Below are 141,931 nucleotides of genomic sequence, written 5' to 3' on the forward strand. Positions count from 1 at the left end.
GAACTAGCTCTTGTAGACCAGGCTGGCCTCGAACTCACAGAGATCCGCCTGCCTCTGCCTCCCGAGTGCTGGGATTAAAGACGTGCGCCACCACCACCTGGCTGACTGGGATAGTTTTGAAGCTCCTCAGGTGATGCTCGCTCGCAGGGAGGGGTGAGGAGCCCAGTCCTGAGATGTCTGTTCTTGCTGTTCTCTCACTGACAGGGTTACAGAACACCAGCCATTGACAGGCGAGGGACAGGCGCAAGACCAAAACCTTCTCTCAGAAAAATGAGGCCTAATCCGATGTAAATTCTAGCTCAGTCTAGCTATCTTCATCAACCCGGGAAAAGAGCTGACCATCTTCCTGTGAGACCAGAAGCAGAGAAAGCTGGTCTCCTGTAGAAAGCAGGTAAAGAGAGGACTTCTGACTGGGAACACTCCAGTCTCCCCCTTGAGAACAGACTGAAGAGAACTTGGTCTTTTTTATTTATTTATTTATTTATTATGTATACAATATTCTGTGTGTATGCCTACTGGCCAGAAGAGGGCACCAGACCTCATTACAGATGGTTGTGAGCCACCATGTGGTTGCTGGGAATTGAACTTAGGACCTTTGGAAGAGCAGGCAATGCTCTTAACCTCTGAGCCATCTCTCCAGCCCGAGAACTTGGTCTTTGTTTCTACAAGAAGGCCAGAAATTTACAGGCTGGGGCCCTCATGTGACTGTCACCTGCAACCTGGAATGTCTGCTTACCTCTAAAAAGTCAACCCAGGAGCTAGAGACGTAGCTCACTTGGCAGAGTATTTGCCTGGCATAGACAAGGCCCTGGGTTTGTTCCTCTGCCCGGCACAAACCAAGCATTGTGGCACACACTGTGATCCCAGGACTTGTGAGGTGGGGAAAGGAGGATCAGGAGTTCAAGGTCACCATGAGCTACATCATCTGAGCTACAGAAAAGACTTTAGAATCAAGCTGCTGGAGGAGAAAAAAAAACTCTAAAAGTCAGGTCCCACAAAGCATTCTGTGTCCCCAGCAACACACAGCCCCCACCCCCCATTCTCCTCTACAATTCATGGAGAGAGAAGTCTTTTTTTTTTTTTTTTTTTAGAATGTGGCTGACCCATTCTTTTTCCATTGAAATCAGCAGCCTCGAGTTTCTGCAACTCCTAGGTCTAGGCTGGGTGCTGACTTTGGGAGCCCAATTGCTTGTTTCTTGTCTATGAAACGGAACAAGGAGTACCAAGTCTCCAGACTGTCAGGAGAGTAATTAAAAGGCTATGAATCATGACACAGATGTGTAGAAATTCCTCTCGTGAATGAGTTACCCTCTACAGGAGGTGTCGCTGAAAAAGAAACCTCCGGAGAAGTGCTGAAATCCAGTCCGTCCGTCCACCACATTGCCGGTGACGCAATCCCAGGACTACCACTCCGAGCCTCAGATTCCTCACTGCAGACGTGGGTTGACCACACCTACTCTGCAGAACATCTCTGAGGGTTAGATAAACGTGTGTGTAAAGATCTGTTTCCTTTAGCTCTGAAGTTCAAGGTCATCCCCTCAAAAATGTCCATTCTTGAAGGAAGGAGGGGTGGACCAGGAGGAAACTAAATCTTTGCTGCACACAGAGAAAGCAGTAACCCAAAAGATCCCCTGTGCTGTGCCTCACACAGTGTACCCATGCTCCTGTGTTCCGGAGCAAACCATTTCTTTTTTTTTTTTTTTTTTTTTTGATTTTTCGAGACAGGGTTTCTCCGTAGCTTTTGGTTCCTGTCCTGGAACTAGCTCTTGTAGACCAGGCTGGCCTCAAACTCACAGAGATCTGCCTGCCTCTGCCTCCCGAGTGCTGGGATTAAAGGCGTGCGCCACCACCGCCCGGCAAACCATTTCTAGATAAATAAAACAGTTGAGAGTGAAGCTCCGTCTCAGTCATCTAGCGAACCGTTCAGAGCCTCCACCGCCCTCTGGTTCTGTAAAAGGCACTGTTTCTCTCCATCCTGGCCTCTCCTCAGGTCTTGCTGAACAATTCCCATCTGCCAATCACAGTGGGCACAGTCTCATTAGCTCTTCTCTCTGCCAGTCCCACCATTTGCCCCAGGAATGGGATACTAGTATACCACTTTGAAAAGCACTGCCATCAAGGGGTGCCCCTCATCTCTGTCTGCACCCTGACTGCCAGGATCTAACTGGTTCCTCTGGTTACACATACTCCAGGTAAAAGAAAGGGATGACCTCAAGCTGCCTGTCACCCAGTAATTAGCCTAATGCTATCATTTCAGCCCAGGCAGCCAGAGCAGGACCTTAGGAGTCAGACCCAGAGCCTCTCCCACCTCCCAAAACAGCCATCTGGATGGAGACCAGGAACTAAAGGAAAAGTTAGTTGCCTCTAAGCAAAAGGGTTTGTTTTGTTTTTTGTTTTTGTTTTGTTTTTTTGTTTTTTTTTTTTTTTTGGTGAGGGGCTGGGGAGATGGTTCAGTCAGTACAGTGTTTGTCAGGCAAATGTGAAGTCCTGAGTTCAGAGCCTCAGAACTCAGGTAAAAAGCCAGATGTGGCAGCATGCACCTGTCATCTCAAGATGGGAAGCAGATTCCTGAAGCTCACTGGCTAGCTGACCAGCTTAGCTTAACCAGCTTGGCAAAGTTCCAATAAGAAGACTATCTCAAACAGAAGGCATCTGAGACAAAGGACCCAAGGTAGTCCTTTACCCTTCCCGTGCATGTGCATAACAAGCACGCGCGCGCACACACACACACACACACACACACACACACGGGGGAGGGGGGAGTGATTCTTAGTTTTACAAACACACAGACGACAGAAATTCTGAAACAATCCCATAATGCAGTTTACCTCCTGTTGGGACCTCTTCAAGAACGCGCAAATGTACCTTCACACACCTCTGGTGTTTTGTTTGTTTCTTGCTGGTGGTGAGTCTGGAAAAGGCCCCTAACCGACTTTAAATCCCTGGGGTCCATCACCTCTTTGCAAACAGTTCATTGTCTATAAACAAACATCTAAATAATGTTTTGTGCCCAGGGCACAAAAGAACCCTCCAATTAATTCTTCCCAAAGCAGAAGTCCTTGGTAAGGAAAACCACTCTGGAAATTGCTTGTTTTGAGAATTCCTTTGGCTAGAGCATTCAGGTGAGGTTCGTGATGGGTATAATTGTTGCTTCTAATTCTCCTGTCCAACGTTTGGTGAGCTTCTGATTGCAGTGTAGACGCAGCTCGGCTCTTCCTTGGGTGTGGTCAGCCTTGGGAGGGCGGCACTATTCACCCAGCACCTCAGACAGGAATTCAAACGTGGGCGCATAATGAACACTAATGAGTGAAAGGTGTTGACATCAGGGCTGCCAGGTGAGCTCGGTTTCAAGTCCTCCCTTCTGGTAGAACTGGGAATTATCACCGTCACTAACCGACTTTCAAGACTGGTCCACAGACGTTCAGCAAGCCGCTAGCAAACAGCGCACAGTGTTTTAAGTAGCTACAGTCTTCCAACTTTATTCAATAGGGATTCCGGTTTTGTTCTGAGACTTCCGGTTTTGTTGTGCGAGACTTCCGGCTGCATGCTGAGGCATTGGGGTGTGTGGGGGGAGGGGGGGAGTCGGGGATGTTCTGTGGAACTCCCGGCTGCATTCTGGACGCTCTTACTTGGTTCCATAGTGCTTCCTTCACATTCAGTTCTGTGAACTTTCGGCTGTGTTCTCTTAGCATTCTGAGAAACTTCCGGTTGCGTTCTGGTGAACTTCCGACTGCGCACTATGTGCTTCTACCTTGGCAGTTGCCAAGTTAACGAGGCCTCTTTCTGGAAACCAGGGTCTTTCTCACTTGTACCTCATTGGGAAACACGTTTGACCCATGGGTCACCATCTGCTTGTTGCTTTCCTGCTTCCTTGTTAGATTGGTAGGCCCTTGCAAGACGTGTGCCAGCAAAACTGGCCTTCCTTCAATACACCTCCATTATTATCTGCTCTGCAACCTGGCATGAGGGTGTTCTAAGCCTCCAGGTGGGGAAAAGCAGCCGGTACCCTCCCTTCACTTGCTGGAAATGCATATATCATATATGTGCATATCTAGTTCAATTTTCTGCTAGCCTGTGTAAATAACGGCTGAACAAATGGAGCACGTGTGTAGAACAAGAGAAACTTAAGCATTTTACTCCCTAAAAACATTGTACTCTGCGACTATCCTGTGTGGTGCATGCAGAGTCTTTTTTTGTATAGCTAAGGATGGCTCCTCTGTCCTGCCTCTGCCGCCTCCTAAGAGATGGGATTGCAAAACTATGACACTATGCCCAGGGCTAGGAATTGAACCTAGAATTTCCACCTGCTAGGCAGGTGCTCTGCCATTGAATCTCATTCCAAATCCCCTCTCTTCTCCATATCAAACAGTAGAGTGTTCACCAATGGGATGTGGCCAAACCTTCCTCTTAGCTAAAGAGTTCAATTAGTGTTTATTGAAGAGGAGGAACAGGGAGGAAGGGCTCACGATTTCCACATGGAAGAAATTTCCCTTGAGCCGTGTGAGCAGAAATGCTTGTCTAGAGCTTTCTGCCTGGAGGGCTGTGTTCCTTTTGTAATTTCCTCCTCTTATCCTGTCATTCTTTGCTTAGCTGAATCTGAACAACTCTCGAAAACCACTGTAAATATTTGCTCCCTGAAGAATTTGTGCCCTAGCCCAGGCTGATCTTGCCACCCTCCTCCTGGGCAAAGTTGGTCCTGGCTCATTTGTAGCCTAGTGGGGTACCTACCACCCATCCCTGCTGAATCTCATTCTCTTGATGTTGTATTCCTTCAGGGAAGAGACTGGGTCTTCCTTCGCAAACTGAGTATTCTAATAGTAAACAGCACACAAGAGATAAATAAAATTTGAGCCTCTGAATGCAGATAAGAACTTTAGGGAAAACTGGGCATGGTTGTCACATCTTTAGTCTTTGCCATCCAGAGGCAGAAGCAGCCAGATCTCTATGAGTTCAAGATCAGTCTGGTTTTCATAATGAGTTCTGGACTAGCCAGGGCTACATAGTGAGACCCTGTTTTTTAAAAACAAAACAAAGCCCTGTGGTGGTGGCACATGCCTTTAATCCCAGCACTCAGGAAGCAGAGGTCAGTCTGGTCTACAGAGCGAGTTCCAGGAGAGCCACAGCTACACATTAATACCCATAATGAAAAACAAAAATGAAACAAACAAACAAAAACGCACAAATTTTGGGGAATCCATCTTCTTGAGATCAAGACTTTAAAGAGATTAATTTTTTTATTTGTTGGTTTGTTTGTTTTTGAGGTGCTGAGGACTGAACCCCAGGCCTTAAGCCATATCTACAAGCTCAGGAAAATCTTTAAACTATATTTTTATTTTAACCAACACATAGTCATGGTAAATATTTATGGATTGCAGTATAACATTTCAATATATATATGATGTTTGATGACCACATCAGTGTGACTACCTTTTATTACCGTGGACGTTTGTTACTTCTTTGTCGGGAAAACCAAAACATCTTCTCCCATAGATCCTTTAATATATTCAATTAATTGTTGTCAATCACAATTTCTGTGCTACAGAACCAGATGTTATTCCTCCTAGCCAGCTGTGCTACACAGCCATCTTCTCTCCACCCCTCTCCGACACCCTTCGCCAGCTTTAGTAACAACTGTGACTTTCTCGGCTTCCCTGAGATCCGCTGTTTAGCTTCCACACTGAGTGAGAAGATGAAGTATTTGTCTTTCTGTGTCTGATTTATTTCTCTTATTGCACTCCCAGTGCCACCTATGCTACTGCAAATGATAGAATTTCACTCCTTTCTGGCAAAGAATATCCCATTGTGTATCTATGACACACTTCCCATCTATCTGTTGATAGGCACTTAGGTTGTTTTTAGCTCTTAACTGCTGTGAATGGTGCTGCAATAAACGTACAAGGACAGGTGTTTCTCTGATAGACTAACTTCATTTCTTTTGCAGATATATGCATAGTGTGTGCATGCATGTGTGCATGTGCGCGCGCGTGTGTGATATGCATGTGGAGAACAAAAGTCAACCTTGGATGATGTTCCTTATATGTCACACACACACACACACACACACACACACCTTTTAAAAGTTTTATTTATTTTGGGGACTGGAGAGATGGGTCAGCACTTAAAGCTCTGGTTGCTGCTCTTCCGGAGGACCCAGGTTCAGTTCCCGGCACCTACACAGCAGCGCACAACTGTCTGTAAATCCAATTCCAGAGGATCCAACACCCTCATACAGATATACATGCAGGCAAAACACCAATGCACATAAGATTTAAAAAAGCATTTTAAAAAGACTCATTTATTTCATTTATGTATGTTTTCCAGAATGAGTTTACATGCATACCACATGCACGACAGTCTCTGAGGGCCAGAAGAGGGAGTTGGATCCCCTGGGACTAGATTTCCAGGTGGATGTGAGCCTTCATGTGAATGCTGAGAATCAAACCTGTGTCCTCTGCAAGAGCAAAAGAGCAGTGTGTTCTCTTACCGGCTGAGCCATCTCTCCAGCCCCAATCCATCCCACCTGCCATCACCATGCATAAAACAGTGTGAGACTCTCCCTATCCTGGAACTCACCAAGTAGGCGAGACTGGCTGGCCAGCAAGCTCTAGGGCCTGCCTCTACCTGTCACTCCTGGGACTACAAACACATGTGCCCGCACTTCCAGCTTTGCTCTGGTCTTTCCTCGTGATTAAATCCACTACACGCTTAGATGGGAATACCACAGGCGTGAGTGACAGTCTGCTCAGTCCATGACATCAAGAGGTACACGATGCCCACCGACTTCATGGGCGTTCCTCCTGCAAAGTTACGGAATTCCAGTGGAGCACGGCATTTCCTGGATAGTCTCTGAAACGACGTAAATGATCTTTTTCTTATTCTCCTTGCACTCACTGATCCTAAATCCATTGATGATTCTTTCCTAAAATAGCCATACTTAATTCAAAAGTAATAGAATAATTAAAAGAAATAAATGATAGGCAAACCTATGAAGATAATCTTATTTAAAAAAAAAAAAAAAGACGGGGCAGGAGAGATGGCTCAGTGGTTAAGAGCATTGCCTGCTCTTCCAAAGGTCCTGAGTTCAATTCCCAGCGACCACATGGTGGCTCACAACCATCTGAAATGAGATCTGATGCCCTCTTCTGTCCTGCAAGCAGACACACAGACAGAATATTGTACACATAATAAATAAATAAATATTGAAAAAAAAGATGGTGTCATGGCCTTTTCTTAAGTAGCAGGAGAAAGCCACAAAATGTCCACCAAATTATTTAAATTTCTGTTGATGTCTAGGCACTCTGCACCTACAAGAGGCTGCGACTTATTTGCTTATCAGATAATATGGCCTTGTGGCCAGTCCATCGCTCTATGTTCCATGTGAACAAACCCTGTGGGATCCCTTGGCACGTTGCTGCTCTTGACCAGTTCACCCTGGCCCTTGTGCCAATAACGATGTACCTATCTGGAGGCTGGTGTGAAAGCTCATCTTTGTTTCAAAAGTTTTTATTTATAATTTTAAATTTCTAAAATCTGTTTTAATTTTTAGTCATGTATGTGCGTGTAGGGGGTGTGAGTGTTGGACCCTTGGAGGCCAGAGGCATCAGATCCCTGGGATCTGAAGTTACTGGCCATTGTGAGTCATCTGATATGGATGCTGTGAGCCAAACTTGAGAGTTCTTTGTAAGAGCAGCAAGGATTTTTGACTACTGAGCTATCTCTCCAGCCGCAGATGAAGGTAGAATTGTTTCGTTTTGAGGCAGGTACTCACTTGTAGTACTGGCTGGCCTGGAATTCACTATGTCGCTATGTAGACCAGGGTAGCCTGGAAGGTTTGTCGATCTGCCTGCCTGTTTCCTGAGTGGGATTAAAGATGTAAACCACCACACTTGGCTGTTTTAATTTTGTTTGTTTGTTTGTTTGTTTGTTTTGGTTTTTCGAGACAGGGTTTCGCTGTGGCTTTGGAGCCTGTCCTGGAACTAGCTCTATAGACCAGGCTGGTCTCGAATTCACAGAGATCCGCCTGCCTCTGCCTCCTGAGTGCTGGGATTAAAGGCGTGCGCCACCATCGCCCAGTTTGCTGTTTTAATTTTGTATTCATATTTGGGGTAGGGCTGTCCCACAGCATCTGTTTAAAGGTCAGAGGAAAACCCACAGGGGCCAGTTCTCTACTTCTACTATATGGGTTCCAGGTTTGGGTCCATTTGGTGACAAATGCCTTAACCTAGCAAGCCACCTGGCTGGCTCCCATGATGTCCCTCCCATCTTTCTGATTTCTTCTTCAGTTTTCTATCCCTTCGGATCTCAACTCTAAGTTCTGTTTGACACAAGGTCCTCAGGGAAGAGTTTCTTATATTTGTAGAAAATGTAGTTGGCAGGAAATCTAATTGAAATTGATTGAAACTATTTATCACCTTCATTATCTCATTAGTAGATTAGGAGATGACCATAACTCTGAGGTGCCTTCCATACAAAGATGACCTTTGTTTTTTCCTGTTGGAAGCCGGGCTGGCCTTTGCCAGTAGAACATGTTGTCTGTGTTGATGTGGGATTCCCCTCTGTATGCTGTGAATATGTTTTATTACCATTGGCTAATAAAGATGCTGATTTGGCTTATGGCAGGGCAGAATATAGCTAGGCAGGAAATCCAAAGAGACGGGGAAAAAATGCAGAGTCTGGAAGTTGCAAGCAGTCACTAGAGAAGCAAGATGTGAGATAACAAGCCATGAGCCAGTGGTAAAATATAAACTAGTAGAAATGGGTTAAGTTGTAAGAGCTAGTTAATAATAAGCCAGAGCTAATAGGCCAAACAGCATGTAATTAATATTAAACCTCTGAGTGATTAAAGTGCCTTCAGGACGAGGGGGGACAAGAAACCTCCAGTTACACTGTGTGTTTGGTTTTGTTTTGAAGATGGTATGTATCCTGATGTTCTGGGCCTGAAGGTCCTGCTTGTGATTGTTCATCTTCGGGTTTTTTGGTTTTTTTTTTTTTTACTGGATTTAGAATCACCCAGGAGACACACCTCTGGGTGTATCTGCAGAAAGAGTCTGCAGGAAGGTTTAACCAAGTGGAGAAGACTCACTCTGAACGTAGGTGGCATAAAAATAAAAAGGAGAAAAATCAACTGAATACGACCACTTCTCTCTGCTTCCTGCCTGTGGATAGCATGTGGCCAGCTGCCTCATATTCCTGCCACCATACCTCCCCTGTCATGGCGACTGTATCCCTTCTCAAACTCTGTGCCAGTGAGCCCTCCCCTCATCACGTTCTTTTGAAGCAACAAGAAAAATAACTAACACACAGCTCTTGCCCCTCTTGGTAGCCAGAGCCCACCATGCTGTGAGAGAGTCCAGCTTCATGGAAATGCAGGCCAAGTGTGAATGCTGTAATGTGTATAGGAGGGGCACCTTCTGTACCACCTATGTCGGGCAGTTCCCAGCTGAGCATGCTTCCAAACCCACACAGAACTGAAGCTCCTCCATGCCTAGCCTTACTGCAACTCATGGCTGACTGTTTCCTGAGCAAATAAAATGGTGATTTTTAAGCTACTGATGTTTGGAATATCTGTGACACTGTAATAGATAGCCCAAACATGTATATATCTCCACTATAGAAAATTAGTACAATTGATTGGGACCTAGGTCAGGGTATTTGTGTCATAGGCTGTATGTGTGCATTCACTGGGCCTGGGAAGATGGTTGGTAGAGAAGAAAACTTCTGCATAAGCCCAAGGACCTGAGTTCAAATCCCCAGCACTCATATACAAAGCTGGATCCGGCCACAAACTCATCTCTAACTCTAGTGCTGCCAGAGGTGGCACAGGGGGTCGCTGTGGTTTGCTGGATGCCAGCCTAGCTCCAGGATCAGGGGAGACACTGTCTCAGGGAAATAATGCAGACAATGACAGCACAACACTGAACATCTCTTCTGGCTTCATACACATGCACACCCCCACACACCACGTAACATTCATATATGCCAGACACATTTACACACCCATGTATATGCACACACGCCAAGAAAATGGCATATATTTTTATTTTACTTTTTTTCTTTTTTTGATTTTTTTTCAAGACAGGGTTTCTCTGTGTAACAGTCCTAGCTGACCTGGAACTAGCTCTTATAGACCAGGCTGGCCTCAAACTCACAAGGATCCATCTGCCTGCTTCTGCCTCCTGAGTGCTGGGATTAAAGGCGTGCGCCTGCACCACCACCACCCAGCTTATTTTACTTTTTATAAGGTTTATTTTTGGGTTTTGTTTTGTTTTTCGAGACAGGCTTTCTCTGTGTAACCTTGACTGTCCTGGAACTCACACTTATAGACCAGGCTGGCCTTGATCTTAGAGATCCACCTACCTCTGTTTCCTGAGTGCTGGGATTAAAGGTGTGCACCACCACTGCCTGGTTTAAGATTTATTTTTATGGTGCTGGGTGGTGGTGGCAGAGCACACCTTTATTACCAACACTCAGGAGGCAGAGACGCGCAGATCTCTGAGTTCAAGGCCAGCATGGTCTACAAAAACAAGTTCCAGGACAGCCAAGGCTACACAGAGAAACCTTGTCTAAGGAAAAAAAAAAAACAATAACGATTTATTTATGTGTGACTGTGTCTATGTGAGTGCAACCACAGAGATGCAGGTGCCCAAGGAATCCAGATGAGGACATTGGATCCCCTGGAGCTGGAGTTACAGATAGTTATGGGCTGCTTGACATCAGTGCTGGGAACGCAGCTCTGGTTCTCTCTAAGAAAAGTACTTGGTCTTGGTGGCTGAACCATCTCTTCAGCCACTTATTTCACTTTCCTAAAGAAAAGCCAGGATTCTGAGCCATCTGGCCCAAGTGTCTCTGAAAGGGAGTCTCTTTGGTATTATAGAAATGAAATTGTCAAGACTTCCTGTATCGGCTATAGTGCACACATTGCCTTAGACTCCTCCAGATACTCACGTCTCTCAATCCCCAGCAGCAATAGCAGTTGTTGCGGCACGCCTTTAATCCCAGCACTCAGGAAGCAGAGGCAGGTGGATCTGAGTTCGAGGCCAGCCTGGTCTACCGAGTGAGTTCTAGGACAGCTCGGGCTACACAGAGAAACCTTGAGAGAGAGAGAGAGAGAGAGAGAGAGAGAGAGAGAGAGAGAGAGAGTGAGAGAGGGGTGGGAGGGGCTGGGAGGGGAGACTGGATCTCACTCTGTAGCCCAGCCTGGCCTGAACTGTTTCTGGAGGGGCTCAGATGCCCTCCAACTATTTGAGACAGGCTCTCTGTATCCAGGCTCTCACTGAGCTCACTATATAGCCCGGACTCTTGTTTGAGACAGGGCTTTAGACTAGCTTTGAACTCGCAGCTATCCTGCCTCAGGTCCTCCAGTGCTGGAATTATAAATATGAGCCCCCACCCTGGAATTGTCGGCCTCTCTTTGAGACTCTTTATCCCCAGAGTTCTTCCAGGGGAGCTCCAGGCTTACACTAACTCCTTCTATTATTAGCTGGCTGTTTGTGCTTTCTTTTCAGCACTCCCGATAGAGCACACCTGGCTACTTTTTAAAGCTATTATGCCTTCACTTTGTTTGTTTGTTTTTTCGAGATAGGGTTTCTTGGGCTGGAAAGAGGGCTCAGTGGTTAAGAGCACTGGCTGCTCTTCCAGAGGTCCTGAGTTCAATTCCCAGCAACCACATGGTGGCTCACACCATCTTTCGTTGAATCTGATGCCCTCTTCTGGCCTGCCAGCATACACGTAGAGCATTCATACATAAAATAGAAAGAAAGAAAGAAAGAAAGAAGACAGGATTTCTCTGTAGCTTTGGGGCCTATCCTGGAACTCACTTGGTAGACCAGGCTGGTCTTGAACTCATGGAGACCCGCTTGTCTCTGCCTCCCGAGTACTGGGATTAAAGGTGTGCACCACCACTGGGTGCCTTCGCTTTGAATACCAAACTGTATTTTGATCAGATTATTTCCTTCCCACTTGGTGGGTTCAGAAAAAAATGTCTGTTGTTACTCTTTTTGGCCAGTGGTCCATTATCCATCAAAGCTCTTACCTTGTTTTGTTTTGAAACACAGGTGGCACCACTGAGGCCCTGCAAAGTAGAGCCAAAACTTCTTGGTAATTACACAAGCACCCAGGCTTCAGTTCAGCTTTCACCTGACGGTCACAGCGCTGCCACACAGTGCGATGCCCACCTCCTCCTCCGTTACCCCAGGCAAGCACTGTTAGCTTGTCATAAACAGAGGTCCCTTTGTAACTTGTTTGAAACATTTTTTTTCCTCTCCAAGGCTAATGAAGACGGTCACAATGACACATACATCTTGACCAGGGATCCTGACCGTCTCCCCACCTTCCATCTTGCGCTCTATGCTCCAGCTAGTCCCGGACAGAGTTGTGAAGGGCGCCTGGAAGCGTTTGGTTCTCACAGCCCCGCAATTAAGTTGGTTCCTCAAATTGTTCCCGACAGGAGGGACAGGAAACAGCACCCGGCTTTGGTGGCGGCTGCAGGGAAGCGGGTGATAACTGTCCACTGTCCAGGCGGCCTCGCATCGATCCCGGGTCTAAGGTCCGGCTGGATCACAATTACAATCTCCCTCCCCCATCCGCCTGGTTGTCTGAGTCCCAGAGCCGCCACGTCCCTGGAGGCCCGGGTTTCCTTAAGAGGCCCTGCTGCTAGTCCGGCCAGGTGGGAGGAAGCAGGTCTGAGTCTGGTGGCCCTAGGTGGGCGGAGTCTGGTTGCGGCCGGAGCTAGGAGGTGCCGCTTCCCTGGCGCGTCCCTGCACCCCTGCGAGCTCTCAATCCCCGGGCGACAGGTGCAGTGGCCGCGCGGCGGCGCCCCCGAGGGGAGGTCCCCGAGTGCCCGCCCCCACCCGCCCCGTCTACGCCCCTCCTCTCTCTTCCCCTCCCCCGCCTCCCTCAGCCACCGGTTGCCAGCGATCCTGCTGCTGGGTCCCCGCGGAGCTCCGGAGCGCGCGCGCGCCGACAAGTGGGGACACTCGCGGGCCTGACCCCGTGAGGCCACCCCCGGCGCGCCCGCCACCCACCGGTCTCGATTCCCTATCCCTGGCCGGCGACCCTGGGCCCAGGGAGCTCGCTGGGTGGGGGTAGGGTCCTCGGTGACCCGGGCCAGCTCCGGGCGCGACGATGGAGGAATCGCAGCGCCCGCGCTCGCACACGGTCACCACCACTGCCAGCTCCTTCGCAGAGAACTTCTCCACCACCAGCAGCAGCTTCGCCTACGACCGAGAGTTCCTCCGCACCCTGCCGGGGCTCCTGATTGTGGCCGAGATCGTGAGTGTCGGGCCAGGCCGGGCGGTGGGAGGCAGGTGGACCCGGCTAGCTCACGCGTCTCCAGCTCCGCCCACCGAGCTGGCTCCGGTCTTCCCGCGGGCTCCGGGAACGCTCTTGAGCTCAGCCTCGACTTCTTTGTAAAGTGCAAAACTCACGTCCAGGTTCTTTCGCCTTGGGCTCTCTTGGGGACTGACGGTCGTGACCCTCAGGATGTCTGTTGCGGGAGGCTTCCTAGCTTGCTGTTTTCTTTCGAGGATGGTGGCCTATCCCGGGAGCCGGATACCCGGTGGGCGTTTATTGATCTTGAGTGTCCAGAACACCTAGGGCCTCCCTCACCTGATCTCCACGTGCATGGGTCCCTGAAAACAAAGCTTTTCTCAAACCGACTCCTCCACAGTGCTGGCCTGGAACGCAGAGCCTCACGTGCTAGGCAGATAGATGCACTACCACTGAGCCGCTCCCCCAGCTCTAAAAAAATTCCCTAATGTTAGTTATAAAGGGGAGAAAATTTTCATTTTCACAGTTATCTTCCTGTTTGAGATAAATCAAGAACATTTGCCTCAATAAATCCTGGGAATCTCAGCCTCTTTGAGAACCTAAGTGATTCTGTACCGTTCTGGAGTACATCCTGGTGGGGGCTGAGCACGTGCCTGGGAGGGGGCAGGGCTTGCGCCTTCTCTCCCTTGGAAGCCAGGCCTTCCGCCTGGAGTTCTGTTGACAACTAGTGGCGGCCACTGTCTATTGTCTTCCCCCTCTGCCAGGGTGTCAAGTCCTGAAGAAGTTTCTGAGCTCGTACATGTAGTCCCTGCAACGCTCCCCTGTGAAGGTGGTTGCAAGTAAGCTCTTTCTACACTTGAGGAAACTGGGGCCCAGAGAACGGGAGGGGTAAAGCTTACTCGTGGTGGTGGAGCTGAGATTCAAACCCATGCCTGCCTGCTTTTTTCTTGGTCTCTATTCTTACCTAAGGAGATTCGAGTTACTCTGTCTAATGGGGGTTCCCCTTCTGTTGCATCTCCGGACCCAAGGAAGCATTTGTAGAATTGAAATCTAGCCCATATGAAGGCAGGGATCGTGTTGTAGAGCGAGTCGGGATTTGGGTGGACTCTCTGAGAAACCTTTAGCAGCACCTGTATGGATCCTGAGAGCCTGCTGGCTTCACAGCCTCAGATCCCAAACCCACCGAGTCAGCTTCCAAGTGGTTCCCTTGCACAGAAAGCCGGGAAAGTGTTGGCTTAGCTCAGTTCCCAAGAGGTTGGCATAGCCAGCCCTGAGGGTATCTGCAGCCCCAATAAATGGCCGGAAAGTATTGGAGTTACCGCACAAGGCCTGGCGTTAAAGAGCTCCACAAATATTTGCTGTGTGAGTGAAGGAGTTGGCGAGCTCTCCTGCTTCAGCTAAGCAAACAGACGCGCAAGAGATGGAGCTGGGCTTCGGCGGGGCAGGCCTGGACCACCACCACTTCTTGTTTTCGGATTTATACCCACATGCTCTCTGTTGCATCCTTTTTAGAAAATATAAGAGCGAAAGAAGAACCGTAAGGACTGGTCATCCCAACGCTTGAAATAGCTACTGTTGACGGGTTGCCGTGGGTCTCTCTAGATTGCAGCAAACTTTTTGAGAGATGGGAAACCTTGCAGATAAAACCATCCTCAGTATGAGTGTACATGGGCGTGTGTGGGTATGTTCGCTCACCCAAGCACTTATGGAGGCCGCGGAGCGACTTGGAGATGTCTTCCTCTATTCCCCTCCTTCTTTATTTGGGAGGGGGAAGTGGCATGTGGAGGTCAAAAGACAGCTTAGGGCAGCCAATTCCCTCCACCATGTGGGTCCTTGGGACTGAAAGGAAGTTTTCAGGCTTGGTGGCAGACACCTTTGTCCACTGAGCCATCTTACCAGCCCTCCACCTTATTAATGTCACTGAACCTGGATATTTGGTGAGCCTTTGGGATCTACCTGTCTCAAACCCTGAACACTGGCATTATAGGTGGGTACCACCGCACCCAGATTTTTCATGGGTGCTGGGTATCCAAACTCAGGTCCTTATGTTTGTGCAGCAAGCTCTTTATACACTGAGCCATCTCCCCAGTCTGTACCCACCTTTGCTGGACAGAGCTAACTGTGCCTGTTTTAAAAAGTCAAATAACCCCTGAGTAGGGTGATGGTGGTGCACGCCTTTGATCCCAGCACTCAGTGGGCAGAAACAGGTGGATCTCCGAGTTTGAGGCCAGCCTGGTCTACAGAAGGAGGTCCAGGACAGCTGGGACTACACAGAGAAACCCTGTCTTGAAAAACCAAATAAATGTGAAATAATAGAGAACAAACCCCATTTCACAGTATCTGTCATTCAAGTTGCTGGCCTGGTCTTCTGTTGGGGTGGGGAGAGGAGTGGCTGCCACTCAACTCAATGCTGTGCCACAGCAACTCTTATGTTGAAACCAAATTATAGGGGCTCCTTTTCTTTTACAGTTTTATTACAAGCTAGTAACAGCCCCATACTTGACCTGTGAATTGTAGGATGCTGCAATCTTTGTAATGATTACAAGCACTTGAAACAGAATCAAAGGGATTGCAACAATCTCAGTTAATTGAACCCTTCCTGTTATTGGTGACTTTCAAATGAATTGTGGCATCCATGTAATAACGTTTGGTCCCCTTTTTATTTACTTAACTGTCACAAGCAAACATGCCTGAGGAAGCACAGATTGGGTGGGGGGGGGGGCGAGGTCTAAATCAGCACCTTGTCAGCTCCTTTTCAAGAGTGAGTGGTTTCCACTTCGCTGGAGTCTTTGCAGGAAACTCAGAAAAGGCCCGTGAGGAAAAAGAAACTTTAAAAGGATGAACTATTGCCCCCCCCCCCAACCAGGTGGTTCTTCCAAGACATGGTGCCCTGCCACATCGAGAAGTGGAGAGCGTCTTGAAGTTGTGATTGTCATAGTGCAGGAGATTGTACTGCTTGGTTAGTGCCCCACGCAGGCTAGGGATGGTTCCAGGACAAAGGTGTGCCGTGGGCCTACTCGTCGTGGGTGGGCCCTGTTGGTGTACCATTATCGTTCTTTACCCCTCGGGGTCCGTCGTTCTGGAATGTCTTAAGCGTTGTATGCTACCATGCATACTTTTTAGAAAACACAGCCCCATCAATGGCTTTGCTTGTTGTGGCTCTGGTGGTTCATGGCTTGTCCACTTGACAGGATGTCATGACCTGGGAGACAGGCCTCTGCTCGTCTGCGAGGGAGTTTCTAGATTGGGTGGATGGTGATGACCAAACTCGGCCTGAGTGTAGCAGCAGCATCCCAGGGCTGGGGTCATAAGCTGAGTAAGATGGAGCCCGAGAGCTGAGCACCCGTGTTTGTTCTCTCACCCCCTTCCTGGCTGTGGGTGCAGTGAGGCCGGCTACACCATGCTTCCCTCCCCATGATGCTCTGTACCCTGGAACTGTGAGCCGAGCCAAACTCTTCCTCCCTTGGTTGTTCTCTGTGTCGCAGCAATGAAAAAGGCAATCGATACAATGACCATCCAGACTCGTACTGTTACTGTCTCCCAGATTCACCCCCTTCTGCTCTGACCCAATAGGCTGACCACTGTGCACGATCTCATCTGCTGTTGTTTTATCCAGTGAGGCAGAGGGAGAAGAGACTGGGCCCTAGCCCCCAGGATTCCTGTCGGTCCAGCGGAATGGCTGGCGGCTCTGTCCATCTGCTCTTTCATCTGGCTTTCATACCTGTCCATTGTCCCTGATTCTCACCAATGGTCCCTTCCCCATCTCTGCAGGTTTCTCGCACCCAGCTCCTTTCAATTACTTAATCCAAACAGGCCCTTCCCTCCCAATATGGAGCGCTTCACAGGTTTGCCTGGAGCCATGCTATCCTCTCTGTATCATTCCGGTTTTAGTGTATGAGCTGCCCACGTGAGCACCTGTCGTTTCTTGCTCTCACTGGATACCTTTTCTCATTAGCCCCGTTCTCTTTTGTTTTCTGAGGATTATTTTATTTTCAACCATGTGTGTTCACCTGTGTTTGTGAATGGGTTGGTACACATGAGTGTAGGTGCTCTCAGAAGCCAGAGGCATCAGATCTTCCGGAGCTGAAGTTACTGGCAGTTATGAGGTAGCCAGTGTGGGTGCTGGGACCTGAGCTATGGTCTGCAAGAACAGCAAGTGCTCTTAACCACTGAGCCATCTTCCCAACCTGCTGTCATGTACTTTAATCTGTCAATGTACTTTAATCATATTTGCTCCCCTTTATCCCTTCTTTCTTTTTTTTCTTCATTCACTTATTCCCCTCTCCTTTTCTTTCCTTGTTTTGTGAGACAGGGTCTCACCATGTGGCCCAGGCTACACTGAAACTCACTTGTGCCTCTTGAGGTTGGAGATTGGGTTTAAAGGCGTTACTCTATTCCTTTTTTGTTTGTTTGTTTGTTTGTTTTAAGACGTAGTTTCTCTCTGTAACAGCCCTGACTGTCCTGGAACTCACTTTGTAGGTCAAGACCTGCTTCTTGACCCACCACTGCCAGGCTCTTTATTCCACTTTTTTTGTTTTGAAGCATCCTTTATTACATAATTTCTACCTCCCTGACCAACTTGTTTTTGTCTTTTTTTAAGAAGTATTTATTTATTTTTTTGTGCAAGGGTATCCTGCCTGCATGGGTATTTGTGCCTGGTGTCTGAGGAAGCCAAAAGAGGGAGTTAGATCCCCTGGAACTGGAGTTATAGATAGTTGTGAGTGGCCACGTGCATGCAAGAAGAGCAGCCATTTCTTAACCCCTTACACATCTCTCTAGCCCCGCCCCTTTACTCCATTCTTTATGATCACGTGTATCCCAGAAACATCCAGACTCCTGCTGTTGTTTCCTTCTTTGAACAATATTTTTATAAAGATTTATTTTTTGTGTATACAGTATTCTGTCTACATGCATGCCTGCAGGCCAGAAAAGGGCACAGATCTCATTATAGATGGTTGTGAGCCACCATGTGGTTGCTGGGAATTGAACTCAGGATCTTTAGAGGAGCAGGTGGTGCTCTTAACCACTGATCCATCTCTGCAGCCCTTGAACATTTTTGTTTGTTTTTCCGAGACAACGCTTCTCCGTGCCTCCCTGGCTGTCCTTGAACTCACAGAGATCCTCCTGCCTCTTCCTCCCCAAGTGCTGGGATCAAAGGTGTTTCCCACCACCTGGCTTCCGAGCAACATTTAGCAAACATCTTTGAAACATCCTTAAGGCTAAATGAGTTGGGCTTGCCTTTGACCCAGCACTTGAGGCTGCAGGAGGATCTTTGAGAGTTCAAGGGCAGCCTGATCTAGAGAGTGAGATTCAGGAAGGAATCGCTACTTAGAATCACTTCTAAAGAATGAGGGCACAGTGGTACACGCACTTTGCAAAGAATGCCTGTGTGAGCGTAGGTAAGGGGTTATTTACTTGAGTAAGGACAACTTACCAGGGACCACACCACTAAGGAATAGGACTCCCCTCCCCAATTAAATATTAGTTACCTATGGCTCTTTAGGGAGGGATGGGGTTTTGGGAAGGTCTCAAGCAAGTAGCCACAGCGGCTGTAAGTCTGGGAGTCCAGCAGTCATGTCCTCCAGGAGACAGACAGCATTTCATCCCTCTCCACCCATCCTCCAGCTCTTCCTTCCTGCCCCTACTCCTGCTGTCCCTTGAGCCTGAGCAGGGGAGATACAGATGTCCCATGTAGCGCAAAACATTCATTCAACTGGTCATTTAGTGACAACACCTCGACCAGTTACTAGTCTCTGCATTCACCGTCACAAGCTGCAATAGAAGGCTCCAGACCCAGGCTGAGGGCAGCACCAGTCTATGGGTATAAACAGAAGTATTTAGAAAGTTTGATACAGGATTGGGAATTTAGCTCAGTGGTAGAGCACTTGCCTAGCAAGCGCAAGACCCTGAGTTTAGTTCTCAGTTCCAAAAACAGTAAAAATAGAAAGCATGATACCATGTCCATCTATCAAAGAAACATTAGTGCCCCCCTGGGGTGGAGGCCGTGTCCTCCCTGGCCGTGATTTCATGACCAGGGTTGGTTTTACTGAGATCTGACTCATTTGTAAAGTTGACCTTTTATAAGGTGTACAGTTCCAGGGATCATAGATGATTATAAGTTTGGACAAATTGTCCCCATTAGCTAATTAGAACGTCACCTCATTAAAGAGCATGGTACCTGCTAGCAGGCACTCGCCCTTCTTCCCGTTTGTCTGCCTGGGGGAAATCATTAACCTCCTTTCTGTCTTTGTGCATTTGCCTGCTTTGCACATTACATGTAAATGGAGTTCTGCACCACACGGTCCTTACGCTTCGAAGGCTGTCATCGTGCTTCCAATAATTATCCGTGCAGTCCATTAAATGCTTGCTGCACGGGCATGAGGACCTGAGTTTGGATCCCTGGCACCCATGTAAAAAGCTGAGTGAGGTGTCAGGCACCTGTAACCCCAGTGCAAGGGAATAGAGACAAACGGATTGACAAGCTTATCGGCCCATGATGAGCCCCAGGTCTAATGAGAGACCCTGTCTCACAAAAAAAAAAAAAAAATAGTGTGTAGAGCAATGGAGGAAGACATCTGAAATCAACCTCTGGCTTCTCCATGTGTACTTATGGGCAAGTGTATGTGCACATACATGCATACTACACACACACAAGCATATATATACACACACACGAACAGACGTCAAAACACCCGTTCTGTAGAGTGTGTGAGTGTTTTATTATTTCTGTAGTCAAATGCTACCCCATCCCATTAATGAGTGCATGACTTGGTTTTTGCATTCACTAGGGGGAAAACATTTGAGCTGTTTCCATATTTGACTATTATGAGCACTACTACCATGCACCTTAATGGACAGACTTCTGCAAAAGACGTGGATTTTGTTCGTTTGTTTGTTTGTTTTGCTTATTCTTTGGGGCATTTAGCTAAAGAAATGGAATCACATAAGGTTGTTAGGAATAATCTTAAGATGAGCCTCTGTGCCGACGGAAATGATTCCAATCAGACCAAATTAGACTGAAGAAAAGATGCCCATGTTTAATGCAGCGCTCCTGGGTGGCTGGGAGAGCATGGGTTGGGGGGGGGACAGCAAGCAAAACCCAAAGACCGCGTGTTTCTTCTCTGGGTGTGTGGGAGTGGTCCTGACCCTCCCTGGGGAGGGGCCAATGCTTAGCAGGCTTTTTTGGAGGTGGAGTCTGCACCAAGGCAGCTCCCAGGGAGAGGGGGCTTCCAAAGATGGATGCCGGTTGACTCAGGTTGATGTCTTGAGGCTTCAGTAGACTGTTTCCAAAGCAACTGGATTGCTTGCTAGCCCATCAAGGATACGAGGCCTTCATTTCTCACCAGGATGGACTTGTCATACCGTCGGGTGTGAAGCGATTCACCATTCTGGGTTTGCTTTGGTTTTCCATGCTGACCAAAATCCCTGAGCAATCTTCCTGTGTCTTTTTGCTTTGTGTGTGAGTGTGTGTGTGTATGTGTGTATACATATCTATATATGTATATCTATTTTTTGAGAAATGTTTATTTAAATCCTTTGCCAATTTGAAGATTAATTTGCATGTGGACATGCATGTTGTTGGGGTGAACATGCCCTGAGTATGTGTGCAACTTCTAATGTCCACCTTATTTTGAGACAGGGTCTCTCTTTGGCCTGGAGTGTACAGCTAGCCTGGTGGCCAGTGATCCCCTGGAATCCTCCGATCTCTGCCTCCCCAGCTTTGGGATTTACAAACAAGCATTACCACAGTAGGCTTTTACCCCCCTAAATATAAATCCTTGTAGCCAGGAGTGGTGGCACAAGCCTTTAATCCCAGCAGTGGCAGTCAGATCTCTATGAGTTCGAGGCTAGCTTGGTCTACAAAGCGAGTTCTGGGACAGCCAGGGCTACAAAGAAAAACCGTGTCTGAGTGTCTGTAAAGCAAGCATTTTACTGATTGAGCTATTTCCCCAGACCTGGTTTGCTTTTTGTCCTGAGTTCTCTGTAGAACCAGCTATAAAGTCTTCAGCAGATCCACCCATGCCTTGAAAACTTTTCTCCCATGCTAGGAGTTGATTTTTTTTTCCACTTTTCTTGATAGTTTTCTTTGACTTGCATTATGATAAAGTCCAGTTTTTCATTTTTTCTTCTTACAGGTTTATTCTTGTTTTATGTGTGTGGGTGTTTTGCCTGCATGCATGTATGTGTACCATGTGTATGCATGGTGCCTGCAGAGGTCAGAAGAAGGTGCCCCTGGAACTGGAGTTACAGATGGTTTGAGCCACCATGTGGGTGCTGGGAACTGAACCTGGGTCCTCTGCAAGAATAGCCAGTGCTGATAACCACTGAGTCTTATCTCTAGCCCCCCAGTTTTTTCCTTTTGTATGTGCATCTTGTCATTTCCGGGAAATCTTTGTCTAATTAGGTCATAGACATTCGCTCCTGTGCTTACTCTCCTTCAGTTTTATATAGTACGTGGTAAAGATTCCACTTCGGTCTTCTGCACACGGTTTCCAGTTGTCCCAGCACTGTTGACAAGCCGCCTGCCTCGGCATAGATCAGCGGCTCTCATAGGAGCTGTGCTTAGTAGCGGGACAAATATTTGTTTGTTTCCTTGTTTACTGGTGACAGTGCCTCTTGTACTGCAGGCCTCAGCTCACTGTGTAGCCAACGGTGATCCGCGTCCTGATTGCTGGGATTACAGGCCTGTTCCACAACACCCGTTCACATGACGCTGTAGACTGAACCTCAGCATGCTGGGCAAGCTCTACCGACAGAGCAACACCTCTGAGATGAGGTCTCCTTGTGTAGCCCAGGCCTCAACCTCTGAGGGCCAGGATTCAACACCATGGGATTGGAACATTAAAGAATCTTTTTTTTCCTGAGATAGGGTTTCTCTAGTAACAACTCTAACTCTCCTAGAACTCATTCTGTAGACCAGGCTGGCCTCGAACTCACAGAGATCCGCCTGCCTCTGCCTCCCGAGTGCAGGGATTAAAGGCGTGCACCACCGCTCCCGCTAAGAATCTTAAAGGTTAAAAACCACTGTAGGAAACCGAGAGATCTGCTTATTTTACCGAGCTGAGTTTATCTAGACTTTGTAAAAGATTAATAGAACGATCTAGCTACGGTAGTGAATGGTTTGGCTTTGCAGCTGCAGTGGAAAGATTACATCAACTTCAGTCCTGTCAGGCTTGAGCCAAAGAAACCCTGAAAAACCTCGGGGGAATTGATTTTCCAGAGGTCCGAGTTTAATGACCTGAAACTCCAACCTTGTTTCTTATCTCACCTGCCCTTTCCTTCCCATATCCCAAATCTAATTATCAGAGGTTCCGTCTTGGGGGGAAAGAATTCAGAGGAAAGATAGCTGTATGTATTTAAAATCTGCCTTGTTTCTAGAGACAGCTGGAGGCAGCACAGAATTTTTGAAATGAAAGCTTTAGAGGCTGCGACATGAAATCTCTATCGGCATCTGAGATCATGAGGAGAATATTCACCTTGAGCAGGCTCACAGGGGCTTCTAGAAGCAGATGCTTCAGAGCTGCTCCTGGGCGGCCGTTACTGTGACTGTAGTCAAGATGGGGAGATGCTGTACAGCTCTCGACTCCAGGTTACCTTCGCAAGGGAGGGGGAGAGCCTGTGTGCTATGTTTTCAGTATCACAAGGCAAGGCGTTTCCTTAGAGTTGGAGATGTTTGAGGATGTCTACGATAGCTATATCTGCATTGATAGCTATATAGTCTATGTTGAATAGTCTGCTGGGGTATGGGGGCGTGGGTCACTAGCTCAGAGAGTTTGCCCTGCAAGCATGAGGATCAGAGTTCAAATCCCCAGAACTGTCACCTGTAATCCCAGGCTGTAGGGCTGTTGTGGGGCAGAGACAGGACACCTGTTCTCAGGCCTCAGTTCCCATCCCTGGATGCATATGCACATTTGCACCCCCCAAACTTACGTCAAAGGGCCTTTAGCTCTGATAGAACTTTCCAGGGGTTTCCTTTTCTTTCGTATTCCACGTCATGACTTAATGTTTATACGGCCTGGGAAGCTAATGCCGGGCTTTGTTTTGTGTTTTGGTTTTTTAAGAAAGGGTTTCTCTGTAGCTTTGGAGCCAGTCCTGGAACTCCCTCTGTAGACCAGCCTGGCTTCAAACTCAAGGAGATCCGTCTGTCTCTGCCTCCCGAGTGCAGGGATTAAAGACGTCTGTCGCCACCACCCTGTGGATTTTTGTTTTTTAACTTTCTATTATGTAATTACGTTGACCTAACAAAAGGTGGGAGGCCAGGGCTAGGTTAAATGGTCACGGTAAGACTGATTGACACAACTGGGAGTCTCGGTAACAGCTCAGGTGAGAGTTGCGTCTTCCACAGCACTTGGAAACCGGCTGCTGTGGTTAATTTGCTGACTCGGGCAAGTGAGAAGCAGAGTGGAGTCTTTTCCCCGGCTCTCAGAACAAGGTTCCTCCCACCTTTCTGCTTTTTGAGACAGATCTCAGGTAGCATACATCAGCTGGCCTTGAACACATGATCTTTCTTCCTTCACCTCCCAAGTTCCGGGATTACACCACATCTGGCTCCATGTTTCCTCTGTTGACTGAGGTTTCTGTCCCGTTCAGTCCCAAAGAAACACACACAGGTCTACATAATTATAACTGGTTGGCCTATTAGCTCAGGCTTCTTATTAACTCTTATATCTTAACCCATAATTTTTGTCTGTGTTAGCCACGTGGTTTGGTACCTTTTATCACCAAGGTATTCTCATCTTGCTTCCTCTGTGTCTGGACTGAAAACTGTGTCTTTCCTCTTTCCAGAATTCTCCTGTTTTGCCTTGTTGCCCCGCCTATACTTCCTGTCTGACTACTAGCCAATCAGCGTTTTATTAAAATAATACAAATGGCAGGATTAAAGACCATTGTCCTATGGCATTTCTCCTTTTATCTGTTTAATAACTGGAATATTGTTAAGCATCAAAACGTGCGCGCGTGCGCGTGGGTATGTGAACCCGTGGGATGGCTCATCAGGGAAAGGTACTTGCTGCCTGTCTTAAGGTTACTGTTGCTGTGATAGCAACTTGGGGAGGAAAGGGTTTATTTGGCTTACACTTCCACATCACAGTTCATCACTGAAGGAAGTCAAGATAGGAACTCACGCAGGGCAGGAACCTGGATGGGCCAATGCAGAGGCCATGGCGCAGAGGCCATGGCGGGGTGCTGCTTACTGGTTTGCTCCACATGACTTGCTCAGCCTGTTTTCTTGTAAAACCCAGGACAGCCAGCCCAGGGATGACAGCCACAATGGGCCGTTCCCTTCCTCATCAATCACTATTAAGAAAATGTCTTACAGGTGTGCCTATCTTATGGAGGCATTTTCTTAATTGAGGCTCTGTCCTCTCCAGTGACTGTAGCATGTGTCAAGTTGATATTAAACTAGCCAGCACATTGCCCAAGTCTGTTGACCTTGTTCAGCCTCGTGAAGCCACTAACAAGTGGAAGGAGGGTTCTGGAGAGATGGAGGTGGCTGTCAGTTAAAAGAGTTCAGTGTTCTTCTAGAGGACTCATTCCCAGCACCCACATCTGGTGGTTCACGACCATCTGTAACCTCAACTCCTGAGAACCAGATCTCATTTCTGGACTCCACAGGCATCCTCACACAGAGGATACATACTTATAAATAAACAAACAAATCTTAGAAAAATGTTTTTAAGTTGAAGAAAAGTGACCACAAAATTGCCCTCTGACGTCTGTAAGTGCTGAGGCTTATGTGTGCCCACACGTTGTACAAACCACATACATAAACAATAACCCTTTTAAAATTATTTAATTTAATTTTGGCCTTGTCCAAGATGGCCCTGAGCTAACTGTGTAGTCAAGGATGACTTTGAACTCCTGACTTTCCTGCCCCAGTCTCCAAGTGCGGGGCCCAGTTCAGCCAGCTTCACTTGGCATGTTGGTCATGCTGTCCTTCCTGTTTGTTTGCTCACTGCACACCAGGTCTTCCATGCCATCATCTGGCCTTGATCCTCCTCTCCTGAGAATTTCCCCCCCTGTCCTGCTCCTTTTTTTTCCTTTTTTTTTAAAGATTTATTTATTTATTATGTATACAGTGTTCTGTCTGTATATATGCTTGCTGGCCATATGAGGGCACTAGATCTCATTACAGATGGCTCTGAGCCACCATGTGGTTGCTGGGAATTGAACTCAGGACCTCTGGAAGAGCAGCAAGTGCTCTTAACCTCTGAGCCATCTCTCCAGAGCCTTTTGTTTGGGCAGGTGATGCTATCTAAGTGGCATGTATCTTGCTGCCCTTCAATGGCTAGAAATCTGTGTCCCAGGAGCATCCTGCACTCCTGTGAACTTGAAAGAGCCCATGCTTTCTTCACCAATCTCTGCCCTCTTGTGGCTATTGTCCAGTCCTAACATTTACAAGAAGCTAATGTATTTCATGATTTATGTTTTATGTATGTATGCCACATGTGTTTCATGCCCATGAAGGCCAAAAGATAGTGTCAGGTCTTTGGAGTTGAAGTGACAGGCAGTTGTGAGCCATCTGATTTGGGTGCCTTTCTCCTCAAAGAGCCCTCTCTCCGCCCCTGCGAGCTGGATTCCAGTGCCCGCCTCACCATTCCCACATAGTGAGCCCTAGAGGTTGGCTCTTCCTGTGTCTTCTCCTCTTCCCTCCCATCCCTCTTCAGAGGAGATACTGGTCAGGGTGAACTCATTTTGTGCGGCTCCCAGGAAAACTTCCTTAAGAAACCGAGGGTAACCTTTTCACCTGCTGGCATTATTTATTTATTTACTCATGAGCTGAATAAGTAGCTGGCGTTTCCATGGTGCCGTTTTCCAGTCCCGTGGTTAGAGAGAATTGTTCAGTCTTGAAAAGAAGGCAGCTCGGTTGGCAGAGCGCTTACCTGGCGAGCACATAGCGCTGGGCTCGTCAGCCTGGCATACACCCAGCAGAGTGGGACACAGCAGCAGTTCGGAGCTGGAGGCGGAGGGACTCAAAGTCCCTTGTCATCTGTTGTTACGTAAAGATATTCCTTTAGTAATAATAATTTCTTAAGAACTGGGCAAGGGGGTAGAAAGGAACAGAATTCACTCTGAGTCCATTCTCTGGGATATGGACTGGACTCTGGGGGCTGGTTGGCTTTTGGGAAGCTGCCTCGTGTCTACTAGAGTGGACAGAAGCTGTGTTCTTTGTCCCAAACACATGACTCTGACCCTATTGAATTCATTGCCACTCAGGAAAAGCCAGCTATAAGACTTAGATTTCCCGTAGGAAACTGAACAAATCTACCATGCCGAGCCTGTACCATGCTGAGCTTGTGGTAATTATTTTGGATCCAGGAAGGACCTGCCCCCTGCACTTTTAACAGAGAGTTAGGCAAGCCTCACGCCTGAGTGTCGAATGGAGGCTGGGCAAGTGGCCTAGACCAGTTTGAAACCTGTTTTTCTCTTTTGACAGTCAAATGGCTTGGGGCCTGGGGCAGGTGGATGGCTACTGTGTAGGGTGCTGGGGATCAAACTCAGGGCTTTGCACACGTGCACACTGCCAGCAACTGCTTGTCAGACTTGTCCTTTCTCCCCGTCGCAGGCACTGTGTCTGGCACAGCACTTTGTACCTGGTGCGCTAAGAATCAGTTTGCCGAGAGACACACTTCCTGAAACTGTTGCCAACATTCTTTTTAATTCTCCACAGTGGTAGTTGGAGATGATGGAAATTTAACCAAACTGGCTTAAATAAAATCAAAAAGGATGCTGACATATCGTACAAGTTGCATGGGGCTGGGTTCACCATGGTAGGGCCTGCTTCCCTGTGGATTTCTCAGGAAGCTCTCTTTGCTGTCCAGATACTGCACACTGTCTCAATTATCCCTATAGTTAGATCTTGGGTTGCGGGGTGGAGGGTTGTTTGTAGTAATAGGAGCGGTGGGGCTGCGTCCCCAACACCCCAGCCACCTGCTAGCTTATGCCCGAAATAATTACACAGACACTGTATTCTTTTAAACACTGCTTGGCCCTTTAGCTCTAGCCCTTACTGGCTAATTCTGATATCCCCATCAACCCATCTCTAATAATCTGTGAGCACCGGTCTTACCGGGAAGATTCTAGCCCACGTCCATCCTGGGTGGGAGCTTCATCGCGTGCGTCTGCCTGGGAGCAGGGCATGGCGTCTCTCTGTCTGAGGCGTCTTACCTCACTTCCTCTTCCTCCCAGCATTCTGTTCTGTTTACTCCACTCACCTATGTTCTAAGCTATGAGCCTAAGCAGTTTGTTTATTACTTTTCCAATGAAATCAACAGATTGATATATGACACTCCCACATCAGTTGTTTGTTTGAGATAGAATCTCATTGTATATTCCTGATTGGCCTGAGACTCACTATGTAGACTGGACTGGCTTTGAACTCACAGAGATCCACCTGCCTCTGCCTCGCAAGTGCTGGGATTAAAGTTGTGTGCCCCCATGCCTGGCAGATGAATTTATTTCTTCTTGGTGGTAACCAAGTAGTACAGAAGGAGGTCCCTGACTGACCTGGTTTGGTCACACGGCTGTTTCCTCTGCTGGAGTTGGAAGACTCCCCGTACCTAGGTCATCTCTTAATGGACGTGGGTAAACTCCCCATGGTCGCTGAAGGGGAGGTGAAACAGGCAAAGATACGTGGGCAATTCCTGTTGGAGATAGCCTAGTCCCATCTCCCAGAGACTCTGTGAGGCTTAAAGGGAGGGGCTTCTGGTGAGGAAGAGGCAGGAAAGGTTCAAACCAGGCCCGTATCGCCGCAGGTGGAGTCTTAATTCTTGATTCACTGCTCTCAGCTGTTTCTGGGGCGTGCGGGGAGGGGGGGGGGGCGGGGGGAATACATCATACACACACACACACACACACACAGAGACACGAGGACAAGAGGAAACCCCTTGCTTTTGTGCTTGGCCGTCAGAGCACAGAGATTTCCTGTAACCCTATCGTGGCAGGGTGTGGAGTTCAAGTTGAACCTTGGCTCTAAGCTCTGTTCCCCTGAATCTCCCCCGGTGACTGCCCTTGAAAAGAGCTCCCTTAGTGGCTGGAGGAGGGCTCAGCTGCTCTTGTAGAGGACCCAGGTTAAGTCCTAGAACCCATATGGTAGCTGACGACCAGCTGTAATTACAGTTCCAAAGGATCTAATGCCCTCTTCTGGCCTTCAAGGGTGCTCGGCACACACGTGATGCACAAATATATGTGCAGGCAAAACAGTCATACACATTAACTCGTGTGTGTGTGTGTGTGTGTGTGTGTTCCCTTTAAGCTGGGTGGGTAGGGTTGTAGAGTCCTGTAATCCCAACACTTGGCAGGTAGAGGGTCAAGACTTTGTTGTCATCCTTGGGTACATAGAGGCCATCCTGGGCTACATGAAACCCTGGTTTGAATTGTTTTTTTTTTTTGTTTTGTTTTGTTTTAAAGAAAAGAGAGTAAGAAAGGGGCATTGAATAGAGTTGTCATAACATGAGTGAGAGAGGGGAGAGGCAGACAGGTTGGCATAGAAACCTAGGATGGTCAAATGAAATCAAATGACGGAGGTTTCCCTATCTATCTATCTTTCTATCTATCTATCTATCTATCCATCCTCTCTCTCCTTCCTTTCCCTCTTTCTGTCTCTCTGTCTCTGCCCCTTCCCTGCTCCCCCCCCCCCCCCCGACACACACACATACCCACACACCAGTTTGAGCATCGCCGTATCAGGGAGATTGTACTGGAGTAAAAAAGACATAAAGGCAGGAAGCTGCTGGATTTTAACTGTTCCGTTTGGCTGTCTCTGCTCATTGGTTTTTTTGAGGCAGGGTCTCCCTGTGTAGCCCAAGCTGCCCTCAATCTTGCAGGCTTCCTGCCTCATCAGGAGTAAGCACGCACACCATACATGGCTCTGCTATTTTTTCCTGGCCAGAAAGTACTAGTTAGAGGAGGTGGTTCCTGTGTCTTCTCTGTGAAACTTCATTTGTTTCATGTGTGGACTGGGAGCACAGTCCCAGAGGACATAACTATTCGTGTTTATTTGTCTTCATTCTACAGGACCTGGAAGTAAAAATATTTGGCTGAATGAATTCTCCATGCCAGAAAGGAAAAGGCCTGTCAATTGTTTGAGGGGAAAGTTTTGTTTTTTCCTGTAACTATTCTGGGAGCTCTCCTGTGTCTGGGCAGTTAGAGCAGGGAGATTCAGTCTTGCCTTGTGCCTTGTTCTCAAGAAAGCAGGGATGGATGTGGCCTTAGATTTTTTGTTTGCTTGGTTTTCAGACACGGTCACACTGTGTAGCCCTGGCTGTCCTGAAACTCTATATAGACCAGGCTGACCTCATATTCACAGAGATCTGCCTGCCTCTACCTCCCAACCGTTGGGATCAAAGGCCTAGGCCACCATGCCTGAACCAGGTGCAGATTTAATGTGGCTTCTTCTTGTGAGACAACTGTTGAAACTGATCCAGGCTAGTGTGGGCTGACCCTTTGCCCTCTGACCCAATGGAAGGACAAACACAGGTCTGGTGAGGAGTGAGAACAGTCCTTGAATCTTGCTCCCAGTGAAACATTGGTTCACACCGGAGATGGCTTAGTTGGCCATATACTAAAGGCAACATGCAAGGACCTGACATACATGAAGATCTGGCACACACAGAAATAATAAGTATACAGATGAGGCCATACTCTCAGCACTAGGTAGGCTGAGGCAGAAGGACTGAGAGATTGAGGCCAGCCTGTGATATATTAATTAATAATAATAATAGGCAATAATAAGTATGTGCAAAAATGGTGAGATCTACTTAAGCTTAAGAATGTCCTGCCCAGGCCGGGCGGTGATGGCACACACCTTTTATCCCAGCATTCGGGAGGCAGAGGCTATAAGTCTCTAATTTTTAAACAGGGAGGTTTGGGACTGGAGAGATGGCTCAGTGGTTAGTAGCATCTACTGCTCTTGCAAAGGATCTGAGTTTAGCTCCCAACACCCATTCAAGGTGGTTCGGAACTGTCAGTGACTCCAGAAGATCTGACGCCTCTGTTCTCCTCAGACACCTGCCCTCATGTGTATCTAAACCCCGCCCGCCTCCCCCCCCCCCCCAACTAAAACTAAATTAAAAGGGCCAGGTATAAGGATGGGTTCCGAGCTAGAGTCGATCCCAGTCATTGTGCTGAATGGTGATTGTTTTTTTTCACCTCAATACTTAACCATGATTGCAGCTATGTGCAGATACACATCATCTCCGGTCAGGGATGCTGTGTTTTGAGAAATGCATCATTAAACAGGTTTTTTCGTGTCAAGATCACCATAGATGTTGCTACAGAAACCTAGAGAACTCAGGCCACTAGGATTGTCAAGTCCAGTGAAACCGGTCCAATCAAGAGATGTGATGGACGTAAGGTATTTGATGCTACCGCCAGCATAACACAGAATACTCTTTACTTTTGGGGGGTATTATATGTGTGTGTATTTGAGTGTGAACATGTGTGTGCTCCTGCACACATAAAACTCCAGTCCTGAATGACTTATTGCATAGCAATGGCTCTTAACTGATAAGCTGTCCCTCTAGCCCCAACATACTGTCTTACAGTAAACTTTATAAGTAGAAGTATTGTATAATATGATACTGATGAATAAGACAGCATAGAGAATACATAAACCACCTAGTTTATATACTAAGGACATACGCCGCGCCATCCTGTGTACAGTGACAGGCAGGGCGGTAGGTTGATTTACATAATCGTTACCATACATTTCACTTAGACATCACGCCGGCCATGATGTCCTAGGCAAGCAGAATCTCTCTGCTGCAGTGTGACCCGGACCCCGTCACACATGCCCTTTGTAGGCTGAGCTTGTCACATAGCACATGATTGGATTTCCACTTTGCCTCACTCCCTGTGAGCACATGGATTCCTTGAAAGCAGAAGCCGTGTCTGTTTTTATTCCTCATTAATTCCCCACCGCTGGCATGGTGTCTGACGCCCATGTTTTATAGTCACGTGTTTGAGCGCTGCAGTAATGGGGTCATAGGTGATGTAACCCCTCTGGGGCCGTCCTGTCTTGCTGCGGTGGGAACAATGACATTTTTTTGACACATGAGTATATTCATCTGAGTCAGTAACATTCAAGGCCTGCTAGAGAACAAGAGCCCCAGCTCAGAAGTTGACAGACTTCCTGAAAAGCGAGGGCCAGGCGACACCATTTCTGACTTTGCAAGCCATGTGGTCTCTACCAGCTCATGACCCACGTCTGCCGCTGTGGCTTAAAAACTTTGGTTACAATGTGGGCCACTTAATTATGAGAATTTTAAATACGTAAAATTAAAACCGAGCCAGGCATGGTGACACACATACCTTTAACCCCAGCGTGTGAAAGTTAGAGGCAGGGGGATCAGCAATTCAGGGTCCTCTACAGCAACACGTTGAGTTTGAAGCCAGCTAGTGCTCCATAGTGAGACCCCGTGCCAAAAACAAACAAATCAATAAAATTTCATTTAACAGCAACAATAAAGACAAATGATGAAATGGCAGCCAGAAGTGGCCTTAAGGGCCACCAGTGGTTCATTGCAACAGGCAGTACTGTTTGGGACATGGACTGCTGGCCATGGGTACACACAGCCACTTTGGAAGCCGGACACAGTGGTCCCCTCCCCCTTTGTCCTCAGTTTCCCTTCGTTTCTTTCAGCTACTTGAAGTCCACTATGGTCAGCACAGCGCAATGACATTTTGAGAGGCGCTTGAATACCTTTATTGGACTCCGACACTGTAGGTGTTCAGTTCTGTAACTGATTATTGTTACTGTTTCAATGTCGTGTTCCCTCACAGGCTCTGTAAGCACTTGGTCTTCAGTAGGGGGCAGTGTGTTGGAGGTTGTAGACCTTGAAGAGGTGAGTCGGAAGTAGGCCACTGTACCTGGAGTTTTTCTGTCCTGACTACCTGCTCCCAAATAACCAACACAAAGCCTTAATATTACTTATAAATGCACGGCCAATAGCTCAGGCTTGTTACTAGCTAACTCTTACATTTAAATTAGCCCATATTCCTTATCCATGCTTTGCCACGTGGCTCATGGCTTGTTGCCTCATTTTCTATCGTTCTTCCTTTGCGACTGGCTGGCATCTCCTTGGCATCTCCCTGACTCTGCCCTTCTTCATCCCAGTGCTCAGTTTAATTATCCTGGCTTGCTATAGGCCAATCCACTTCTTTATTAACCAATGAGAGTCATACATATTCACAGTATACAGATAAATTAGTCCACAACAGGCCACTGTGAGGCTTGAGACATAGAGCCCAGCCTACTTCCTTTCTACTTTCTGCTTCTCATCCATCTCAGTGATGCGCCAAGCTGCAGTCTCCCACACCCAGGTCAGAACCGCAGCAACAGCCCCACTCCATCGCGAAGCTGTGAGCTACAATAAAGCCTTCCCTCTCACCATGAGTTGGTTTCGTTACAGAGATGAACACTTAACTAGCACAGTGTTAATCTCTAACTGACCTAGTCTATATATTGTGTTGCCCACTGACCCATGGTTCCAGCAGATCACTGGGGGGCTCTGGAACACATCATAAATAAAGGGGGTCCCTGGTGGACATGTCAGTTCTTACCACACATGGCTCTGCACACCTCACTGGGCTGGGTAGCCACCCCTTAGGGCTAATTTTCTTGATTTTTCTTTTAAAGCCAAAATTTTAATTACTTTTATTATCCGTGTGTGTGCACACGAGCATGTGAGGAACAGAGGACAACTTAAAGGAGTTAGTTTTATCTCCATGTGGATCTCAGGGATCAAACTCAGATGCCTTTACCTGTTGAGTCATTTCAGTGGCCACCGTGCCTGTATTTACTGTCGAAAGCCTTGTGATTCAGACACTATTTCCAGCAGGGATTGTCACTGTTGATCCTATCTGCCAACTTGATTGAATGGAGAAGCTGCTAGGAGAGTGAGCACCTGTGAGGGTGTTTCCAGAGAGGGTTAGCCAAGGGGAAGGGGTTTCCCTGAGTGTGCACAGCAACATCCCTAGGCCTGGACCCAGATGGAAAAAGGGGGAAAGGAGGAAGTTGGTGAGTGTGGGTGCTCTCTTGACTCCCAGGCCACCATGATACAAACACCACCTCTCACATCCTCCCCATCGTGGTGGATGGAAACCTTAGGAAGGCTGAGGCCAGCTGATCTTCCTTCTACATCCTTTCAGTTATCACAGCATGAACTGCCTGACGAACAAGGGATATGACAAAATATTCTCAGCTGGACTCCTTGCTAGAGACTGTTCTCCAGGTGAACATGTCTAGACCTAGGCTCAAAAACTCTGAGCCCGGCAGGATCTCGGGCCCTGAAACGCCTCTCTTCCAGCTAGAAGTGGAGTACTGTGCAGCAGGATCACGTTAAGATGTCATTTGCCTGTTGTGGGGTAGCAGGTGTACTGTACACTCCATTTCTGAGTCATCAGTACCAACCCCGCTCTGTAGGAGGCTGCTTTGGGGACCAAAATTAAGTCAAGATATGTGTATGTGACACCAGCTAGCGTGTGTGTGTGTGTGTGTGTGTGTGTGTGTGGCGCGCACACACGTGCGTGCTTGCAGGTCTGCATTGCATGTGTGTGTGCGGGTTTGCATGTGTGTGCGTGTGCATATACCTACAGGTCTGCATGCGTGTATGTGTGCATATGTGCAGGTCTGCATGAACATGTGTGCACTTGGATACTAATTCAGAATATGGTGAAATTATAACATCGAGGTCCTAGAAATAACAATCTGGTAAATACAAAAATACATCTCAAAGTTGACAAGATGAAATGGAATTAAAATACGCATTTAGAAATCTATTCTTTCAATTAAAATGTGCACTGCTTGCGTATTCCCCAACCTATGGGCTCAGTCAGTCAAAACCGTGGTAAGGATGAGGCTAGAGAGATGATGCAAAGGTAAGAGAATTGGCTGTTCTTGCAGAGGATCCAGCTTTGGTTCCCAGCACCCATGTAGGGTTCACAGTCACTGGCAGCTCCAGTTCCACAGGGAGCCAGGGCCTCCGGTCTCCACATGCATCTGCACGAACCCACACACCCACAGAATTAGTAGGAGTCTTTTTTAAAAAGTGGTAGGAGAGACGTTGGTTCTGGCTCCGTTTGTTTGTGGAAAAGGTATGCTAATCGTCTGGAATGGTGGGGAGATGGTTCAGTCGACAAAGGGCTTCCCGTGAGCATGAAGACCTGGGTTCAGTCCCCCAGAATTTACCTACACAAACCCAGCGCCGCATTGCCTGTGTGTGATCCCAGCAGTGAGATGGAGAAGAAACTACATTGGGATGCTTCAGATTCAGTGAGGGACCTTGTCTCAACAACAAGGCAGTGGTGGCGCATGCTTTTGATCCCAGCACTCAAGAAGCTGAGGGAGGCGGATCTCTGAGTTCGAGGACAGCCAGGGCTACACAGAGAAACTCTGTCTCTAAAAACAAAGCAAAACAGGGGAGGAGACCACCAGGAACCTGAGATCATGCATTTACCAGCTGGCCTCTCTCCAATATGGAATTTTGAGTTTAACTTTTAACACGGAATGAATGATTCATCTATGACTTTAAAACAAATAATAAAGTCTGAATTCATGTGATCTATACTATTTACTTGCAATATTATATTGTGGACCATAAAACTAAGGTTCCAGATTGTTGAACCAATTGACAGATGGTACATACCCATAGCTAGACTGGAGTCTAACCCCAGGTCACCTGACTGTGCATTCCATGGTGATTACAGCATCACTGTTTCTGTGTCCAGAACTCTGCGAACATGACAGGCTTGCCCCTGAGCTTGCAATGTCGTGGAGGAACTGACAACATACATGAGGGGAACCAGATGCAAACACAGCTAGCATTTCCTTAAGACACTTTAGTTACCAGCGGTTTATTGATTTGAATCTGCGACACTACGAACTAGCCCAGATGCATGCTCTTGGCTCATTTTCATAGTGAAAGAAGCAAGCCTCAGCTCAGGGACACTCCCAAGGCAAAGCCAGGAGGGAGAACAGCCAAAGTCTCTTTACAGCAGCAATCACGAGATCACCCAGGTAGCACAAAGTGAGTGGAGGTGTCCGTGAATGGTGACGCAACTGTCACTGATTGCGACAGTGGGGTAAGGATGGCCCGCGGGCAGTAGTTCTGATGTTTTTCAGGGAAACACTAAATCTAAATTTGATTTAAAAAAAAAAAAAAGTTAAGGCTGGGTGTTGGTGACAACACGCCTTTAATCCCAGCACTTGGGAGGCAAAGGCAGGTGGGTCTCTGTGAGATCGAGGCCAGCCTCGTCTACAGAGAAAGTTCCAGGACAGGCTCTAAAGCTACCCAGAGAAACCTTGTCTCAAAAAACAAAACAACAATAAAAAAGTTTTCTAAAGACTATGTGTGCTCAATGCTGTATGTACTAAACAGAACTGGCCATTGGACCGCAAGTTTGGGACTTAGCTGGTTCTTGTATTTGAAAGCCACAAAGAAAAACTGATAGCCTTTCCCCTGGGTGAGCAGCAAGCGGGAGGAGGTTTTAAAAACCTCCTCCTGAAAAGAGATGTAAGGTAGACAGAGGGCCTGAAGAGAGTCTGGGTGCTGTGTCAGGCAGCTGTCCGGCCGTTCCAACCACTGGTTCCTCCAGCTCCAGGGGATCCAATGCCTTCTGACTTCCATGGGGTCTTGGTTACTTTTCTGTTGTTCTGAAGAGACACTAACTTATAGAAGAAAGGCAGCTTATAGAAGACAGCATTTACTGGGGCTCACAGTTAGAGAGAACTGGAGGCCAGGGCCCTTATGGTAGGGAGCGTGACAGCAGACAGGCATGGCATTGGGGCAGCAGCTGAGAGTTTACATCTGACCACAACTGGGAGGCAGAGAGAGGAGACACCGGGAATGGCTTTGGCTCCTGAAACCTCAAATCCCATCCCCAGGGACACATGTGCCCCAGTGAGGCCACACCTCCCAGTCCTTCCCAAACAGTTCCACCAACTGCAGACCAAAGCACTCAAATATATAACCCTCTGGGGGCTGTTCTTATTTAAGCTACCACACATGGGTACATGCATGCACCGCACACGCACACACAGGCCCCTTCAAAAAACAAACCATTTCTGTACATAAGTAATAAACAATTTCAAAATATAAATTTTAGAAATCTGTACTATCCATGACCTTTATGGAACAAGACCACAAAACTTCACTGAAATCCAACAATCAAAGTGAGCAGAATCCTGAACTCTGGGCCTAGGTGGACCTTGATGAAGGAGAGGAGAGTCTAGCAAGTTGCCCCCTGGACTCCATAGGAGTAATGTGACTCGTGCATCCCTACCCCACACCGGTAACTGAGCAGATCATGTAAGGCCAGATGTCAATTCTCTGCCAAACACGTTTAAATAATTACAGTCCATGTTGTAATAGTTTTACATGGGGAAGCGTGATGTGGGGAGGGCGGCAACGGGTTGCTTTTGAGCATGTTAAAATGTGGAGCAGACTGTTTGAAACCAGGTGTGGAGGATGACTTCCAGGCTGCTGGAAGGTGGAGTTCAGAACCAATCCACCTTGCTGGCGTCTCCCACTCTATGGCCCATGTTTGCATTTTTTCAGGAGTTATTAACAACATTCTTGTGTTAGTTTAATGTTATAAGCCGATTTTGGAATTGCGAATTTGCCCGAAGCCTGCCATTATTTCAGAACAGACACCTGTGTTTGTGTTTACGGTCACCTTGGTGGTAAACTGGTGCCTTGCCACGGCTCGTGACATTGAACAAAGGCTGCTTGTGTAAGCACCCAGCGAGGCCCACAGTAGGACAGTAATGCCACAGCCCAGAGAGGGCTGGCGGCAGCTGTGGTTGCTGCTGGAGAACGATTGGAGCCTCATCATTGTCAGCGGATATATTAGCTGGCATGGGAACTATTTGGATAAACCCAGAAGAATCTGCCCTGCTGTTGTCAGTACCGTATTTGAGTTGTAAATAACGGTTCAGCTTCATAAAAATAAGTAGATGTTGATTTGAATTTTATCGGCTTGAGGGTTTTATGTCTAATTTGAAAGTTTAATGAGATTTTTCTGTCCCATGCAATGTACTTTTAGGTGTGTGTGAGGGGGGTGTATTTGTGGGGGTCAGAAATTGACGTTGGGAAATCTTCCTCAACTGCTTTTCTGCCTTGTGTTTTTCCCATTTTTAAAAATTGTGAGTTTCATACATTTGCTTAGTAGATGTTAGCCCTTTTCACCCTATTCTTTCCCTCACTGCTCCCTTCTTCTTAACAAGCCCCCCTACTGTTTTTTATGTCTTCCTTTTGTGTGTGACCTGCTGACCCACCTTATTTTTTGAGACAGGGTCTCCTCACTGAACCTGAAGCTCGACATTTTGTTTCAGTTGACTGGTCAGGGAGCTCTGCCCCCAGGGTCCCCATCTCTGCACCCTGATGCTGGGGTTGCTGACACCTGCACCCTGATTTTTTTCCCATGGGTGCTAGGGGTCCCACCCAGGCCCTCCTCTGCTTACACAACGAGCCTTTGACTCTCTGAGTCCCCTCCCCATCCCCTGCTATAGAATCTTTTTCTTCCTGATGTTCCAAGACTCAGCCAAACTGTGTGTTGCTTTAAGAACTGTTTTGAACCAAGTGTGGTGGAACACACCTTTAATCCCAGTACTTCAGAGGCAGAGGCAGAGGCAGAGGCAGGAGGACCTCTGAGTTTGAGGCTAACCTGGGCTACAGAGTAAGTTCCAGGCTAGCCAAGGCTATGCAAATAAAAATGAAACAAAATTGTTTTGACTTTAACTGTTCATAAAGTAATCGTGACTGAGCAGTACTGAACTATACTCTCAAGGTGTGTCCTCATCCTTGCCTCAGGCTCTTCCTGTCTAGAGACGTCAAGGGGGAGGGTGTTGGTGGGGAAGAAGCCCAGAGAGGCACAGGATGAGTATCTGACCTGGTTAGATTCTAAACCCAGGCTCCCGAACCCTAAAGAGACCGCCCCCGCCCCTGTTTCCCACAGCACGGATGTGCATTTTTCTTCTCCAAATTAAACTCAGTCTTCAAATAGGCGTTGGCTAGGTGATGTGTCACGTGATTCAAACAACCAAAGTGTGATGAGAACTCTTGATGTCCACCTCCCACTTCCGTTGACCCTGTGTCAACAGAAGACGTGAGACTGCTTTTTGATCCTTCTACACGCGGGGCTGGGCAAGCTCCGGGGAGGCCTTCATGTGCATTGTGGGGTACTCAACAGTGTTCCTGTACTCTGCCTACCAGATGTCAGTAGCCCATCACCAGTTTGAGTCATGACAATAAGAAGTTTGTCCAGGCATTGCCAAAGGCCCCAAAGGGGGCAAAGTCACCTCCGGTTGAGAAATTGCTTTATGCAAACAGAAGCAAATGTGACCTTCTGTTTTCATTTTCAGCCCTTTCTATATTTGAAAAGCAGAAGTCTATACACACGTTGTCATCTATATAATATGCACAGAGTATGTATATTGTTCACAAAATATGTTAATGCATGAAAATCGTATGTCAGGGCTGGAGAGATGGCTCAGTGGTTAAGAGCATTGCCTGCTCTTCCAAAGGTCCTGAGTTCAATTCCCAGCAACCACATGGTGGCTTACAACCATCTCTAATGAGGTCTGGTGCCCTCTTCTGGACTACAGGCATACATGCAGACATAATATTGTATACATAATAAATAAATATTGCCGGGTGATGGTGGCGCATGCCTTTAATCCCAGCTCTCGGGAGGCAGAGGCAGGCGGATCTCTGTGAGTTCGAGATCAGCCTGGTCTACAGAGCTAGTTCCAGGACAGGCTCCAAAGCCACAGAAAAACCCTGTCTTGAAAAACCAAAAAAAAAAAAAAAATTGTATGTCGGGGCTTATGTTTTGCTTTTATGTGGGTGGGTATCCCGTTCTCTTTGGACCATGGATCCTTTCTTTGTGCTTCAGGTGACAGGTGGGGCCTCCTTCCCATCAGACTTCCCCAACAGTGCGATTCCCTTCCCTGAGTTTGCTGACTGCCCAGCCCTTCTGAGAGTAGAGTGATCTCTCTGACCCTTCACCTGGGGCAGCACTGGCAAGACAGATGATGGATTGCATATGGGCAGTCAATGTATAGAACGAGCCACGGATATATGACACAGTAATTTAAAGCTTGGCTTTTTGTTTTTTCATGTTTTATTTATCTTGTTATCTTCTGTGTTTGGGTGTTTCCCCTGCATGTATGTCTGGTTCCCCAGAGAGTATTGGGTCTCCTGTGACTGGAAATACAGGTAGCTATGAGCCGCCATGTGGGTGCTGGGAATCAAACCCAGGTCCTCTACAAAAACGTCTTTTTTAACTTTTTAAATTTTTTTTTTAATTTTAAGTACATTGCTGTTTTGCCTGCACATATGTCTGTGTGAGGGTATCAATCCCCTGGAACTGGAGTTGTGAGCTGCCATGTAGATGCTTGGGATTGAACCCAGGTCCCCTGGAAGAGCAGCCTGGGCTTCTAATCACTGATCCATCTCTCCAGGCCCTGTCATTTAGATATTAAGTGTCCCCTATAGGTCCATGTAATAAAGGTATAGTCCCCAGATTAGCCTCATTGGGAGGAGGGGATCAAGCTTTTAGGAGATAGGGCCTTGCAGGAAGACATTAAGTCACTGGACTGTGGAAGCTGCTCTCTCTTCTCTGTTTTTACTCCCATCTATAAGGCAAATAAATGGTTTACTCCCCGTGTGTGTATCTGTCCCGATGTCCTGCCTCACCACAGTCCCGTGGTCTCAGTGTGTTGTCACTGAAACAGAAAGCTGACTGACCAGCACGTCTGATCTGGCTGTGTTCGCAGGAGCAAAATAATCTGGGACCTGTTTCCGTGTGTCGGGTTCCGGCTTCTCTTTTCCAGTCCCTTGAGACAGCCTCGGCTTCTGGCCCATGAACTAACCTGCCAGACCTCATATGCTGTATGATGCTGACCTCTGGGGTTCTCCTGCTGCCCCTTAGGGTTGTGCGATGTGCCTGGATTGATGTAGGCATTCCTACCAGATCCAAGGCCATGGGTGACCTGGTAGAACCACAGAGGAAGCAAGAGCAAGGTCAGGAGTGTCAGAGGGTGACAATGCCCATTCTGGACAACAGAGGGCACCAGAGCCATCCTCCCCAATGTCCACTGAGTAATTTGTTTAATAAGTGGATCTAAACACACATTTCCTTCACAGCTCCCGCCTCCTGTGTTTTTTTCTGGAAGATTTGTGATCAAAACACTGAACGAGGAGGAAAAATCTCCCTAAGATGTGAAAAGATGATTGGAGGAAAACTGCCCCCCCCATTAGAAGGAAAATCATTCAGTTTCCTTAGTGTGTGTGTGTGTGTGTGTGTGTGTGTGTGTGTGTCCATGTCCATGGAGGCCAGAGAGGGTGACAGTGTCCTTGCTCTCCCACTGCCCTCTTCATTCTTTTGAGCCGCTAAGCAAGGGTCTCACTGAAACTGGTAGCCAGGGCATCCCAGTGAGCCTCCCGTCTCTGTCCCCGTTCCCCAGCCTCAGTATTGGAGTTACACATTGCCACAGCCACATTTTTGAATCAATTTTTGTGACCTTGTAGATACAGTGAGAGCCCCCCACTTCAGCCCCTTGCCTGTTGGAATCACAGCCGTGACCTCATGGCACAAACTTTGAAGAGAGTGGGGGGTGGCTTCTTCTACTGTTTCCTCATCTTGCTGGAGGACTTCATTACTAGTTTATAGTAGTTGGGAGGGGCTTACAACTCAGGGGCACTGGGTAGTTTAAAAAATAAAAGCTTGTGTGTAGGAAAGAGTTGGAAAACACTTTGGGACGCCGGGCGGTGGTGGCGCACGCCTTTAATCCCAGCACTCGGGAGGCAGAGGCAGGCGGATCTCTGGGAGTTTGAGGCCAGCCTGGTCTACAAGAGCTAGTTCCAGGACAGGCACCAAAGCTACAGAGAAACCCTGTCTCGAAAAACCAAAAAGAAAAAAGAAAAAAAGAAAAAGAAAACACTTGGGGATTAATGTAAGGACTTAAAGTGTTCACGAGGGAGCCCAAAATTCAAGCTGTGTTTTAATGATCAAAGGTGACAACAGCCAGGTGTGATGGTGCTCGCGCCTGTAACTCCAGCACTGCAACCACAGAGATGTGAGTTCATTTGCATGACTCGGCTCCCCTTGTAGGGTGACCTTACCTAAGCACCCCTTCCATTGGACTTCTGTTAGTTAAATTACAAGTGTCTGAGCCAAGTGCTTGGGGAGTCCAGACAAGAGAAGCAAGAGCTGGGGTCAACCTGCGCCTCATATCAACATAGTGGCTCACACCTTTAATCTCAGCACTAAGGAGACCAGGCTGACCTTGAACTCACAGACCTTCCTGCCTTGTTCTACGAGCCTCTGTCTACACCAGCCTCTTGGGGAGTGGAGACCTCTCCTGGCAAGGTTTTTCAGTATGCTCCTAAGAGCCCTAGTGCTAATAAGTTGCAAAATTTATCTTAATGTGTGCTTAGGGTTCACTTGGTGTGTGTCTAACTCTTCAAGCTCATTGCATCAATGAGAATTTTCTAGAAAGTTTGAAATATCCAAATGCTGTCCGCATAGTATGACAAGAGCTTCTGCACGTGTTTGGGTGAGCTTGGGTGTTCCACGTGTGTTCCCGTCTCGGGCCTCCACACACAGCATAGCTAAGGACGTAGCTTCAGAGTTGACAGAGAATGGTGTCCGGGTCTTATTCTTTCTTCCCCCTAAGTGATACGTTTCTGAAACCTCCCAGTTTGATGAGATTTCCATGGCGGCACACCCATAGCTGTCTTCTCTGCCTCCACTTCAGTTTTGGTTGATGGTATTTCTGCCTTGCGACACTGGGGCTAACCAGGGTCTGGCACCTGTGAGACAAGTCTTCTGCCACTGAGCTGTGCCCCTAGATCGCCGATTTTAATTTTGAAAATCTAATCAACCTTTGAGAAAATACAATGCAAGCCCTTGTCTGTGTGACTGTTTTGTTTGAGATTGAGGAGCCTTGTATAGTCCGGGCTGGCTTGGACCTTCCTATGATGGGGCAGGCCTGATCGCCTCAAAGGCATCCTCCGTCACACCTGGCTGTCTTTTACAGTTACCGGTTTTAATATGCTCGTTATCCTTTTTCTGTGAAAATGGGTTATATTAAAATTTTACGGATCTTTATTACACTCTATGTAATGTGTGAATTCTGTGTTTGTGTGTGTGTAGCCTAGGCATGACTGTAGAAGTGAGTGGACGACATGAGGAAGTGAATTCTCTCCTACCATGTAAATCCCAAGGGTCAAACTTAGGTCTTCAGGCATGACGACAAGCACTTTTGCCCGCCGAGCCATCTTACCGACCCTTGTTTCATTTTTTCTTCAAGCAATGAGAGTTGCAGGCGTGGGGCATTTCTTCCCTGAGTAGACCAGTCTGCATCTCCCAGAACAGTGATGCTCTGGTAAGCAATTGCAATGCCTTCAGCGCACTGAAGGAGGTACCATCAATCAGGTACCCACAATGCAGCTCAGGCTACACTCTACCTTTTTAAAAAATATATATAAACCTTCTTTTCTGAGGATCCAGTCAAGGATTGTCTGGGTCAGTCCTGATGTCTTATGTCTTGAATCGTCTCTATCACTACAAAGTACTTTTCCAGCTAGAGAGGATTCAAGGTATTTCAAGCGTCTATGTCACTTCTCTTCTAGAATCTTCTATAACTCGGCTTGTCTATGGTGAGGCTTATATTATCAATCTGAGGAAAAAATATAGCACATCCTACACTGTGTGTCTGGTGGAGTCACATTCTGTGGCATGTGATAATAGATTGTCCCAAATTGGTATTGCAAACTCAGTCACTTAGAGTATCTTCCAGGTCTTATGACAAGGACTTGTGGCAGTCCATGGGTTTCTGTGAGATCATATGAAATGTGTTTGTGTTCAGATGCATGTATGTATGCATGTGTATGGAAGCCAGAGGACAATCAAAAGCTGTTCCTCTACAGCATTGCCTCACCAGACCGGGTGGCCAGTGAGCACCGCCTCTCTCCACCACCCAGCGAGCCCGACCACATCCCACATTCTTCTGTGGGTGCTGGGGATCAAACTCAGGTCTTTGTGCTTTTGAGGCTGAACTCAGCCTCCCATGGGAATGCTCTTCCCATGGATGACATTTTCTTTACAGCGTTTCCTCCACGGACAGTGCATCCATTGGTGGCCTCCGGGCTTCCTGTTGCTGTCTTGGTGGAGGACGGCTTGGGGAGAGAGGAAGCATGAAGGAAACGTGTCGGGTCAGATCTTTGTGGAACTGTTGCCGTTGCTTCTTTACACTTTTGCAAGAAATGAATGATGGGCGTGTTCTGTGTCTTCTATGTGGTTGTTTTCTGTCTATAGGAACAAAGGGAGCCAGTATGCTTCTGTCTCTTCATACCAAAGCCTCCAAGGCAAATATTTGTCTGGAACCAGTAGCCCGAAACAATTGCTGAAGGGCTGTGTGGGGTTATTAAGGTGCCTGGTGTTTGCCCCTGTGACACACGTGGGCTGAAGAGGAAGGATTCCTTTGGCCTGGTTATGGGTTGGCTCTCATGCCGCAGCTGACAGCACAGAGCGGGAGTCGGCTTCCGCAGTCCGCTAGATAAAAGTCTACAGAACAGCAGAGAAAAATCAGCAGCTCACACCATTGACTCCAGGAGACAGATTGAAACTTGGTAAATAACAGGCTTCAAGGAAGCTTAGGAGAAAAAAATCGTTCTGCTTGCCTACAAAAACTGAAGTGAATCTTGTTTAATCTTTGCCTACAAAGCAAAGAATCAACACGTTGGTTTTGGACTAGTGGGGAAGAACCGTCACCCTGAGGAGGATAAATGTTGACACTCTAAACCCCCTGACAGAAGTGAGGAGGGAAGATGGTATTTCATAATCTCATGTTATTTATTTATAACATTTATTTATTATTATTAAATGTTTCCACAAAGCTGTCTTTGGAAGGTAGCTTTGTGTAGCACCAGTTTTTTTTTATTTTCTTTCTATCTATCTATCTATCTATCTATCTATCTATCTATCTATCTATCTGAGACAGGGTCTCCCTGTGTAGCCTAGGCTGACTTGAAACTCATACAAATGTGACCACTGCCACCTCCCGAGTTCTGGGATCAAAGACATGCACCACCATGTTTTGTTTTAAAGATTTGCTTGTTTTTATTTTATGTATGAGTGCGTGCATGTGTCCTAGAGGAGCATATTGGATCCCCTAGGAACTGGAGTTTCAGACAGTTGTGAATAGCCCAAAGTGGGTACTGGGAACTATCTTAGTTAGGGTTTCTATTGCTGTGAAGAGACACCATGACCTTAGCAACTCTTACAAAGGAAAACATTTTTGCTGGCTTGCTGGTCGTCTCTTCAGCTAGCATTCTTTACAGTTCAGAATGCAGACTATAAAATGCTGTCCAGTCAGGGTGGGTCTTCCTGGACCTCAACAATCAAGACAGTTCCCCACAGACATGCCCACAGGCCAACCTGATCTGAAAATTTCCTCATTAGGACTCTTTTTCCTGAGTTCAGCAGTTAAGAGCACTGGTTGCGCTTCCTGAGGACCCGGGTTCAATTCCCAGCACCCACATGGCAGTTCACACCTGTCTGTAACTCCAGCTCCAGCTGTTCTGACACCCTCACATAGATAGATATACATGCAGTCAAAACACCAATGCACATAAAATTAAAAATAATAAATTAATTTTTTAAAAAATGACTCTCTACGCAGATGATTGTAGGTTGCGTCAAGTTGATATTCAGAACCAAGAGGCAGAGGCCACTTTCTTCCCAGGTTATTTCCCTGCCGCTCTAGGGTGGAGCCCCGTGGCTGTGCAGCCTCCCAGCTGCGGACACTACTTCCTCCCGGGAGCTCCGCCCGACTCTGGAGCATCCTTTCTGTCAGAGTTGGCAAGCCTTCCCTGGCTGGTGCCAGGCTGACCTCTGAACACAAATGGAAAAGTACTCGGGACACACGGACACTGTTTTTATGGTATCATAGCGTTAACAAATTGTAGGTGGGACAGGGATTGCAGCTGTAGTGACGTGTGCCTGCAGGCCCTGCCATCAGGAAGCTGAGGCAAGAGGATAAAGGGTTTCAAAAGCAGCCTGGGCTATAAAGACCCTGTCTAACAGAAAAAGACAAACAACAAAGGGGGAGTTCTAGGGGACTTAGGAGGTGGTCGAGGAGGTTCCCATAGTTAGAATTACTTTTGCTGTTTGTGGTTGTTTTGAAAGAGGGTCTCGTGTAGCCTAGGCTGCCCTGAAATTTAGGTACCATCCTCCTGCCTCCACCTCCTGAGCACTGAAATTTCAGGCTTCTACTACCATTCCTTGTGCTGGGGAATTAACCCCAGGGCTTCATGTGTGCCAGCAAGCACTCTGCCAACTGGCCCCCTAACCTGTTTACTTTTTCTTAAATTTATTTAATTTTATATGTATAACTGTTTTGCTGATGTGTGTGCAAGTCTTCTGGAAGAGTAGCCAGTGCTCTTAACCATGAAGCCATCTCTCTAGCCCACCCTCTCAATCTGGCCTTGAATCCATTTTGCAGCCCAGACAGGCTCCAGACTTGTGTTTCTCCTGTTTGCACCTCTGGAGTGACTTGGATTGCAGGCTGGTGCTACCAGACCCAGCTAGGCCTGTTTACTCTCATAGCAATCAAGATTAGGACAAAGAAATGTAACAGCCGGGCTTATCTAGGAATAAGCTGAGGAGCGAACAGAGGTGGCTCAGCTGTTGAATGGGCTGTTGCAGAGTCAGGAAGATGGCTGAGCCTGTGCCTCAGACTATACTACCAGCTGTCAGAAGAGCCAAATCCAAGAGCACGCCTACTAAGTCAGGCCTGGATCAGAGGCTCCTCAGGCCCCCAGCTGACACCAATGGCAGGCCTGCTGACCAGCCCGCTCGCCACACAATGGCTTTTGTGGGACTAGGGGTGTAGACCAGTTGGTAGGATACTTGCTTAGCATGCCCAAAGTCCTGGACTCAGTTACCCAGATGTGGTGGGACACCCCTGTAATCCCAGGACTTGGAAGATAGTGGAAGAGAATAAGAACTCAAGGTCATGTTTGGCAAGATAGTAAACAGAAGACCAGCCTGGAATATGTCTTACAAGCGCATGTGTGCATAAACACACATGTCAAATCTCTCACTTTTTAATGTTTTTAATGAATGAGCTCCATTTTAAAAGATTTAACTTACCCTGCTGTAACCTGATAACCTCTGGGAAACTGCAGAAGAAACTGACTAGCCTCTAGCCTCGTTCACCATTTCTGTGAGGCCACGATGCTTGGTCATCCACTGACCTCGGTCTTTCCCAAATGCCCTGTGTCTGACGGTGCCCCAACCTTGGCAGGTGGTCAGAGGCGCGCAAGAATTAGAACTCCAGGGCCACTCACTCTATGTCAAGCACTAGACTACCGGAATAGGAACCGAGAAAACTCGATAGGAAGCTTTCTCAGCAGCCTGAAGCAAGAGGATCGCTCAGAGTCTGAGGCTATGTAGTCAGACTGTCTAAAACAAATAGATAAGAGCAGTAATATGTGGTGGTGCAGAATCTAAAATAAATCCTTCCTCCCTTTCTTTTTAATTTGTGTGTGTGTGTGTGTGTGTGTGTGTACACTCCATGACACATTTGTGGGTGTTAGGACAGCCTCAGGTTGCCAGGCCTATGTTTCAGAAGACTGGTCTTGGGCCCCCAACTTTTTTACACGGGTTCTGGGGATTCGAACTCAGTTCATCAGACTTGCATGACAGGGACTTTAGCAAAGGAACAATCTCCTGAAACTTTAAGTTGCTTCTTGTCAGGTAATTGGTCACAGCAACCAGGAACGTAAAATACCGTCATGATGATCTGCTAGTTATGTCTGTGTAAACTGATCCCAAGGGGAACCTGGATCCAGCCAAGAGGGCTTAGCCCTGCATGGTGGCACTTAGCATTGGAACCCGGTCACCAACAGGGAACCAGGAGAGGCAGACGCTGGCCTAGCAGGAATGCTGCAGAGCTGTTAGAAGGAGGTGAGGGGAGTTTCTGACATCCTTAGGAAAGGTCTCCACATTGGGCCGGTGAGATGGCTCCATAAGGAAAGCTGCTTGCCACTCAGCCGGACAACCTCCTGCCCCTCGACCCCTTTCCTCGTTCCCCCAGGCCCTCAGAAGAAGTCACTACACTTTCCCGCTTGAACCTTGAACTTGAAATGTCGCCACTTCCTCCCTTACTTTGCCCTGCTCTCTCTAGTGCCAAGTCTGTTCTTAACTGAAAGTCAAGTGACTTCGTCCTGTGAATTTGTAGCTAACGATTTTATCTCTAGCTTCCCAGGTCCATGTTATATTTGAAAGGCTAATGAGGTTTTTTTAAAAAGGCAATGAAACAGATCATTTTGCCAGCTCGTGCTACTGTGAAGGGGCTGTCAGCTGTCGCAACAGCTCTTGGTTGGTTGTCAGCGGATGGCGGGATACTTAGCATAAAAAGCACTGGGGGGTTATAACCAGTAAAAATTAACCTTGAAAACCAAGTCCTTGTGGGGTTCATCGGGAAGTGAGCACCAGAAGTCCCTCTACCCTCTGAGACTGGAGGCCAGCACTGGGGTGGAGATGGGTGGATCCTGGAAGCTTGCTGGTCTGCCAGCCAAGCTCAAAAGGTGGGCTTCAGATTCAGTGAGAGACCCTCTCTCCAAGGAATAAATCGGAGATTGGTCGAGGGAGACACCAGAGTCCTCCTGGCCACTGCGCTGTGTGTACACCCAGTGAATCAAATATTAATGCATGCCACGACACGGCTAAACCTTGGTGACAAAGATCCAAACACAAAAGGTCACACGTTGCATGGTTCTGATTATATGGAATGATGTGATTACATTGTGCTGTTCAGCGGTCACGTGTTGCTCGAGATCCCTGAAAAGCTGGCCCCGCCACCCTGTTGCAGACTCTGGCACCTTTGTCTTAAAAGTATTCTGAGGTCTGGAGGCGACCTTCCCCCAACTCTGCAAGAGGGAAAGAAGAACAGCAAAACAGTCGGAGAGTACAAACATCATGTCCTTGAGAACAGGTAGGAAGGAAGGAAGGAAGGCATTTCCAACAGACTGTTTATCCCGTGATATAAAAGTATCTGGTCCTGTGATATACAGTAGAAGCTGGAAAGTTCAGCTGTGGGAAGCTCAGCTACAGCGAGAAGCCCAACCGGGAGCTCCAACTAATGCCTCAACTCCCCCACGAGCCTCTAAATGGATACAGTGAGCACCTAATTTAATGATGGCATCTCTCTACTACTGTCTGTTCTCTCTCTCTCTCTCTCTCTCTCTCTGCCGTCTGTCCTCCATCTCTCTCTGCTGCTGGTTGTTCTTTTACTTGAATCTTAACCCAAAGGGACACTGCTCTGCCCAAGCTTTTTCTTTAAAAATAATAATAATCATAATTAATTTACTTTTATTTTATGTGCATTGGTGTTTTGCCTGCATGGTGTGTGTCTGTGTGAGAGTGTCGGATCTTAGACGTAAAGACAGTTGTGAGCTGCCATATGGGTGCTGGGAATTGAACCCGGGTCCTCCGGAAGGACGGTCAGTGCTCTTACAGCTGAACCATCTCCAGCCCCTGCCCAGGCTTCAAACAGGAACTTCAATTGGTTGTTTAACCCAGAAACTTTTTTTTGGTTTCTGTGTTGGCTAGGCTGGCCTCGAATTCACAAAGATTCACTTGCCTCTGCCTCCCAAGTGCTGGGATTAAAGACCTACACCACCATGCCTGGCAAAAAAACCCTTTTAAAAGGAGTTTTTAAAAATTTTTTACCTTTATGAGTGTTTTGCCTGCATGTATATCTTGCACCATGTATGCAGTGTCCCCGGAGGCCAGAAGAGAGCATCAGATCCCTCAGAACCAGAAGTACAGATGGTTGTTAGCTACCAGGTAGGCACTGAGACTCAAGCCTAGGTCCTCTGTAACAGCAGCGAGCTTCTCCACAGCTGAGCCATCTCGCTAGCCCCCAGGAGAACTTTTAGGTAGGATTTGATTTATAGATGATGCCTCAAAATTCAGTCATATCTTCATTGGCATGTCCTTTTATTTTTATTCCCGGTGGCCTCACATGAACGTTGTCTCTCCAATCCCCCCATGACCTGGCTGGGACTATTGCTGACGCTGTAATCTGCTTCCAGTCCCTCATTTGGGGTGACAGCTGTACTGCAGTGGATAGTGGCTGCCCCGCCCCACCCCTTGTTTGACATGTACTGTAAAGCAGCTGTGTACTTGGCCCAGTGCCAAGGGCTCTGCTTCCCTGGCGTTTTCCCACGTGGGTGATGGCTTCACTCTTTACAGACGGTACTGGACTCAGCTAATGACAACCTTTTATTGACATGACTCAACAAGGAGGGTTTAAAAATAACCCCCGGTCGTGGTTATTTCATGCCACTGAAACAGCTGGACTAGCATAGTTCCCAGGGAAACGGGAGGCACTGTTCAAACAACCTCAGGACCTGGAAGGGGGTCACTCGCCAGCTTGTGCTGAATAGAGAAAACTATAGGAAGACTAGGAGAGGCAGGAACGCACAATCACAGAGAGTGAATGCACGGGCGCATGTTTCTCTGTGTGTGTGTGTGTGTGTGTGTGTGTGTGTGTGTGTGTGTGTGTGTGGACACACATGGAGGTCAGTGGACAGGAATCGGATTCCTCCTTCCACCCCGAGAACTCGGGTCCCAATTCCAGAACCCACAGGGTAGGAGAGAACTGGTTCCCATAAGCTGTAGTCTGATCTCCACAAACACGCGTGCACAAGCGCACACACACACATGCACATGAAATAAATAAGCAGATGTCTTAAAAGTTAAGAAAGGACAGAGATACCAAGGGAGACCAAGGGAAGAAATCTTTTAACTTAGTTTCACTTTTGCTAACTCTAGGCCTCAACTCCCCACCTCTCGCCATAAAAATGTTACTGTCCTTGCCACTCAGGGAAGGTATCTCCCCTAGACAGGGTTTCTGTACCCCATTTTCAGGACGAAAAGGCAGAGGTAGGGTGGCCTTTCTTGTGTCTGCTACTGTTCAAGAGCCCTTTAGACTCAGAATAATCTATGGGCCAGAAAGGCATGTTGGGGGTTGCAGAGCCTGCCTGCTTCTGTGAACTGTGCACATATTTAGCTCAGTTAGCAGCAGTGTCTTCTCTCAGCCCTTGTGGGGACGCTGATGTGCGACTGGCCAGGTGGGCCATTACAGACCTGTTTAAATGGTGGAACAGGCCAAAGTGTACCTTGGGGATGTCAGAGCTAAAGGAAAGAAATACAAAATTCTAAATGGTGCATGCATTGTTATTGGCTGGCTTTGAAATCCCCTACGATCCTCTGTTCTTCAGACAAAACCCACCTCACTTGTTCCTAGAATAGAGGAGAGGATTTTTTAAAAACCACTTAATGGAAGGCAAATGTCCCCGCAGATATCTGTATTAACAAGGCTGTTTCTGCACCTGGTTTCCAGCGCTTTTCATCTGAAATATCACAGACCTCCTAGAGAGCTCATCGTCTCACTAGTCTGAGGAGGCCAGAAGCTGCCCGCGTTAAAACGGTTTTTTGAAGTTTATTTTTTACATCCCTATGAACTGTCGTCCCCCCTATAGTATTTCTGGTTTGACTTTTTTCTTTTCTAGGCAGGGCGCACTATGTTCGGGTTTGATTTTCACTATAGAGGTACCTCGTCATTTCTCCACGTCAGCACTTAACTTCCTCCTCAGCTCATCACCGAATCTGTGAATCAGGCTGTTCCACTGCCCGTTGTCACACACTGCGCCCCAGAGATACTCCTTGTCACTGAAGGAGTCCTGAGGAGTCGTTGGCTGACTGAAATGCCCGGTTGACCGTTTGAGGCCCACTGTCTTTGTTAGAGTTACTCTTGCTGGGACCATGACCAAAAGCAGCTCAGAAGGGGTTTTGCTTCTTTTCTTCCTTCCTTCCTTCCTTCCTTCCTTCCTTTATTCCTGTTTTTTTGTTTGTTTTGTTTTGGCTTACATATCTTGAATCATGGTCCACTGAGGGACGCCAGGGCAGGAACTCAAACCAGGCAGGAACCTGGAGGCAGGAGCTTATGCGGAGGCCATGGAGGAGTGCTGCTTACTGCCTCGCTCCTCATGGCTTACTCAGCCTGCTTTCTTCTCAGCTGGGGTGCTCTCCTCTGAGATGGCTCCAGTTTGTGTCGAGTTGACATAGAGTTGACATAAAACAAACCGGCTCACCCACCAAGCAGATGGATGTGGAAGCTCTCCTGGTAGCCAAGGCAGTCAGTGATTTCAGTCAGCCCGAGTTACCTAATGAGGCTGTGGCGTGGCCAGCTCAGAATGACTGGCTTGGAGCCCTCCCTCAGGAGTGCAGGCAAGCGCAGCCAGGAACGGTGTGAAAGCCAGGCTAACAGGGCCTATCCTCTGGCCTCTGAGACCATGCCGTATGGAAACATATCCTTCCGCAGACCACCTCTGATCTCCTAAGTGGATGCTCCTCCCCAGATAAACAATTCCAAGGGGTGGTTTCTGTTGTTCTTATTTTATTGCTTTGTTTTTGTGGAGATTTTTTAAAATTTGTTTGTTTGTTTGTTGTTTTGCTTGTTTGTCTTTGAGGCAAGGTCTGACTTTGTAGCCCTCGCTGTCCTGGAATTCATTGCATAGATCAGGCTAGCCTCAAACTCTGAGTTCTGTCTGCCATGGTCTCTTGAGACCTGGCCTAAAAAGGTGCACACCACAATGCCTGACTTGCCAAGGAGATTTTGAAGATGTGCCCATATGGCATGCAGCAACCACGATACATTTCAAAAAAACCACCTCTAGCCCATCTCTGTCTGCTCAGTACATAACCTGAATCTGCCACAGTTGTCCCAACCACTCTCTTCCATGATTGTCTCAAACTGCCAGCCCGCTGTTGCCAGCATCCTCAGCGTGGGTGCCTGGAATGCAGACACCCCTCACAGAATCACCCAAGGCTCCCTTGTGGGAATATCAGCCTGTCTTGCCGTGAATGCACTGCCTTGACCCTCGCAGGCTGCATGACTACATTAGTTTTCTATTTGCCTTATTTCCCAAGCGATGCTGCACACTGTCAAGGAAAGGAGACTATTGTATTCCGTGTATGCCTTGGGCCGCTGCGAGGCTACTGGTTGTCTTGGTGTCCGCTAACCTTCCTGACCCTCACTCGGCAGCTAGAAGAACGAACCAACAGAGCTCTCCCTGGATGTGCTGAGGGTAGCCGGCACCCAGGAAAGGATGCTGAAGCTCACGTGGAGGGAAGGTCGGGAAATGATTAAACATTCAGGCAGAATTCTGTGTATTCTCTTGTGAATATCTCCCTTCCCTCTGGTCTTGCAAGTAAGTTTTGATTCGAAGAGGTCGATAAGGAGGGAGAAAGGGTTTCCTTCAAGTGCTAAGGCTCACCTAGAGTTAGAAGCCCCCATGGTTGATGTGCTTTCAAACATATTATATTAGAAGGACAGCATCTATACATTCAGTGCAGTTCAGCCCCAGCACAGTCTCGATGGCACATCTTGCAAAAATAGACGAAAAAAATGCTGAAATTCCTATGTAGTCAAGAAAGACCCTGTATGTTGGAGATGTGGACCTGTGGATCCTTCCAGAAGGTTCTGGAGCAGAAAGAATCCTCAGACCTCTCCTTAGAGCCCCTCCTACTCTCATTCTTTCTTTTCCTTTATGAATCTACGATTATTCTGCTCACTTCCTGCCTGGCTTTCCTTGTTCTTCTTGGACATGAGACAGTGAACTTGGAAGCCACTGGCCCTGGGTGACTTTGGAGATCACCGGTGGTCCAGCACTGTGTCTACTCTTGTCCCGCCCCTTCCCCAGTTAAGCTCCCCCAGAGTCAAGAAAGAGACCACATAATTGTGAGTGGAGCACCTCACGCATGGCTAATGGAGCAAGGGACTGAGCACAGCTATGTGGGTATATGTATGTATGTAGATATGTGTCTATGTGTATGGGCATACGTATAGGTGTATGTGGGTATATGTATATGAATATGTGTGTCTATGTGTGGGGGTATATATATGCATATGTGTGTCTCTGTGGGTATATGTATTGTGTATATGTGTCTGTGTGTAGGCATATGTGTGTCTGGGGGGGGTATATGTACACAAATATGTGTGTCTATGTACATGAGCACCGGTGCTTTTGGAGGCCAGAGGTACCAGATTCCCCTGGAGTTACAGGCTGTTGTGAGCCATTCAACGTGGGTGCTGAGAATTGAACCCAGGTCCTCTCTGCAAGAGCAAAACACACTCTTAACCCCTAAGCCATCTCGTCAGCCCCAAGCTCTTGAGGGTTTCTCATCCTCCTGCCTCTGCCATCTGTGTGCTATATATAATTACAGATGTCACCACTACATTGGTTTTGTGTGGTGTGAGCCGTCACCACAGGGGCCTCTGCCCTGGCAGATTCATTGGCTTTCTGGCTTGCCTGATGTTTGCCCTTGGTGACTCATGTGGACAGAGCATTCTTGACTGATTGACAGGATTGTTGTGATGGTTCATGTCCTTTGGGAGGTCTGAGAGCTTAGAGCTGTGTGATTCTCTTCCATGCTGGAGAGGTTTATGTCTGCCTGACAGAGGCTCGAGTCATCTGAGAGGATGAAACCGCCATTGAGAAAATGCCTCCAGAAGATCAGGCTGTAGGCAGGCCTGAAGACCTTTTTTTAAAAATTAGTGATTGGTGGGGGGGGAATGCCCAGCCTACGGTAGGTGATGCTACCCCTGGGCTGGTGGTCCTGGGTTCTATGAGAAAGCCGACTGAGCAAGCCAGTGAGCGGCACCCCTCCCCGGCCTCTGCGTCAGGTTTCTGCCCTGTTTGAGCCCCTGTGCTGTCTTCCTCTAGTGATGAGCTACAGTGTGTGCCCAGTCAACCCTTTCCTCCCCAAGCTGCTTTTGGTGATGGTGTTTCACCGTAGTTGTCACCCTAAGACAGCATCCTAAGATCGCACTTCAACCCCTGGTGCAGGGAACCCTCAGGGGGAGAGGGGGAGGGTATGCAGGGCTACTGCCTGAGGATGGGGACTGTGACCCCTTGCCCTGCCTCTTCCCAGCACTGCTGAGCCGCAGGTCTAAATGGAGCCTGCACGTCTGTTCTGTTCGAGCTGACCCTGGAACTCGCTGTCTGGGACCACACACTTGGAGAGCCTGGCTAATTGCAGCCTGCTAGCCAGGTCCAGCCTGCCTTGTTTGTAAACAAAGTCCCTGTGAAACTGGCCACGCCCCCTCCTCCAGCACATTCTACACTGCTTTGGCCTGGCTAAAGCCACACTATGGTGGCAAAATGAATGTCTGGGACAGATACCGTATGGCACTCAAAGCCTGAGACGTTCACCATGATACCATGACGAAAAAATGTGCCAACTTCGGCCTGAGCACGGTTTAATTACAGGCACGGGGCCTCCACTTTCACTGCCAAGGACTCCAAGAGCCCTCACTGCAGACTGCACAAAGCATTTGGTCCTGCTTGCCAGAGGGAATAGATGCGAGACCACTAATCTCTGCGAGTTAGGTGGAACTCGGTGTGCTGGTGACATTGTTTTCTGCTGTGTCACTACTCACCCGAGACTAGGCAAAGACAACAGACCACATGCAAATCTGCTGTCGCGAGACCGCTGATTCCATTGGGGTTACTTTCAGGGGTTCAGATGACTCAAAGGCAACCGTGTTTGTGGGTGACATTTTAACACCCACCCTGTCTGCAGGTTCCCATTGCACTGCCTACCGAAAAGGAATAACAGGGTCCTGTGACCTGGCCTCCGTGTAGGTCGATCTTAAAATGTGAGATTAACCTGAGTCCCAAGCTCCTAACAGCACCCTGGCTGGAAGCTTCATTCTACTCCGATCACCCTAAAGACTCCACAGTGGTGGTGCTGAAGAAGGGCTGGAGGGTGTGAGGGGGACACACCTTCAGGACGTCCTTCAGAATAGAAACAAGAGCGTGCGGTTGGAAATCTGCCTCATCAGGCACCTTGTATACTTTCCACCTAGGTGCTGGGCGCAAGTCCTATACCTCTAGCCCCCCATTTCCAGGGGCAGGAAAGGAGAGGCCAGCTGCCCTGTCAGGGACCACCCCAAGGCCCAAGGTCTTGGGGTGCATTTTCTGGTGGGTGTGTTGCAAGGTTCTGCAGCAGCTCATGAAGATACCTCAGCCAAATCTCTACATGAACGAACATCACATAGAGGCCAAGGACACGGAGATTAAATCCGCCTTCCAGGTCTTCGCATCGATTCATCCTTATCTCCTGCAGGATGTGGCGATGTCTGGTACTGACAATGAGAGTCAAGCTCCTTGTAGCACTTCTGCTCCCTACTTCTTCCTCAAGCCACAGTCTGCAGAGTGCCAACGCTGGGCTGGCCTGGCCACTCATCAGCAGTGTTTTGGTGCCCCCTAGTGGATAAATGAAGATGGTCGCCATGCTTGCTGGACAAGACTTGCGAGGCCGTAGAAGGGAGAGTGAGTCCCTGACTCTGAAGCAAAAATCTCAGCAGATGTAGGACACTCACAGGCTGGAGTCAATGTGGTCCCAGGAGGGAGGTGCCCTTTTCTCTTACAGTCCCTAGCGCTATGTATTAATAACCTGATTTATTTGAAAAAAAAATTGTAGGAGACAAAACCCTGTGCATGTACATGTGTGTGCATGTGCGCATGCACGCTCACATATTTCCTGATGCATAGCATGTGGGGTGTCGAGCAGGGGCTGGCAGACTTGTGTGAAGGCGACCATTTTCGGCTTCAGGCAGGAGGCCACAGCCTCCTCCTGTTAGGCACGAAATCACAGGCAATAGAAAAGGGAAAACATGGCTGTGTTCGTTGACTACATAGAACAGGTCATGTGAGCTGGGGCCATGGCTCGATGAGTAAAGTACTTGCCACGCAAGCATGAGGACCCGAGTTCAATCCCTGGCACCCACCTGAAAAGCCTGGTGCAGTGGTGCAGGCTTCCAGTCCTTGAGAGGGCAGAGGTGCCAGGCAGAAGGGACAACCCCAGGTCCCGGCAAGAGACTCTGCCTCAACAAATAGGTGGGTGGCGCCTGAGAAATAACACCTGGGATTGACCTGCCCACCCATCACACACACACATCATCATCATCATCATCACCACCGTCATCATCGATCCATACAGGCCATGAACTGCGCGTAGCCATGACCAATGTTTGTCAGCTGTGTTGAAACAGGCTAATGTGTCTAACACATGACACAGTAAATTCCTCCGGTTCGGTGGCACACACATTTGTGACTGAACAAGACCAGCACCGTGCCTGGCTAAGAGCAGGTGCTCGGGGAGCGTATTGCTAAACCCAGAAGGTCTAAACCTCTGTAACATAGCAACTTCATCCCAGAATTTCCCAGGATGCACTGAGTGACAAAAGGCATGCTCTCCAAATTGGCCATTTAGACCATCAGAGCAGACGGGGACTCGCTGCCACCCATGATTTCTTTCCTAATTTGTCTCTGTCTAAAATGAGCCAGGCTGTGATGTGAGAGACCAATAGGCCAAACTGCTTTGTTTAGCACAAAGAAGGACACCACAGAAGAGAGCCTGGCCTGCGTGACACTGCCCTATAGCCAAAGCCCCGTGAACTCCGGGGCTGCCTCCTAGGATGTGGTCTATACACTGACTGCCGTATGGCTCGGGAATTGTAGTTGTTACTTGTTGCTATAACAGAGAATCTGAGACGTGGTATAAGGGAGGGATTTGTTTTAAAGGGTTTATTTTTAATTATGTAAACGAGGGTGTGCACATGAGTGTGTGCATTTGTGGGTGTATATTCATGTGTGTGGGTGTATGTTCAACGTGTACAGGTTGTAACGGGCACTGTGACTAATGGCCTTCCTTTCTGTTCCGCTCTTTCTCTTTACTTCTGCCTCTCTCTGCATCACCGCTGCCACTTCGCAGGTCTTCGGACTGCTAGTATGGACGCTTATCGCGGGCACTGAGTATTTCCGCGTCCCTGCTTTTGGCTGGGTCATGTTTGTAGCTGTCTTTTACTGGGTCCTCACTGTCTTCTTCCTCATCGTCTACATCACCATGACCTACACCAGGATTCCCCAGGTGCCCTGGACCACAGTGGTAAGTCTCCCTCAGGGACTACACCAACTCGGGGCTATGAGGTGGGGGACCGCAAGTGTCTTCTTGTGGATTCAAGGTTACCTCTGCTCACACAGGACAAGTCATGCTGGAGAAGCCAGGGGCAGCAAATGATCCCTCATTTCCTGATGGCCTGAGCCCAGGAGAACAGTGCATGCATGGCCTCTGACATCCTCAGACAAAAGGAATCAAGGAAAACTGGGTTCTATCACTATAAACAGTGTCACCTACAAAACAGGGGTGTCGGGACACCACTGTCTCCAGATCTTCCTTCCTTCAAACTCTAATCACAGCTGTCTGTGCATGACTAACAAAAAAGGGAGGGCTGTAAAACATGTGGAGTTTGGGAGGAACTGGAGTGTGGGGAGCCTTGCTTTCTATAACCAATAGCAAGGGAAAAGGGAAAGGCGCACGCGCACACACACACACACACACACACACACACACACACACACAAGTAGTAGTGTGGTAGTTGACTCTAGAGTTCGGCACAGGGGTAGAGCACTGGCCTGGCAGGTCCAAGGTCACGTGTTTAAACCCCAGCACCACAGAAACACTAACTAAATTGGTGTCTTTCTATTTGGAAGCAAGAATAGTTAAAGGGTTTGGATTTTTGTCCTGGCTCCAGGCAGCGTGCAGTGCCGTATACAGGATAACAGTGGTGATCACACAATCTTCAGGCCAAAGGGAGTGCCTTGTAGCGTGGGAAGTCTTGACAGGGATTTGGAAGGGGTCATTATCAGTGGGAAGAGTCCTTGCCTGTCATGCGCAAAGCTCTGGGTTCAATCCTCAGCACCACCTAAATAGGCGTGGTGTGCCACACCTCTAGTCTCGGCATCTGGGAGGCGGATGCAGGAGGATCAGAAGTTCATTTTCATTGCATGTGGAATTCGAGGCTCGCCTGCCGTACATGAGACCCTGTCACAGACAGATAGATGTGGGGGTACATGCCTAAATAATCCTAGCAGCTCCAGCACTTGGGAAACGAGGCAAGGAGATCTTAAGTTTGAATCCAAGCTGGCCAAATAGTGAGTTTAAGGTTATCTTGGTCTATGTATAGAAAGACCGACCCTGTTTCATTTAAAATAATAATATATTTCTTTTAAAGTGGTACCACATGTATGCATATATAAAATAGAACTCTAACAATATGTTGGTTTACTTTGTTTCCAAATAATACGCACACGTACACACACACTTCTGACTTGATGACTTGAAAGCCAGCCTCCTTGGGAGTTGTGACCTGAGGTTACACTGGCAGACTTTCACACGGCCGCTGTCATTCTTCAAAGTAAGTCCGCGCCTCTTCTTTCTGAGCTGCCTTCAGAGTCCAAGTAAACCCAAGCAGACACAAGGCTCCTTTTGCTTTACAGAACGGATTAACTGTTTTCCCACATCCCAAAGTGAAGATTCTCCACTGGCATTTTCAAGCACTTGTATCTCATTCTGAAAGTGATCCCATGAAAGGTGCTTATCACCATCCAGGACCAGACAGGTGGCCCTGGGAGTCAGTGTCCCCTTTCCCCATGGACACCGGGCAGGACAAAGTCATTTGGATGTTGGATTCAGAAGTAGCTGGTACTGTGGTGTAAGAAGAGTAGCCATGACAACAGAGCGGGAGAGCACAGTAGAGTGAGGTGGGGCTGGGCGTGGAGCTCACTGGGTGGAGCATTTGCCTAGGGTGCATGAAGCCCTGAGTTCAATCCCCAGCACCACATAAACTGAGCGTGGTGCATGCCTGTGACCCCAGTCCTCAGGGGGTGTAATCTGGAGGCTTCTCAGATGGAAATAAAGAGTCGGAGACCAGCCTGGGCTACAGGAACCTTAATCTCAAGATGACAATTAGTAAATATATAAAAAAGGAAAGAAAAGAGATTGTCTCTTCCAGCAGCTGAGGTAGGTTTGTGCTTGCTGGCAATTGCTGGTGTCAATGCTGTAGGAGACAAAGTTGTTTCCCAACTGCTTTCTTAAATACGTGCAGGTTTGGGGAATGCCTGCAGGTGAGCCAGGTCAGCCAGCTCTGTCCCTCTGGCTCAGCACCACGCTGGGGACTGCCTCTTCTCCTTCGCTTACCATTTTTCTTCTCTAGTCTAAAGGTTTGTGTCCAACTAGACATTTCCCAGTCACCTGCCATCAGGGGAGCCTGAATGTAGCTACTATAACAGAAGAGGACATGTTATGTTCGGCCTCTGGGCCATGCCTTTGGGATGGGCGTGTTCTTGGAGTTGATCTGTGTTTCTGGGCTGGAAGGAGACAGCCAGACTGCTCTGGCTGCTCGGCTTGTTCCATGAAAGAACAAACTCTCAAGTTTCTCGTTTTGGGTCACATGTCCCAAAAAGACCTATCCATCGTCTCTTTTTCCCACTGTCTGTAGACCCAGTGTTCCTACTGATACCTGAAGGTCTTGTTTTAGGTGACCTCTAAGCACCTTTTTGTCTTCAAAATTGGAAAGGAGTTAGAGAATCAGTTCACATCTATGATCCCCACGTCCAGGAGGCTGAGGTGGAAGGGTGACGTCCAATTCCAGGCTAGCCTGGGCTACAGAGGGATACTCCAGTACCAAACCCCAAGGCTGACTAGATGACTCAGCACGTGAGGTCCTTGTCTCCAAGACCAATGTCCTGAGTGTGATCCCTGGGGCCCACAGGGTAGAATGGGTGAACCAGTTCCCAGACGTTGTCCTCTGACCTTACACACACATGGCCTGATCCGAGCACATGCACAAAATAAATAAGTGTGAATTAAGAAAAAAAAAATTAACCCTAGGAAGTACTGTGCATAACTGAGTATAATCAAAACTTAAGCCGGGCGGTGGTGGCGCACGCCTTTAATCCCAGCACTCGGGAGGCAGAGGCAGGCGGATCTTTGTGAGTTCGAGACCAGCCTGGTCTACAAGAGCTAGTTCCAGGACAGGCTCCAAAACCACAGAGAAACCCTGTCTCGAAAAACTAAAAAAAAAAAAAAAAAAAAACTTAAATCTCGGGGTTGCAGAGATGGCTCAGTGATTAAAAGCGTTTGCTGCTCTTTGCAGAGGACCTAGGTTCAATTCCCAGAACCCACACAGCTCAGAACCGTCTCTAACTCCAGGTCTAGGGGATCTGACACCCTCTTCTGGCCTCCATGGGAACTGTACATACACAATGCACATATATATTTGCAAGCAAACACTCATACACATTAAATAAATAAATTTTTTTTAGCGCATACCTTTAATTTGAGTACTCTGGGGGCAGAGGCATGCAGATCTTTGAGTTCAAGACCTGCCTGGACTACAGAGTTCCAGGACAGCCAGGGCTACACAGAAACCCTGGCGGGGGCATGGGGAAAAGGAAGGAGCTTAAGTCATGGGCTAAGATGGTTCAGTTGACAAAGGGCTTGCCATATAAGCCTGAGGATCTGAGTTCAGATCTCCTGAACTCGGGTACAGAGCTGCAGTGGGCATTGAGATGGCTCAGCAGGTGAAAGGTGTTTGCCACCAAACCTGCCACCTGGGTTTAACCTCTGGTTTGCACATGGTGGATAAAGAGAACCATCTGAGAGAGAGTCTGACTCTATCACTTGGTCTTTGATTAGAGTCCTCCTTGTTGATTTAGTACCTCAGCTATAAGAAACATTTTTGTTTTTTGAGACAGGGTTTCTTTATGTATTTTTTAAAATATATGCTTATTTTATTTTATTTGTGTGTGTGCAGGAGCTCAGGGAGACCAGAGGAAGCATCGAGTCCTCTGGGATTGGAGTTATAGGTGGTTGTGAGCTGTCAGGTGGATGCTGGGAACCAAACCCTAGTTCTCCCTGCATGCTCTTAACCGCTGAGCCGTCTCCAGCCCCTGACATGGGACTTCTCAAACACTCCATCTGGTAGTATGGGTCCACAGGTAGCGTGACCTGCCTGCCTGGACCTCGAATTCTCCCCCAGCATGGGAAGGCGGCTCAGTCACTTTTTACAAGCCCTCGTCTGAAGCTGGTGTCTAGTTCTGGCCTGCAGGAGCCTGCCCGGACACTGATCACTCTTTCTCTCTCCTGTGATGGGATAGATGTCCTTGGCAGTTTAGCATCTTAAACTGAGGACCCCAGGTACACGGGCTGGAGGCTAAACAAAGAGCGCCAGGCCAGCCAAGCTTTTATCTGTGTGCGCCTTTATCCCAGAGAAGACAGACTGCTTTCAGAGCAAAGCAGGATGGAATTTCAGGAGGGAACCCGGCCTCCCTCCTCTCCCCTCCACAAAGAGCAGCTGACCACCTTTGTAAAGTTCCACGCTCTCTGGAGCTCACTCCCACAGTACAGGGATGTTTGAAACCAGCAGGTGCTTGGAGGGTCTAGTACGTCTGAGCTACACCTGGCCCAGCAGACGAGCAGGGCAGCCTGATGCTTTGAGCCCCCTCACCCCTCATTCTCCTCTGGAGCCATCTGAGGAGCTAGTTTCTTTGTTTTGTTGGTTGGTTTTAGTTTTGAGACCAGGAAAGTCTCTGTCGCCGAGAATGACCTTGACCCTCCATCTCCCTGCTCCAGAGTGCACCGTGACACCCAGGTTACCCAGGACTAGGGATGGAGGCCATGGCTGCACATATTCTACCAACTGAGCTACATCCTGGTTGGGACACCATCTCTTTACTTAGCATTACTCTGTCCAAACTGGATGCAGTTTAGTTACCATTGCAGAGATTTGATTTTTAAAAAAAAAATTTTGGGTTTTTTTTTTGTTTGTTTGTTTGTTTGTTTTATTTTTTAGACAGGGTTTCTCTGTGTAGCCCCCGTGTCCTGGAACTCACTCTGCAGAGCAGGCTGGCCTCAAACTCACAGAGATCCACTTACCTCTGCCCCCTGAGTGCTGGGATTAAAGGCGTTCACCAACACACCGGGCCTCAAGGTGGGAGGGAAGTCTACCATTTGACAAGTGCTGAATGTGTGTCCCTGGACACACAACCAACTGTCATAAGGACCCATCCAGAGAAACAGGACTTATTCCCTCTAATCTTTCTCTCTAGGCTTAAATGGCTAAAGGCAATTTATTAAGCAGCATATATACTAATTTTTTTCTGAACGAATAAGATACATAAGATAGTGTTGATTTTTGCTTGTAGCTTTTAAAATTGACCTATTTTTGTCCATGTGAACGATCAGTAGCTCACGTGAGGACCATGTCACCTCCGCAAATGCCATATACCTACTTCTTCCAAGTGTTCAAGTTCCCAGACTTGTTCAGGGCAAAAAGTGGGTGTCGGCTCTTGACTACCCTCCCAGCAGCTCTGGCCTTGTTGGAAAGAACCCCGGAGTGAGGCTGCACAACAAGAGGAGATTTTACTCACAGATGAAGTGTCTACCTGGCCTTGGGTGTGCATGACATTGGACACTCGTCATCTTTGTCCCTGATCCTCTAGCTCACTTTCCTTAAAGGGCTGACTCAGACTGACTCGTTGAAGCCTGCCCATTATCCAATAAATCACAAGAAAATTCCTGTGGTTACACATAAACTTGGATCTGCAAACACGATGGACGAAGAAGGTACTGAGGAAGTCGGTAGAGACTTTGTTTGGATGGAGGGCATACCAGCTTTCTCGTATACCTGGAAGGCTTTGTCAATGGCGTTGACACACAGACCGCTGTTTTCGGGTAAAAGCCCAGGTTAGACACTGTGGATGTCGTATGGACTGAGCTGGAGTGCAGGGTGTCTCTGGTGCCCAGTATTCTGTCCTGGGTACCGCAGAACAGCTCCAGCATGCTCCCCAGTTTTTCTTTGTGAATTCTTTTGAACTCTCTCATAGCTGATGTGATTGAGATTATCCCATCGCAGGTGACTCTCAGGCAGCCAGGACTCTGGTTCTATCTCTAACGAAGCTATAGTCTCCATGGGCACATCACCCTGGACCAGGGCCAGCATGCACAGAAGGCTGAGATGGAAACAGCGGTTGCAGCTCACCTCAGGGTGCTGGCATCTGTGTCTGGAAAATTCTGTGTACCTTTTCTTCCAGCCTTTAATCTCAGTACTCGGGAGGCAGAGGCAGGCTGATCTCTGTGAGTTCAAGGCCAGCCTGGTCTACAAGAGCTAGTTCCGGACAGGGTCCAAAGCTATAGAGAAACCCTCTTGAAAAGCCAAAAAAAAAAAAAAATTACATTTACAATTTTGCCCACTTGACTTTTCAAATCTCCATTATTAAAGAGGAAAGAAAAGATGGGGAGGTTGGAGAGATGGCTCAGCATTTAAGAGCACTGGCTGCTCTTCCAGAGGACCCAGGTTCAATTCCTAGCACCCACACGGCAGCGCACAGCTGTCTGTAACTCCAGTTCCAGGGGATCCAACACCCTCACATAGGCGTACATGCAGGCAAAACACCAGTGTACATAAAATAAAAATAAATTATTTAAAAAAAATAAAGAGAACCAACTGAGGTCTCTTCCAGAAAAAGAAAAATAGGGAAGCCAAAGTGACCACAGCTCCCAGTGGGCTCTGATGTTAATTGCTCCCCTCCCTCACTCCCTCATTTTAAAAAGTATCTGTGAGCTGCTGTGTGTGTGTGTGTTGGTGGTGCATACCTGGCGTCACAGCACTCAGGAGAAAAGGGTAGAAAGATCAGAAGTTCAAGGCCAGCCATGCTACATGCCTATCCCCCAAACATGCATAAAACATACATACATACATACATACATCTGCTTGGGCTAACTTCCCTCCCAGGCCTAGGAGCGCGGGAGAAAGTCTCTGCCCAAGGACATGTGCTCCACGACCACAGCTGAGGTGAGGGCTGGGGTGGGGCAGTTGGCATTGCATGGCCCCTCCAGCTGTCCACCTCCCTCCACCAGGGTCTCCACGCTGAGGTTCTCGGGAGTGGGGAACCAGGAACCAAAGAGTGCTGGGGGCCTTTGGGGACGTGTGGCACCCTGGACTGGAGCGGCAGTGACATGCTCTCCTCAGCTGCCTCCTTTTGGCCTTCTCTAGCTAACAGTTTGCCCCTCTTCGCAGGGCCTGTGCTTTAATGGCAGCGCCTTTCTCTTGTACCTCTCGGCCGCCATAGTGGACGCGTCTTCCGTCTTCCCAGAGAAGGAGGGTCACAACTTCAACAGCTGGGCAGCCTCCTCGGTGAGTCCTCCCGAAAACTCTCCCCCCAGGCCTGTTTGGGAAGAGGGAGGGGGTCAAAGTCAGCTGCAGAGAAAAAGGGCCACACGCAATAGTGACAGAACACAGCAGTTGACTGGTTGATAGCCAACAAGACAGGGCTTGGGTTAACACACAGCAAGAAGGAGCCAGAAGGACGTAGCTGCCCTTCTAAGAAGACTCCGAGTTTCCCCTGGAGAAGGCAGGACCAAGGGCAAGCTCAAAAGAGCGATGGCTGAAAACACAGCATCCAGTTGGGAGCTTTGCAGGACAGGGTGCATCTTGAAGCAACAGTGACAGCCTCCTTTTCAGCAGCTGCCACAAGCTCACCCTCCCCAAGCTGTCCCCTTGAAATTTTGAAATGTGTGCCCTGGCAGTGCTGACGTGTGCATGGACAGCCCTTATGTGGTGGTTCTGTTGAAGTGGTCCATATTGGGCTTCATGATCTGAGTTGGTGAGGACAACTGACCAGGTCTCTCCCTCAAGAGGGCACCAGATCTCATTACAGATGGTTGTGAGCCACCATGTGGTTGCTGGGAATTGAACTCAGGACATTTGGAAGAGCAGGCAGTGCTCTTAACCACTGAGCCATCTCTCCAGCCCCGAGCGGTCCCCTTGGTCCCTCCTAACTCTAAACAGAGATTAGCAAATTGAGACTTGAGATTCATAGACACTCTGGCTGGCTGTATATTGTGGGGACTGCTTCACCTCACTTCTTCGAGGAGATGGCAGACGCTGGAGGCTGAGCCCTGTCTAAGGGTACCTGTCTAGATTAGACATACGTAGCTCCCTCATCACCCCTAAAGAAAAGGGTTATTGATGCAATAAAGTAGATTTAGAGAAGGAAGCATAGGGTCTGGGGCAGTTTGAGCACCTGACACAGTGCAGGGGAAAGCCATCACTCTCTAATCCGGAAGTGTCTGCCATGCTTCATTCACTTCCTGTCTGCCATGCTTCACTCACTTCCTGTCCACCATGCTTTGCTCACTTCCTGTCCTTCTTCCTGTCCACCATGCTTCACTTACTTCGCGTCCACTATGCTTTGTTCACTTCCTGTCCGCCATGCTTCGCTCACTTCCTGTCCCCCATACTTCATTCACTTCCCTGTCTTCCATGCTTCCGTCCCCACAGTTCTTCGCCTTCCTGGTCACCCTCTGCTACGCTGGAAACACATACTTCAGTTTCATAGCCTGGAGATCCAGGACCACACAGTGACTTCCTCTTCGGAAAATGAAGAAGAAAACGCACCAGGATGCATCTGGCCGTGAAAGCAGTTGTAGCTATAATGTATATTGCCCCCAGAACTGTATTTAACTAATGTTTTTATATTTTAGTTAAATTACCTCCTAGTGGCTTGTTACATTTAAGCTCGATACTTACTTGCAGAGTGTCGTGACTTCTGATGAACTCTGAGGTCTCTTGACTTCCTCATAGTCTTTATTTTCTTACATAATATATAAATAAATGACTAAATGTTAAGAAGGTGTCAAGTTTGTAAAACTCACTTTTAATTATACCTTTGTTTAGTGTGTGTGTTTGTGTATGGGTGTGGTGTACAAGTGTGTCACATGTTCAGGTCCCAGGACAACTTGGAGTGACTTCTCTCCTTCCACCCTTCAGGTCCCAGGATAAAATTTAGGGCTTTGAGCCTGACAAGAAGAGCCTGTCTTTGCCCCCCTGATCCATCTCACTGACAGATTTTTCTTTTTAAAGATTTATTTTTGTTTATTTGGTTTTTTGAGACAGGGTTTCTCTGTGTAGCTTTGGAGCCTGTCCTGGAACTTGCTCCAGGCTGGCCTCAAACTCAGAGATTCACCTGCCTCTGCCTCCCAGGTACTGGGTTTAAAGGCGTGCCACTAATACCTGGCTTATTCTTATTTTTAATTATGTGTGTGTGTATTTGTATCTGTATAGTACAAGGACATCAAACCCCCTATAGCTGGTGTTTAGGCAGTTGTGAATTTGGATCCCCTGCGAGAGCTATGTGTGGCTCTTACCTGCTGCGATATATCTCCAAAACCAGTGTTGAAGATAATAGATTAAATTGTGCAACACCCCAGCTGATGTTGAATACGACTGATAGGGACACACCCAGAGCCTCCGAGCTGGGAGAGCTTGCAGGGCTGCTCAGGCAGCCATATTTGTCAGAAAATGGTCTCCAGGATGGGGTGGCAAGACAGACCCATCTCTTCAGACCTGGGAACCACAGTGCCCATGACTCTCACATGCTAGCCCACATGCTAGAGCAATCAAATGAGACAAGGCCTCAAGCTTAGTAACGAGCTCTTGGCAAAAAGAGGTGCTGCCAGGACAGGCTTGTTTATTGTAGAAGACATTAAAATAACTACGTAGCCATTGAAAGGATCAATGGGTACACACACCTTTAACTCATGCTGAGGGCTGGGAGATTGCTCAGTTGCCATGCAAGCAGGGGACCTGGCTTTGGTCACCAGAACCCACATAAATAAATAAATGAGTAAATGCTGAGGCTGTGACTTGACTGGCAGAGAACTTTAGAAGCCCCAAGTTCAACCCCTGGCATAGTAGTCCACACATGTAACCCCAACACTCAAGAGGTAGAGAAGCTGGGGGAAGTTCAAGGTCTGCCTGAGATTACATCCGACCCTGCCCCGCCCCCCCCCCCCCCCCACACACACACACACACTCCAAAAAACCAAATCAAGCCTGGCAGCGCATCTTTGTGGTTGTGGGCCCGGCCTTTGATGACTGAGCCGTCTCTCCATCCCTGGTCGTGCATTTACAATCCCAGCACTCGTGAAGCAAAGCCAGGTGGGCCCTGCAGTTTTCTAGTCAGCCGGAGAAACACACTTGTGGAGTCCCGAGCCAGCCAGTGAGAGACCCTGTCTTGAAAAGGGGGGACAGTACCCGAGGAAACATATCTAAGGTTGTTCTCTGGCATGGGTGCACACACACATCTTGCGGACCCCAAAGATGTCTGTGCCAATTTTGAGCAGAACTCCGGTACCCCAGATCTTTATCTCAACCCTGTGAGGACAGCTGTTATCGTAGTGGGAACACTCAGATGAGCCCGGCACACGCACCGAGAGGAAGTGTTTTTGGGTGGCACAGTTCCTGCTGCCACAGCAAGTGTCTTGGGGTGACTTTTCAACTTGAGTTTTTTTAAAAAACAAGAAAAAGCACAGAAACGTTAGTGAGGTTAATGTCGTATGCAGGACTGAATGAAGCAAATGTCCTTTCAATATGATGTCCCACTGGCTTCCAGGACTTTTTGTGGTCCCTGTTCAGTGGTGTTTCTTCCACCTGTATGTTAGCGTTTGTCCTGTTTATTTGGTTCTCCATGGCATCCCTGGGACAGCCTACGACTTGGTGACTTTGTACACAATAAAGCTGCGAGCAGTTCTCATGTTCCTTGCAATACACTGGAGAGACTTTGCTTGCTATGCTGGTTGAAAGTGTGAACGCCCTCGCTGCCCACATGGTCTATGAGACAATGGTTCTCAACCTGTGTGTGGGTCACGATCCCTTTGTGAGCCAGTGACCCTTTCAAAGGGGTTGCCTAGGACCATCAGAAAACACAGATATTTACATTACAGTTCATAAGAAGAGCAACATTACAGTAGTCACGAAAATTATCTTTCCTGTTCAAGGTCAGCCTGGTCTGCATAAGAGTTCCTAGCCAGTCACGCAGGAACTACAAAGCAAGACTGTATCAACAAGAAAAAAGTAATGTTTGGGTAATCTCATTGTATTTTATCCCCCAAGTCATCAAAAACAAAAATGAATAATGGAGCATGATTAATAAAAGCTCAGATTAAAAAAAAAAATTGGGGTTCAACCTGAAGGTCAGAAAAGCAAAACAGCCAGCCACTGGCTCTTACCTCTTCTTCAGTCTGAAATGGCGATCCTGCCTCCAGGAATCTCAGAATGAGACTGTGTGAGAGAGCTGTCTCCTCTGGTCTTACAGTCCTTTCTAGTTATCGGATTAAAGGCGTGCACTACTACCTCCTGGCTTCCATGGCAAGCTAGTGTGGCTACTGGGATTAAATGTGTGTGTTAACCACTGCCTGGTCTGTAAGGCTGACCAATGGGATTGTTTTCCCTTTCTAATCTTCAGGCAAACTTTATTTATTAAAATACACACAAAATGCCACTACAATGAACTAATTAAAACAGTCTTATGTGTTATTTCTCTGTCCTCTCTCTCACCAAAGCAAGGACACCTGTGTACCCAGTGGATTTTATCAAGTCCTTTATACTGCAGTCAAGGCTCCTTAAAAGGGCAACGAAGTAGAGGCCTAAAGGCATGTTTCTGGGAAGCTTCCAAGGGAGGCCCTTCCAAGTGCGAGGGAGTAGTCCCCTGGGATGAGCATGGCTCTTTGTAGGCTGGAAATCTCAAAGATCTTGAACAAAGTCTTACCTTCTGCCTTTCTCTGTGGTTTCTCGGAAGCAGGCCCATAAGCTCCCATGAAAACTCATCAAAATAATAAACATAGGTTCAACCGAAAGAAAACTTTGTTTCTTCAAAAAAAAAAAAAAAAGGTCATGAGAACTTTTTAGTGAATCTGCATTTTCGGATGACAAAATGATTCCAGGCAGCTGATGTCAACAAGCATTCCTGGAAAGAAGCTGTGTCTGCCGTAACTGATTGGCCTATAGATCTACAGTGACGTGGAGAGGTTGGAATGTCCTCAGATAACCTTATCTCTGGCTAACCACCCCTTCCCGCCCCTCTTGAACCACTACTTTGGTTAGCAACTAACAGCCTGTGACGAGCAGACTGAAAACCCCTGGCATCTGTCACTTAGCAGAACACAGGCTTCCTCACTCCCAAAGCTAAGAGTGTCAGCATACAGAATGGAGGCCCATCGAGACACGCCTCCCATCTTGCTGTAACCACCTCTCTCTGACGCACCCCAGTGTATTTTAAGCGCACTCTTTGTTCTGTCAAGCTATAGAAATGTTCCACAGGGGAACAATGGAGTTTTGGGTTCACCGAAATCTGTGTTCCAGGGCCATGGTGACTCAAAGTTGGCTTCAGAATTACCCATCTCTTACTCTTTTTAAGGGGGATGTTTTTGTTTTGTCTTCTTTTTCTGCCAATAGTTGAAGCATTTAAACTAGATTTGATTTTGATTGTTTGCTTTTTGTTTTTCTTTCTTTTTTTTTTTTTTTTTTGGTTTTTCGAGACAGGGTTTCTCTGTGGTTTTGGAGCCTGTCCTGGAACTAGCTCTTGTAGACCAGGCTGGTCTCGAACTCACAGAGATCCGCCTGCCTCTGCCTCCCGAGTGCTGGGATTAAAGGCGTGCGCCACCACCGCCCGGCCTGCTTTTTGTTTTTCTGAGACAGGGTTTCTCTGTTACTTTGGAATCTGTCCTGGAATTCGCTCTGTAGACCAGGCTGGCCTCAAACTCACAGAGATTCGCCTGCCTCTGCCTCCCGAGAGCTGGGATTAAAGGCATGCGCCACCACCGCCTAGCTGTGGGTTTGATTTTTGTTATTGTTTAATACACACACACACAGCATAGTGTTGCGTACTTTTTCCCCCTTTGAGACAGGGTTTCTCCACCTGCTTGCTCTGCCTCGTGAGTGCTGGGTTTAAAGGTGTGCACCACCATCATCCAGCATGCTGCATCCAGGACCTAAGAGAGACAGGTAGATTTGAGTTCATCCTGGTCGAGGCAGTAACTGCCAAATCAGCCAGGACTACTTAGTGAGACCTGTTGGTGGTGGGGGGGGGGGGGGGAGAATGGGGGAAGGAACAAGGAAAACAAAGTATAATGACATTTACATAGGAAGGTTCCATGGTAGGGCTGGCGAGATGGCTCTGCCGGTAAAGATGCTTGCCACTGCGCCTGATGAGTTCAGTCCCTCCCTCTTCCCACCCCACCCCCCTTCCTGGACTCGCTTAGTGGGTACGACCTGACTCGTATAAACTGCCCTCTGATCTCACTGTGGGTCGCGCAAACCACACACACACACACACACACACACACACACAAGTGTAATTAAAATACTTTGAAGAAGCCATGGTGAAAGTTGTTACTTTGTATGCTCACCTAACAACCGCTCAGCAGCTGAGTTCACTTTCCAGCATTTCCTGGCCTCAGATGGAACTGGGCAGTTTTTAATGTGTTTACCTACTCCGGGCAAATCAATACAAAAATGCTTGAGGCATTTCATCTCTCGCCATTGCTTTTCCAATCCATCCTCCTAATGAGAAATATTTGGCTAGCATCTGAAAACTATAAGAAAACCAAGAGAGGGAACGCTTAATTGCAATAGTTCATTTTCAGATTTTTAAATTGCTCCGTTCACTGGAGATATCCCTTCAGGGTATTAGCACCCGAAGAGTTCAAATGCAAAATGTATCTCTGTAGGAAGCACTAAAGACACACCAATTTCAATGGGTGAAAACCAATTCAAAGTCTGTACCTCTACCCCCAAGACAGTGTTCGAATTGAAAAGATGGCATATTGTGGGGGAAATGGACTTTATTGAAATGTACCGGAAAAGCTAGGTTTTCAGAGAAAATAACATGGACGTGCAATGCTAGAATGTAAGTATATGAGTATACACAATGCCCACACGTCCGCAGCTGGGGGATGGCTCGGAGGGGAAAGGTGTTTGCCGCATGAGTCTGAGAACCTCCATTTGGATCCTTTGCACCCATGCACCCACAATTCTAGGACTGGGAAGGCGGAGACAGGAGAATCTCTGAGACTTACTGGCCAGTCTAGGCTGCTTGACAGACCCTGTTAAAAGTAAAATCTAACAGATCATTTTTAAAGGTGCCTGAAGCCAGTTTAGGTCCTGGTACAAATGAGCAAAAAACACCGGCCCCCTGCTAAAGCCTGCTGGCCTTGCTATTTCCCTCCCCACTCCACCCAAACTCAATTTAGTTACCCACCCACCCTCCCGTGCCCAAACTACTTTAGAGTGGAAAATTACTCACAGCCAAGTTTTGCAAGATCATATGAGTCTGATAACTTTAAAATAAACCACATACGCCTATCACACACCTTTAACCCCAGCTTCTGTTCAGGAGACAGAAGCATGTTGATCTCTGTGAGTTGGAGGCCAGCTTGGTCTCCCTAGAGAGTTCCAGACCAGCCAGAGCTACAAAGTGAGTCCCTGTCTCCAGAGAACTCAAAAATAGATGGGAAGCAACCTGTAAGCAGGAAACTGAAAGGCAAGGGGAGACTTCTGCCCAGTGTGGCTGATGTGGGATACAGGGAGGTGATGTATGATGCTGTGGGCTGGAGAGGATATAAGGAAGGTACTGGACCATGTGAGGGAAGACTGGATGGGGGTAGGGCTTCTGGCATCACAGGGGTAACAGTTTCTGCTGAGTGTATCAGCAAAAGGTGTAGTCTGGCCTCCAGCCATTATCACTTTAAGTGAGGCCTCCCTCAACCTTGTGTATCAGAGAAAAGCAGTTTTCCATGGGCTGGAGAGATGGCTCATTGGTTAAGAGCAACAGCTGCCCTTCCAGAGGTCCTGAGTTCAATTCCCAGCATTCATATGGCGGCTCACAACTGTAACTCCAGATCCAGGGGATCCAGCACCCTCTTCTGGTCTCCTCAGGCACCAAGCACAGACATGGATGTAGGCAGTATACTCATAGACAGAAAGTAAATAAATAAATTTAAAAATCAAAGAGTCTTTTTTTTTTTTTAAACGTCTTAAATCAGGCGGTAGCAGTGGCACACCCTTTTAATCCCAGCACCCGGGGAGACTCTGAGTTCCAGGACAGTGACACAGAGAAACTGTCTTGGGAAGAAAAAAAAATTAGGACTAAGCCTGTGTTGTGTGACTTCTGAGACACGAACAAACATTGATTCACCTCACGTCCAACAGCAGACCAGAAAAAACATTCCACCATGAGTCTAAATAATCTCACTTTTGCCAGGTATTTTCTCAGTCTAGGGAACAAGAGTAACCAATACAACCAGGGCTATGGGCCACTCTGCGTCGCAGGAGAGAGGCAAAGACAGCTAGTGACTGAGCAGGACTCCAGACGTCTTCCTCTGGCTTCCGTGTGTGTGTGTGTGTGTGTGTGTGTGTACATACAATATATACATACACAAAATCAAAAAGATGTACCACAACACGAGGATGTTTCCTGGTTAGCTTTAACTGCCACTTTTACACAGCCTAGAGCATCTAAAAGGAACAACTCCTTGGGATGTGGTGCACACCTTTTCGGTCCAGCACTGGGGAGGCAGAAGCAGGAGGATCTCTGTGAGTTTGAGGCTAGCAGGGTTTATAGAGATTCTAACTTGTTTGTTTATTTATTTGTTTGTTTTTGAGACAAAGTCTCTCTAAATAGTCCCGGGGGTCCTGGAGCTCACTGTGTAGACCAGGTTGACCTCGAACTCATAGAGATCCTCCTGCCTCTTCTTCCCAGGGCTGGAAGTGAAGTGCCACAGCCAGCAAGAGAGAGACTGCCTTAAAACAAAACAAAAACAAAGAAAAAAAGCAGAATAGAGGGAGGCGGGGGGGGGGGGGGAGCGTGGAAGGTGTGAACACGCACCTGTGCACACACACAAGCACACGCAGAAATGAACAGCGCAGCACGATATGCCTGGGGCATTTCGCCCTACTGGTGTCAGCACCCAGAGGCAGCCGCGCGCGCGCGCGCGCGCACACACACACACACACATTTAAAAAAATCCCTGGAGGCTCGTCACCAGCTGTGACCTGGGCGGTTCGCTTCTGGGAGAGGCCAGGGCCCCAGGCGTCCGGTTTCCTGCCCAGGCCAGTCAAACTTCCGCGCGTCTGGTGGGCAGAAGCTTGCGGGGCATCTGCTCCCGGGTCCCCTCTGGGTCCCGCCACAGTTGGGAAGAGGGACCCGAGCGCCCCGCCCCTGAGGCCCCGCCCCGTCCCGTCCCAGTTTTACCAGCCAGAGGTCTCGGGGGCCCGTAGGCCGCCCGGTCTGGGCCCCCGCGATGTCGCATGGATCGGGGCTCATCCGGACCACGTGCAGCAGCGGCGGCGCGCTGGGGCCAGGCCAGCCCTCGGAGGGACTGCTGGACCGGGTGTACCCGCGCACCCAGGGCGCCCTGCTCAAAGTGGCACAGATGGTAAGAAGGGTGGAGTGGCCTGGGGACGCGTACACGGGCTGCACCTGGCCGGGACCGTGGGATCATTGCGCACCGCTTTAGTGTCCTCCTAAAAAGTTCCCGGAGCAGCCCGCAAGGTCTCCCGTCTCCTCGCATCTCCAACCGCCGCCCAGCGGGGCCGGCCCGTTTCTCCACTGAAACCTGGGGTGCGAGTTCCTCCTCGTCTTCCTCTTCTCCAGGCCGCGCGTCTCTCACCCGGGCAGGGAAGGGAGAGTCCCCTGCTGTCCCTACCATCCCCAGGCCGTGCCCGGCCGCTGGAGAGCTGAGGGCTCGGCTTGGCGTTCGATATCTGCTGGGGACGGGGAGAATCGCCGCCTTTAAGATCATCGCTGTGCCCCCTGTACTCCCCCAGGCCTCAGAGGCTCCTCGGAAGGCCGATGGTTAACTGCGAAGGCCTGTGGCTGAGGGACTTCTGATGGTCACTTGGAGCCAAGCAGGGTGAGGAGGCCTGTTGTTAGTGTGAGCAGGGCTGCACAGAAGCCTCTGGCCAGGCCAGAAGTTGCGAGGCAGGCCTGTTCCAGTTCGCTCTTTACCCACCCTTATTTTCTCCCTCCTGTTTGCTGTTTTCAACTTCTTTGAAATGTCTCATCTTCAACGCCTTTTCTGTTTGTGTGGTTTATTTTGGAACTGGGTTGGACGGTTTGATGCTCCAGTCACTATGGCTGGAGAGGGGAGTGGTAGTTTTGTAGAAAGCTGTGGGGACAGAAGTTTGGGGAACCTGGTGCAAAGTCACAGACCCGGAAGCGGGGTCCTGCCTACTAAGCGGGAGCAGCCTCCCCCCCCCCCCCCCAGCTGGGGTACTGGGCCAGAGTTTTCTACCATCCGTAACCATTATTTTGGTTGCCTAGCGGAAAGGGAGGAAGGAGAAGTACTCGCCTCTCTTAAGAAGGGAACCTGGAGGGACCAAAATTGGGACACAGGGGCGTTTTAAAAAGGAACTAAAAAGATGTGGTTCTAAGCAGTTTTGGTTTGAGCAGAGTGGTGTGTGGGACCCAAGCTACCGGCCTAGATAAGCCAAACAAAAGCAAGAGGCTACTTACCTCTTTGATCTTTAAAAGCTGGTCGGAGTCATAGAGACTCCAGGCACAGGTGGAGATGAGATCCGAGGATCAGAGGCCTATGCTTCCATCCACAAGTGAAGAAGCAGCTGAAAAATGTCCCTGCTAGCCTGTGATTTTGGTGCACAAAATTATGAAGGGGAGAAGCGTTAATGCCGGTCCTTGAATTTGAGGAATAGTGATATTGTGCCAGCTTGTGGGTGACAGTGAAACCAGCCTTTTCCAAACCGGAGAGCAAAGATTTTAACAGTGACTTCACCTGCCTGCTGCCTCTCTTAAAACCAGGCCAGGAGTCTCCCACCTTCGCTGCAGCTGATCAAACCCCGGGAGGGAGGCTGTCTGCTTGGGCCTCCCATCTGGCTCCTGCCCCACTCTTCTGGGACTCTGTTCTGACATGGAATCTTCATTGTTAGAAACCTTTCATTTATCAGTTTAGGATGACCAACAGAAGCAGCTGTGCAGACAGCGCCCAGAGGGCCGCTATCTCAGTGGACTACAGACCTGCTTCTCAGCTTTGTGTTAAGCTTTCAGTGTTCCTACCAAGAAATTTTTTCATGTTACCTTAAGAACCACAGAGGCTGGGGTTGGAAAGATGGCTCCGTGGTTAAGAACTGGTACTTCCATTCCAGAGGACCCAAGTTGATTTCCACACCCTATTCAGGCAGCTCTATAACTCCAGGGAGATCTGATTGATGCCTCTGGCTTCCCCGGGCACCCACACTTTCCTGCACCCGCCGCCACATAGACACACATACATACCTTAAAAACTAAAACCTGCAAAGGGCCGGGCGATGGTGGCGCACGCCTTTAATCCCAGCACTCGGGAGGCAGAGGCAGGCGGATCTCTGTGAGTTCGAGACCAGCCTGGTCTACAGAGCGAGTTCCAGGACAGGCTCCAAAGCCACAGAGAAACCCTGTCTCGAAAAACCAAAAAATAAATAAATAAATAAAAAAATAAAACCTGCAAAGGCCAGGCCTTAGCTCAGTTGGTTAGAGTACTTGATTAGAACGTATGAAGCCCTGTGACCAATTTCCAGCACCCCATAAGTTTGGGTATGGTGGCTCGTGCCTTTAATCTCAGCACTCAGACCTCAGGTATTCAATGAGTTCCAGGCTAGCCTGGACTACCTGGGACCTGACAAGGGGTGGGGAGAGAATGCCTTGGGCTCTTTTGGGCTTGTCACTTCTAGAAAAGAAGAGGCCAGAGGTCAGGAAGGAAACGAGTCTCCAGTGAGCCCTGGTATTCGTGTGTCGTTTAGTCAGGTGTGATTCTTGCAATCCTGTGGTCGATTTCTTTCATCTTCCTCAATGGGCAGTGATGTGATCACTGTTCTTAACTTGGAGGAATTCGTTTAAAAGCATTGTTTTGCTTGTTTTGTTTGTTCCAGACAGGGTTTCTCTGTGTAGCCCCGGCTGTTTTGGAACTCCTCTGTAGACCAGACTAGCTTTGAACTCAGAGCTCTGCCTGCCCCTACCTCCTGAGTGCTGAGATCAAGCACACTTACTACCACTCCTGGCGCTTTTCTTTTTTTTAAGCCAGCTTTGAATAATGTGCAAGTTGCCTTCTGTACGCCGTGGCTGCATCATCGCACAGATGCTCTTAAGGAACGGAGCGAGTCATGTCACTGACTAGTGAGGAAACGGCCAGAAAGGCTGCGAGCACCTACAGCCACACGGCGGGAGCAGCCCAAGACTGGCTGGCACAGGTGTGAGCACCTACAGCCACACGGCGGGAGCAGCCCAAGACTGGCTGGCACAGGTGTCACCTTGCATCCCCAGAACACACAATTCCAGCAGAGTCTGAACTTCCTAACAACCCAGAGCAATCAAAACCATGGTGAGACAGTGTCACACGCATGAAGTGGATGATAATGAAGGATCGGTGACAAGTCCTAAGGTGTGGAAGGTGTGAAGAGGCTGGGACTCTGGGCCACCGCTGACGGGCGTGTAAACTGACACAGTCAGTCACTGTAAGGACGCAGATGCAGTAGCTCAGGAGTTCTGCCGCATAAGCATGAAAGGTGAATTTGCTCCACACACGCACCCACGTGCACACCCATACACACACGCATGTATACACACAGGCACACACACATGCGCACACCCATACACACACGCATGCATACACACACACACATGCATGTATACACACCCACATACACACACCACACACACACAGGTACATTAAATAGGTGCCTGTGACCACTACTCCTGCTAGCCTAGGAGAAGTGAGGATGTACATTCATATATATTCATTTTCATAGCAGCGCTATTCACAATGGCCAGAAGCTAGAAACCACAGAGAACCCATAAATGGTAGATGAATTAAAAAAAAAAAAAAAGCACTACACTTAAATATTGTACAACAAAAGAAAAGGGAGGTGGGGTTGTGAGATACGCAACTCTGTTGGAACTCTCAAAACATTGTGCTAAGTGGAAGCAGGAAAGCCACCCACCAAAAGATGACATTCTGTGGTTCTGATCAGACGAAATGTTGAAAATAGGCAAATTTATAGGCACAGATGAAAATCAGGGGCTGCTCAGGGCCCGGCCAGGGCCGTGTGGAAGGAAGTCAGGAGTGACTGTTGGTGGTAGAGGTTTGAGGTGGTGTCTGAAACGGTTAAACGTTGTGGTTGGTTAGACAGCCGCTGAGACGGTAGTAACGGCTGTTGGACTTCACAGGTCAGCCATTTTAAAAAATAGCCTTAGAGAAGCAGTTTCGGGGTGGGGGAGGGCAGACAGCATTTGGGCAGCTTCCAGGTCTGGGAAGTGGGACTGTATTTCAGGGACACCCACAGTCTGCCCAGCCTGACAGAGTGTAGGCTGATGAAGTCTTCTGGCATCACCTAGGGGCCCAAGATGCCACAGCCGGAAGGGAAAGAATGGGTGTGGAAGTCAGAGGAAAGCTTTGTGGAATCTTCTAGAAGTGCTGGTGCACACCTGTAATCCAGCTACTCAGAAGGTGGAGGCAGGAGGATCAGAAGTTTAGGATCATCCTAGGCTACACAGAGTCTAAAACCAACTTGAACTACAACAGACTCTGCCTTGGGTGGGCATGGTGTCGCACACCCTGAACCCCAGAATTCCCAACACGTGAATCTCTGTAAGTTCAAGGCCAGCCTGGTCTACACGCCAAACTCTGGGTAAGCCAAGGTTACACAGAGCATGAGGCTGCCTCAAAAAGAACTAACTAAATATGTTAGCATCCCTCAAATATTGTAATAATTAAAAGTGCACTCAGACCTCATCCAAGTGTGACCTGCACCCTCATTTTGTACCACCAGAAATATAGAGGCTAAAGGACAGCCATGAAACACACTGCTAAGATTCTGCCCATTCCTGACCTGAGAACAGGCAGCCACTTTCTGCTAAAGGCAAAAACAATTAAAAATTGATAAGGCTGGAGAGATGGCTCAGCAGTTAAGAGCACTGGTTACTTACTCTTCCTGAGGTCCTGGGTTCGATTCTCAGCACCCACATGGCAGTTCACAACTGTCTGTAACTCCAGTTTCAGAGGATGGGGTTTTACATGCTCTTCAGGCCTCTGTGGGCACCAGGCACACATGCAGACATACATACAGGAGAAACACTCATCACATGGAAGAAAAATAAATCTTTTTTTAAGTTGATAATAAAACTATGGGTTTTATCCATCCTAATCAAAGTGATTTGTTCATTGTACATAACATCCAGAGGACAAAGAAGAACACCTGCTCTCCTCCAACGGGAGCAATAAGTAAGACTTCTCAGGACCTCGTAGACAATACATATAGTTTTAATGTTGTTTACAACAAAATTAGAATAACCATGTACATATGATATGCTCGCTTTGGGTTTATTGACTATAACTTACTGTTTACCTGATGTTTGGCTTTTCAATTTTTGTGCTTGTCTGTGGGTGTGTTTGTTTCTATGCATTTTTTTTTTTTTTTTTGATTTTTCGAGACAGGGTTTCTCCATAGTTTTTGGTTCCTGTCCTGGAACTTGCTCTTGTAGACCAGGCTGGCCTTGAACTCCCAGAGATCCGCCTGTCTCTGCCTCCCGAGTGCTGGGATTAAAGGCTTGCGCCACCACCGCCCGGCTTGTTTCTATGCATTTAAGTGTGCGGGAGCGGGTTGTGTGTACATGTGTGCACACACCCGTGTCTGGAGGCCGGAAGTTAACCTCCAGTGTTGCTCCTTAGGAGCTGCCGGTCTGGTTTTCTGAGCCAGGGTCCCACCCTGGGACCTGGAGCTTGCTGGCGCATCTAGATGACTGGCCTGCCCCACCTCCCCAGTGCTGGGGTCACAGGTCGCTACGCCTGGCCTTTTACATCAGTCTGGGGGTTTAAATCAACTCCACGATGGAGCATGTGGCAAGTACCGTACCAGGCTGTGTCATGGCGCCCCACCCCTTGGTCCCTCCCCCTATTTGAGACAACCTCTCAAGTCGAGCAGACTAGCCTCAGACTTACTGAGAACAACTTTGAACCATGACCCTCTTGCCTCCACCTCCAGAGTACTGAAATGACAGCACACCCCAGCAGGCCTAGCTGCCATGCGTTTTTCCTAGTATGTTTTGTAGCCAGGCATAGAGGCACCAATTCATGTTACAGCCTCCTCAACCCCTTCCCCCCTCCCCCCGTTTGCCCCCCCCCCCCCCACACACACACTTTCAAGCTCACAGACTTCCAGTCTGGTCTGTGTAAATGCGGTCACATGCCCCTCCTTGTAGGGAAATCATGTTGAACAAACGTGCCAATTGTTCCTCGGAATAGATGCCACCTGCCTTCTGCAGTGAGACGGTGCCCCTTGGGGGTGAATGGCATTGAACACTTTTCCAGGCGGGCCTCAAATTCCCAGCGATCCTCCTGCCCTTGCCTCCTGTCCTGGCACTAAGGGCAGAACCACCATGGCCCAGACTTTTCTAGACCTTTAAAAATATTTTTATTGTACTTACTTTGTGTGTGTGTTTATGTGTGTGTATGTGTGTGCACCCACAAGAACTCACACGCACACACCTGACTGCACATGTAGCTTTTCGTGTGGGTTCTGGAGACGGAACTTGAGTCTTCCGGTGTGCACAGCTAGTGCCTCTCTCCCAGGCTGCATTTATCTCCCTCCCAGGCCCAGGTTTTAGACTCCGATGTCTGTAAATTCATAGCTGTCCCTTTATTGTCCACAAATTTTAAGGTGCCAAGTAGAATAGTAATCATAATTGTAATAGTGGATTTGGTGCCTGGCTCTTTGGAAAAGGAGCAATGACAGGCTAATCAGTCATGCTTTGAACTGTGCCTGTACTTAATTAATGGTGACAACTGACTGTGACAGTTCTAGAAGGTGGAGCCCCACAAGTAGGAGACTTTATATCCTCAAGCTGCAAAGCCAAAGGATTTTGTAGGCACAGCCAAGTATACCATCGTCTGCCCTGCTAGGCACCCTGAAGAGCCAACCACTGCTATGCTGAGAACACTGGCCAAAGGTGAGGTAACACTGCCTGGAAACAGGAGGAGGGTGCACCAGGCCGCAGGACCGCAGAGGGGAAAGGGTGTGTGGTCCCCTAGTGTGCCAACACTCCAACAGGTTGTTTGGTTAACTGTTCAGTGGGTCGGGACCCTCCAGGGCCCTCCTGACTGCGCTGGGGGTGGCACCCGAGGACAGCAGTTCTTCAAATTCTGGTTGTAGACAAGGCCTCCCCTTCTTCCCCCGACCAGGTTTCCTGCATGGCCCATGGGCAGCGCATCTGTTTCCTGCCTGCCAGCCGCTGCTTCCCTTGTTACCAGACTGGCTCTGCAGCTTCCTCATTGGCTGGCTGGCCACACTCCCTGTATTTCTCACAGGCCAGTAAAGGCATCCTGGTCCGGCAGGGTCGACCCAGGTGGGAGGGAGCCCCACGGACTCCAAGACAAGACAACATCCACAGCTGCAGAGGGGGAGCCTCCAACAGACAGCAGGCAGGTTCCCCTGACTCATGCCGGCAGGGCAGTCAGCAAGGCTGAGACCTGTGTCCTGAGGCAGCTCACCCACCCGTGGTTAGGACAAATGGCTGGACGGAGCAAGAGAAAAGCTGCTCCTGAGAGCTTTCCAGGCGCTCTGAGAGGACAGCTATGGGGTCCTCAGAAGCCCCTTCCTCCCAAGGGGATGGTTTGGAAGATGGAAGCCGGGAAATGAGAACCTGCAGTAGGACTCCCGACTTTCCTTCTCACAGCCCCACCCCCCAAGCAGCTGTCAGCAACTCCCCTCCTTGCTTAAGAAGAAACAAAACAAACAAAAAACCTTTCTCCCTTTACAGTAGAAAAGTGTCAGTTAACTAAATAGCGAGGGGCTGAGCACCCGGCAGGTAAGAGCTGCTGAGGTGGGTGTTTTCTTGTGTTTCCTGGCTAAACTCTGGCTGTCTTAGGAAGTTGGGTCCTATGCCCTTGTTTACAGATGAGCATTGAGGAATAAGAGCTATGTCGTTTATCTTCAGGCCTGAAAACCATAACTAGTGACAGTTGGGTTCCAACCAAATCAGAGCCCAGAACCTAAGTTTTTTTGGTTTTTGTTTTGTTTTGTTTTGTTTTGGGACGGGGTTTCATGTATCCCAGCCTCGGTTCACTGTGTACCTGAACATAAGTTTGCACTTCTGACCCTCATGCCTCCCCTGCAGAGTGCCAAGAATACAAACATGGGTGCTGTGGTTCCTGCTCGGTTAGTAGATGCTTTACCAGTCAGCCATCCTCCCCACGCCCATGTTGTGTCAGGCTGTTTTAGATTTATTTTAATATTCTTATTTATGTGTATGTGTGTGTGGCTGCATGAGTTTCTGTGCACCACAGGACCTGACAGTCTCTGGGACAGGAATTACAGACTATAGGAAGTTGTGATCTGCCGTGTGAGTGTTGGGAACCGAACCCAAGTCCTCCGGAAGAGCAATAAGTTAACCACTGAGCTATTTCTCTATTTCCCTGACTGTAGTTTTCTTTCCCCTTTTTGGATAAACAAGCATTGAGAAAATTACAACCTTCCCCATGTTAAAACACACACACACAACTCTATTGAATTCCACCTCTGCACTTGAACCTGGCCAGGGCCAACCAAGCCACTTTTTCTCACCAAACCTGCAGCTTGGCTCAACATGACAGGCACATCCTTGGGGGACCCCAGGGAGACACACTCTTATGTAAGTCCGTCCTGAGTGAGGGTGGAATTCAGTCAGGGGATGCTGACTGATGGCATAGGAAACAGGGATGGAGCATCATCCCATGGGTACGTCACACTGTCACAGAGGTGAGGGGCTGCCGAGGATGCAGTTAAGGGCTTCAGAGGCAGCTACTTCTGCTTATCCCTTAGGAGGGCCTAACACGTGCAGTAAAAAGCCTTTAGAAGGAACACTGCATCTTCCTAAAGGGGAGATTCTCCCCAGTTCCTCTCAAATGCTGGGATTGTAGGCGCAGGGGTGCACATTACCATCCAGTTTTAGGTGGAAGTGGGGATCAAACCCAGAGATTCCTGCATGCTGGGCAAGCCCTCTACCAACCAAACCACATTCCCAGCCCTGGGTCGAATTTTGTTTTGTTTTGTCAAGGTGGGGTTTCTCTATGTAGCCCTGGCTGTCCTGGAAATCACTGTGTTCCAAGATGGCCTTGAATATATAGAGATCTGCCTACCTCTGCCTCCCAAGTGCTGGGATTAAAGCCAGCCGGCTTCCTGAGTGGAATTTTGTAAAGTAAGAATTTTTTTGTTGGGCTAGAGAGACGATTCAGCAGTTAAGAGCATGTACTGCCATTGCAGAGGACCCAACTTTGGATCCCAGCACCCACATCGAGGGCTCAAAACTACTTATGTCCCTGGTCTCCCCATGCACACATACACATACATAGAATTAAAGATTCTTTTTAAGAGCTCATATCATTACTGCATCGCGGTCGGGTGTGAGTATTCCTATTTTACAGATGAGGCAGTGATACAGGCGACCTGAGGGTCTCGTTTGTAACCACTTGGCTTGTAGAATCTGTTCCCCACCTCTGCTGTCCACCCATCTCTTCTCCATGGTCCCTTCCCAAAGCTATTCTGAAGAAATTAAAATCCTGTCAGCTGTGGTGGCATACATCTGTAATTCCAGTTCTCAGAACGTAGGCTGAGGCAGAAAGATCCAAGTCTGAGTGCAGCCTAGGCCGTGTAGTAAGACCCTAAAAGGACAGAAGGCAGTGCCTTTTGTTTGTTTGTTTGGTTGGTTGGTTTTTGGTTTTTCAAGACAAGGTTTCTCTGTGTGACAGTCCTACCTGTACTGGAACTAGCTCTTGTAGACCAGGCTGGCCTCAAACTTACAGAGATCCTTCTGCCTCTGCTTCCCTAGTGCTGGGATTAAAGGTGTGCACCACCACTGCCCGGCCAGGCAATGTCCTTTTGAACAGCGTTGGGTTCCAGGGAATGGACTTGCCGTGGTTAGTGTGAGCAGTCACCATCAGCAGGCACAGAGTCCTTCCCCACTCATGTTAGCTCTGGGTCCTTAGTGGGTGCCTTTGTAGGTGGACCTTAGTTTTTCATATGCAAGAATATGGGAACAGTTGAGTGTGGTACTTTGTCGGGGACCAGCCTCAACAAAAATACCATTTGCCAGGATAGGGGTGTGGGGATCAGAAAAATAAGTAAAGAGAACAAAGATGTGAATAAAATAATAAAACAGAGCCATAGGATAGTACTGAGAGGGAGTTCCAGTGAATACTGAAATTGCCCACAGTTAATTTTCCATACACTTTTTTATACCCAACACAAAAGGGGGAAGAAGGAAACAAAAGACTTCTTTAACATGATCCAAAGGACAACTGGACAGTTCATTGCTTCAACAATTTGAGACATCTAGTCATCAGCATTCTGTTGTTTAGGCAGTGAAGCCACACTAGACCAAGTATCCTAAAGGGGCAGCCACTCCCCAGGTTAAGCCTCCAATTACAAAAGAAGGTGCAAAAGTATGTTTGCATATCCCAACCATCTGTCAGGGTGGAGTGGATCTACCTGTATGGGCCCATACCAAGTAACCACATCCTGGGTCAGGATGGGTAGCCCTGGCTGTTGTCAACAATTTTTAGCACCCTCCAAACTCTCTGACCATCAGACAAGGTGGAAAAAGGCTCACATTTTGGGCCTCCACAGTACTTTACCCCTATAATCCTGGCACTTGGGTGACTGAGGCAGGAGGATTACCTCAACTAGGGGCCAACCTAGACTAGAGGGAGATCTTGTAGAATAGACAGGGAGGGAGGAAGAGAAGGAAAGAAAGAGATTGGCAGACACTCCTAATAGTAGCATTTGTGGACCGAATATTTGCTCTTAGAAGCCTGACCTGTCCTGAGCCTGAGTTCTCCAACCTTTCGCTGTAGTCTGACGTCACCCGCTGTAGTCTGACGTCACCCGCTGTAGTCTGACGTCACCCACTGTAGTCTCTGTCACTCACTGAAGTCTCCGTCACCCACTGTCACAGAGAAGGGCACTACTTAGTGTCCTCCTGGTGCCCAGAGCACCACTGCTAGAGCACACATCTCGCCTTGGAGTTATCTGGAACCTGGAGAATAGGGAAAGCTGCAGCCAGTGGATCTGGAAGCAGAGCTGGGCCGATGCAGTTCTTCTGTGAGGTGGGAAGACATTTAGGGGAATGGAGCTAGACAAAAGCAAGTTTTCCTGGGCCCAGCCTCAGTCAACTTCGTGGGGAATTTGTGGGGAAGCTCTGGAGAAGGAGGCCTGTCACATAGCTTGTCCTAGGGACTAGGGAGGGCGGTCCAGTCCTCATTGGCCACAGTTCAGAGAGAGGCCAGCTGGACAGAGGGCACAGAGGACTGAGTTCACAGCAGCATCCCTAGCTGCACACACACATCTGACTATTTTAAGTGAGTTAACAGTTCATGTCAAGCCATGTTCATGTTCATAGCTATCCCAGGGCACATGCAGCCCACTGGCCACAGGTTGAACACATCTGGCGGAATCTGATGTTCTGTGGGTTTGCATACCTACTGCAGGCTGCATCTGCCTTGCCTGCTGTCTTCCCTAGTGTCCCTCTGGACCTGCAGCTCCAGGCACAGACGCCCTCAGGACTTCATGTCACATTTTGCTGTCCACTGAAAGACTTGTCTAGTTTTTGTTGTTTTTATCCGACTTTAGTTGCAAATAAGAGCAGGAGGAGTGAAAAATAAAGTGGATGGGGAAGAAAATGATTTCAGCAGCCTTTTCCTGATTCAACAATGTTGTGACCATAGCAATAACTAAATCAGTGTGTGTGTGTGTGTGTGTGTGTGTGTGTGTGTGTGTGTGTGCTTAGCCATGTGTGCTGGTGAGATGCATATGTGCGCATGTGCATGTGGAAGCTAAGGATCAACCTCAAGAGTCCTCAGTCACTGATCTCTCTGAACCTGGAGCTCATCCGCCTGGCCAAGCAAGCCCCAGGAACCTGCCCATCTTCACGTCCCCAACACTGGGGTGACAAGTGTGGGCCACATGACTCCTGACTTCACACAGGTGCTGAGGCTCACACTCAGGTCCCCCTGCTTACGCAGCAAGCACTTTACCCACTGAGCCCTTGCCCTGCCACTTCACTGGACCTTTTGCTTGTTTGTTTGTTTGTTTTTGTTTTTCAAGACAGGGTATCTCTGTGTAACAGAGCTGTAAGAGCTGTTCTGGAGCTCACTCTGTAGACCAGGCTGGCCTTGAACTCACAGAGATCCACCTACCTCTGCTTCCAGGGTGCAGGGATTAAAGGTGTGCACCACCACTGCCCAGCACGCTGTCTCATTTTTAACTCCTTGTAACAACATAGGTCACAATCATGGACAGATGTGTCCTGGAGAACAGTACCTGACTGCTTGAGTGGGGACCTTCCCAATCCTTCCTGCGGTTTCGCTTGGAAAGCCAGAAAACTACACACACATCAATGGTGCAATGCTAGCTTTTGTTTCTGAGACAAGGTCTTGTTAGGTTGCCCCAGCTAGCCTGGAACTCACAATCCCCTGCCTCTCCACCTCTCTAGTGCCATTATCCCCAGCGGGGACACTAGTTTTCCAAGGCTTCTCAGGATTGGTCAGGGTGTCCTGTTCATTGTATGACACTCCGGGTGGACGAAAGAACTCTAGGGCAAGGTACATGCGGGAGTCTGAATGAGAATGGCCCCCACAGGCTCATAGATTTAAAGGCTTCGTACCCAGTTGGCGGAATTGTTTGGCAAAGATTAGGAGGTGTGGCCTTATTAGTTATAGTGGTGTACAGTGTATACTGCACACTGTAATTGTACACTATACACCATATACTGCACACTGTAATTATACACTGTACACTATATATTATACATCATACGCTGTACACATACACTGTACACTATATACTATATATCATACACTGTACACCATACACTGTACACTATATATTATACACTGTACACATACACTGTACACTATATACTATACACCATACACTGTACACCATACACTGTACACTATATACTATACACTGTACACATACACTGTACACTATATACTATACATCATACACTGTACACCATACACTGTACACTATATACTATACACTGTACATATACACTGTACACTATATACTATACATCATACACTGTACACCATACACTATACACCATTATACACTGTACCTAGGTTAAGGCTGGTCCTTGCCTCCTGAGAGGTTTTTTGTTTTGTTTCTCATCATGAATGGATGTTGAAATGCTTGCCTGCCATATGCTTTTTCTGCATCAGTTGACGGGGACATATGGCTGCCTCTCGTGTCTGTCTCTCTAGTGTGGGTTCAAATCATCTGGAACTCTTAGACCAGCTGTGTATTTCTGAGGTGCCCTGTGCTCCCGTCTCGTCTGTGTTGCTGGCCTGACACACTAAGATGCGATTGAGGGGCAGAAACCACTCCTTCTGAGACGTTTGCATGTGAACAGTCCACTCCAAGTTTTTCAGAGTCCATACCTTTTGCCCCTTCTGTGACTGACTCTTGTGGGTTGTTGTTTTTGTTTTTCGAGACAGAGTTTCTCTGTGTAGCCCTAGCTGTATTGGAACTTACTCCACCTACTAGGCTGGACTCAGATCCACTTATCTCTGCCTCCTGAGTGAGTGTTAGGATTAAAGGCGTGTGCCACCAATGCCCGGCTGATTTTTTTTTTTTTCGAGACAGGGTTTCTCCTTAGCTTTTTTTTGGTTCCTGTCCTGGAACTAGCTCTTGTAGACCAGGCTGGCCTCGAACTCCCAGAGATCCGCCTGCCTCTCGAGTGCTGGGATTAAAGGCGTGCGCCACCACCACCCGGCCCGGCTGATTTTTTTTTAGCTTTTTATTCTTTTAACCTCTTTTTCAGTTCCACCATGCTTTAGGAAAGGGAGCATTCTGTAAGCCAATCCTGAGACAGGGTTAGGAAGCCTTTGCTCTTGGGAGCAAGGGTCATGAAGATCTCAGCTGACTCCTGCTATGTAGCTCTCCCCAGCTGTCACCCTGAGGACTGCTGGCCTGTGTCTGGGTCACCTGAGCTCTGGATGTAGGTGGATGAGTGTAGCCACTATGGAGGACAGACATATAGGCAGATTTCATGGGCCCCCACTTCCTCTCAGGGCTTCCAGGTCAGGGGTGAGGCCTTCTGTAGAGACTGAAAAGCCTGCTTTGTCTGACAGGCTTTGACAGTGGCCAACCCTGCAGGCTGGTGAAGGGAGCATGTGGGGCTAGCCAAGGTCAGCCATGCCAGGTTACTTTAATAAATAGAGGCTAAGGAGGCGGGGACCTCACTGAAGGGAGGCCTTTGTCTCCACAAACTCACCATGGACACAGTGAGGAGAACTCACTCACAGGCCAGGGAAGGCCACCTTCCACTCTGCATGGGACAGATGACAGCACTCAGACCTCTGGAGAACAATGTATGCAGGCCTCCGACCCCAGAGGCATCTTTCCTTCCTCTAAGGTGGCGGCCCTCAACCTCTGGGTCATGCTCCCTCAGGGTTGTTGAATGACCCTTTCACAGGGGTCTCCCAAGACCATCAGAAACCACAGAAATTCACATTACGATTCATAACAGTAGCAAAATTGCAGTTACAAAGCAGCAAGGGAATAAGTTTATGGTTGGGGTCACCACACCATACGGAACTGTGTTAAAGGGTCGCAGCATTAGGAAGGTTGAGAACCCCTGCTTTAAGGGGTCTTCCAGGCTTCTTGCTCCTTAGCTGCCCCTCAGAGGACCAAGGCTGCCTGCTGGATTGAGGTGGGGAGGCCTGAGCTGGTTTCATTACTGCTTGGTTTGTGGGAGGATTTAGACTCAGTCTGAAATTGTTGTAAAAAAAACTCTCAGGACTCCGTAGCAGTGAGGGAAGATTGGGAGGTGCATGGACCCTCTTGTTTGTGTACCCACGGGGCTCCCTGCATCACCAGGCAATGGAGTCCCCCCAAACCCCTGGAGGTCTGGAGGGGGGCTCTTGCTGCCTTCCCTGTCCTGTCTTTTCCCTCTCCTGGCATTCCCCTGGCTGTTACAGGAATTGGTTCTCTCATTCCACCCTGTGAAACCTGAGGCTCAGACTCAGCCCGCAGACCTGGCAGTAACAGCCTGTGCCCTCTAAAGTATGTTGCCAGCCTTCCCTTCGGCTTCCTGTGTTCTTACCGAAGGCCGGTCTTCAAGCAGCCTCAGGTCTATTGGGGTCCCCATGGGGAGTGATCCACATGCTGAACAATAGTGGCTGTGTGGCTGTGACCCAGGGCACAGGCCCGTCATGGTTCTTGTGTACTTGCTTGATCGTTTTTCATTCCAGACTAATCCCTCTCCTCAGGCTGGCGCAGGCTTGGCTCCTGGCTGCTTCAGTTTTGAATCAAGGCATCCTGCAGCCTTGTTGAGGGACTCAGCGGGCACACACTTCTGGCACTTGCCCAAAGCTGCGTGCCAGGCCTCTTACAGGGTCTGACAAGCCTCGCTGATTCTCTAAGGATTGATTTCCCATGATACTGGCCAGAGTGCCAGCCCCATGTGCTCTTTGTCCGAGACTCCTGAGGGCTCCCCCTGGCAAAATGGAAGCTGGTGTGGCCTTTTTGGTGTTTGTTTGCTTTCAACTTTATCATTGTCGTGTGTATGTATGTGCACGGTGTGTGTCCCGCGGCTCACATATATGTGTGTGCACGGCATGTGTCCTGCAGCTCGTGTTTGGATGGAGGGCAGAAAAAAAAAAACCGTGTGCAGTCAGTTCTTCCCACTTTTCACGCGGGTTCTGGGATGGACTCCATCATGAGGCTTACACGGCAGGTGCATTTATCTGCTGGACCGTCTCACCAACCAGTTCATTTTCCTTTCTTTCTTTCTTTCTTCCTTCCTTCCTTCCTTCCTTCCTTCCTTTCTTTCTTTTTTTGTTTGTTTTCCAAGACAGGGTTTCTCACGTAACAACACTGACTGTCCTAGACCAGGCTGGCCTTGAACTCAGATCCACCTACTTCCAGTGCTGGGATTAAAGGTGTGCGCCACCACCCAACATTTTTTGCTTTTTTTTTAAGACAGGGTTTCTCTGCAACCCTGGGTATCCTGGAACTTGCTCTGTAGACCAAGCTGGCCTCATAGTCTCAGAGATCTGTCTGTCTCTGCCTCCCGAGTGCTAGGATTAAAGTTGTTTTTTAAGATGGGGGTCTCAGGCTGGTTTCTAACTCACAAAGTAGAAGAAAATGACCTTGAACTTCTGACTTCTGATCCTCCCTCTGCCATTGTTGGACTCTAGCATCCAAACACTGAGGAGGAGTCTCCCCCAGAGACCACCTCACACACCACAGCTGATGCAAAAGCATGAGGATTTTATTAATTCTGTCATGACAGGGTCCCTCAGCATTCAGGAAGCTGAGAGACCTTGAATAGCTGGCACAGGCTACTTTTATTTATTTTTTATTTATTTATTATGTATACAGTATACAATATTCTGTCTGTGTGTATGTCTGCAGACCAGAAGAGGGCAGCAGACCTCATTACAGATGGTTGTGAGCCACCATGTGGTTGCCGGGAACCAAACTCATGACCTTTGGAAGAGCAGGCAATGCTCCCAACCACTGAGCCATCTCTCCAGCCCCACAGGCTACTTTTAAAGGAAAAGGCCACAGAAGCAAGGGGGGGTTGTTCTTTGACTATTATGATTGGCTTATTTGAAAGGGCTATTACCAATAATTGGCTGGAGAGCTGTTGCCAGATCAGATGAGGTAAGAGGTCATTTTGACCCTGTTTCCCAGGGGACTGAATCAAAACATACATATATGGGTAATTGTTCAGGAACTGAGTACATGTATATGTAGCTGTTAGGTCCTTGGTTCCCAGGGGAGGAGGGGAAGCACTATGGCACGGAGGCTGAGAGGATTCAGAATTGTCAGAAATGGCTTCAGAATTGTCTTAAAGTCTTACACCACCTCCTAAATGCTGGAATTAGGTTTGTACCACCACGCCTGGTTTATGAGGTGTTAAGGATTGAACCTAGGGTTTTGTGAGCACTAGGCAAGCACTCTGCCAAACAAACTAGACCCCAGTCCCTACATTGGTTTGTTTGTTTGTTTGGTTGGTTGGTTGGTTGGTTGTTTAGTTGATTGCTTTGGTTTAATTTTGGTTTGAGACAATCTCACTCTGTAGCACTGACTGGCCTCGAACTTGAAGCAATCCTCTGCCTCTGCCTCTCCCTCTGCTGAGATTGAAGGTAAGGGCCACCATGCTTAGCTTTATTGTAAATGTATATACTGACAGACAAGGATTAGAACTGGGGATGTGGTTGATATTCAATGAATAATTATCAAATAAATGGGTTCTTTTCAAGGCAGAGTTTCTCTGCATAGCTGTAATTGTCCTAGAATTCTCTCTGTAGACCAGGCTGGCCTCAAATTCACAGAAATCCTCCTGCTTCTGCCTCCAGAGTGCTGGGATTAAGGTGTGAGCCACTACACTGGGCATAAATGTGTTTTTGTTCCCTTACTAAAAGCAATGGTAGACTGAAGCTAAGCCAGTTCTGAAAACAGATGTATCAGTTAGCTCTGCTGCATAACAAATAGAAATCTTAGCCAGGCTATGGTAGCCCGCTCCTTTAAACCCAACACTCAGGAAGCACAGGCAGGCAGATCTCTGTGAGTTCAAGGCCAGCTAGGTCTAACAAAGTGGGTTCCAGGACAGCTAGGACTGTTTCACAGAGAAACCCTGTCTCAATGCCCTCCCCCCAAAAATTAATGACATCCAATGTAAAAATGCAATGTCTGCTCTACGGTACGTGAGCCAGGAACCAGGCTGGAGACTTAAAAACACATCAAGATACACGCACACTGACAGAGACACAGGGACACAGGTCATCCTTGAGACAAGAATGCCAAGAATGCCCACTTTATTGTGCTCAGGGGCAGCTTATATAGGACTCTGGCCACGCCCCAGCTCTCGGGATCTTTCAGCTGCAGACTCATAAGAATCCACTCCCCTGCCATCAGGGTCTCCTGTTTCAAGCAGCTGCAGGCTGCTCAGAGCAGAGGAAAACAAGTTGTTTACAAGAAATTCAGGGTCTGGTGGTTCGCAGTCCCCCAACAATCCAGTAAGTACTTACTGCTGGCTGGACAGGACTCTCAGGGGCCTGAGTCTGAGCTGCTGTGAGCCAGGGTTGGCAGATGTCACCTCCTCTGGGCAGCCTCCAGTGGGGTAATTGGGATGGCTTTGCACCATCCCAAAGTCTCTTGATCCAGCAGGACGGTAGCTTAGGGTAAAAGTGTAGGGGCAGCTGGGGATGTGATTCAGCTGTAGAGTGTTTATTTTTTATTTTTTTTAAAGATTTATTTATTTATTATGTATACAACATTCTGCCTCCATGTATGCTCGCACGCCAGAGGAGGGCGCCAGATCTCAGTACAGATGGCTGTGAGCCACCATGTGGTTGCTGGGAATTGAACTCAGGACCTCTGGAAGACAGCCAGTGCTCTCAACCTCTGAGCCATCTCTCCAGCCCTAGAGTGTTTATTTACCTCATATGCAAGAAGCCTTAAATTCAATCCCTCGCACTGCCTAAACCAGGCCTGGTAGAACAAACCTGTAATCCTAGCACTCTAGAAAGAGGATCAGAAGTTCAAGGTTATCCTTGGCTACTTAGTGAGTTCCAGGCCAGCCTGAGCTTCATGACACCCTTGTCTCCAAGGAAAAACAGAAAAGGGAGCTGAAACGCGCTGTTATGGCAAACCGGAACACCTGCCTTCCTCTGTGGCTCTTTGTTTATTCATTATTTATGTTATGTGCATGTGTGTGGGTACACCAGTCACAGTGCGCATGTGGAGGTCAAAGGGCAGCCCACAGGGCTTGGTTCTCTCTACCATGAGGGTCCCTGGGATTGAACTGAGACTATCATATTTGGCAGCAGCCACCGCTATCCACTGAGCCGTCTCCCCAGTCCCAGGAGAGGTTATATTTAGTGCTAAGAATGCAGCGTGTGAGAGTGTTTGGTAGCAGATCCTGCTCCTAGGGAAGCATGCATGGGGGTCTAGAGAATGCTCGAGGCCCTGCATGTCACCAGCCAGCTGTCGCTTGTCCACAGCAGAGCTCGGGTCTGCAGGTCTCTGGGGTCTGCAGGTCTCTGGGGTCTGCAGGTCTCTGGGGTCTGCAGGTCTCTGGGGTCTGCAGGTCTCTGGGGTCTGCAGGTCTCTCGGGTCTGCAGGTCTCTGGGGTCTGCAGGTCTCTCGGGTCTGCAGGTCTCTGGGGTCTGCAGGTCTCTGGGGTCTGCAGGTCTCTGGGGTCTGCAGGTCTCTCGGGTCTGCAGGTCTCTGGGGTCTGCAGGTCTCTCGGGTCTGCAGGTCTCTCGGGTCTGCAGGTCTCTGGGGTCTGCAGGTCTCTGGGGTCTGCAGGTCTCTCGGGTCTGCAGGTCTCTCGGGTCTGCAGGTCTCTCGGGTCTGCAGGTCTCTGGGGTCTGCAGGTCTCTGGGGTCTGCAGGTCTCTCGGGTCTGCAGGTCTCTCGGGTCTGCAGGTCTCTGGGGGTCTGCAGGTCTCTCAGGTCTGCAGGTCTCTGGGGTCTACAGGTCTGGGCGCCTGCCTCCAGACAGCAGACAGGTCAGGACTCTCACCCACCAGGCCTGTGGCTCAGAGGTGGGGATTTACCACACTGTTCTCCGCTGGTACCTGACGTGGGGCTGTCAGGTCATCCTCAAGACAGGGCTCTTAGTGGCATCAGCTGTGGTTCAGCTAAGACCACCCCCATGGTGTCTCTGGCCAGGGGACATTGTCAGGCAGACCCTCAGGTGCAGGTGTCAAGTGTGTTCCTCACCTGTGCCCATCATTCTCCTTTGGCAGAGTCCAGCTCTCCAAGCAAGAATCAAAACACAAAACTCATAACAACTCGTATATCACTTTCAAAACATGCCAAGTGTTGTTTTTGTGTGTGTGGGTTTTGTTTTGTTTTGTTTTGTTTGTTGTTGTTGTTTTCTATTGTTGTTTGTTTGTTTGTTTGTTTTGAGAAGGAGTCTCACTAAATGTCTCTCTAGCTGACTTAGAATTTGTCAGGTAGCCCAAGCTGGCCTTGAATTCTTAGAGATCTGTCTGCCCCTGCTAGCACCACCACAGACCAGGGCCTGTTTTAAAAGTGCTTATTCCAGGGCTGGACAGATGGCTCAGCAGTTAAGAGCCCTGGCTGTTAGAGGACCCAGGTTCAATTCCCAGCACCCACATGATAGCTCACAACTGTCTATAACTCCTGCTCCAGGGAATGCAACACCCTCACACAGACATACACGCAGGCAAGACACCAATATGCATACAATACAAATAAATTAATAAATAAATAAGTCTCTTAAAAGTGGCTATTCCTGGTCTGGGGAGTAGGATTCGTTCCCCAGCACCACATAAAACTGGATATGATGGCACATGCCTGCAATCTTAGTCCAGGTGGTGGACAGAGGAGAACCAGATGTTCACAGTCAGCCTCTTCATAGGGAATTCGAGGCCAGCTGGGATAACGTGACTCTGTCTCAAAAATAAGCCAATAAGGCCAATAAGATAGCTCAGCATGTAAAGGCTCTCACAGCCAAGCCTGATCCCCAGAACTCATCTGGGGCGGGGAGAGAAATGACCCCCGACACTTGTCCTCTGACCTCCACACTGGCATTGTTCCATGTGTCCACACCTGTATGCACACACACATTCACACATATGAAGTGGGAAGTTCTTCTGCTCAGTGCGGGAGGCGCCGTTCTCTGGTTGGATCCTGGACTGTAAGTAGAGGCAGGAGCTGGGACATTCATCCCTCCGCTTCCTGATTGTGGATGAGATGAGAGTAACTGTTTCAAGGCCGTGCTGCTGGTGGAGAGATGGCTCTGTGGTTAAGAGCATGGCCTGCTCTTCTAGAAGTCCACACATGTATACGTGTGCGTGTGTGTGTGCGCGCGCGCACGCACACACATGGACACTGATTCAAATATGTTACTGCCTACAAGCTGAGCTGGTTGGACTAATTACTAGTGACCCAGTGACCTCCATTTCTCTCTGAAACAGGGATGATTTTTTTCTGCCTGGCAGAGTTCTTTTTTTTTTTTTTTTTTTTTTAAAGATTTATTTATTTATTATGTATACAACATTCCTTCCATGTATGTTTGTATGCCAGAAGAGGGCACCAGATCTCATTATAGATGGTTGTGAGCCACCATGTGGTTGCTGGGAATTGAACTCAGGACCTCTGGAAGAGCAATCAGTGCTCTTAACCTCTGAGCCATCTCTCCAGCCCCCTGGCAGAGTTCTTGAATGCTTCCATTGGATCATATATGCCACACGGCAATCAGTAATCACTTGTTGTCCACTGATAAGGACAATAGATGAGTTGCTATCTTTGCCATCTGAAACAGCTGTATATTAGTTTTCGCTAATACATAAGCCCTGGCTCCCCCTGAATGTCTTTTTCAAGCCTGTGTTACATGAAAGCAAATTCTTTCAACCTCCCGGGCAGTTTGTGTGGGAATAACTTGGACTGTAGCAGTGTATCAGTTCCGGTTTGGCTTGACACAGGGACAGCCCAGCTGGTTTCCTGTGTGTCCCCCTACTCCTGGGTGCCTGTCTTGGGCAGAAGTGTGCTAACATTTCCATGTCTGCCACAGGTCACCCTGCTGATTGCTTTCATCTGTGTGCGAAGCTCCTCCCCTTGGATCGACTATGGCGCCTACAGCTTCTTTGAAGTCGTCACCATCTGCGACCTGATAATGATTCTCGTCTTTTACCTGGTCCACCTCTTCCGCTTCTACCGTGTGCTTACCTGCATCAGCTGGCCCCTGTCGGTAAGAGGGAGACCTGGCCCCAGTGTCAGCACACAGGAGTTAGGACACGGGTTGGGACACGGTTGCTTGGACCCTAACTCCTCAGTGCTTGGTGGACATCTCTGCTGGCCTCCTGAGGGTCCCTCAAACTCACATCCCAGCCTTAGAAGGCTGTGGCTCCTTTGGCATTTGCCCGCTGTGTGTGTGGCGTGTAGGACAAGCCTTGAGGAGAGAGCTGGTAAGGGTGTGCACACTGCCGAGAGAGCCAAATGGTGACACTTGGTGGCAGAGGCTGAGAAGGTAAACCAGAAGGATCTGCTTTGAAGACAGTGTCTCACTCTGTAGGCCAGGCTGGTCTGAAACTCGCAGAGATCCTCCTGCCTCTGCCTCCCGAGTTAAAAGTATGTGCTTGGAGGCAGGTGTCATGACCTTTCCTGTGATCTCTGAAGGGAAGCATTGTATCTTTTATGTTGACGTAAAGCTAGATATGAATTTTTATAGTTATCTGTCATCAGACAGAGACCCTAATCTGTTGAGTGTTTTGTTGTTTTGTTTTGTTTTGTTTTTGGGTTTTGTGTTAGACGTTGATTTTTGTTTTTAGGGTTTTTTTGTTTTGTTTTGTTTTTTTGATTTTTGAGACTGGGTTTCTCTGTAGCTTTTGGTTCCTGTCCTGGAACTAGCTCAGGCTGGCCTCGAACTCACAGAGATCTGCCTGCCTCTGCCTCACAAGTGCTGGGATTAAAGGCATGCGCCACCACCGCCCTGCTTGTTTTTAGTTTTTTTGAGAGCATTTATTACTGTCATAGTTCCTTCTGTTCTGTTTCATTTTGCTTAATGCTGGATTAAACTTAGCACCTTAGGAAAAGGCCTACAAAATGATCTCGGGAACTGGGCAGTTCTTGGTCTCTGGCTCTGCTCACCAGAGATTGTGTCTCTTGCTTGCCCAGCTTCCTTCTCTCCGGTGTGACTCTTCCTGGCCCAGGGCTCTACACCAGTCTCCTGAGCAACATGCCCTTCTTCTGTTCTAAGTGTTCCAAGGGAGAGAGCGCAGCTCTCCCGTCTCCCTGCCCCCGAGTGAGCTCTCCCATCTCCCTGCAACGGAGTAAGCTCTCCCGTCTCCCTGCCCTGGAGTGAGCTTTCCACTCATACCTTTCTTTCTTCTGCCCGGCTTCTAGGAGCTTCTGCACTATGTCATCGGCACCCTGCTTCTTCTCATCGCCTCCATCGTGGCAGCCTCCAAGAGCTACAACCAGAGTGGCCTGGTAGCGGGAGCGGTGAGATGCTTTCTACAACCAGTTCAAACTTTAGCTCCTTTCCTCCTAATAGTGGCCAGGGAAGGGGCTGATTTGGGGGCCTTCCTTCTTCAAACCCACACCTACCTCAATCCAGCCAGCTACCCTCTCCAAAGAGCCTGACATTGGTTTCAGAGGGTCTGGGAAGTAGACTGAAGGACTGCTGACAAACTTATACAGCTTCAGGAGTAGCGGCCCATTCTTTACACCCTATCTCTGGGTCTGTCTCCCTTACAGCCACTGCTTACATCAGAGCAAAAGGGTTTCAATCCCCATGCCAACTCTGAGCATATGCTCACGGCAGAGTATTTGGGCATCTCTTTTGCTTCAAGAGGGAAGGGTACTGCAGTCAACTAGTGATGTCTGCCATGAGTCTTTTGTCTCTTTTCTTTTGAGTCTCACTGGGTAGTCCAGGCTGGCCTGGAATGAGCTGTTTAGCCCAGGCTGACCTAAAACTGACCTAAAATGCATTGCTTAGCCCAGGGTGGCCTTAGACTTACAGAGGTCCTCCTCTGTCTCCTTCTGAGTACTGGGGTTGTAGGCATGCACCACCCTGCTCAGATCCTTAAAAGAAATGTGTGTGGAGATATATATATATATATATATATATATATATATATATATCCAAAGCTGAACTTAATTCAATATGTAGCTGAGGATACCCTAGACTGAGCTTCTTCCCAGTCTCCATTTTAGTTTCAACAGTATTCAGGCCCGGAAGGGGCTTCTTATCCCTTGCAGAGATTAAAATGATCTGTCCAATAGCCAGCTAGACTGTACAGAAACCCAGCCCTGTGGACATACACGAGCAGACGAATGAGTAGACACATATGTGAGTATGGTTGAAACATCCATAGGCTCTTGTGATCTGATTGTGATTTCGCCAACTTCATATCTGAGTGGCCTTTAGTCCAGTACCCAGGCAAGAAAATTTTTTTTTTTTTTGGTTTTTTGAGACAGGGTTTCTCTGTGGTTTTGGAGCCTGTCCTGGAACTAGCTCTTGTAGACCAGGCTGGTCTCGAACTCACAGAGATCCGCCTGCCTCTGCCTCCCAAGTGCTGGGATTAAAGGCGTGTGCCACCACCGCCCGGCGGCAAGAAAATTTTTTGTGTTTGTTTTAAGACTTGGTCTCAGGGCTGGAGAGATGGCTCAGAGGTTAAGAGCATTGCCTGCTCTTCCAAAGGTCCTGAGTTCAATTCCCAGCAACCACATGATGGCTCACAACCATCTGTAATGGGGTCTGGTGCCCTCTGCTGGCCTGCAGGCATACACACAGACAGAATATTGTATACATAATAAATAAATAAATAAATAAATAAATAAAGACTTGGTCTCTTGTAGCCCAGGCTGACCTCTAACTTAAGAAGTAGCCAAGGATGACCTTCAACTTGAGATTCTCCTGACTCCAGCCCCCGAGTGCTAGGATCTAAGGCACGCAACACCACACCTGGTACGTGTGGTGCTGAGGATGGAGCCGAGGGCTTGGTGCCTGCTGGCAAGCACTCTACCAACTGAGCTAAGACTTTTAAAATGAGTTTCAGGGTCTGTGCAAGTTTCTCTTACAAATATCACCAGACTTCTCCAGACCATGGCCTGTCGGCCTGTTTGCTGCTGGAGTTTGCCTCAGATAGCCTCTCTGCTCAGGGTCACACAGTGGGGACCAAACATGACTGCAGAGGGGTGGCCAAGTCTGTAAACAGTGCTGCCCCAGTGCACCTCATGTTCCATGTGACTTCTGAGCAGATAGGTGGCTGCCAACTGCAGGTTGGTACATGCCGTGGGAAGAGTCCAGGAATACACCCCGCCCCAACCATCACTGCACACATTGTGTTTCAGGGCACACACGAAGGGATTCCCACCGGGCTGTATAATCAGGTCGCACGTAAACTGTGTCAACCCCACGGTCTCTCAGCCCCAGTAGCTAACATTTATCACACCACAGGGAAGCCAGGGAAAAATAAATAAAACAAAATGAGGTCCCTGCTCTGCTCATGCGAAAGTAGCTCTCTAGTGCAGGCGGGGAGGACAGGGCCCATGTGACAGTTAGCAACAAACAAGGCACTGTGGTGTAGACGGGCATTCTGCAGGGATGGGATAATAGACTGTTCGATTATACAGTGCAGACAGTTGGGGACTGGATGTGATGTGCTAACTGTGCACAATAGACAATGGGAGGCAAGGGCTGGCTCTAGTCGGCCAATTATGTGGCTCGGACAATCCGTACAGAGAGAGCCAAGGAGACAGCTTCTAGGCATGGGCTGCTGGGGACAACCGGGTACCTGAACCAGTGAGCTGGGCCCGGAAAGAACACCAACATTTTTGGAAATCTACTCTTTGTCTGGCTGCTCCTGGAGCACACCTGTCCAATGTCAGCAGCTGACCAGCGTCAGCACTAGTGGGAACATGGTGACCCAAGGCCTTCGTGTGGGTCTGTGGACACCTGGGCCACAGGCAAGCAGAGTGTGAGTTCTGGAGCCCACTGCCCCGGGGTCAGACCCTACACCCGGCATGCTCCCTCGTAAGCAATGGAGCTGTGGAAGGGCAGGGGTGGAGCGCCAATCTCGCCTTGGGGGATTGTAGGTTCAGAGTCAGCTACCTGAAGGCTAAGAATCCTGGCAGATGTGGAGATACTCCTTGGTGGCTACTGGAGAGTGTCACAAGGAGGGGACCTGGCCACCAGCCTCATGGCTCCCAAGACACCAGGGCCATGATTATTCTCCCTCAATCATCTTTGAGAAGCCTACTAGATCAAATTCAACCCTCCTCAAACCCAGCACTAGATGGACCCCTGAAAGGGTAGGAGCCCAGCCCTATCTTATTTTTACTGATAATGTTTAAATGTGTGTAGACATAAAGCCTTAGCTTAAGTGGCTGAGACCAGAGGCCGGTACCAATGAAACTCAATGATGCTATATAATCTTCTGAACCCTTCCAATTTTTAAATCTAAATTAAAATCAACAATACCACCTCTCTCGATTTTATTGATTCTGGATCATCAGGGTCCAGTGGCTTGGCCCAAACTAGGTTATGAATATAAACCCAAATCAGAGCCTTAGACTTACCTAAAGTAATAAGGACAAGGCCAGTGGCCAGGGGACCAGGAGCCTGAGGCTGGATCTTTTTTAACTTCCCCTCAGCAACTGAGTAGGGACTAAGTGACTAGGTCAGCCGGCTCCCCAGCTTCCTTCCTGGCACAGAGGAAAATCAGAGCGATGGCCCTCTGACTATGAGCTTCTTTCCCTCTCCCACTGTAGATCTTTGGGTTCCTGGCCAGCTTCCTCTGCCTGGCGAGCTTGTGGCTGTCGTACAAGATCACCTGCATAACCCAGTCAACAGGTAAGCTCCCGTCTTCAGGATGCAGGGCACACAGGGAGGGAGGTTCGTCCTTGGCTCAGCAATAGGGAATGTCTTGGTACCAAGGGCCAAAGGAGAGTTAGAGGGCAGGGCACAAAAGGAAGAAGAAACCTGAGGACCCTGCCTGCTTTCCTACCCCTCTCTACGTGCCCAGGGAGACATCCTGGGATGCTCTGGGTATGACCAAGTATGTCCTTGAACTCCTGATTCTTTTGCCTCTGCCTCCCAAGCCCTGGGATTATCCAAGCATTTCTTACAATAAGCTTCCTGGAACAATAACAAGACTCTGAACTCTTACAAAATATAGGTGTAGTTTTCATTGTTTTGTTTTTTTTTTTTTTTTCTTAAACAAATCTCATGAAGAAGCCCAGGGTAGGTTTGAACTTGCAACCTTCCTGTCTCAGCCTCTAAAGCAATGGGATTGCAGGTGTGTGACACCAAGCCCAGCACTCAGAAGCAGTGCCTGGTCTCTTCCCAACATCTCCTCTCTGAAAAAAACTTGCAAATGTGCTTAGATAAAAAGAACCTGGGAAGGGCACAGTGGTACACAAGTTTAATCCCAACATTGGGAAGCAGGGACCGTGGATGGCTGTGAGTTCAAGGCCACCATGCAGCCTGGTCTACCTGGCTGTGCCAGGCCAAGGCCACACAGTAAGACCATATCTCAAACACAAAACCACACCTGCCCCTTCTCCCCACTACTACTCCATCTTGTGCCAGACATTGTCCTGGTGTCATTAGGAATCTTATTTTATTTTTTTCATTGATGGGGTCTCTCGCCCTTTTTCCTACTCAGTTTTAGGTTTTGGTTTTAATTTTTTTGTTACTCAATGCTACTATAATGAATGCCCTCACAAATTAACCTGATACACATCCTTGATGGTTTTTACCCTTAAATTCTTTGGAGGCTTAGTGAGGATTAGCCAGTGTCTACCTGTGTAGCCTAGGCTGGTTTTGAACTTTTGGCAGTCCTCTTGCCTCAGTTCCTCCAGTGCTAGGTTACAGACAGTTGTGAGCCCCCTGGCATGGGTCTTCTGCAGGAGCCGCAAATGCTCTTCACTGGCAAGTCACCTCTCCGCTCCCCTCTTTTCTTCCTTTTTAAAACCATACTTAGAGAGCTGGGGTTCCGGCAATAAGATGCTTGCTATCCAGCTCCTCAGTGCTCATTTAAAAAGGTGACTATGGTGGCATCCATGTGTAAGCCCAGCACCGAGATGGAGGCCGGCAAATGCCGGTGCTTATGGGACAGACACCCTAACCCTAGACAGTGAGTGCTAGGTTCAACAAGACACCGGGTTTCAAAAAATAAGGCGGAGAGCAAGAGGAAGCCGCCTGACCTCGATCTTCCTCTCTTCCCCCTCCCCTGCACACACGCACATATGCACACACACATTCTATCTGGAATTCAGACATGTGGAACAGAAGCACATGGTTTCAGGATGAGTTCTGTTCCTGGCAAGGTGACCTAACTTTCTATTTCTTTCTCAAGATGCATCTGCCTGACAAGGCCATCACCTCTGGTCCCCTCAAAAGGACCTGCAGGATGTAGGCTCGCCCCAGGAGGAACCCAAGCATGGCTACGGACTGCTCAGATGACAAGGCCAGTACCTTCCCTGGCTTTGCCAGGACACTGGGCTCCTGAGCATCAAGCAGCTACAGCCTCCATCGAGTCTGCCACAGAGAACATTTCTCCACTCTGGGCTCTCAGCACCACTCAGGTACCAAGGAAGGACTGCACTGAGCCTAGCAGAGACTTCTGGATCCGCCTGCATAGACACGCCTTTTTTCATAGCCCTCAGGACCAAGACCTCCCAGAGTCCTCAGAGAAGCATTGGACCCTAATTTATCTGGCCTGTCAATCTGGTCTTCAAGAGCCTCTGTTCTAAGTGAGAAGCCAGCAGAAACACTATGTGGCCGCTCCGTTTCTCCGGTCCCTATTTCTGCCTTTGTCACCGTGTGTGTGTGTGTGTGGGGGGGGGGGTGTAATAAAACATCAGTCAATCGCAGCAGGATCTGTTATTGAATGAGATGCCTATAACACCAGGCAAGCCCCTGTGCTCGGTATGAGCTCCATGATAAATGCCCTATCTCCCCCTGCCTCCTTCCAAGGCTGGCTTCAAACTAAACCTAACTAAACCGCAGCTGAGGATGACCTTGAACACCTGATCCTCTTGCTGCTACCTCCCCAGTGCTGAGATTATAGCTGTGTGCCAGGATACCCAGCTTTATGTGGTGCTGGGGATGGAACCCAGGGCTCCATGCACATTCAGCAACCACATTACTGAGTTACATGCTCAGCCACACACACCCTGCCCATTTTTGGCAGAATTTTATATGTAGTCTTGGCCTTGAACTTGCTTTGTAGACAGAGGTGACCTTTGAACTCCTGAGTCTCCAGTTTCCGCCTCCCTAGCACTGGGATCCTCACTGTGCACCACCATGTCCAGCTTTGACTTTCGCTTCCTGCACCTTAAATTCTCTTCTAGTTAGGATGTAGGGCCTGATGTCACTTCCAGTACACTGGGACAGCGCGAACAAAGGACAGAATCCTTATATGGTGATGCCGGGCAGTGGTGGCACACGCCTTTAATCCCAACACTCAGGAGGCAGAGGTAGTCAGACCTCTGTGAGTTTGAGTCCAGCCTGGTCTACAGAGTGAGTTCTAGGACAGCCAGGTTACGCAAAGAACCCCTTTGTCAAATAGTGATGAGTTATTGGGAAGCATCCATTGCATGTGGCAGGGACACGGGTGGAAGCTGAGAGGAGTGGGTAGTGACAGGGTAGGTTGTAGTGACCATTGTGCTGTGGGCCGGCAGGCTAATGCAAAGCCCAGCCCTTGATCCACCAAGGTGCCCTGGGTGTGCTGACCAAGTCCATCCAAGAAAGCAGAGATGTGTCGCAAGGGAAGAATCTCCAAAAGCCTTGTCCACAAGGTGACATGGCTGTGCAGCCACAGGGGCTGCTCAGAATGGTGGGAACCCACGCCCTGGGCACCCCGACACCAAGCTGTTCTCTTCTGCATCTAGGAAGCCCTGTTGGACTGGAAGAGCCCTTTCTGGGTACGAGTCTAAGGAGGCCCTCACCAGGGGAGAAGGAGCTGAGGGTGTGGTCAAGCAGCAGCTTTCTGAAGTGGCCTATTGGTCATCACAGGATCCCAGGCTACCTCCCCACATCCGCAGCCCACACCTGTAATCCCAGCACTGTGGAGGGAAGGGGCAGGAGGATCACAATCAAGGTTATCATCAGCTACATATCTGTGGCGCACACCTCCTGTCTGTGCTCTATGCGCTACCAAACAGTTCGCGAGCTTCAGGCAAGGGGCTGGATGAAACACACAGACTCACACAGACAGAGAGACAGAGACACAGAACTCTAGTCACTGGTAAGAAGCCCTTTCTTTATTCAATAGCACCACGGAGGCTTATATACCCAACAGTCAGGTGGGCCAACAGGTGAAAACCTTATCCTCTGATCCTCAAGTCCAAGGCAACACATGCTCGTGAAGCAGAGCTGGTAAACAACTTTGACACAGCTTTCAGTAACTCAGATCAGAAGGAAAGTAAAGATCTCTAGCAGGGAAGAGCAGCTGGAGGCCAGGACTTCAAGTGGTCCCAACACACATCAAGTGAGCTCCTGTCTCAATTTAAAAAATAAACAAAATACAAAAATAACACAGAGCAACAGCAACAAAACAAGAGGCAGGAGAGGTGGCACACGGCTTTGATCTCAGAACTGTGAGATAGAGGCGGGGCTCTCTGAGTTCAAGGCCAGCAGAACCAGGGCTACAAAACAAACAAAGAATTCTCCTGTCTCCTATTGGTTCACTGTCAAACTACTGCCTAGCCACAGCTGGGTAGGGCCAAGTGTTCATATAAGAGGAGAAAGAAAAGAAAGTGGGGTTCACAGGAGCGAGTGGGGAAGCTGCAGCCTGCCCAGTCTTTCCCAGCAGCCCCAGGTTCAGGAGATGAAGTCATGGCTGGGTTGCCTCTATCACCCACTATACTCAGCAGCTTTTGGGCCTGACTGGGCCCTGGAGGGGGAAATAAAGTAGAGAGAGGCTGTCAATGACAAGTCTCTGCTACAGATAAGAGTTCTGTGCTGCTCAGAAAGTTCTGGAAACTGGCTGTCTTTGAGACCCTTCAAGGAAGGCGCGAACCCTGGACAGACTAGCAGTAAGGCCTACAGAGCCCAGGAAGGAAGCCGGGATATGGGATTAACAACAGTGCTGGAGCTTGGCTGTGTCCCTAGCTCAGACAGGACAGCAGAGTCTATCTGCTTCTTCATGAGCAGTTGGTCAAAGGTGGGAAACAGAGACCCGGAGACTGCCCACACTGGAGACCCAAGGCAGGTCATTAGGGCCCTGCTCAACACTACCAGCCCCCTCTTTTGGTGGCTGAGTCATGTCCTGCTAACCTGAAGGGGCACTGCAGGGCTGTAGACATGCGGGGCATGGATGAAGTATGTGTTACCTAGGACTATAGAGACCGCTCAGTGCAGCCCTGGTTCCATTCCCAGCATGCTCGTAGTGGCTCCAGTTTCTTCCAGGGAATCCGATGCCTCCCTCTGGCCTCTTCAGACACTGCATGAATGTGGTACAGACAAACATGCAGGCAAACACTCACACATGAAATAAAAGTAAATTTAACAAAAGAGAAAGGTGGTATTATCATCTTACAGTTCACATAGGCAAGTCACTGGTAGCAAACATCAATGGTGCAAACCTCTTCTTGGGTACCCCTCCCTGTCCAGGCTTTAAGGGATGCTGGCCTCCATGCACCATGGTGACACAAAACTGTGGAAATCCTCCGCTCTTTCCCAGGTGCCTACAGACCAACCCAGCACAGACGCACATCTGCAGCCCCTCCCTGCACATGGCAGCTCTTTAGGCAGAGCCCTGCGTTGTTTTCCTCTTCTCTTTTTCTTTTTGTATTATGAGATGGGGTCTCTATAGCCCAGGCTAGCCTTGAACTCCGTATATACCCAAGGATGCCCTTGAACTGCTGATCTTCCCGCCTCCTTGTTCCAGATGCTGGGGTTACAAGTGTGAACCACAGCTCCCTCTGTTGTCATCAACCAGCAAAAAACCCTCTGCATGAACGGGACATGGTGGTGCAAGCCTATAATCCTAGTAAGGAGGAAGTGGAGGCAGGAGGATCAGAAGTTCAATCAATGTCAGGTGGGGGGATAGGTGCACCCTTAGCAAAACCAAAAACCAAGGCAGGCAGATGTGCTGTAACTCCTGCACTCAGGATGCTGAGGCAGGAAGACGAGAAGTTTGAGGCCAACATGAGCTACATAGTGAGAAAACAAAGAATGAAAAGGTAAAAAAAAAAAAAAAATTAACATTTTTTCAAGTTTAAAAGCATACAGGATGAAAGATTGTTGCTAGACTTACACTGAGAACCAGGTGGACGGCAAGGATGGCCACCAGAAAATACTCAGTGCTTCCTGGGAAGCTGGGACAACCGGTGGGCTCCTTCCTATAGGTCTAGAAAAACTGCAAAAAATAAAAATACTCTCCACATACACTTGCACAAAAAAAGGAACCGGCTACTACCAGAGGAGGAGTGCTGCCGGAATCAGTCAAGGTTCTCTAAGCGTCGGCAGACCCTGCCTGCTGGACGCTTTGCTCCGGGGGTGGCAGCTGGCCCAGGGCTGCCACCTGCCAGTTGCTCACTGCTGCCAGCTGCCCCAGTGACCCAGAAAATTGGAAATCTGGGCTTTCTAGCTAAGCATCTCCTGATTTGGAAACATTGCCAAAGAAACCGTCTAGAAATACAGCTGAGACCAAACAAAACTTGTCTGGGGACAGATGCCACGGGCTAGTCCACGGGCAAGTGACTGCGCAAGAATCCTGGCAGTTCAGGGGTAAAGTAGAGGAAGACAGGTCAAGGCCCGCAGGGTTGCCAGCTGTTTCCTCTCGCAGCCGCGCAGGGTGGAGGCCTCTCGTGGGACCCCGTGGCCCCTGCCGCAGCTGTGCATGCTTGCAGCAGCCTCTCCTCCCAGCAGCACTCTGCATCCCAGTTGCAGAAACGAAACTCCACAGGGGTGGTGGAGGCCAAGGCCTTGCGCCCACTCGTGCAGCGCGCGGCCCCTGGCGGCCAGCGGGACGCACTGCCGCCCTGGCACGACCTGAGCAGTAGCCGAGGTTCAGAAGCATTCTTATGATTAGTCATTGTCCTCAACTCCAGATACAGGCTAACCCCCGGCCCACCCGGTCCTTCCGCTCTTCCCTCCCTCCCCTTTCCTTCAGATTAGTTTTTACTATGTAGAATCAAGGAAACAGCCAACAATAACTACTTTGTATTAGGGTTCAGAACACACACACACACACACACACACACGGGATTTGAGTGGCTTACAGGCTGGGGCACAGGCTTGCCCAGGTACTGGGGCTTTAGATGACTCCGGATATAGCGGAGCTGACAACCACAATTAGCCATCACATTCTGCCTTACACCCATCTTTCCCTTCCCTCCATCTCATCCAGAACCAATTACCACACAGCTGCTTTTCGTTTGTTTTTTATTTATTGTTTTTATTGCGCTATGCATTCTCCGCTCCACAGTTGTTTTTCTTACACTGTGGCTGTATTGCACTCTGAAGGTGCATGAGCCGTGAGTTCGTCAGTGGGGACACCACTGTGCAACCCTTGGTGACCCTATTCAGCTGTCATTACACAACATACATTTTTTTCATCCTACTAGCCTGACACCACACACCTTCTCTCCCACACACTTAACGTTTTTTTAAAAATAGCATCTCAGCCAGCAGGTGGATCTCTGTGAGTTTGAGACCAGCCCGGTCTACATAGTGATTTCCAGTACAGCCAGAGCTACAGAAACCCTGTCTCGAGAAAAAAGATAGGGTCTCACTACAAAGTGAGGCTGTTCTGGAACTCTATGTCTCACAGGATGCTGGCCTTGAACTCTTAATGATCCCCCTGTCTCAGCCTCTCAGATCCTGGGATTTTAAGTGTACAGCACCAGCTGGGGGCTCCTTCTCCTATCTTAGTTTTAAAAGATTTTTTTATTTTATGTATATGAGTGTTTTGTTTGCATATATGTGTGTGGACATGCTTGCATGGTGCCTGCAGGGCCAGAACAGGAAGTTAAATGGCCTGGAACTAGAGTGACAGGCAATTGTGAACACAGGTGATGGCATGTGTGTCACCCCATCACTGGGGAGGTGGAGGCAGGAGAATGAGAAGTTCAAGTTAATTCTGCTACTTAATGTGCTCACTCCAGGCTAGCCTGGGATACATGAGACCCTGCTTCAAAAAAAGAAAGGGAGAGATGGTTTAATGGTTAAGAGCACTAGCTGCTCCTCCAGAAGTCCTAAGTTCAATTCCCAGCACCTACATGGTGGTTCACAACCATCTATAGTAGGATCTGCTGCCTTCTTCTGGCATAAAGTCAATAGAACACTCATATGCACATTACTGGTAGAATTATAATTTAGCCTAAAAAAAATGGACCTCTTAGAGCAGTCAGTACTACAAATGTATGCTCACACACATGCATAAGTGTGCAGTTCACATGTATGAGCATGCACATGGGTGTGGGTGTATAGACCAGAGGACACCAGTGTTCCTTAGGACCCGTCCACCTTTTCTCTTTGCCCTGGAGATCACCGAGCAGGCTACACTGGCTGGCCAGAAACCCCAACCCTTAACAAGTGCTTCATAAACTGGGGGTCCGGTTTCTCATCAGTGCACCCCCCAACTCTAACATGATCCTCCCTCCCTCCGCTAGCAGGACCGATTTTGGCAGCTAAGCTTTAAAGGTAGTATTTTCACACCATGCTGGGGGGGGTATGTTAATGCAGTCACAATGCATTCGTCATGGCCACCATAACCTTGATTCATCAGTGAGATGACTCAACCCACTAAGGGCTCAAGGGAAAGGAACAGCTAGAGGCAGGAGCGTCAACAACCCCTTCTCACCTTTGGACAGTTCTTACACAGGTGGTGTCTAGGTCGTCACACAAAGACTCAACTCTGAGGACAGAACTCACAGCAGAAAATGGATGGACAGAAAACCCAGGACACAAGTTAAGCTGGGATGATATTATGAAGCCACTGCATTTCCCAGGCTGGCCTCTGACCCCTGGGCCCAAGTGATCCCCCTGCCTCAGCCTCACACATGTGGGGACTACAGACACAGGCCACCGGGCATGGTACCTTCCCCAGACCTACCCTGAAGTAAGTTTTCCTTACTGTCAGGGACACAGCAATAGGTTTTCTGCTCTTTGCAGCTGACTGCATATTGATACAGTGTTATTTATCAACACAGAACAAAGAAGCCTGAAGAATGTACAAATTCCAGTGAGTTCCTGAGGACTATAAAGATCCTGTTATTCTCGAGGGACTGGAGGCAGGCATTCTACAGACTCCACAGATAGTTTCGGGTTCAGCAGAACCTCCGGCTCTGTTTCACACTTTCTGGTTATCACAGATACATCTATCTGTCTATAGCACCGAGTCACATCTAGAATGTGAAGCAGAGTCCAAACTTGCTTCTTTTAAATTACTTAGGTGGAGAAGCACACATCTATAATACCAGAATCTGGGAAGTGAAGACAAGAAGGATCAGGAGTTCAAAGTCATTCTCATTCACATAGTGGGTTTGAAGCCAGCCTGGGCTACATGAGACCCTATCTCAAAAAACAATAACAACAAAACAACAACAAAAAAAACAAAAAACAAAAAAACAGAAGAAAGGAGAGGAGAAAGGAATAGAAAGGAGAAAGAGGAGGCAAAGGGATTTAAAGCCATTCAGTCATCCCATGTGATGCCCTAAAAAATATTTTTGTTTTCATTTGTTTATGTGGCTGACCTGGAATTCACTCTGTAACTCACATTGGCCTTGAACTTAGAGAGATCTCTTCCACCACAGCTGGTCCTAAGAACATTTTCATTGCCCTGTAGGCCAGGTTAGCCTGAAGCTGGTGATCCGCCTGCCTCAGCCCCAAGTGCTGGCACTAAAGGCCCCCTGTGCTGACCGGCTGACAAACATGCTGTTTAAATATCCCCTCCACAGACAGGGAGCAGGTCTGTTCCTCCAGACTCCACCAACCACACACCCACGGACGACGGCTGCCCCTCAAATAAGGGCTTATAAACAAGTCTCTGCACTGAACAACTGTGAAGACATCAACACTGAAATTAAGAGGATTTATTTTAAAAGATTATAAAAGTTGGTATTAATAGGGATAAAAAAAAAAAGACCCACGGGCTTAAATCAACAAATACAAAAGTGATTGGATATAAGCAATGTAAAAATACATTTCCCGGTCCCCACATAAAGCATAATTTAAGTATAGTAATTATAAAAGTCTTGTGCTGTAGTATATTTCCCTTCTAAGTCTTAAAAACCATTCCAAACAATTTGTATAAAATACAGCAAATCAAATTTGCCACAGCTGTTAATGAAGACGTCTTTTCTGCCTGGCGACCTCTGGTCCCAGCTCTTGAGCTTATTCGTACCACAGTCTTTAACCCCATCTCCCCCCAGGGAAGGCAGAAGCCAAGCAGTCACAGGTCCTCCAAAAGAGAAAGTTCCAAGAGTGACAACAGATACAAGTGACCAAATTATCTTAAAAGGAAAGAAAGGAGTAGCCGAGGAAGCCCTCAGCCGCGGCATCTCAGAGCAAACCCACAGTAAACAACTGGATGCTAAGTTGCTGCATGTGTGGACACAGGCCAGAAAGAGTGGCTGTTCCTCCTGAAGAAGTCAAACATGGGCAGAGAGGGGCACTGATGAGGTGAGTTGTCCCCAGGCCCTGGGTCTCAGAGGCCAGTTCTCCGGGATGGCACTGTCGAGAGGTGTCAGAAACCTTTAGAGGCGGGGCCTAGTGTGAGGTCCTGGGTCAGTGGGGGCGTACCCTCCAAAGGGAATGGGATCTCAAGACACGCTCACTCTTTCCTTGCTTCCTGGATGCTCTACCACAGACCCCCGCCATGATGCGCTGCCGTCTAAGACAACAGACTGACCATGGGCTGAAGCCTACAAAACCACAAACCAAGATAACTCTCCTTTTTCTTTTTCTTTTCAACTTTTAATATTTACTTTAATTTATGTATATATGTGTGAATGGATGCCATGCATGTCTGGGTGCCAGAGACCAAAGACACTGGATCCCTGGCAGTATCAGGCACTCATGAGAACTCAGGTCCTCTGCAGAGAAGTAAGCACTTGTAACCTCGGAGCCATCTCTCCCGCCCTAACGCTTCTTCTAAGTTGACTGTCTCAGGTATTTTGTTACAGTAGCAGACAGCTGACTAACAGTTTGTAATACTAACATTGCCTTGATTTGCTGTTAGTTCTCCATAGGTCTGGACAGTATTTCCAGTAACTACAGCATAGCCTGATGTGAAATTCTAAAACTGTCTGCTATAAACTGGTTCCTTTAGAATTATTTTATTCTTGGTTTCAAGAACCTACTCCCCCTTCTCTTAGATGGCAGGCCAACATCCATGATTGGTTTCATGATCAAGAAGGTATGATGCCAGATCAGGCAGTGAGTAAGAAAGAGCAGAAGCTGTGTGCCCAGATTCATCCCCGTCTGAGAACTACAACTGCTGTACGCTTGTAACCAAAATCATCGAACACACACAGTGGCAGACAGGAAACCAAAAAGGAGGGGAACTTTACAGTAAATCCCTGGGAACATGATCACATGTCTTCAACCCCAGCCTGGGAAACCTCCACCAGGGCACAGAAGGCCTTGACATACTTGAGTCTCAGTTAAACCCCAGAAGGAAGATAAGAAAGGTCCCCTTTGGGCACAAAGGTGCCCCAGTGGCTCTAAGGTACCCCTACAGCAACAAGCAACCCTTCCAAAGTGTCAGGAGCAGCCTGTGGCTTCCAGCATCACCAACAGTATTCACCAGCAGGGGTTCCTACCTCGGACTTTTGGTGACAAGAAGGGCACAAGAGTCTGGACGGCCTGGAGAGAGTTGACAGTGAATCTGAGTGAGAAGGAAAAGAGCAAGAGTGACGGCTCCCTTGGCAGATGGTGACGCAGCACAGGGACCATCTACAAAGTCAGGAAAGGCATCTCGGGGTAGTGAGCAAACCCAGCCCAGGACTCTAAGAGAAGCCTGCAGAGTGGTGCTCACTTGAGAAGAAATGACCATCTGCCAGGAGGGGACCCAGTGTCCAGCTCACAGAATGAACACCATCAGCTGTTTCCATGTGCACACAGCACAGACACCGTCAACTGTTTCCGTGTGCACACAGCACAGACACCGTCAGCTGTTTCCATGTGCACACAGCACAGACACCGTCAACTGTTTCCGTGTGCACACAGCACAGACACCGTCAACTGTTTCCGTGTGCACACAGCACAGACACCATCAACTGTTTGTTTCCGTGTGCACACAGCACAGACACCGTCAACTGTTTCCGTGTGCACACAGCACAGACACCATCAACTGTTTGTTTCCGTGTGCACACAGCACAGACACCATCAACTGTTTGTTTCCGTGTGCACACAGCACAGACACCATCAACTGTTTGTTTCCGTGTGCACACAGCACAGACACCATCAACTGTTTGTTTCCGTGTGCACACAGCACAGACACCATCAACTGTTTGTTTCCGTGTGCACACAGCACAGACACCATCAACTGTTTGTTTCCGTGTGCACACAGCAGGCATCGTCAACTGTTTCCGTGTGTGCACAGCAGGCATCGTCAACTGTTTCCGTGTGTGCACAGCACAGACACCATCAACTGTTTGTTTCCGTGTGCACACAGCAGGCATCGTCAACTGTTTCCGTGTGCGCACAGCAGGCATCGTCAACTGTTTCCGTGTGTGCACAGCATGACCCTTCACATCTCTCCCCAGTGGTCCAGCCTGTCTGTACAGTTACATCCACTGTACAGGACAAAGAGTCTACTCTATCTTTGGTCTCTAGATGTAGTATCAATTTCTTCAGTTTTTCTGCATTCCATAACAATCTTTTTTTTTCTTTTAAACTTAATTTCAACAACCAGAGTGCAATCTAAAAAGCACAAGGCTTTGACACTGTTGCTTTTGTACACATAAAACACCAGCAGCCCGCGCGTTTTCTGTTAGGCAATGCATGGATCAGAAAGAATTCAGAATAACTGCCTTGAAAGGTTAGCACATAATGTACGGTTGAACAAGATACAGTAAATACAAGGATCATATATTAAGGAAAGACGCCCACACCAACAACTTAAATACAAATTAAATCTCCAACATCAGAACAGAACTTAACTACCAAAAACTAACAGCAAAGCGAATGATTTTAAAATGCAAGAGTTTCTGAAAGGACGGAGAACACACGGTCTGGAAGCCAGGCCTGGTGAGGGCTGACCTGTAGCAAATGACAGACATGCAATTCAAAGACAACAGTCCTGTCTTTAAAAATAAACAAATAACAAACCTCCTCCATTTGAAACGAGTTCCAACCGTTATTAAAAACCCTCTGAGCTAACTGGAGGGGCTGCCACTCAGTCCAGCACTGAGAAGCTGCCCTCCTGTCCTTCCTTTCTCTCCAAAAGAGGAGCACACATAACACTAGTCACATGGAAGACGCTCTCTTCTGGTCCGCAGCACCTGCTCCAGCTTTAAGCATTCAGCGGCTCAGTGAGGGCTTCAGCCCTGGCGTTGTTCTCAGGTTTTCTCAGCTGGCTCTCCTGCCGTCTCTCATGCAGCATGACGACAAAGTCAATTAAGAACACCAGACTCGCCATAAACCCAAACACCTATGGAGGAAAAGGGGAGTTACATGAGGAAGTGCAGGTTGTAACCACATGTCCTACTCAGCCCAAGAGTTCATATCCGTTCCACCCTCTAACTACTTTCCAAAAAAGATGTTCATTTTTACTTCCGTGTATGTATTTGTCTGGGGAGCGAATGCCACATGTTTGTGGGTTCTTTTGGAGGCCTAAAGAGAACCCAGGGTCCCTTGGAGGTGGGATAGCGCCACTGATATGGGTTCTGGGGACCAAACTCTGGTCCTCTAGAAGAGCAGTAAGTGTCTGAGCTGCTAAGCCATCCTTCTAGCTCCACACTTAGTATTCTTTAATAGAATTTAAAAGTCACTGAATGAGGAAAAGAAGTGACAAAAGAAAAATGTCCAGAGTAACAGGTACTACTCAAAGTCCCACGAGGTAACAACGCAGCTCTTTTGTTGTGTGGTGCCAGGCACAGACCCCAGTGGTGCTGCACGCTCAGCAAGCATGCTACCGGAGTTGCAGACCTGGTTCCGAGCTTAGGAGCTGCCACTGGAAGAGATGGCGGCCCAGGACAGACCTAGTCTCCACTGGAAGAGACGGCAGCCCAGGACAGACCTAGTCTATACTGGAAGAGACGGCGGCCCAGGACAGACCTAGTCTCCACTGGAAGAGACGGCAGCCCAAGACAGGCCTAGTCTCCACTGGAAGAGATGGCAGCCCAAGACAGGCCTAGTCTCCACTGGAAGAGACGGCAGCCCAGGACAGGCCTAGTCTCCCTGCTCCTCTCTCTCTGAGCTACTGCAGAGGTCCCCAACCAAACTTCTACCCGACATCACCAAACACATCTCATCCAGCAGCTACCCTCCACTACAAGGGACATTAAGAATTCCTATTAGCCTAGGACACACGAGGCTGACGTGAAGGCTGAACTTCAGGCTACACACCCGTCTCCCTTCCTAGCTGCTGTCTTTTAAGGCCTCTCCTGAAGAAAAGGAACAGCTGCCAAGAAGGGCCCACCTGACAGGTCTCAGACATTGGGGTCTAAGGAGGCACGAATGCCACGGAGAGTCGGGGGCTCTGAGAAGAGCGCAGTCCTGCAAGACAGAGTGTGGGGGCCTCCCTGTAGGTTTCAGAAGAGGTCAGTTCTCTGCCATGTGGGTGAACAACAGTCCATGGTATATGCTTAGGGTCAAGTTGTCCCTGACTCTTGTGGGGGGGGGGGGGAAGAAATGGGAGAGCTGTGTGACCTTGAGGGTGTGGGAAAGTAGGGAGGTGGGGCTCCAAGAGAACAAACCTCTGGCCCAGACTGGCAGGTTGTTGCTCAGATGGCATCTATTAAAAGACCACACATGTACCAGTCCTGGCCCTTCTGAAGGGGCAGAAGCTCTCCATCACACATCCAAGGCAACTGACATAGGAATGGATACCTTAAAGCCCCCAGCCACCACACAAACTGACAACAGCCCTGCACACACATCTAAAGTCAGACAGGGAGCCTGCAAAGCTCACCATGCGACCTGGAAGTCACAGTGCTAAACAGACCTCCACTGTCATGTAGAGCAGAGAGATGAACGGCCTTACAAACAAGCACTGAACTAAGCAGCAAAGGTGAATGCTTGGAGCAGCCCCGAGCTCCACTCAGCCTAAGTCCTTTCTGACAATATGCGGCTCCTGTGTTAGGTGACTCTCCCTTCCCCACACAGCCGTGCTCTCACACACCTGTAGAAGGGAGCTGTGGGCCACCTCCCGCTGCCCGGCTCCTGGCTCCCAGCTAGCTTTACCCGAAATAACACACAAACTGTATTCTTTTAAAAACTGCCTGGCCCATTATCTCTAGCCTCTTACTGGCTAACTCTCACATCTTGACTAACCCATTTCTAATAATCTGTGTAGCACCATGAGGTGGTGGTTTACCAGGAAAGATTCAGCATGTCTGACCCGGCGGCTGGCTCCATAGTGTCTGACCTCACTTCCCTTCTTCCCAGCATTCTTTTCTGTTTACTCCACCCACCTATGTTCTGACCTATCAGGCCAAGCAGTTTCTTTATTAATTAACCAATGAAAGCAACAGATAGACATATGACCTTCCCACATCACACACCTGACATTCTAAGGCACACTGCTAACAACCAGATAGACATAAGACTTCCCACACCACACACCTGATATTCTAAGGCATACTGCTAACCTCAGATAGACATACGACTTCCCACAGCACACACCTGACATTCTAAGGCACACTGCTAACAACAGATAGACATATGACTTCCCACAGCACACACCTGACATTCTAAGGCACACTGCTAACAGCCAGATAGACATATGACTTCCCACAGCACACACCTGACATTCTAAGGCACACTGCTAACAACAGATAGACATATGACTTCCCACAACACACACCTGACACTCTAAGGCACACTGCTAACAACCAGCTACCAAAGCCTTCCTCTGACTCACCACCTCTCCCCATCCTCTTGGGGAACAAATTCGACTTTAAAATCCTCACCTCTAAGCCCTGCTAACCCTCTTGGCCCTTCTCACTCCATCTGCTGATGAATTATTGGGTCTTAGCTTTTGAATTCATTTTTCCAGGTTAAAGCAGGCTCACAGACTATGTTAAAACCAGGCTCTACCCCTGAGGAAAAGCTCTCAAAGCAACCCCACAGCCCTCTGACCTCAAGGACCTCAAACTCATATTCAAAAATCAACCAGATGAGGCCACTTCCTCTCACAGCCCTACCTGCCTCTCTAACACGGGAAAGAATTCCTTCAAACTCTCCTCAGTGAGCGCTGGTGACCAGCCACACTGACCATAATGATGCCCTTGCTGTCCCTGGCATAGCTGACTGCTGATTACAAGGGAGCTCTATGAACTTTCTAGATGAAACTGTGTTCTCTATTTATCCCTGGAACCTTAACCCACTCTCACAACAACGAGCTCCTCCCCTTCCTTTACCCTTTTAGCTTCCCGTGCCTGTGTGGTCTCCATTAGAGAGGTGCTTCTCTTATTCCTGTCCAGTGCTGATCTGCAGAGTCTCACTCTGGTTCTAGACACTGCTATTCTGGCAGAAGCCTCAGACTTATAGGCTACCTTTTCCAGAATATGTCCCAATTTTCCAAGCTTACAACTCAAGAACGCCCATTGTCAGGCACATCTACCATAATGCTTCCTTGGTGGCCCACGTAGCCCTCTGCTTTACCAGACAAGACTTTTAAGGAGGCACCAAGGCCGGACGTATAGATCCCTCACCCTGCAGCTTACCATAACTCTCAACATTTCGCTGGCTGCAAGTAAGACAGTGATATTTTGTTTGTGATTTAACAAATGAAGCCTGCCTGAAGATCAGAGTGCAGAGCTAAGCTACTAGTTAGCCACAGAGGCCAGGCAGTGGTGGCACACACCTTTAATCTCACCACTAGGAAGGTAGAGATAGGAAGGGATACGGCTGGGTGGAGAGAGGAATATAAGGCAGGAGGAGCAGGAGCACGTTACATTCAGTCTGAGGAGTCGTGGAGACAGGATCTTGCCCATTTTGGGCTGAGGATTTGGTAGAGGTAAAGGGTCTCTCTAGTGGCTGGCTCCTTTACTTCTCTGATCTTTCAGCATTTACCCCGAAATCTGGTTCTGGATTTTTATTATTAAGACCAATTGGAATTCGTGCTACAACAGTCCTTTGACCCAGTCTCCCCCCAACACACACATACACTGGGCTGAATGTCTACCTCCTATCTCCTGACTCAGAGGCGAGCAAGTCACCATACGGACAGGGGTGCCTAAAGTCACACGGCTATCTCTTTCTATGGCTGCCTCAAGATGAAAAATCCGTCTAGTCATTAAGAAGGTCCCCCCACTTGCCGGGTGGTGGTGGCACACGCCTTTAATCCCAGCATTTGGTAGGCAGAGGCAGGGGGATCTCCATGAGTTTGAGACCAGTCTGTTCTACAGAGCTGAGGTGCTTGGGCTACCAAAGAGAGCCTGTCTCAAAAACCAAACAAAATACCCCCCCCCCACACACATACGAAGATTCCCCCCTCTTTATCCTATTATCCACAGACACATCAACACTTCCGATTTTCTCAAGAGGTCTCAACCCTAGTACCTATACATGACAACAGCAGGACAGACCCCAGGCAACATCTCAATCCCCTAGGCCTCTCCCCCTCCACCCCAGTCTGAAAAGGCAAAACTTGGACCTGTTGCTTTAAAACCTGGCCACTTTAGGAGTCAAGGTAGCATGGAAGGGATCCAGACACACAACCCTGCAGCCTGCCAGCCCAAACTGGCCTTGAAGCATCTACTTACTTACTTACCAATGTCCTACAAATCCCGCGTTCCTCCAGTGGAGCCGTATTTTACCTTAGAGCACCCCACCCCAAAACTTGTAAAAGGAAGGCAACCCCTGTTTCCGGCCTTTTCAAAGGATTCAAGGTCAAGTCCCTGTGGTGGTGGCCAGCATTACTAGCTGAACCGCCTCAGGTTCTGCTATACCTGACATGTATGCAGGAGCCTGTGTGGACTGTCCATCAATGAGACTCAGTTCAGTGATAAAGGAAATTCCACAAAATGGTATCAAACACATGCTTATTAGCAAGGGCTTCACTGACCCACAGATGTGTTAGGGGAAACGTGATTTGCAACTCGTTAGGTGGAGACAGATGAAGCTATTCATATCTAAAGGAAAACTCCATTTTTTAAACTCTACTGGGTTAAATGACCTAAAATACATTTTCCAGTTACTTGTCACCCAGGGACATGATGTCACTACCTACTTCCTCTTCCCTAAATCACTTCCTCATTGTATTATTCTAACATATGACCAAACATTCTGAGAATTCTGTCCAGAGACAAAAGACCATGCTTCAAATTTAGCTTCCTCACTAGCAAAACCCTTGAGGAAGTGGAGACAAAACAGGAAGAAAACAGCACCAAATCTCTTGCAACTCCAGCCTCCTCCATGACTTTGTGCTGAGTGGAGGGGGAAGGAGGGGGAATGTTGACTTCCTAGGTAGCTGGCCTCAGTTTCCAGGATGCTAGGACTGATGGCAATCCCACACCTGGCTCACATTTCCATGATGACTGGTCATCTCTCAGAGTCTCTAACATCGGTTCCTCAACCCCTCCTCCACCCCGGAGAACACACACAGTAAACCGGGCTCTGCACCATTCATTTCCTGGATGTGCGCAGCACAGCCCACACAAACTAATTTATAAACTCTCTACCGAACATGGGCCGTTCCCCTTTGGAGGCCTGACTATATCTGTCCATCCCCTTACAAACCAGGCTGGCAAGGTGACGTCTGCAATTCTCTCAAGGCTTTCTTTTTAAAGATTTTACTTTTTTTTTTCTTTTCTCCATCTGAGTATTTTGCCTGTATGGGTGCCTGGTGCTGCAGGGAGTCAGATCCTCTGAAACTATGGATAGTTTTGAGCTGCGATGTGGGCACTGGAAACTGAAGCTGGGTCTTCAGAAGAATCAGCAAATGCTCTCCATGCTGACCCATCTTTCAGCACTCTGAACATATTTTGTATTGTTCTATCTTAAAATGTAGTTTCAGGGCTAAGGCGATAACTCCGTCAGTTAAATTCTTGCCTTGCAAGCATGAGCACCGAATTCAATCTCCTCAAACCCACATTTATAAAGGGGGCCAGGTGTAGTAGCACATGCCTCTAATTCCAGCACTTGGGAGGCAGAGGCTGGCGCATCTCTGAGTTTGAGGCCAGCCTGGTCTACAGAGTGAGTTCCAGAACAGCCAGGACTACACAGTCTCCAAAAACAAAAACAACAAAACCCACAACCCTTGGCCCAAAGGATTCAAATAACTATCTCTTCACTGAACTACCCTTTGTTGTCTCAAAGGGTTTTACAACTCAAAGTGTCACACCGAAGCAAGTTTGGGACAGGCAAGCATGCTTTTTACAACACTGTAAAGAGAATGTGAGAGCTGGTTGACTCCACAGAGAGAACCCGTCACGGTACCAGTGGTTTTTTGTTTTGTTTTCTGGTTTGGTCTTTCAAGACAGGGTTTTCTGCAGCTTTGGAGCCTGCCCTGGAACTAGCTCTTGTAGACCAGGCTGGCCTCAAACTCACAGAGATCCGCCTGCTGGGATTAAAAGCGTGTGCCACAGCACTGCCCGGCTCCACAGTACTAGTTTTAAGAATGGTTGATAATGCCCAGCAGTGGTGGTGGCGCACTCCTTTAATCCCAGCACTTAGGAGGCAGAGGCAGGTGGATCTCTGAGTTCAAGGCCAGCCTGGTCAACAGAGCAAGTTCCAGGACAGGCTCCAAAGAAACCCTGTCTTGGAAAAAAAAGAGGGGGGGGAGGGGCTGGAGAGATAGCTCAGTGGTTAAGAGCACTGGCTGCTCTTCCAGAGGTCGTGAGTTCAATTCCCAGCAACCACATGGTGGCTCACAACCATCTGTAATGAGATCTGGTGACCTCTTCTGGCATGTGAGCATACATGAAAGCAGAATATTATATACATAATAAATAAATCTTTAAAAAAAAAATACTTGCCTAGCATGTATGAGGCCCTAAATTCAATCCCCAGTATTGCAACAAACAAACAAGAAGAAGATAAAGAAAGACAGAAAAAAAAGAAAAGAAAAACAAAAAGTAAAATAAGTACTCAAAGGAAAACTGAAGAGCAGATCAGAAGAAGAACAACTTCTGTTGGTTCACTCAAACACTCCATCACAACTTGCCGGGCTAACCCTGCAAGCCTTTTCTCCAGAGTGCCTCACAGACATGCATCGTGAATATAAATAAGTAATAATTATTACTCTTTTTTTTATATATTTATTTATTATGTATACAATATTCTGTCCGTGTGTATGTCTGCAGGCCAGAAGAGGGCACCAGATGGTTGTGAGCCACCATGTGGTTGCCAGGAATTGAACTCAGGACCTTTGGAAGAGCAGGCAATGCCCTTAACCACTGAGCCATCTCTCCAGCCCCCTAATTATTACTCTTGTATAGAACTTATCAAGAACTTTCTAAATTCTCTATTTCTTTCTTTTAATGATTTATTTAATTTTATTTTATGTGTATTAGTATTTTGCCTGCATGTATATCTGTATGAGGTTGCTGAATCTCCTGGAGCTAGAATTACAGACAGTTGTGAGCTGCCATGTGGGTGCAGGGAATTGAACCTGGGTTCTCTGGAAGAGCAGCCAGTGCTCTTAACTGAGGAGTCATCTCTCCAGCCCCTAAATCCTCTATATCTAAGGAAACAAAAATAAGGAAGGTTAAAAATGCAAAGTACTCACGATCGCAGCAATTTCAGCTGAGGTCCCAGCGTGGGTAGAAACAAAAATGATAGATGCCAAGAGAAACACACACCCTGTTCCCAGGGTGATATAGAAATCCTACAGGTGCAGAGGAAACAAGAACACAACAGGTTAGACAGGCAGACACAAAGTTTAACATTTTGAATTTTGAAACCCCTTGAATGACTTACACGTTCTTGGTGCAACCCAAATTTAAACATGCCAGCCTGGTACCTTTTCAACATATCTACATGCAAACGCTATCAACTTTAAGTTGAACATAATTGTGTATCACAAAAAAAAAATATTTTTTGAGACAGGGTGTCACCATGTAGTCCTGGGTGGTCTGTGCTCAATGTGTGGACCAGGTTGGCCTGCACTCACAGAGATCTAACCACTTGCCTCTGCTTCCTTAGCACTAGGTCATGTGCCACCATAACTAACTCTTTTTCAGTTTTGATCTGGTTCTTCTTTTTTTCTTTTTCCTGGGGAGTGAGCCTATGGCCTTGTGAATGCTCGGCAAACACTACTACTGGTGGTTTTATGCTTATTTCTACCACTGCATGTCCAGCACACGGTGCCTGGTAGGAGCAGGCACATAACCCTAACTACACAGACAATGAGTGACACTCTGAAATGTAAGAAACAAAAAGTGACAAAACCAAACTTCTAAAAAAATGCTTAAGTAAGGCATGTTGGCCCAAGTCTACAATGCCAGCACTCAGAAGCTGAGGCAGGAGGATCACAGGTTCAAGACCAGTCTGGGCTAGTAAGACCCTGTGTTAAAGCAAACAACATCGAAATGTCTAACATGAATTAGGTGAAGCCTCTCCCTCTCATTCTAGACTCATTTCCTGTCTCCGTCAGTGAAGTGGAGCTCAAGTTGCTAGGATGCAGAGAGCTAGAACATGGACACCATTCTTCCCGGTGCTTTGCTCTGAAAGCATCACCGCTGTACCAATAAACCAGGACGACTGCAGACGCGCACCCTGACTCGGGCTGTCTTCCCCACTTACCGACAACTTGACTTTCCCAGCATCCACTCTGTCATGCACTGGTGTGCAGTACACGATCAGCAGGACGAGGCTCAGGAGAAAGGCGCTGCAGCTCACAAACTCAAAGAAGTACAAGCCTCCACACAACGTGCACTCGGACACAACCTCTTCACAGATAAAGGCCAGCAAAGACAGCAGCTACAAAAGGAAACCAACTGACCTCAGTGATTCAGAGAACCCATGACAATCAAAACTACACGCAGGCTGTGCCTGGTGGCATGGGCCTATAAACCCAGACCTGTGGGAGGGTGATGCAGGAGGATCAAAAGTTCAAGGCCAGCCTTGCCAAGGCTGTGAGACCACCCCTCCTAAGAAAAATTAAACCCACTATTTGCTTACTCAATATGTATAAAGTAGAGACTGGGGCAAACAAGATTAGTGGACAAACTTGATTAACAGAACTGACAGTCCTCTTGCCTTAAAGGGATACACCAGTTAACTACTGTGTGTCAGACAGACTCAATGAAAGTGCTGTAACAGCCCCCCACCACCACCAAAAAAAGGACTTTCAGAAGAAGAGAAAGCCGAGTGCCACAATGCACAGCAAACTTTTTTTTGTGTGTGTGCTGTAACGAAAGAGTCAGGGAGAGAGGTAGGCAGAGGCATAGTTGGAGGCAAATGGTGAGGCAGTCTAGAGTGCAGGGGATGTATGCCTGCAGACACACTGTGGGAGGAGCCAAGCCAGAGGTCTGAGAGATTGCCGGGAGAGGGGGCAGTCTTCCTGGGCGGCAAAGTGGAGAAACCAGCAAGAGCAGTAAGAAACAGCAGCCCAGGGGCTCCGAGATGAGAGCAAGTGTGCCCAGCAGGTGGCGAGCACACTACTGCTATGCAGAGGGCAAGAACCTGCATTAGCCGCACAAAAGAAAGCCGATGGTGGTATCACTGACAGTTGGCAAGAAAGCTGTCGCCTGGCAGAGAAGTCAGATAACTCTGTACTTATGGTGGGGGTGGGGAGACAGGGCAGCAGACTAGAAGAGCAGAGTCAAGTCAGGGGGCAGGGGACAAGGGCACAGGAAGGGAAGCTCAAGGAGAAAACACTGAGCACTTTTAACTGCCTTACAGAAACCCTGTGCTGCGAGGGCCTGGAGACAGGCAGGGCGCAGCTCTGCGAGGGAGGAACAGGCGCTCAGGGGTTAACTCTTCAGAAAGTGGAAGAAGACTAACTGTTTCCAGGTTTTGAGAAAGCTTGGGGAATGACCTTCTGAGTGCCCAAACCATCAAAAGGACTGATGACCCAAAGTGAAAAGCCAAGGGAAATTCCACCTTACCCCAGGGAGAGCAGGAGAAACAGACAAACACAAGAGTAGCACACACTGCTACAAAAAAAAAAAAAAAAAAGAAAGAAAAAAGCACCAACAAAGCAGACTAGAGAGCTGGTGCACACCTATGAATCCAGCACTCAGGATCCACTGGAGTTCAGGGCCAGCCTGGGCTACAATGTGAGACCTTGTCTCAAAAAAAACACCTAGGAGCTAGGAATGTAGCTGAGTGGTAGAATGCATGTCTGGCATTCAGGAGGCCTTGGATTCAATCCCCAGCCCTGAAAAAAAGAAACAGGGAAGCTTGGAAAAGAAAATAAAAATAAAAATCAAGAGCTGCATTTCACAATGGACAGTGAACGCTCACCCACACTTGTTTTCTTTTTTTCTTTTTGGCTTTTCAAGACAAGATTTCCCTGTAGCTCTGGTTGTCCTGGAACTCGCTCTGTAGACCAGGCTGGTCTCGAACTCACAGAGATCCGCCTGCCTCTGCCTCCCAAGTGCTGGGATTAAAGGTACGTGCCACCACTGCCCAGCTCACCTATACTTTCTTGCCAATGTCAACAGACCAGCACTAGGGAAACTAGCAGCTTCTTCAAAGCTAAGCACTCCTGGGTACTCCAGGGAAATGAAAACCTACCTTAAAAAAAAGCAGGTACAGGAACATCAAAACAACTTTATTCTCATAGCCCCAAACTAGATACACTGCAGGTGCCTTCATCAGCTAAAGGAAGCTGAGGTACAAAATGTCCAGCCTAGATCAATCTCCAGATAACTGTACAAAGTATAAAAATTCAATCTCAGCAGCTGGGGGAGGCTATAGCTCAGTTGGCAGAGTGCACACCTACCATGCGTGAAGCCCTTCGTTCACTACCCAACACTAGCGATTAGTAAGTTAATTTATAGTGGCATTCCATTTGTATTTTAATAAAGTTTGCCTAAAGATCAGAGAGTTAAACAGTTCCACTGGTCAGCCTTACGGACCAGGGAATGGCAACACACATCTTTAATCCCAGTAGCCACACTAGTTTGCCATCGAAACCGGGTGGTACACGCCTTTAATCCCATACCTAGAGAGGAATATAAAACGGGAAGAGACAGTTCTCAGACACAGTCTCATTCTGAGATTCCATAAGGCTGATTCACCATTTCGGACTGATGTTGAGGTAAGAGCCAGTGGCTGTCTGCTTTGCTTTTTGGATCTTCAGGTTGAACCACAATTTCTCTCTCTGAATTTTTATTAATCGTGCTTCATTAATTAATTGATTCAACCTTGAAAGGTTATAGCTAGGAGCCTGGAGAGATGGCTCTGCCAGTCCTGGGCAAGCCTGACGACCAGCTCTCAATCTCAGAACTCGGAGGGTAGAAGAAGAGAACCAATACTCACAAGATATTCTCTGACCTTCACATGTGCACCGTGGCATACACTCCTACACACCACACACACACCACACACACACCACACACACACACACACACCACACACACACCACACACACACACACCACACACACCACACACACACACCACACACACCACACACACACACCACACACACACACCACACACACACACCACACACACCACACACACACACACCACACACACACACCACACACACACACCACACACACACACCACACACACACACCACACACACACACACCACACACACCACACACACCACACACACACCACACACACACACACCACACACACCACACACACCACACACACACCACACACACACACACACCACACACACACCACACACACACACACCACACACCACATACACCACACACACACACCACACACACCACACACACCACACACCACACACACACCACACACACACACCACACACACACACCACACACACACACCACACACACACACACCACACACACACACACCACACACACACACCACACACACACACCACACACACACACACACCACACACACACACACACACACACTAAACTCAGCCTTTGGGAGGTCAAGAATCAAGAGTTCAAGAGTTCAAGGATAAGAGACTCTATCTCAAAAAAACAAGTTATATCAAAAACATGGTGGTACCTGCCTTTAATCCCAGCATTTGGGAGGCAGAATGTCTCTGAGTTCAAAGATCAACCTGGTCTACAAAGTGAGTTCCAGGACAACCAGGCCTACACAGAGAAACCCTGTTTCCAGAAAAAAAAATTAAATAATAAATAAAAATAAAAGGTAAACAGAAAAAAAAGTCAAATGCAAAGTAGCATATAATCTTCTAAGGCAGTGGTTCTCAACCTCCCTAATGCTGCGACCCTTTAATACAGTTCCTCATGTTTGGAATGACCAACCATAAAGTTATTTTCATTGCTACTTCAAAACTGTGATTTTGCTACTGTTCTGAATCATAATGTAATATCTGTGTTTTCTGATAGTCTCAGGTTTTGAGAAAGCTTGGGGAATGACCTTCTGAGTGCCCAAACCATCAAAAGGGCCTGTGAAAGGGCCATTCAATCCCCAAAAGGGGTTACAAGCCACAGGTTGAGAACCACTTGTTCCAAGGGAAACTTCCCACCTCACGACTAAAAAGGTTTTATGCCAGAACAAAAGTAGACCTGTTTCCCGTGAGGTTAACCAGACATAAAGTAGACCCCCATCCTGAACGTCGACGGACGCATTCCCTGCCATTACATCACAGGATATGGAGTGACACACAGAGACAAATCACACATAACTGTTTCCTTAAGCTCCTGTGCTGGTGGCTACAGAATGAAATTTTAGGATGAGAATCTAATGTGAATTGTAAATGTATAAGGGTCTACTTGCTGTATAATTATATGTTAAAGTTTATCCAAGTTTAAGAGTCTAGGAAATGTCTGAAAAACATAGCTACCTGGGGCTGGAGAGATGGCTCAGCAGTTAAGAGCCATCTGGCTGCTCTTTCAGAGGACCCAGGTTCAATTCCCAGCAACCACATGGCAGCTTACAACTATCTGTAACTCCAGGTCCAGGGGATTCAAAACTCCCTTCTGGTGGCCCTGGGTACCAAGCATGAAAAAAGTACAGACATATATGCAGACAAAAAGCTCATATACATAAAATAAAAATACACCTATGTGTATGAAAGTCAGTTGAAGTCAGCTGTGGCGGGCACTCCTGTAATACCAACAGCCGAGAAGCAGAGGCAAAAAGATCAAGAGTTCAAGGCAATTCTTGGTTAGCGTTCCAAGCCAGATGACTGTGAGAAAACTTTCAACTGAGAATTCTGTCTGACTGCTCTTGACCCACTCCTGTGAGAGCTATAAACAGTAACGCCTGGCCTGCAGCACAGACATAGGCTGCCTGTCTGGGAAGAAGGGCAAGACCGCTCCCAGAAGTAGAGGGTCCCAGGCCACCAGTAGCCCTGCTCTATGTATTAACAAGAGTCATTCGTACTATCAAGAGGCAGGCTCTACCTAGCCATCCTAGCAGAAGGAAGGAGTTCAACATCCAGGCTGAACACTTACTAGGTTTTAAAGGCCAAGGTCTTCGCATCACACATTACTGTATATGCAAAGCTCGCTCCCCCCAACGGTTCTTTTACAATCACCCTCCACACGATGCCCGCTCCAGCGCTGAGCGGGCTTTAAGATCAGGCAACAATGGGTGTGTATGAGCATGTCATGATGGAGCAACACGAGCGATGCACAGGAGACAACGGGCAACCGTGCTTCACACCACACAGCTGAGCAGTCCTCGAGAAGTGGAGCAAATATCGGGGAAAAGCCCAGAGTAGCCAGACAAGGATGGATGGACACATGGGCAGGAGAGGACATTCCCAGTCAAGGGAGCAAGGACAGACTCAGGAGGGCAAGAACCTGCCCGGTGAGTCCAAAGGGGTACTGACCTAACTGGGAATGGTAAGAAATTCAAAAGGAATGGGTGTGGCTATGTGATGAGAACCGCAGGAGTCTGGGAATTAAGGGAGTTCCCCAGGTCAAGAGTAGGAGGTAAAGTGGGTGGTGGTGGTACTGCACCTTTAGTCCCAGCAGAGGCAGAAAGAAGCAGGTGAGTTCAAGGCCAGCCTGGTCTACAAAGCAAGTCCAAGACAGCCAGGGCTGATACACAGAGAAATCCTCTCTCGAAAAACCAAATAGAATAAGTAAGTCAGGATAGATTGGTTTTCATTTTTTTTTAAATAAAAAGGGAAACTTTTAAAGCAAGTAAAAACACTCCAAACAATGTATCCAACCGTGATATCTAGGAATGAGTCAGATGGGGTGTTTTATTTTATTTTAATCTTATTTTAGTTGTTTTGGTAAACAGATACTTTCTGTATTAAATAAAGAAAAAGAATGTGCTCACTAAGAGAAGGAAGCATTTCAAGAAACAGTGGTCACCAGCATTTCACAAGTGATCAAGGGCAGGAAGCAAGACTCCCACACACAGCAAAGAAACAAATTTGATAAAAGGCTCCTTGCTGTTTTCTTGGTAAGCACATCCATTATTAACAGCAAGAACTTATCATACTAGAGACTGCTCAGCGAGCACACAGCTAAGTGCCCGTTGCAGCCAGCTCTCTGAGTGTATCTACCGGGACATGGCTAGAGGAAAAAGAGCATTCAGGGTGGGGATCATCTGGAGAACAGCTTCCCATCTGAGTTTACAAATGAACCTGAGCTAGTGCTACACGGTGTAAAAGTCTGCCCCCTTAAACATCTTAAAAACTGACTGGCAGAGAGGACTGGGGTAAAGGGGAACACTCCTCCATTGCTGGTGGGAGTGCAAACTGGTCCAGCAGCTTTGAATTTCTTTTTCTTTTTTTTTTAGATTTATTTCATTATGTATACAGTGTTCTCCCTGCATGTGTGCCTACAGACCAGAAGAGGTTACCAGATCTTATTACAGATGTTTGTGAGCCACCATATGGTTGCTGGGAATTGAACTCAGGACCTTTGGAAGAACAGTCAGTGCTCTTAACCTCTGAGCCATCTCTCCAGCCCTGCTGCTTTGAATTTCAGTACGGCAATTTCTCAGAAAATTAGAAAACAACCTACCTCAAGACCCAGCAACACCACTTTTGGGTATATATCCAAAGGATGTTCAATCATACCACAAGAACATGTGCTCAACTATGTTCATAGCAGCATTATTTGTCATAGCCAGAACCTGGAAACAACCTAAATGACCCTCGACTGAAGAACAGATAAGGAAAATGCAGTACATTTACACAATGGAGTACTACATAGCAGAAAAAAATAATGGTATCTTGAAATTTGCGGGCAAATGGATAGATCTAGAAAGCATCATATTGAGTGAGGTAACCCAGACCCTGTAAGACAAATGTCATACATACTCACTCATAAGTGGCTTTCAGAAATAAGGCAAAAAAAAAAAAAGGCAGCCTCCCAGAGACACAATCCCAGAGAACCTAGACAACAATGGGGACCCTAAGAGAGACACGCATGGATCTAATCTACACGGAAATAGAAAAAGGCAAGATCTCCTGAGTAAATTGGGAGCATGGGGACCATAGGAGATGGTAGGAAGAGAGGGGAAAAGAAGGGAGGGAAGCAGAGAAAAATGCATAGCTCAATAAAAACAATTTTAAAAAACTGACTGGCATTAATTAGAAGACATTATCTTCTTTTTTTTTTTTTTTTTTTTGAGACAGGGTTTCTCTGTGGTTTTGGAGCCTGTCCTGGAACTAGCTCTTGTAGACCAGGCTGGTCTCGAACTCACAGAGATCCGCCTGCCTCTGTCTCCCGAGTGCTGGGATTAAAGGCGCGCGCCACCACCGCCCGGCTAGAAGACATTATCTTCTATAAAATTACATGTACTCAGAGAAGAGCACACTATTAAAAACAGTTTTAAGAAGCTGGAAAGATGATTCAATGGTTAAGAGCACTTACTGCCCTTGCAAAGGATCCAAGTTCAGTTCTCAGCATCCATGCAGGGTGGCCTACAAGCACCTGCAACTCCAGCCTCATGGGATCTGACATCCCTGGCCTCTGCAGGTACCTGCACTGACACACACATAGCCTCACAAAAGACACACACACACACACACAGAGGGAGAAAGAGAGAATAAATTTTAAAAAAAGAGAAAAAAAGGTTTAAGAACATATCACTGAAGCCACAAGCGGACATGCCTATAATCCCAGCACTCAGAAGGCCAAGATGGGAGGACACTGTGAGCCTGAGCTACACAGCAAGTCTCAGGCTAGCCTGGGTTACACTATGAGATCCTCTCTCAAACAAAACAAAAGCTGGGCATGGTGGTACACCCTACAACCCCAGCACCTACCTACCAGGGAGGTAGAGAAAGAAGGATCCTGAGTTCAGGGCCACCTTCAGCTACTTTCTGAATTAAGGTCAATCATTCAAACAGGGAGGGCTACATGAGACCCTGTCTCAAACAAGAAAAACCATAAAGATTGTACAATTACAAAGACCTGAGTTTGATCCCTAAAAAAAAGAGCCTGGCATAAAAACAAAAAAAAGCTGGAAGCTGAACGTGAATAACTATGATGCCAGCACTCAGGAGGCAGAGGCAGAATTTAAGTATGTCTCCTAGTTACATGGGAAATTCAAGGCCAGTTGTGGCTACACGAGACTTCACCACCAGAGAGAGCACCCATGGGGGCCAGAGTACTGGGGAGGTGCAAACAAGCCAGCCTTGAGGCAGTTGACTTCTGCCCTCCATATACACAACACACATGGGCACACACACAAACCAGTACAGTTCATGCAGCTCACCACAACCTGTATCTCTAGTTCCAGAGGATCAGATATGACTTTTTACTTCTGGAAACATTAGTCATGCACATGGCACATAGATACACAAGCAGGTAAAATACCAATACACATAAAATTAAATAAATTCATTTTGGGTAGCAATTTAGTTTCATAGTATTATGCTAGCCAACAGTATATGTTTTTCAATCATATGTATAATCAACAAAGAGATTATATGAAGTTTGGCAGTGGTGGCACACACCTTTAATCTCAGCACTTGGGAGGCAGAGGCAGGTGGATCTCCATGAGTTTGAGGATAGCCTGGTCTACAGAGCGAGTTCCAGGAGAGACTCCAAAGTTACATAGAGAAATTGTGTCTCAAAAAAAAAAAAAAGTATGAATCCATATAAAGACCTTTCAGACTATGGGGACGACATGATGGCTCAAAGTAAAAGCACTTGCCATGCAAGCAAGGATCAGAGTTCAATCCTAGAACCTGCATAAAGATGGAAGGAGAGAGAGAGAACCGAGTCCACAAAGTTGTCCTCTGACCTCCACACACATGACATAGCATGCATACCTATCCACATGAATCATGAACACAAACACACACAATAAATTTAAGTTAAAACTTAAATCACAGACTGGTTCATGTAGTCATTTAAACATTATAACCTGAAAAAAATTCATCATTAAACATTCAAAAAATAACAAATAAAATAGGAACATAAGGGCAAACCTACAAATCAGATAAAGCAAAGTCCAGTTCCATAAAATTGAAGATTCTAGCCCAGTGGTAGTGGTACACATCTTTAGTCCCAGCACTTGGGAGGCAGAGGCAGGAGGGTCTCTGTGAGTTCAAGGCCAGCCAGGACAGTCAAGGTTACACAGGGAAACCAGTGTGTGCCTGTGTGTGCCTGTGTGTGTGTGCGTGCGTGCGTGTGTGTGTGTGCGTGTGTGTGTGTGTGTGTGGCCCCGTAGCTCCTGACAACAACGTTTCCCCCACTCCTTCACCGCTCAGCTCGGGAAAGGTAGAAGCCAGTGAGCCCAGCCTTTACATTTTCCACAAGTCTTTGACAAGATGCAGGTTAGACCAAGTGACAAACAGCAGCAGAATTCCAAGAGCCAGACAGGCTTTGTTTGCATTTCTACCATAATCTCCTGTGCTCGCAGGCTCGCCCTGTGCCCCTTGATAAATTAGCTTGGTAACCAAGTCGGGAGCAGCCTGGGAGATCTACCCGTGGAAAGAACCTAGAGGATGCCCAGCCCCACCGCCCAGGGCTCTGCTGGAAGAATTCCAAGTCTACTATTCACAGCAGGCTTCTTTTTCTCTTTGGAGTCTTTGAGAATCTGTTAAGATTTATGGACCCAGAATAACAAATCACATACCAACGTTCTGAATACTTATCTCAGGGTTTGGTTTGGAGGTTCCCTGTTAACACACTGCTCCTCCTCTTCTGATTGTGATGTCTCCACACCCTGTTTTCTTATCAGAGCTCTGCAACACTATTAGACTTCAAGTCAACTAAAGACACCGAGAATGGCAGAGTATAAGGCGAAGAAAGTCTTGCCTATAGCGCTCATCCTGGATGCATTTTTATAGATCTCATCTATAACTTTCTTGGGACTTTTTAAAAATCACTCCATAGTATATTTTTATTGTTAATAGGTAAGACATTATTAAAACAGAAAAAGCAGGAACAAAAGGGCAACCACAGAAATGAAAAAGTGTTTCAAATTCCGTGTTAAAGAAAGCAAGCCTGTAACATTACAAGTTACCCATAACGGAGGCATTTCTCGGAGGCAGTGTTTCGTGCCATTCCCACTTCTCCTTAGGACTGATGGCAAACTCACAGAACAGCTAACAGCCTTTTCAAAGCAAACTGAGCCCTGGGATCCAACTGTCAGTACCAGCAAAACTTCTGGTTGGTTCTCTTCTGCTGAGTTATAATAAAGTAATGAGAATTTTTTAAAAAAAAAAAATATTTATTATGTATACAGCATTCTGCCTGTATGTCTGCCTGCAGGCCAGAAGAGGGCACCAGATCTCATCATGGGTGGTAGTGAGCCACCATATGCTTACTGGGAATTGAACTCAGGACTTCTGGAAGAACAGCCGCTGCTCTTAACCACTGAGCCATCTCTCCAGCCCCCAGTAATGAGAATTATTACTTTGGCTTTAGCATTACTTATTAGAAATAAAAGCAACTGAAAATAATAGATTTAATGACCAGGAGATCAGGAGACACAATTTCCTTGGAGCTGCAAGAATGCTTTGGCTGTACAGTGATTTCTCTCTGTTCAAAAAGGTTCATTAGAACTGTGTATTTTTCCACAGAGAAGCACAGCAGGTATCTAGGAAATATGTGAGGACGAAGGAGAGGAAGAACAAAAGAAAGTGAATCTGGCTGGGCCTCGGTGGCACAAGCACTCGGGAGGCAGAGGCTGGTGGACCTCTGTGAGTTCAAGACCAGCCTGATCTACAGAGAGTTCCAGGACAGCCAGAGCTGATACAAGAGAAGCCCTGTCTCGAGAAGAGAGAGAGAGAGAGAGAGAGAGAGAGAGAGAGAGAGAGAGAGAGAGAATCTGGATCTATAGGTATAGCTCAGTTGGTGGAGTGCTAATCTCGCATATACAAGGCCCTGGGTTCGAGTCTCAGCACTATGTAAACCGCTTGGTGGGGCACACCAGTAATCCCAGCACTGAGGCAGGGCGAACAGAAGTTCAAGGTCATCCTCCACAACTTAGTAATGAGTTTGAAGGTAATCTAGACTACTAAGAGTCTGTGAAGAAACAGTGGGAGAAATAGAGTGGGAAGAGGAAAAGATGGGGGAGGGAGAGCAGGGAGAAAAGAGAGGGGAGAAGGAGAATGAAGAGAGGCGGGAAGGGAGTGGGGGAGGGGAGCAAAACCACACCCATTCGTGTAAAAGGAACTGGTTCTGTAAAGGAGCGATGACAGGATGGAGGCCCAGTGCCTAAGAACCTGAAACTGCCCACTGTGGACATTCTAGGAGGGTGTGGAGGGAGGGACACCCAGGACCAGATTCTCTAGGGTCGTACACATCACTTTATCTAACTTGTCTCCAAGTGACTTCTTCATCCCCAGCTTCCATCGCTGTAGCAACTAAAAGCAGTGCCTAACTGCTGTTTTTCTACCCCAGGAAAGTAGGTCAACTGAGTTCCAAGAATGTTAGTTCTGGTTATCGGAGTTTTAAGAATTTTAAACCTTCCCAAGGAAACCCATGGGCTGTTTTTTTTTTTTTGTTTTTTTTTTTTTTTTTTTTTTTTTTAGCAAAAATGGTTCACAAAACAAAGCAAAAACCACAGTCTGTTTTTTCCTAAAATTGTCTTCTTGAAAAAATACCCACTGACAGCTGAGTCAGGAGCCTGAAACGCAACATGCGTATCAATTTGATCACAATACAAATATCAAAGATGTCCACATTTTCGCGCCTAAGCTTATGGCACTTGAGAAGCATGCCGTGATCTAGTTCTCTCACCAGCACACAAGAACCAGAAAGACGTCCTTTTGACTCTACCTGGAACCCACTGTGCAAGTTCAACCCATACACAAATTGTCCGACAAGTTGAACTGGGCTAGCACCCGGAAAACCGCAAAAGCCAGAAACGATAAACAGAAAGTACTTCGTTGTCTAAAACACAAGCACTCAGAGCGATAATGAAAGAGTGTTCGCAGAGAGATGGGAAAGGAGGTTTCGGTGGCTGAGGGAGAGGAGCTACCGCGGGGCTACGGGAAGAAGGCAGACGGACGGCAACGCCCCCTTCCTTAGTGGAAAGGGAAGGAACTGGGGCGTGGAAACGGCGGCTTCCCGAACGAGGAGGCCGAGCAGCGGCGGCCTCGAGCCCACAGCTCCCCAGCTCACAGGTCCCCCGCCCTGACCCTGGCCCGACCCCCGACCCGGCGCCCGCTCCTCCGCCGCCGCCGCCGCCGCCGCCGGCCTCACCAGCTGCAAGCCTTTGAGAATGCGCCGAGACCACGGGAGCCGGCCCAGGAAGAAGTAGGCGGCCAGGCCGCTGCGCGCACCCCGGCCCGCGCCCGGGGCCGCCTCGGTCGTGGGACTGTACACCGCTCCGTTCTCCATAGCCGCTAAAGTCGCTCGCCCAGCAAAAGTCTCCGCGGCGCAGCAGGGGGGCGTCACTTCCTGAGACTCCGCCCCCGCTTCCGGTCAGCTCCGCCCTCGTCACGCCCACTCGCTCGCCGCGCCCCGGCCCGCAGAAAGTCCCTTGGTTCGCCACACCCCTTACCACGCCTCCCAGCTTCGCCGCACCCCCAGTTCGCCACGCCCCCTCCACCTTTCCGGCTCTCCTGTTAACTCTTGAAATGCTGGTAATTGAGTTCCATGCTTTCTGTGGACTTTTCTTTTTCTGTGGCTTTTTCTTTTTTTCTTTTTTTGGTTTGGGGGTGGGTTTTTTCATTACATTTTTAACCTACATAGGGGCACTCTGTGGAGGTCGGGAAACTATTCGGGGAGTCAGTTCTATTTCTTCGTGTGGGTCCCGAGAACTGAGTCATCTTTAGGAGTGGCGGCTGGTGTCTTTACCCACAGAGCCATCACTCCGCCCAGGCTTTAAGTTTGGTTTCGATCTGATTTTTTTTTTTTTTTTTTGAAACAAGATCTCACCATCCAGACTAGCCTAGAGCACAGTAGTAGCTCCTGGAATTAGTGCCAATCGTCCAGCCTTGATCTCTAAAGTGCTGGGGTTACAGGCATGCACTCCTCCATACTCAGCCTGTTTTGTGTTTAAAAGGTGTCGGGGATGGAACTCAGGGCCTTCAGCATGCTAAAACCCACACACCCCTGTTGAGCTGTACCCCCAACCTCCTCCCATGGAGTTCGCATTTATTTTTCACTTCCCACTATCGTGGGATATTTGCACGCTGTGTGAAGTTGTACTTGCTGTGATTGGTTTAATAAAAAGCTGACTGGCCAGTAGCTAAGCAGGAAGTATAGATGGGCTGTCCAGGGAAAGAAAGGAAGAGGAGGAGAATGTAGACCTACAGAGACGCCAGGAGGTGTGGAAGGAGCAGGGTGGGCAGTAAGTATCAGACCATAGATTAAGAGAAGTGGGTTAATTTAAGTTATAAGAGATAGTTAAAAACAGCCTAAGCGGGGGCTGGAGAGATGGCTCAGAGGTTAAGAGCACTGGCTCTCTCTCCAGAGGTCCTGAGTTCAATTCCCAGCAACCACATGGTAATTTCTTCTGTAATGAGGACTGGTGCCCTCTTCTGGCCAGAAGGCGTACACGCGGACAATGCCAACAAGCACTTTGTCAGCTAAGCTGTCTTCCAACTCCTATTTTTCAGTATTGCCGAATGTCTATAGTACAACTGAAAACCAGGTCTCGGTATTAAGTTTACTGCCGTGTGCCAACTAAAGACACAAAACCATTCCCAGCAGGACACTAGGCAGAGTAATGAAAGTCCTAAAGGACAATAAATAAACAGATTAATCAGAATATTAGATATTGATAAATGACATGAAGGAAGATATTGACCATGCCAACCTATGATTTTTCAATTTTAGATTTTTTTATTTTATTTATTTATTATGCATACAATATTCTGTCTGTGTGTATGTCTGCAGGCCAGAAGAGGGCACCAGACCTCATTACAGATGGTTTTGAGCCACCATGTGGTTGCCGGGAATTGAACTCAGGACCTTTGGAAGAGCAGGCAATGCTCTTAACCACTGAGCCATCTCTCCAGTCCCCAATTTTAGATTTTTTTTAACTTTAGATTTTTTTTTTTTAGATTTATTTATTTATCATGTATACAGTGTTCTCCCTGCATGTATGCCTGCAGGCCAGAAGAGGGCACCAGATCTCATTACAGATGGTTGTGAGCCACCATGTGGTTGCTGGGTTTGAACTCACGACCTCTGGAAGAACAGTCAGTGCTCTTAACCTCTGAGCCATCTCTCCAGCCCCAACTCTATATTTTTTTTAACTGATAGTATAGAATCCATCTATATTCAGCAGAAACCACTTTTTGACCTGGAAATTGGCTCTTTTCAATAAATGATGTGAAATAGTCTACTACTATTTTGTGAAACTGGGTTTATTGTTTTAAAATGTTTTCCCAAACATGGGCTAATGTAACTAACTATGTTTAGGAGAGGCTAAACAAATATTATTTCACTATATTTAGCTATATTTAACAGGGTTAAACACATTTGCAACTGTTCATAATTTTTATGAAACAAATTGTTGTATCAATCAACAGACTGCTGAACTGACCAGACAATTCTCGAAAGATAAACAGCCAATGAGAACTTGAATAGTTCAACTTCCTTAACTTCAGGAAAATGCAAATTAAGGCAGCTGTGAGACCGGGCTCTCCCCAGGCAGAAGGAGCAAATGTCACAAAGGGCCAGGGAAGACAGACCTCTGTTCTCTACTGTGAGAGTGCCAACTTGTGCGTCAGCCGTGGAAATCAGTGCGGGGTTCCTCAAACCACTGAAAACAGAACTCCCGTTCAACCACTATGCCATTCCTGCGTATTTACACAAAAGCCTTTGGGTCAACGTACCCTAGAGTTCCTTGCACATGTTTCTAGCAGAATGTTCCCAATAACCAGGAACTGGAGCCAGCCTGGATGCCCACCAACAGAGGAACGGGCCAAGAAAATGCAGTACGGATACACAGGGAAATGTTTTTCAACAGTTTTTGTGTGTATGTGTGTATGTGTGACATATGCAGGAAAAAGAATACAACTGAGTGTTGCTGTTAAGTGAAATAAGGCAAATTCAAAAGACGAAGACCATATGGTCTCTGATATGCAGATCCTAGATTTAAAATGGTATGTATGGAACCGAGAGATGACTCGCTGGTTAAGAGCAATTTCTGCTCTTTTATGGGACCTGAGTTCAGTTTCCAGCACCCACATATAGTAACTCACAAGCAACCCATTACTCCAGTTCCAGGGGATCCAGTGTCCTTTTTTGGCCTACACACACACACACACACACACACACACACACACAAAGAGAAAGAGAGTGTGAAAGAGAGAGACAGAGACAGAAATACAAAGAAAAAGGTTAAAAAATAAAAGTTAACTAAATTTGTATGCCTGCATATGTCGTGTGTATCTGTATACCATGCATATGCCGCTGCCTGCAGAGGTCAAAGAGGGCATCAGAGTCCCTGGAACTAGGGTCACAGGCAGCTGTGAACTGCCATGCAGGTGTTGTGAATCAATCTTGGGTCCTTTGTGAGAGCAACAAGTGCCACTGAGCCATCTTTCCAGTCTCAGGATAATTTTTAAATCTAATTTAAATTTGTGCTTGTGTGTGTGTTTACATAGGTGTATTTGTAGATCATGAAACTAAAAAAAAAAAAAGAGCTCATGACAGCACTCAGGAGGCAGAGGCAGGCAGATCTCTGTGAGTTCAAGACCAGCATGGTCTACAGAGTTAATTCCAGGGCAGTTAGGGCTACACAGAGAAGCCTTGTCTCAAAAAAAAAAAAAAAAAAAAAAAACCTAAATAAATAAATAAAAGAGAGGGAAGAAGATGCTGAGAGAGATGGGAGGGAGGACGCAGAGGGCAGGAAACAGAACTACAGACTGAGGGAAGAGAGAGCGCCAGCTGGAGGGGAGGGAAACAAATGAGACCCAAGAACAATGAAACACATATGAAATGCCGCAGTGAAAACCACACTTCCTACGCTGACCTAAAATATGAAGATTGGGCTGGAGGTGCAGGTCAGTTGGTGGAAGGCTTGCTTAGAACGCATGAAGTCCTGGGTTGCATCCCCAGCGACACATAAAACCTAGTTGATGGCACACACACACGAATCCCAGCACCTGGACGTGGACCAGAAGTTCAAGGTTACCTTCGGGCTACACAGCAACTGAGTTTGAGGACAGTCTGGTCTACATCAGACTTGGTCTCAAAACAAAAATTAATTTAGTCCAGCAAGATGGCTCAGGCAGTAAAGGTGTTTACCTCACAAGTGGAAGGAGAGAGCAGGCTCCTGAAAGTTGTCCTCCGTCCTTCATTGTGAAATAAGGTTTTTGTACACTGTGAAGACATGTCACTCTGATTGGTGAAACAAAAATCTGAACGGCCAATAGCTAGGGCAGGATTTCCGGGCAGAGGGGATGCTGGAAAGAAGTATGAGGAGACACGAGCAAGCAGGATGGGTACTACGGAGATAAGGTAATAAAGTCATGGGCAGAAAGGAAATTAATAGACAGGTGAAGCTATAAGAGCTAGTTAGAAACAAGGCAAAGCTATTGGCCAAACTTTCATATTTATAATAAGCCCATGTGACATTTAGGGAGCCAACAGTCCCGCTGAAAAAGTCCCATGACAGCCGGGCGGTGGCGCATGCCTTTAATCCCAGCACTCGGGAGACAAAGGCAGGCGGATCTCTGTGAGTTCGAGACCAGCCTGGTCTACAGAGGCTGGTCTACAGAGCTAGTTCCAGGACAGACTCCAAAGCCACAGAGAAACCCTGTCTCGAAAAACCAAAAAAAAAAAAAAAGTCCCACGACAATCCTCCATATGCACAGTGTGTAATGTATACACACCCATACCCATGCACACCCTCATAAGAATAAATTTCCATTTAAAAGTTTGATATTTCAGACATGGAAAGACAATTATCACATGTACTCACTCATAAGTGGTTTTTAAACATAAAGCAAAGAAAACCAGCCTACAAATCACAATGCCAGAGAACTTAGACAACAATGAGGACACTAAGAGAGACTTACATAGATCTAATCTACACGGGAAGTAGAAAAAGACAAGATCTCCTTAGTAAATTGGGAGCATAGGGACCTTGGGGGAGGGTTGAAGGGAAGGGAAGAGGCAAGGAAGGGAGCAGAGAAAAATGTAGAGCTAAATAAAAATCAATTAAAAAAAGAAAAAGAAAAAAAAGTTCGATATTTCAAATTTATGGTGGGTTCACAGGGACCCTGTACTGGTGATGCAGTGAAAAACACACACCTGCAGATGGAAGGGTCCCTTCATAAATGGGTGGTGGGGAAAGGTGTCTCTGAACACCGCGGTGTTAGTGTTGAACGAGACCCCATGTGTGGGGAGGCCCTCAGGTTTACACTTCAGAGTGGGAGATAACCAAAGAACAGACAGGCAAATGCACAGACCAATAAATACAAAAATGCTTAAAGGAGTTGGGAAAGAACACAAGAAACAATGTTAGAAAAGGCAAACGAAGTCCCTAGAATGGATTTAGGAGTTGTTTAAACTGATCAGACATTGGAGTTTAGGGAAGTCCGAGCTACATTCCCAATCTGCATGTTCCATTTCCACCAGCAGAGGGCGACAAAAACAAAGGCATACTAAGGAGGCCTGCTGGCTGGTGTGTTCATCACTAAGCACAGTGAAGATCAGAGTGCTCTTAGGGAAAAAAGGTTGAGGGGTCAGCTCCTCCTGTGAGCACTTTAGTAAAAAACACTTTGATCACCTAGGAGGGCAGAGGGTAGTAAATGTGTAATTACCTGGGGATAGAAGAGGGTGGGATCCAGTCTGGAGTTTGGATTAGAGGGAGCTTGGGCACTATTTTCTTTTTTCAAAGTATTTATCTTTACTATTTATTACATATATAGTGCTCTGCCTGCATGTATCCCTACACACCAGAAGAGAGCACCCAGATCTCATAACTGCTGAGCCATCACTTCCCAGATAGCTTTCTTGTGTTTCTCTAATAGAAAGAGACAGATACAGAAACGTGTGTTCATTGGTGTGAGCACACACATGTGGGCTGAGAAGTGCATTAGAAGTTTCTGTGCTGGCCACATGTGGTCACTTTGTGATATTTCAAATCGTAATTGTAATATGAACTTTTCTGTGTTTATACACTTCACCAATCTGCTGAGAGAAACAAGAATAAAATTAGCTGAGTGTGGTGGCACATGTCTGTCGACCCGGCCCTTGGAAGCAGAGGCAGGAGGATCAGGAGTTCATTCTTGGCTCTTAGCAGGCTGTAGAGAGCGCCTGGGCTACATGAAAACTTGTCTCAACAGCAAAACACCAAACCAGAAACAGCCCAGTTTTAAAGCAAAATTCTAGGGCCAGTGGGATGACTCTACAGATAAAAACATTTGCCAGGACAACCTGAGCACCTGAGTTTGAGCCCCAGGTACCCCAGGAGAGAACCAAACCCTGAATGTTGTCCTCTGGCCTCCATACATGCTGTGCCACTCAGATATCTGCCCTCACAATGAGAACTATAATAAGAATTTTTTTTTAAATATTTATTTATTTATTTATTATGTATACAATGTTCTGCCTACACGTACCCCTGCAGGCCAGAAGAGGGCACCAGGCCTCATTACAGATGGTTGTGAGCCACCATGTGGTTGCTGGGAATTGAACTCAGGACTTTTGAAAGAGCAGGCAATGCTCTTAACCACTGAGCCATCTCTCCAGCCCCTATAATAAGAATTTTAAACTCCTATATTGCTAAAATTGCAGAATCCTTTCTGCTCTAGATTTTATCAATGACTCCCATCTCAACGCAATACTGAGCATTTAATCCGTATGCCACATGTTCTCCCTGAGCTGAATATCCCCAGCCCATTTACTTTAAGGTGAGTCTCACTAAACTGCCTAGACAGGCCTTAAGCACTCCATCTTCTGCCTGAGTCTCCCCAGCAGCTGGGATGACAGATGTGCACCACACCCAGCTTCAGCAGCTTTTCTCTTTTAGAGCAAATAAGTTTTCCCCACATAGAAACAAATTATTCTCTTGCGTATTTATGTATCTTTAGCAGTTAAATCAAATTACAGGGTGTTAAATAGCACTGTAAGACGACATTTTAGTTTAAAACTACAAGAGTTTAAAGAAGTTTTTTGTTTGGTTTTGCTGGAGACAAAATATTACTACATAGTCTTGGCTAGCCTGGAACTTGCTATGTAGATCAGACTGGCCTCAGATATCTGATTGCCTCAACCTTCCAAGTGATCGGATTACAGCTGTGAACCCACCACATACATATACAGATGTGAACCCACCACATACAGTCTAGATTTTAATGTTTTAGTGAAAAGATGTTACATCGTAGACGTTTAGTTTTTGTTTGCTGTTTTTGGGTTTTGTTTGTTTGGTTTTTCAAGACAGGGTTTCCATGTGTAATAGCCCTGGCTGTCCTGGAACTCACTCTGTAGATCAGGCTGGTCTCGATCCAGCTGCCTCTGCCTCCCGTGTGCTGGGATTAAAGGTGTGTATCACCACCACCAATTATTTATTTGGAAAATGTCTTTGGAATATAAAAGCCAGATATGGTGGCTCATGCCAGCTATCCTAGCACCGGAGAGGCAAAGGCAGAAGAAACACTGAGAGTTTAAGGCTAGCCTGTGCCACATAGTTTTAGGACAGCAACTTGAGTTAGAGACACTGTTTCAAACAAATCTTTGAGTATATAAAGCAGAAAAAAAGACCAATGTCATGTTCTATCACTAAGACAAAATGCCTTCGAAAAGAGGATAAGCGTTTATCATTTTACTAAATTTTAAAAATTCTATATACTAGGGGCTGGAGAGATGGCTCAGAGAGTAAGAGCACTGGCTGCTCTTCCAGAGGTTCCGAGTTCAATTCCCAGCAACCACATGGTGGCTCACAACCATCTGTAATGAGACCTGGTGCCTTCCTTGCTAGCAGTACATTGTATGCTTAATAAATAAATAAATCTTTAAAAAAAATGGCCCATGATGAATTTGCAAAAAAAAAAAAATTCTATATACTAGGGGCTGGAGAGATGGCTCAGAGGTTAAGAGCATTACCTGCTCTTCCAAAGGTCCTGAGTTCAATTCCCACCAACCACATGGTGGCTCACAACCATTTGTAATGGGGTCTGGTGCCCTCTTCTGGCCTGCAGGCATACACACAGAGTATTGTATACATAATAAATAAATAAATAAATAAATTTTTTTTAAAAATTCTATATACTAGAGGAGTACACATACTATATCAGTGTGGAGATCAGAGGACAACTAGTGAATGTCTGTTTTCTCCCTCTACTCTGGTTCTCAGGTTTAGAGGCAAGCAAGCACCTTTACCTGCTGAGCCATCGCACTGGCACCGTAGTGTGAGGATTTTAGTTCCTGGTCACTTGGCCTTGGCCTTCATTGCTGCTGGACTTATGCACAGTGAGGCAAAACCTTGTGGCAGGCAATCCATGGTAGGGTAAAAAAGGTTCAACCCATGGTAGACAAAGAGGCCAGAGAGAGGAGTCTGGGGACAAGGTGACCTCTCAAAGGTACATTTCCAACGACCGACTTCCTCCAAACGGAAATCACCTTCTAAGGAATCAATAGCACCCCCGCCCCGACTATACTACCAGGGAGACCAAGTATTTAAACAATGAGCCTATGGGGATATTTCATATTTAAATCATAATAACAAAGATAACAAGCCAATCTGAAATGACTAATGAGTCAAAAGTGGATGTCTTTTCTTAGCTGAATTTCAGTAAAAACACCACCTTATTAAAGGCATTCTAAAACAGGCACTGAAAAGCGAGCTCATTAAAAAGGCAGAACTGGTCACACTTGTCTTCTACCTATTCGCTGCTCTGGTGCAATTGCCAAGTTTTAAAAATAGCTTCTAGGGCCGCGGTAGCCATCTTTCAGTAACTCGCCAAAATGACAAACACAAAGGGAAAGAGGAGGGGCACTCGCTATATGTTCTCTAGGCCCTTTAGGAAACATGGAGTTGTTCCTTTGGCCACGTACATGCGAATCTACAAGAAGGGCGATATTGTAGACATCAAGGGAATGGGCACTGTTCAAAAAGGAATGCCCCATAAATGTTACCATGGCAAAACCGGAGGAGTCTACAATGTCACCCAGCATGCTGTGGGCATCATTGTGAACAAGCAAGTTAAGGGCAAGATTCTTGCCAAGAGAATTAATGTGCGGATTGAACACATCAAGCACTCGAAGAGCAGAGACAGCTTCCTGAAGCGGGTGAAGGAGAACGACCAGAAGAAAAAGGAAGCCAAAGAGAAGGGCACCTGGGTTCAGCTGAAGCGCCAGCCTGCTCCACCCAGAGAAGCACACTTCGTGAGGACTAACGGAAAGGAGCCTGAACTGCTGGAGCCCATTCCCTACGAATTCATGGCCTGATGTACAAAAAGAAATAAAAAACCTGGACTATAAAGGTTTTTTTCTTAAAAATAAATAAATAAATAAATAAATAAAAATAGCTTCTAACTTGGGGAGGTGCATGTCTGTAATCCCAGCATTTGGAAGGCATAGGCAGAACATCCCAAATTCTAGGCCAGGGTGAGCTACATAGTAGGATATGGTTCCAACTACGGCAAGAGTGGCATGGCTGTTTTGGGAGTAACCAACCACTTTCTGACTGAATATGAGGCCCCACTCCACAAGAGGATATCCAAGCCTGGTTCTGTAAAGCTGGCCAAAAGCCCTTGGAAGTCATTTGGAAGTCATGCTGTAGTGGGAATCCACTATTATCTGCAAAACTATTGTCCAACTGCCATTGAAGTACTTAC

At 47.9% G+C, this 141,931-nt stretch overlaps 3 protein-coding genes across 3 annotated transcripts; 2 read left to right on the forward strand and 1 right to left on the reverse strand.

Moving 5' to 3' along the window:
- Window positions 1–12,899: 12,899 nt before the first annotated feature.
- On the forward strand, window positions 12,900–65,891 carry Cmtm8 (CKLF like MARVEL transmembrane domain containing 8). Its single transcript, XM_041677369.1, has 4 exons — window positions 12,900–13,269; window positions 57,127–57,300; window positions 64,274–64,390; window positions 65,537–65,891. Exons 1-4 carry the CDS (start codon window positions 13,123–13,125, stop codon window positions 65,618–65,620), a joined length of 522 nt encoding a protein of 173 aa, XP_041533303.1. The 5' UTR covers window positions 12,900–13,122; the 3' UTR covers window positions 65,621–65,891.
- A 7,201-nt stretch (window positions 65,892–73,092) lies between these two features.
- On the forward strand, window positions 73,093–101,377 carry Cmtm7 (CKLF like MARVEL transmembrane domain containing 7). Its single transcript, XM_041677340.1, has 5 exons — window positions 73,093–73,470; window positions 94,616–94,792; window positions 95,947–96,045; window positions 99,319–99,400; window positions 100,908–101,377. The coding sequence occupies exons 1-5, from the start codon at window positions 73,336–73,338 to the stop codon at window positions 100,919–100,921; spliced, it is 507 nt and encodes a 168-aa protein (XP_041533274.1). The 5' UTR covers window positions 73,093–73,335; the 3' UTR covers window positions 100,922–101,377.
- A 9,538-nt stretch (window positions 101,378–110,915) lies between these two features.
- Cmtm6 (CKLF like MARVEL transmembrane domain containing 6) lies at window positions 110,916–132,581 on the reverse strand. The gene is made up of 4 exons (XM_041677361.1): window positions 132,393–132,581; window positions 120,419–120,595; window positions 119,403–119,501; window positions 110,916–112,157 (listed from the first exon to the last, which is right to left on the reverse strand). The coding sequence occupies exons 1-4, from the start codon at window positions 132,528–132,530 to the stop codon at window positions 112,020–112,022; spliced, it is 552 nt and encodes a 183-aa protein (XP_041533295.1). The 5' UTR covers window positions 132,531–132,581; the 3' UTR covers window positions 110,916–112,019.
- Between the last annotated feature and the right edge of the window lie 9,350 nt (window positions 132,582–141,931).

Source organism: Microtus oregoni, unplaced genomic scaffold (genome assembly GCF_018167655.1).
Source record: "Microtus oregoni isolate MIOR12 unplaced genomic scaffold, Mior012 000028F_ref0000031, whole genome shotgun sequence".
Classification (NCBI taxonomy): domain Eukaryota; kingdom Metazoa; phylum Chordata; class Mammalia; order Rodentia; family Cricetidae; genus Microtus; species Microtus oregoni.

Bases quoted from the DNA above. Each gene is read 5' to 3' on its own strand.
- Cmtm8 (XM_041677369.1), top strand. From the start codon at position 13,123: ATGGAGGAATCGCAGCGCCCGCGCTCGCACACGGTCACCACCACTGCC. The intron at 13,270-57,126 runs GTGAGTGTCGGG...GCCACTTCGCAG, and splicing joins TCCTGATTGTGGCCGAGATC to GTCTTCGGACTGCTAGTATG. The intron at 57,301-64,273 runs GTAAGTCTCCCT...CCCTCTTCGCAG, and splicing joins AGGTGCCCTGGACCACAGTG to GGCCTGTGCTTTAATGGCAG.
- Cmtm7 (XM_041677340.1), top strand. From the start codon at position 73,336: ATGTCGCATGGATCGGGGCTCATCCGGACCACGTGCAGCAGCGGCGGC. The intron at 73,471-94,615 runs GTAAGAAGGGTG...TGTCTGCCACAG, and splicing joins TGCTCAAAGTGGCACAGATG to GTCACCCTGCTGATTGCTTT. The intron at 94,793-95,946 runs GTAAGAGGGAGA...CCCGGCTTCTAG, and splicing joins GCATCAGCTGGCCCCTGTCG to GAGCTTCTGCACTATGTCAT.
- Cmtm6 (XM_041677361.1), bottom strand. From the start codon at position 132,530: ATGGAGAACGGAGCGGTGTACAGTCCCACGACCGAGGCGGCCCCGGGC. The intron at 120,596-132,392 runs GTGAGGCCGGCG...TTCCTTTTGTAG, and splicing joins TTCTCAAAGGCTTGCAGCTG to CTGCTGTCTTTGCTGGCCTT. The intron at 112,158-119,402 runs GTGAGTACTTTG...TTTCCTCCATAG, and splicing joins CAGCTGAAATTGCTGCGATC to GTGTTTGGGTTTATGGCGAG.